A 144,179-nucleotide genomic window follows, 5' to 3' on the forward strand; every position below is an offset into this window, starting at 1 on the left:
GAGAGAGGGTCACGAGAGACCAGCGTTCCCCAACGGATTACTGGGCACCAAGGGTGTGTGTAGGAGTGTGCAGCAAAGCTGGAGACCAGGCTGGAGTGTGAAAAAGAGAGAGATAGGAGAGAGAGGTGTTTGTCAGTGTGTGCCCACATGGGTTTGTATAAGTTTGTGTTTTTCTTAGTGTTAAGAGTTGAAAGAGCAAGTCATGTTTGTTATTCAAGTACATGTCACTAGCTGAGCACAGGGAAAATAACTATCACTAATAATGTTACTGTGTGTGTCTCAGTTTCATCCTCGCCTGTCCTTTCTCATATCCTCCCAACCAGCTCTCCCATTACAATGTAAAGTGCCTTCTTGTCAAGTCATGAAAAGTAAACTTTAGCTGTGGGAAGCTACCTTTATTGACAATAGGGACTCTGGAAAGCAAAGGCTGCAGTGTTCTATTTGAACAAGTTATACCCTCAGAGATACATTTGTGTGCAGAGGGATCCTCTGAAGTTTGTTTAAGGGAATTCATTGTCGTGTGTTCTCAAAGTTCATAGGGCAGGAGAATGCACAATCAGTAGTGTGCATGAGGATTCTATTCTGGTGTCACTCCAGTGACTAACACTGGCACAGATCTCAATACTCGATAAAATCCACCACAAAGCCATAGATACAACGCCATTTAATGACCAGTCAGACATGGAAGTCATGGGATCTACCCACCTGAACATGCGTGTAGTGTCTTACATTTGATGATAACATGAAACTTAAGCACAAGACTGCTGTTTATGGTAACTCCAGGCTTTTGAAATGGAAGTCGGAATGTGGAACAATTCTGGAATAATAAAATGTAAGAGGATCTGTAGACTGTTGAATGCTTAATGAATGTCACGTTCTCAGGATGCATCCAGAACCAATCAAACCTGATACTGTGCCTGGAAAAGCCTCCCCTGCAGTAGATACAATAGCAATTTGCTACTTGCAGAAAGGTTGATTAACACCTTAAGGTTTGTACTGTATGTAATTGCTCATGTTGTACAATAGTACATACAGAGTAGACCAATGGAATTAGGCTTTAACATGTAATTTCCTTATTTTGCAAGTCAAATGGAATTCCAAGTTTGTTGTGCTAAGAATTTGTAGTCATATTATTTGTTACACTCTTTGACAGGGCTGTTCCCAAATAACCTTAGGTATTTGAGGGATTAGGACATCTGAAAATGTCCATAAATGTTTTAAATATACAAATTAATATCAAAATATTTGCTAATTAATGAGGCAAAGAGCTAGGGGTGATGTATAATGATTCTGGATACAGCCATTTTGTGACCATAAGACATTGGCGTGTCACTGAACACTAAAACAGTCTGAATGTACAAAACTACTGACACTGAACCAGTGCAGGCGAGCCATGATACTACACTGAACCCAGTACTAACATTCAAACAGTGTGCCCCAAAACACTGACATACTACACAGACCATGGGCTCTTCATGTGTAAACATCGTACAAACACAGTGTCTAAAATGCATCATTAAACGGTCCACTCCAAATCAAAACACCTGCTGACACAATGACCTCAAATAAGATGAATAATATCACCCGCTCCCCTGTCCCAACCCTCTATAGCAGAGCTTTCATTTCAATTATATACACATTTACATGTTACAGTGCGATTTTTAATTCATATTGACACATTGTTCCACTGAAGTACCGACTGAGTTTCTGCTGCTCAGCTAAATAAGGTGAGCATAAATGCAGCACTGTCAAACCATAAATATGGCGACCATTTTGGATAGTCTTTACCAGCATGGATGCATATTGGACGTCCTCTATTCAGTCTTCTTACACAATGCAAAAATTGGCAAGTAATCACATTCTGTCCACAACAAGTCTTTTCAGGGGTCATCTGTTACATTACAGTACCATGCTCAGCCCCAATGGACGCTGGGAAGAGAGGGTGTCGTCTCTCTGTTCTTAGTTCTAATTGGCTCTCTCTATATAGAGACAACTTAAAAACTAACAGAACAGAAAATACTAGAAAATAAGAGGTACAAGAGAAAACCTCTTCAGCAATTTTCCAGTGTTTCACACTTGTGTGTTTCAGTAGTCTTCTCCACTTCAACGGGAGACAGTGAGTCTCAGTGTCTTGTTAGCTCAGCACTCTGTCCCTCCCAGCCCCATCCTTTCTCTCTCTCCATCTCCTACTGGGCTCTGGTCAGTCCTGCTGGTGCCCGGTCCTGAGTTCCTCAGAGGTGAGAGGACGTGGAGAAGCACAGCTTCAGGGTGTAGGGGTTAGAGCCATCTGGAAAAGGTCAGACACACTGGGTTAAACACCTACTATACACACACTCACACATATTCCTACACATAAACAAACACACATGCTCACATGGCATGCCCACACACATGTTCATCCTGTTGGGGGCATCGGCAGGGAGAATTCTGAACACAGCAGCGTTAAGTCTGGTCTGAGAAGAGAGAAAGGTGTGCAGCAGATGGTGCACAGACTCCGGTCCTAGTGTGCCCCCCCCAACAAAAAACCAACCACCTGCTTCTAGAACAGATAGCATTGACAGCATTCTCCCCTTGGATTTTATAACATGTCCCCCATGCTATTTCACTCAGGAATAATAGTGGGGCAATAAGACAGGCTAGGCCAGTGTGGTAAAGGGCCAGTGCAGTAAAGGGGCGGCAGGGTAGCTGGCCCTCTGAAATGTAGGGGGAGGGGCTTGTAATAGTGCAGCTCACAGGATGAGAGTCAACGCTAAACCCTACCCCATACAGACCTCAGAAACCCTTCTCTAGAGCGTTGGACTAGTAACCGGAAGGTTGCAAGTTCAAATCCCCGAGCTGACAAGGTACAAAATCTGTCGTTCTGCCCCTGAACAGGCAGTTAACCCACTGTTCCTGAAAATAAGAATTTGTTCTTAACTGACTTGCCTAGTTAAATAAAGGTAAAATAAAGGGCCAGTGAAGTAAAGGGCCAGTGCAGTAAAGGGCCAGTGAAGTAAAGGGCCAGTGCAGTAAAGGGCCAGTGCAGTAAAGGGCCAGTGCAGTAAAGGGCCAGTGAAGTAAAGGGCCAGTGCAGTAAAGGGCCAGTGCAGTAAAGGGCCAGTGAAGTAAAGGGCCAGTGCAGTAAAGGGCCAGTGCAGTAAAGGGCCAGTGCAGTAAAGGGCCAGTGAAGTAAAGGGCCAGTGAAGTAAAGGGCCAGTGCAGTAAAGGGCCAGTGCAGTAAAGGGCCAGTGCAGTAAAGGTCCAGTCCAGTAAAGGGCCAGTGCAGTAAAGGGCCAGTGTAGTAAAGGGCCAGTGAAGTAAAGGGCCAGTGCAGTAAAGGGCCAGTGCAGTAAAGGGCCAGTGCAGTAAAGGGCCAGTGCAGTAAAGGGCCAGTGCAGTAAAGGGCCAGTGCAGTAAAGGGCCAGTGAAGTAAAGGGCCAGTGCAGTAAAGGGCCAGTGCAGTAAAGGGCCAGTGCAGTAAAGGGCCAGTGCAGTAAAGGGCCAGTGCAGTAAAGGGCCAGTGAAGTAAAGGGCCAGTGCAGTAAAGGGCCAGTGCAGTAAAGGGCCAGTGAAGTAAAGGGCCAGTGCAGTAAAAGGCCAGTGAAGTAAAGGGCCAGTGCAGTAAAGGGCCAGTGCAGTAAAGGGCCAGTGCAGTAAAGGGCCAGTGCAGTAAAGGGCCAGTGAAGTAAAGGGCCAGTGCAGTACAGGGCCAGTGCAGTAAAGGGCCAGTGCAGTAAAGGGCCAGTGCAGTAAAGGGCCAGTGCAGTAAAGGGCCAGTGCAGTAAAGGGCCAGTGAAGTACAGGGCCAGTGCAGTAAAGGGCCAGTGCAGTAAAGGGCCAGTGCAGTAAAGGGCCAGTGCAGTAAAGGGCCAGTGAAGTAAAGGGCCAGTGCAGTAAAGGGCCAGTGCAGTAAAGGGCCAGTGAAGTAAAGGGCCAGTGCAGTAAAGGGCCAGTGCAGTAAAGGGCCAGTGCAGTAAAGGGCCAGTGAAGTAAAGGGCCAGTGCAGTAAAGGGCCAGTGCAGTAAAGGGCCAGTGAAGTAAAGGGCCAGTGCAGTAAAGGGCCAGTGAAGTAAAGGGCCAGTGCAGTAAAGGGCCAGTGCAGTAAAGGGCCAGTGCAGTAAAGGGCCAGTGAAGTAAAGGGCCAGTGCAGTACAGGGCCAGTGCAGTAAAGGGCCAGTGCAGTAAAGGGCCAGTGCAGTAAAGGGCCAGTGCAGTAAAGGGCCAGTGCAGTAAAGGGCCAGTGCAGTAAAGGGCCAGTGCAGTAAAGGGCCAGTGAAGTACAGGGCCAGTGCAGTAAAGGGCCAGTGCAGTAAAGGGCCAGTGAAGTAAAGGGCCAGTGCAGTAAAGGGCCAGTGCAGTAAAGGGAAAGGGGTAGATTGAATGTAAGATAGGATTTAGTCTTCATGTAAATTTGTTCTGAATCCAATTTCTCTGGGCATTTCTCTGACTATGTGACAAAATCAGTTATCCCGCTGAGAGTGACTACTAAAGGTGGAGTGTTTGGTGCTAGAGTGTTACTGTTGAGGAAAGCAAGGCCATCTGGTCACTTACTTGGTATTCTGATCTGGTAGTGGTTTAGGACGGTCAAGACCTCAACCGCGTGTGTCTTGGAGTCAAACTCTAACAACCCAGAGATAGTTTTGGAGGAGGCTGATGACAAGAAAGGACAGTAGGACAACTTAAGTATGGCAGTACAGCTAACTCCTTCAACAGCCTAACAAAATAAAAAAAAGTGAACAAAATGATAAACTTACGCTTTGCATCAAACATCTTGAACTTGGTGAAACCCGGCACATCATGCTCTGAGCATAGCTGTAAGAAATCAAACAACAGTCAACAAGGGCAGCTGAGACAATGCTCATGTTTTTCTAACCACATCCACAAGATGGCGCTCTTTAGTAACGGTCAAACTACAGAGATCATTGACAGTGAATGACTGGTAGATACATCAGTGGTCCGCTTCTTCTATGGAAGTAATTGTTCAGCAAAAGAGTTTAATCTCTTAGGCCTCCTATCAACCAAACATCAGATATCCACCCTCCTTCCAAGATCCAGCTGGCCCTCTGAAATGTAGGGGGAGGGGCTTGTAATAGTGCAGCTCACAGGATGAGAGTCAACGCTAAACCCTACCCCATACAGACTTCAGAAACCCTTCTCTATTCCCCAGAAACCCTGTCATTCCAGCCATAACCTCAGCAGCTGGTACTTTCAGATGGGACGTTGCAGTAGTGCAGCTTACAGGATGGGAGTTAACCATAAACCTTACCTATATCCCGTCCCCTAGACTTGACCCACAAACCCTCAGGCTTCTGCTCACATCCTATCGCTACCATTGACATCATTACAGCCCTACCCTCAGTAGCTGGTCCTCTGAGATGCAGGGAGGAACGTTGTAGTAGTGCAACACACAGGAGGGTGGCTGGATGATGTTCTTGGAGGCCTGGCCTTGGCTGGTGAAGCGGTTGTTCCTGGTCATGGCAAAGTCCTTATAGCTGCTGCTGCCGTCCTCCAGTTCAAACACCTGACTGGGTATGACCGCATGCTGCTTGGACACACTGGAGAGAGAGAGAGAGAGAGAGAGAGAGAGAGAGAGAGAGAGAGAGAGAGAGAGAGAGAGAGAGAGAGAGAGAGAGAGAGAGAGAGAGAGAGAGAGAGAGAGAGAGAGAGAGAGAGAGAGAGAGAGAGAGAGAGAGAGAGAGAGAGACAGACAGACAGACAGAGAGACAGAGAGAGAGAAAGGGAATGGAATACAAAGAATGAGTAAAAAGATACTAGATAATAACATTAATTCCGTGGTTGAATACTGCAGGTGTTAAGATATCCTCTAACATGCTAACAAGGACACTCACCAGACATTAAGCCTCTTGCCAAACACCTTGATGCTGTTGAGGTGAGTGATGGCCCTGTCCACTGCATACTCATCCCCCATCTCTACTAGGGCAGTGCCCGGGACACTCTTCATGAACTTCACCTGTCACACACACAGATTTAGACACATGATGTGCATAGCAAGCCTCAAATACTATATAGCGACATACACCATTAGCACAGTGGTTCTCAAACCTCTCCTCGGGGCCAGCCAGACATTTCACAATTTTGTTTCACCCTGAACTAGCTAACCTGATTGACTTAGTCAAGGGCTTGATAATTAGTTGACAATTTGAATCAAATCAAATTTTATTAGTCACATGCGCTGAATACAACAGTGAAATGCTTACTTACAAGCCCCTAACCAACAATGCAGTTTAAAAAATACTAATAAGATAAGAAATAAAATAAATAAAAGGAACAAGTAAGTAAGTAACAGCAGCAGTAAAATAACAATAGCGAGACTACACCGGTTAGTCGAGGTAATATGTACATGTAGGTTTATTTATTTATTTAATTTAACCTTTATTTAACTAGGCATGTCATTTAAGAACAAATTCTTATTTACAACGACGGCCTTGGAAAAGTGTGTTCACTGCTTTGTTCAGGGGCAGAACAACAGATTTGTACCTTGTCAGCTCAGGGATTCAATCTAGCAACCTTTCAGTTACTGGCCCAACCTTCTAACCACTGGGCTACATGCGTTATTAAAGAGTTATTAAAGTGACTATGCATAGATAATAACAGAGAGTAGCAGCAGCGTAAAAGAGGGGTTGGGGAGGCAATGGAAATAGTCTGGGTAGCCATTTGATTCGATGTTCAGCAGTCTTATGGCTTGGGGGTAGAAGCTGTTTAGAAGCCCCTTGGACATAGACTTGGCGGTCCGGTACCGCTCGCCGTGAGGCAGAGAGAGCAGTCTATGACGAGGATGGCTGGAGTATTTGACTATTTTAGGGCCTTCCTCTGACACCGCCTGGTGTAGAGGTCCTGGATGGCAGGCAGCTTGGCACCAGTGATGTACTGGGCCGTACGCACTACCCTCTGTAGTGCCTTACGGTCGGAGGCCGAGCAGTTGCCATACCAGGCAGTGATGCTCTCGATGGTGCAGCTGTAGAACCTTTTGAGGATCTGGGGACCCATGCCAAATCTTTTCAGTCTCCTGAGGGGGGGATCAGGCTTTGCCGTGCCCTCTTCACGACTGTCTTGGTGTTTTTGGACCATTATAGTTTGTTGGTGATGTGGACACCAAGGAACTTGAAGTTCTCAACCTGCTCCACTACAGCCCCGTTGATGAGAATGGGAGCGTGCTCGGTCCTCCTTTTCCTGTAGTCCAAAATCATCTCCTTTGTCTTGATCACGTTGAGGGAGAGGTTGTTGTCTCTGACCTCCTCCCTATAGGCTGTCTCGTCGTTGTCGGTGACCAGGCCTACTCTTGTTGTGTCATCAGCAAACTTAATGATGGTGTTGGAGTCATGCCTGGCCGTGCAGTCATGAGTGAACAGGGAGTACAGGAGGGGACTGAGTACGCACCCCTGAGGGTACCCTGTGTTGTGGATCAGTGTGGCGGATGTGTTGTTACCTACCCTTACCACCTGGGGGCGGCCCGTCAGGAAGTCCAGGATCCAGTTGCAGAAGGAGGTGTTTAGTCCCAGGGTCCTTAGCTTAGTGATGAGCTCTGTGGGCACTATGGTGTTGAATGCTGAGCTGTGGTCAATGAATAGCATTCTCACGTAGGTTTTCCTTTTGTCCAGGTGGGAAAGGGCAGTGTGGAGTGCAATAGAGATTGTATCATCTGTGGATTTGTTAAGGCGGTACGCAAATTGGAGTGGTTTCTGGGATAATGGTGTTAATGTGAACCATGATCAGCCTTTCAAAGCACTTCATGACTCCATACGTGAGTGCTACGGGTCGGTAGTCATTTAGGCAGGTTACCTTAGTGTTCTTGGGCACAGAGACTATGGTGGTCTGCTTAAAACATTACAGACTCGGACAGGGAGAGGTTGAAAATGTCAGTGAAGACACTTTCCAGTTGGTCAGTACATGCTCGTAGTACACATCCTGATAATCCGTATAGCCCTGCAGCCTTGTGAATGTTGTCCTGTTTAAAGGTCTTATTCACATCGGGCTGCGGATAGCGTGATCACACAGTCCTCCAGAACAGCTGGTGCTCTCATGCATGTTTCAGTGTTGTTTGCCTCAAAGTGAGCATCAAAGTAGTTTAGCTCGTCTAGTAGGCTCATGTCGCTGGGCAGCTCTCGGCTGTGCTTCCCTTTGTAGTCTGTAATGGTTTGTAAGCCCTGCCACACCTGACAAGCGTCGGAGTTGGTGTAGTACAATTCAATCTTAGTCCTGTATTGACACTTTGCCTGTTTGATGGTTCATCAGAGGGCATAGTGGGATTTCTTATAAGCTTCCGGGTTAGAGTCCTGCTCCTTGAAAGAGGCAGCTCTAGCCTTTAGCTCAGTGCGGATGATGCCTGTAATCCATGGCTTCTGGTTGGGGTATGTACGTTTGGTCACTGTGGGGACGACATCATCGATGCACTTATTGATGAAGCCAGTGACTGATTTTGTGTACTCCTCAATGTCATCAGAAGAATCCCGGAACATGTTCCAGTCTGTGATAGCAAAACAGTCCTGTAGCTTAGCATCTGCTACATCTTACCATTTTTTTATTGACCGAGTCACTGGTGCTTCCTGCTTTAATTTTTGCCTGTAAGCAGGAATAAGGAGGATAGAATTATGGTCAGATTTGCCAAATGGAGGGCAAGGGAGAGGTTTGTACACGTCTGTGTGTGGAGTAAAGGTGGTCTCAAGTTTTTTTCCCCTCTGGTTACACATTTAACATGCCGATAGAAATTTTGTAAAGCGGATTTAAGTTTCCCTGCATTAATGTCCCGGCCACTAGGAGCGCCGCCTCTGGATGAGCGTTTTCCTGTTTGCTAATGGAGGAATACAGCTCAATGAGCGCGGTCTTAGTGTCAGCATTGGTCTGCGGTGGTACGTAGACAGCTACAAAAAATACAGATGAAAACTCTCTAGGTAGATTGTGTGGTCTACAGCTTATCATGAGATACTCTACCTCAGGCAAGCAAAACCTTGAGACTTTCTTAGAATTTGTTTACAAATATACATAGTCCGCCCCCCTTGTCTTACCAGACGCAGCTGTTCTATCCTGCCGATACAGCGTATAGCCAGCTGTATGTTGATAATGTCGTTGTTCAGCCACGACTCAGTGAAGCATAAGATATTCGTTTTTAAATGTCCCGTTGGTAGTTTAATCTTCCTCATAGGTCGTTGTTTTTTTTCTTCCAGTGATTGCATGTCAGCTAGTAGAACGGAAGGCAGTGGGGGTTCATTCCATCGCCTACGAATTCTCACGCAAATTATGGGGATTTGGGCCTGTTCCCGGGAAAGCAGTATGTCTTTCACACCGACGAGGACTTGTTAAAGGAAAAAAAAGCTTTTGCCAGTTCATGGTGAGTTATCGCTGTTCTGATGTCCAGAAGTTATTTTCGGTCATAGCAACATTATGTAAGTTTAAAAAAATAAGTTACAAACAAAGAAAAAAAATGAGAAAAAGAAAACACAGTTGGTTAGGAGCACATAAAACATCAGCCATCTTCTCCGGCGCCATGAATCAGATGTGCTCTGGAATAGATTACATCCATGGAACAGTTGTGGGTCCCCAGGAGAGATTTGAGAACTACTGCTTTAGCACACCTACTTCAAACAGAAATACTTCAAACAGAATAACACACACTGACAACAACAAAAAATGAATTCATCAAAGAAATGTTCATTCACACTCAAACTATCACAAACACACACATGGATGCCCTCAAGTCCCTCCTAAGGTGGATCTCTGCTGCTGACCTTTTCGATGTTGCCATAGAGACAGAAAAGGTTGAAGATGCGGGTGCAGTTCATCTTGGTGGGGTGCAGGCCGCTCACCATGGCGACAGAGCTAGAGCCGTGGTTGTTGTAGGAGGAGCTTTGGGGCAGGGGGTAAGCCACTACCTCTGGGATGTCGTGGGAGCTCAGCTTGTACCTGCTGTTCCCTGGGAGAGGCAGCAGGGGGCAGTGTGACCCTGGAATACAAAACCCAAGGGGAAAGGAGGAGGGGTTACAACTTTCACTTCCAGCTGAGTTGTGTTCAGAAGGTGCTTCTACACCTGCATTGCTTGCTGTTGGGGTTTTAGGCTGGGTTTCTGTACAGCACTTTGAGATATCAGCTGATGTAAGAAGGGCTATATAAATACATTTGATTTGATTTAGGCATGAAACGGGATAAAACATTTTGAAATGGAGGAGGCCAGCTACTACTTTCGTATCCTGTTTGATCCTACTAAACACAACCCTGATGGTAAAAGTAGTCTGGAGGTGGGTTACATATGGGTAGCCTCTGGAGACAAAGCAGGGTGGGAGGTCTCTACTCTCTACTCCTCTCACCTTCAGATAAGGTTGGGAATCTATACCATCCGAGGCATAGAGGTGGTTGGGTAGGGTTTCACCTGAGGAATGGGGAGTGTGGATGGGGTGGATAATGTAGCAGTCTGTGTGGATAGAGTGGATAATGTAGCAGTTGTGTGGATAGAGTGGATAATGTAGCAGTCTGTGTGGATAGAGTGGATCATTTAGCAGTATGTGTGGATAGAGTGGATAATGTAGCAGTCTGTATGGATTGAGTGGATAATGTAGCAATCTGTGTGGATAGAGTGGATAATGTAGCAGTCTGTGTGGATAGAGTGGATAATGTAGAAGTCTGTGTGGATAGAGTGGATAATGTAGCAGTCTGTGTGGATAGAGTGGATAATGTATCAGTCTGTGTGGATAGAGTGGATAATGTAGCAGTCTGTGTGGATAGAGTGGATAATGTAGAAGTCTGTGTGGATAGAGTGGATAATGTAGCAGTCTGTGTGGATAGAGTGGATAATGTAGAAGTCTGTGTGGATAGAGTGGATAATGTATCAGTCTGTGTGGATAGAGTGGATAATGTATCAGTCTGTGTGGATAGAGTGGATAATGTAGCGGTCTGTGTGGATAGAGTGGATAATGTAGCAGTCTGTGTGGATAGAGTGGATAATGTAGCAGTCTGTGTGGATAGAGTGGATAATGTAGCAGTCTGTGTGGATAGAGTGGATAATGTAGCAGTCTGTGTGGATAGAGTGGATAATGTAGCAGTCTGTGTGGATAGAGTGGATAATGTAGCAGTCTGTGTCTAGAGATGGAGGAAGCCGATACACTAAGTAATATAGTAGTGTTTTGGAGCTGAGAGGCGGGATCTTACCGTATCCATTGTCTCCGTAAGAGGACGGGTGCTCCCCCAGTATGGCCTGCCTGCCCTTCCCACGCTCTGAAACATCAACACATTCACAACATAGGGAGAGAGTATGAGGTAAATGGCTCTGGGCTACAAATTGAAATAGGTGCTATTCACATAGACACACTGATAGAAAGGTCATTGGAAGTAAAGAAGCAGAATAATTAGAGGCGACAGAAACCCTGTGACATTACAGGTGAGTATGAGTACACCAACTGGGGAAACCCACTCTCTGTTGACATCTTACTTTACATTACATGTTCACATAGTAACATTGCAGGCATAGGGCACAACAGGGCACAATAATGAAGTCAAAGCTACATACGGAAAAAATGCTATTGATTAACACACATAATACTTTTTGGAGGTGTTTATATTTGTCCTGTTAACACAAGTGTGTAATGGAAATGTGCTTCTTGCATATCCCAACTCCCCCTGAGACACCCACAAAGAGTGGGGTCATCATTGTACAGCATCCCTAGAGCAATTAGGGTTAAGTGCCTTGCTCAAGGGCACAGCAACAGATTTTTCACCTTGTCGACTCCAGTATTCAAACAAGCAACCTTTCAGTTACTGGCTCAACACCTGCCGCTCTATTAGAGCATGCTCCTGGTAATAATTTGCATTAGGACTATAATGCATCCACAGTTGTACCTTTACCATAGTAGTAGCACTTTAAATAGTAGTACTATGTTGTACTAATACACACAGAGAGAAGAAGACGCCAATACATGTTTTAAAAAGTCCTACTGTTAACCCCAACTGCAATTCACTTTAAAAACAACAACAATTTAAATCCTTCACAACCTATAGACAAGGAACAGTAGAGAGAAAACACAAGAATAGAAAGAAACAACATAAAATATCACATTTTAAATAGGGGGAAAACATTGTTACATTTGTAATACAAAGATTGGTGGAGGAACAGTACCTGAATTACATCACTAGCGTGAACAGTCAGCAACCCTCTCACTGAGGTCTTGGCTTTATTGGCACAGGTTGTCTCTTTCAGCACAAGTGCACAACATCAACCTGTGTTACATCATCATACAGTCAGTTCACATCTGCCACAGAATCACAGTGAGACATGGAGGCACAGGATGGACAAAGAGCAGCTGCAGTCCCATCTCCCACAAGAACAGCCCCAAAGGAGCCCTCAACATGCCAAATAATAGTTCAAATCAAATATTCAAATCAAATGTTATTTGTTACGTGCCACATGCAACAGGTGTAGGTAGACCTTACCGTGAAATGCTTACTTACAAGCCCTTATCCAACAATGCAGTTCAAGAAATAGAGTTAAGAAAATATTTACTAAATAAACTAAAGTATCATTATCTTTTTAACCTTTATTTAACTTGGCACGTCAGTTAAGAACAAATTCTTATTTTAAAATGACGGCCTACCCTGGCCAAACCCTCCCCTAACCGGACGATGCTGGGACAATTGTGCACCACCCAATGGGAAGTAATAAATAAAGCAAAAAAACGAATCAAAAAGTAACACAAGAAAATGACACAAAAATAACGAGCCTATATACAGGGGTACCAGTACCGGATTATTGAGAGAGAGAAAGCTCAACAAACAGACAGTGACCTTCAGTCACAAATTAGGGATGTGCAGCAAGGTTCATTGTTTTATCTGCTGTGCAAGCATAAGTCACCTAACCCCCCCCCCCCCCCCATCTCACCCTACGGCCCCTCCCATCTCAAGCTACGACCGCTCCCTCAACAATCAAGTCACGAATACCCTCAAATACCCTCAAATCCCCCTATTTCCTCTACTCTCCTCGTCCTCTTGGTAGAAGGGAAAACTATCCATCATTAAGAACTCCCACGGAGAGACTGCAGACCCCTGCTGTACGCTCAGCTTTACACTGAGCAGCTGCCCATCCTCTAGCCTCCAGTTGTCTTGAACGCACCGCACAACACGGACCGCGGAACGAGGGGGAGCTCGGTTTGCTGTTGTTTTGGAAAGTTTTGAAAGTTTGGTTACTAGCTAGCTACCTTTTGAGTTTGGGTCCCGCGACACGGTTGGCATCAGTTGATGGGTCTGCTACTATCTGTCCAGGGATCCTGCCAACCAAGGCCGGGTCTGAGGAGCTGCTTGGTGTAGCAGCTAGCCTAAATGATAGCTGGCTGCCTATCAAGCTAGAGGTGTTTTCTTGAGAGTATAAACACAGCCAGCGATGCAGATAGCCATTCTGGCAGAGACCACGGATTGTCCCAGGTTTGTGGCTGTCTAGATCCCTCTTTTCAATCTTCCCTGTGACCTGCCCTGTCTGGAAATGCGAGGAGTAACAGCGTAACCTACATTTTATTTATTTAACTAGGCAAGTCAGTTAAGAACAAATTATTATTTTCAATGATGGTCTAGGAACAGTGGGTTAACTGCCTTGTTCCAGGGAAGAACGATTAGGCTACCTGCTCGAACCACTAGGCTACCTGCTCGAACCACTAGGCTACCTGCTCGAACCACTAGGCTACCTGCTCGAACAACTAGGCCACCTGCTCGAACCACTAGGCCACCTGCTCGAACCACTAGGCCACCTGCTCGAACCACTAGGCTACCTGCTCGAACCACTAGGCCACCTGCTCGAACCACTAGGCCACCTGCTCGAACCACTAGGCTACCTGCTCAAACCACTAGGCTACCTGCTCGAACCACTAGGCCACCTGCTCGAACCACTAGGCTACCTGCTCGAACCACTAGGCTACCTGCTCGAACCACTAGGCTAGGCTCGAACCACTAGGCTACCTGCTCGAACCACTAGGCTACCTGCTCGAACCACTAGGCTACCTGCTCGAACCACTAGGCTACCTGCTCGAACCACTAGGCTACCTGCTCGAACCACTAGGCTACCTGCTCAAACCACTAGGCTACCTGCTCGAACCACTAGGCCACCTGCTCGAACCACTAGGCCACCTGCTCGAACCACTAGGCTACCTGCTCGAACCACTAGGCTACCTGCTCGAACCACTAGGCTACCTGCTCAAACCACTAGGCTACCTGCTCGAACCACTAGGCTACCTGCTCGAACCACTAGGCTACCTGCTCGAACCACTAGGCTACCTGCTCGAACCACTAGGCTACCTGCTCGAACCATTAGGCTACCTGCTCGAACCACTAGGCTACCTGCTCGAACCACTAGGCTACCTGCTCGAACCACTAGGCTACCTGCTCGAACCACTAGGCTACCTGCTCGAACCACTAGGCTACCTGCTCGAACCACTAGGCCACCTGCTCGAACCACTAGGCTACCTGCTCGAACCACTAGGCTACCTGCTCGAACCACTAGGCTACCTGCTCGAACCACTAGGCTACCTGCCGCCACATTGGTATCATAACAAAGACCAAAGCCGGCGGGAGCACCGTTGATGACAGTAGAGTCTCTATCACAGGTGAAGGATCTTTTAAACAAACAAAAATAGTTCCACAAGCAGTTGTTACAACAACAAGAAAATAGCTTCAAGTGTTTTGTCCGAATACTGGTTGATTAATACAAGAATGGACGACCTGACCAGAGAGGTCCAGATCCTGAAGGACAGTTTGCAGTTCTCCCAGGGTCAGCCCGATGAGTTGAAACAGGAGAATGGCAAGATGACAGTAATCTGTAAGTCATTGAGAGAGGACATCAGATCTGTGTGTGAATCCATGATAACAATGACTGAGAAATCAGACGAGGGACAATCAAGGCGGAACAACATGGTTGTGGATGGAATTGCAGAATCTCCACATGAGACCTGGATGGAATCTGAAGACAAAGTGAGGGAAATGATCTCGGAGAAACTGAAGATGGACCACAGGAAGATTGAGGTGGAGCATGCCCACAGGACTTGGAAAACTCATCACCCGGCCCAGGTAACAGGCTTAGGCCGATAGTGGTAAAGTTCCTGAGGTTGAAGGTAAATCTTCCTCAACGAAGACTATCCTGAAGCTGTGCGCCAGAAAAGGAAATAACGCATCCCAGCCATGAAAGCTACCAGAGCGCGTGGGGACATTGCTTACATCTGCTATGACAGGCTCATTGTCCACCTTCTCACCCAGAAGCCTGGAAGGGATGAAAGCCTGTGGGTTCATAGCTTCAACCCTGCAGCACACACACACACACACACACACACACACACACACACACACACACACACACACACACACACACACACACACACACACACACACACACACACACACACACACACACACACACACACACACACACACACACACACACACACACAAATTGATTCATGGATTGCTGAATGTATATTTTTTTCTCTTGCTTTGTTTGCTCTTTTACATATCATGTCTCTCTCTCTGATACACTACCCAGGAAGGGGCTGAAAATGGCCCATGTTAATATATATAGCCTTAGAAATAAGGTTAATGAAATCAATAACTTGCTAACATCAGATAACCTTCATATATTTGCCATTTCTGAGACTCAGATAATTCATTTGATGATACAGCAGTATCAGTACAATGATATAACATCTATAGAAGAGACATAAATGCTTTTGGGGCAGATGTTGTTGTATATATTCAGAGCCATATCCCTGTAATGCTTAGAGAAGATCTTATGTCAAGTGTTATTGAAGTGTTGTGGTTGCAGGTTCACTTGGCACATCAAAAGCCTTTTCTTTTGGGGTGTTGCTATAGGCCACCAAGTGCAAGCAGTCAGTATCTAAATAATATGTGTGAAATGCTTGATAGTGTATGTGAAGTAAACAGAGAGGTCTACTTTCTTGGGAACCTGAATATTGACTGGTTTTCATCAAGATGTCCACTCAAGAGAAAGCTTCTCACTGAAACCAGTGCCTGTAATCTGGTTCAGGTTATTAATCAACCTACCAGGGTGTGTACAACACTACAGGAACAAGATCATCCACAGGTATTCATCACATTTTTACTAATACTGTAGAACTCTGTTCTAAAGCTGTATCCGTACCCATTGGATGAAGTGATCACAATATAGTGGCTATATCCAGGAAAACCACAGTTCCAAAAGCTGGGCCTGAAGTAGTGTATTAAGATTTTGCTGTGACTCTTACGTGGATGATGTTAAAAATATTTGTTTGTCTGATGTGATTAAAAAGAAGCATCCAGATGCTGCACTTGATTAATTTATTATTGATTAACATGCACCTGTTAAGAAACTGACTGTTAGAACTGTTAAGGCTCCATGGATTGATGAGGAATTGTAAAACAGTATGGTTGAAAGAGATGGGGGCAAAAGGAGTGGCAAATAAGTCTGGCTGTACATCTGACTGGCTGACTTACTGCAAATTGATAAATTATGTGACTAAAATCAACAAAAAGAAGAAGAAACTGTATTATAAAGCTAAGATCAATGATAAAAGAATGATGGAAAAAAACTTTGGAGTACTTTAAATTAAATTATGGCCCCTTCCCATCTATCTCTGAAGACCATCCAGTCCCAGCCTTCAACTGCCCTCAACCCCTCCCATCTATCTCTGAAGACCATCCAGTCCTACCCTTCAACTCCCCTCAACCCCTCCCATCTATCTCTGAAGACCATCCAGTCCCAGCCTTCAGCTCACCTCAACCCCTCCCATCTATCTCTGAAGACCATCCAGTCCCAGCCTTCAACTCCCCTCAACTCCTCCCATCTATCTCTGAAGACCATCCAGTCCCAGCCTTCAGCTCACCTCAACCCCTCCCATCCATCTCTGAAGACCATCTAGTTTAATTTCTAGCTGCCATATATTTTTCCACTGTGCTGTAATGTTTCACAAATGTTCTGAACCTTTCAATTTTCATAGTTTCTACAGATTGTAAAATTAAAGATAAACACCTTTGCTAAGAGTATTAATATATTATTGATCGATTGACTATGACTTATCAAATCACCCAGCAATGCTATTTGCAGTTAGCTCCAAGTAAAACATTCCTGAACCTGCAACCAAAAACAAGCTACAGTTGAAGTCGGAAGTTTACATTTAAACTCAAGTTTCTCACAATTCCTGACATTTAACCCTAGTAAAAATGTTCTGTCTTAGGTCAGTTAGGATCACCACTTTATTTTAAGAATGTGAAATGTCAGAAAAAATAGTAGAGAGAATGATTTATTTCAGCTTTTATTTCTTTCATCACATTCCCAGTGGGTCAGATGTCACCATACACTCAATTATTATTTGGTAGCATTGCCTTTAAATTGTTTATCTTGGGTCAAACATTTCGGGTAGCCTTCCACAAGCTTTCTACAATTAGTTGGGTGACTTTTGGCCCATTCCTCCTGACAGAGCACACGCTTTTTTAGTTTTGCCCACAAATGTTCTATAGGATTGAGGTCAGGGCTTTGTGATGACCACTCCAATACCTTGACTTTGTTGTCTTTAAAAAGCCATTTTGCCACAACTTTGGAAGCATGCTTGGGGTCATTGTCCATTTGGAAGACCCATTAGCGACCAAGCTTTAACTTCCTGACTGATGTATTGAGATGTTGCTTCAATATATCCACGTAATTTTCCCTCCTCATGATACTATCTATTTTGTGAAGTGCACCAGTCCCTCCTGCAGCAAAGCACCCCCACAACATGATGCTGCCACCATCGTGCTTCACGGTTGGTATGGGGTTCTTCAGCTTGCAAGCCTCCCCCTTTTTCTTCCAAACATAACAATGGTCATTATGGCCAAACAGTTCTATTTTTGTTTCATCAGACCAGAGGACATTTCTCCAAAAAGTACGATCTTTGTCCCCATGTGCTGTTGCAAACCATAGTCTGGCTTTTTTATTGCAGTTCTGGAGCAGTGGTTTCTTCCTTGCTGAGTGGCCTTTCAGGTTAGGTCGAAAAAGGACTTGTTTTACTGCGGATGCAGATAGTTTTGTACCTGTTTCCTCCAGCATCTTCACACGATCCTTTGCTGTTGTTCTGGGATTGATTTGCACTTTTCGCACCTAAGTACATTCCTCTCTAGGAGACAGAATGCGTCTCCTTCCTGAGTGTTATGACAGCTGCGTGGTCCCATGGTGTTTATACTTGTGTACTATTGTTTGTATAGATGAACGTGGTACCTTCAGGCATTTGGAAATTGCTGCCAAGGATGAACCAGACTTGTAGAAGTCTACAAATGTTTTTCTCAGGTCTTGGCTGATTTCTTTTGATATTCCCATGATGTCAAGCAGAGGCACTGAGTTTGAAGGTAGGCCTTGAAATACATCCATAGGTACACCTCCAATTGACTCAAATGATGTCAATTAGCCTATCAGAAGCTTCTAAAGCCATGACATAATTTTCTGGAATTTTCCAAGCTGTTTAAAGGCACAGTCAACTTAGTGCATGTAAACTTCTGACCCACTGGAATTGTGATACAGTGAATTATAAGTGAAGTAATCTGTCTGTAAACAATTACTTGTGTCATGCACAAAGTAGATGTCCTAACCGACTTGCCAAAACTATAGTTTGTTAACAAGAAATTTGTGGAGTGGTTGAAAAACGAGTTTAATGACTCCAACCTAAGTGTATGTAAACTTCCGACTTCAACTGTATATATGGGCAGTACCAAAACCAATTATCTAATTATTCTGTCTCTTCACAGCTAAATCTGCAGAGCTGGGATCGTTTTATCCCCCATATATATAACATTCTATTGGTTGTAAGAATTTTGTATAACAATTGAAATGGAATGTTTTGAATCCGGCTGGTTTTGTGTTTCAGTTCATAAACCATGTGCCATGGAATCGGTACATCTAAAATCTACCAACTATTTTGCAACCTATATAGTGCAGCTGACAATTGTTTAGTAATTTTGGTCTTTAATGCAGGGCCAACAGACAAGTTCTTTACCTTCTCCCATTTCCACTTGCCTTCCCTTTTTTGCTGCAGCTGGTTGTAATTTTGGATAGAACAGACATTTCCATATATTTTGGTTATTTGCGTGTGTGACATAACTCCACCATTCCTATTTATGATACAATTTACAAAGATTATACAGTTTCTAAAAATGTTCTTCCAAAAATAATGTTTTTTTGTCAATTAGTATATTTGAGTTTAACCATAATATTATTTGAATGATTATTCATTGGCAAAGCAGGCAAAATGTAGCAGAAAATGTCAATAGCAAACACTGAGCCATCGTACTCATGCATGATAAAACTAAGAATGAAAGAAAAGCTAGTGTGGAGTTAGTGTGGAAGAGTTGGACAAATGATTGTTATTGATCAATAATGACAAACCTCCTGGCGTTGACAACTGAGATGGAAAGCTATTGAGGAAGGTAGCTGACTCTAAAGCCACTCTTCTCTGTCAAATCTTTAATCTGAGTCTAGAGGAAAGTCTTTGTCCTCAGGCCTGGAGGGAAGCCAAAATCATTCCGTTACCGAAGAGTGGTAAAGTGGCCATTACTGGTTCTAACAGCAGACCTATCAGCTTGCTGCCAGCTCTTAGCAAACTGTTGGGGAAAAATGTGTTTGACCAAACACAATGCTATTTCTCTGTAAACAAATTAACAACAGACTTTCAGCATGCTTATAGAGAAGGGCACTCAACATGTATTGCACTAAGACAAATGACTGATGATTGGTTGAAAGAAATAGATAATAAGATTGTGGGAGCTGTACTGTTAGATTTCAGAGAAAACGTACGTGTTATGGTTTTTTAACCTCTGCCATATCATGGATTCAGAACCATATATCTAATAGAACTCAGAGGGTTTTCTTAAATGGAAGCTTCTCTAATGTCAAACATGTAAAGTGTGGTGTACCGCAGGGCAGCTTTCTAGGCGCTCTACTCATTTCCATTTTTACCAATGACCTGCCTCAGGCATTAAACAAAGCATGTGTGTCCGTGTATACTGATGATTAAACTATATCCGCATCAGCAACCACAGCTGGTGAAGTCACTGAAACCCTTAACAAAGAGTTGCAGTCTGTTTTGGAATGGGTGGCCAGTAATAAACTGAACATCTCTAAGACTAACAGCATTGTATTTGGTACAAATCATTCCCTAAGTTCTCAACCTTAGCTGAATCTGGTAATGAAAGGTATGGCTGTTGAACAAGTTGAGGAGACTAAATTATTTGGTGTTACCTTGTATTGTAAACTGTCATGGTCAAAACATATAGATTCAATGGTTGTAAAGATGGGGAGAGGTCTGAGGACTCCACAAAGCAAGTCCTGCAGGCTCTAGTTTTATCTTATCAAGATTATTGTCCAGTCAGATGGTCCAGTGCTGCAAAGAAAGACCTAGTTAATCTGCAGCTGGCCCAGAACAGAACGGCACTTTTTGCTCTCCTGTTGCAGGAGAAGTTTCCTGCAATGCAGGAAATGTAAAACTTGTACTGTATTTCAGGCTTCTGAAGTTTGTAATTTATCAACCCCTACAAAAAAGCCATTAATTATAATCCACATACTATTTCACATTTGCTATTGCTGCAGGATTATTTTCTTGCTGTAGCAAACTGGCTCAAATTAAGATCTTTGCTGTAGGCTACAGCAATATGAACCCTGCTGCGGTTAAAGCATCTCAGAGGGGACGTGATGTCACAGAGAGCCTCCCTGGCTGGTCCCCTTGGGATGTAAAACAGACACTCTGTTGTTGCAGTTGGTAGAGCATCAAGCACTAACATGTAACACCATGTTTACACCTGTTCCTCAATGCCAGGGAAATGGGTTCTGTATGAGAAGGTGCTGCAGACCAGATGATAGATAGAGTAGAGGTCTGGGTTACTTCATTCTAGCTGATAGAGCTATGACTTATCAGCAGAGCTTGACTTGGGCAGGAGCTCACAGGAACTGAGTACTGCTTGAGTTCCTGCAACTCTTATAGAATATTGGATTAAAAGTATTGGGGAGTTCTGGCACCTAAATAATAAACAGTACCGGTACCCAAAATGAGTACCGACACTATTTCAGTCCAAGTTAAGCACTGTTTTATTAGCTCACTTAAATGGGCTGATATACAATCCAACACCCAGTATAATAAAGGTGTGAAGGTGCTTCAAAGTGAATCAAATATCAGTTCCTCTCAGGTAAGCATGTTACTTAAGCAGTCTGTCCCGAGGTAATAGCTGTCCACAGAGGACACTGGAGGAATAAATTAGAATGCTGTGAGAACGCCACAGCAGGAGGCTAACGCACTCTCACTGGGGTTTCAAATGAGTTAGCGTCTTGCCTGAGTTTTCTAATTTAGCCACGCAGTAAAGGGAGATGTTCATCGTAAAGTAAACCTCCTAAGCAGGTTACTAATGTCCCCTGGTTAGTCTGAATATATAGATGCACTTTAAGAGACAAGGGGCTATGACATTCACAGAGCTGGGACTTTCAGATGGAGATAGAGAAGTTGGACCTCTGATAGAGGGACTCCAGGTCTCACTGAGATGGGTCTTTCAGATGGAGATAGAGAAGTTGGACCTCTGATAGAGGGACTCCAGGTCTCACAGAGCTGGGACTTTCAGATGGAGATAGAGAAGTTGGACCTCTGATAGAGGGACTCCAGGTCTCACAGAGCTGGGACTTTCAGATGGAGATAGAGAAGTTGGACCTCTGATAGAGGGACTCCAGGTCTCACAGAGCTGGGACTTTCAGATGGAGATAGAGAAGTTGGACCTCTGATATAGGGACTCCAGGTCTCACTAAGATGGGTCTTTCAGATGGAGATAGAGAAGTTGGACCTCTGATAGAGGGACTCCAGGTCTCACAGAGATGGGACTTTCAGATGGAGATAGAGAAGTTGGACCTCTGATAGAGGGACTCCAGGTCTCACAGAGCTGGGACTTTTAGATGGAGATAGAGAAGTTGGACCTCTGATAGAGGGACTCCAGGTCTCACAGAGATGGGTCTTTCAGATGGAGATAGAGAAGTTGGACCTCTGATAGAGGGACTCCAGGTCTCACAGAGATGGGACTTTACTAGGGAGTTGAGACAATCATAAAAGGAACTGTGACTCTCTTCATCCACACAATGTGCTTCCATTAACAATGCATGCAATAATTATCTAAACATTTGTTTTCTAAACTTTTCTCTCTGCTAAAATAGGCATTGCAACATATTGACATTGTCAGAAATACTAGAATATAAAGTAGAGCTTATAGAAGAAGATAGTGTCAATTTGGTATTTAAATAGATTACAGAGCATAGGTGTGTATCTTATTTGACAGATTACAGGCTTTCTCTACAGGCTTGAAGACAGAGAGAAATGCACTCTCTGTCTCTAATATTCCCATGTCCAGACTAGGGATTGTATCCACTAATACATACATATTTCTACTGCTGGTCATTTGGTGAGGGGATAGAAAGGGATTTAGCCAGTCAGAGCACTGACTGAATAAGATCAGGATGCAAGCAAGAGAAGAAAATAGGTCCAGTCTAAAAGCAGTCAGTCCTCCAGCCAAGAGGTGGCACTGGCGGGTTCTCCTGGGCGTGTTGATGTTGAGGTTGCATGAGGTCAGGGTGAATGAGTAGTCTCTCTCCCTCTCTCTTGAGGTTTGGGTGAAGATGGATGCATGTTGTTGTGCAGGGTCAGCCTGTCGTCCATCCCTCTTTCTCTCTCTCTCTTTATTTCCATGGGTGGCAGGTGCAGGCTTGTGAAAGACGGATGTGAGTGTGTGTTGCTTGGAGAAGGACGTGCAGTGGGTCGATCTTGTGTTGGCTTGGTTGACTGCAGGTCTGTGGTCCATACTGGTCCTTAAACACCTTCCAATAGGTGCGCTACAGTGACAATGTTGACTTCACATAGACAGGGCCATATCTCTGCTCTTTTTTCAAACAGCATCTGTGCTACTGTAACATTCCTCATACAATGATAAAACCACTGTGCCCACATCAGCCTGACTCAGTATCTCTCTGTCTCACATTTAGCAACGTTAGCGAGGATATAGAGAAGTATCGCCAAGTATCTGTTTCATTTTAGCTGATGCAGACTAAACTCAAGACAAACAGTCTTTCTCTCTCTCTCTCCGTCGCTCTCTCTCCTCTCTCTGTCGCTCCCTCTCCTCTCTGTCGCTCTCTCTCTCCAACAGCTAAGATCTGACTTATCTACAGCCTGCAGGAATGAAAAGAGAGAAAGAGCCACACTTATTTGATATCCTTACTGCTTCTTTCCTGCTGTTCTGTTTGCAGCCTGGACAAATTTGAGTTACTGTGCCAGGGGGAGGAAAACCTGACTCTGCCCTGCAGGCTGAAAACCTGACTCTGCCCTGCAGGCTGAAAACCTGACTCTGCCCTGCAGGCTGAACACCTGACTCTGCCCTGCAGGCTGAACACCTGACTCTGCCCTGCAGGCTGAACACCTGACTCTGCCCTGCAGGCTGAAAACCTGACTCTGCCCTGCAGGCTGAACACCTGACTCTGCCCTGCAGGCTGAACACCTGACTCTGCCCTGCAGGCTGAAAACCTGACTCTGCCCTGCAGGCTGAAAACCTGACTCTGCCCTGCAGGCTGAAAACCTGACTCTGCCCTGCAGGCTGAACACCTGACTCTGCCCTGCAGGCTGAACACCTGACTCTGCCCTGCAGGCTGAACACCTGACTCTGCCCTGCAGGCTGAACACCTGACTCTGCCCTGCAGGCTGAAAACCTGACTCTGCCCTGCAGGCTGAACACCTGACTCTGCCCTGCAGGCTGAACACCTGACTCTGCCCTGCAGGCTGAAAACCTGACTCTGCCCTGCAGGCTGAAAACCTGACTCTGCCCTGCAGGCTGAAAACCTGACTCTGCCCTGCAGGCTGAAAACCTGACTCTGCCCTGCAGGCTGAGAACCTGACTCTGCCCTGCAGGCTGCCCATGGACTCTCTGACAGCCCGATATGGCAGGTTTTAGTCCTAACACAGCAGCTTCTACACAATGAGAGTGCTCCATAGCCTACAGAACAAGAAGCAGATTGTTACCTCTTCGGACCAGGTAAGGCTTTGTGTAGTCCCAGCTCTCGTTGTCATTTCTGATCACGTTCAAGCGAGTTGGCTAAAGGGGGGAAACAACAGATATGTTGTTGCATGCTGAGGCTGATCATCAGGAAGTGCTCTGCTGTTTTAAACAAAAATCTATTTGCTAAGCATTATATATGTGATTGCGTGTGGTGAATATAGACTTACCCTTGCATATTCGATTTTTAAGGTGCAGCAGCCGGCATAGATGTCGGCTCCATTGAGAGCAGCCTTAGCTTTCTGAGCACACTCGACGGACTCAAATGTGAGGAGGGCAAGTTAAGGACAAAAGCAAAACAACCAACGAACCTCAAGCCTCAATTCACAATTACAAGTCCTCAGATAGAAGTTATAAAACCTCTAAACCCATCAACAAAAACAAGCCTATGCTTGTTGAATAATTTGACTTGGGGATACCTTTCTTATTGGCTCACCCTCCACCCCTAACACTGATACCCTAACAGACAGACAGACAGACAGACAGACAGACAGACAGACAGACAGACAGACCCGACAATCAGCCTGCCTGCCAGACAGACAGACAGAAAGGATATTCCACCATGGCCTGGATGCCGTTGCGTTTGAAGATGACGATGCGCATCACACTGCCGATGGGGTTGCAGACGGTGTAGAGAACGTCCTTGGAGACAACAGAGGGAGACAGAGAATGTTTTAGTCAGCTCTCACCAAGGCTGCAGACGGAAGATAAAAGTTCCAATCAAATCAAATTCTATTTGTCACATGTGCCGAATACAACAGGTGTAGTAGACCTTACCGAGAAATGCTTACTTTACAGGCCCTTAACCAGCAAAATGCAGTTCAAGAAATAGAGTTAAGAAAATATTTCCTAAATAAACTAAAGTAAAAAAATATCTAAAAGTAACACAAGAAAATGACATAACAACAATGAGACTATATTTATTATGTTCCTTGCCTCAAAGCAAGTCTAAAAGGCATTTAGCTCGTCTGGTATGCTCGCCTCACTGGGCAGCCCTTTGTAGTCCGTAATAGTTTTCAAGCCCTGCCACATTCCACGAGCGTCAGAGCCGGTGTAGTATAATTCAATCTTAGTCCTGTATTCACACTTTGCCTGTTTGATGGTTCGTCTGAGGGCATAGCGGGATTTCTTATAAGCGTCCGGGTTAGAGTCCCGCTCTTTGAAAGCGGCAGATCTAGCCTTTAGCTCGGTGCAGATGTTGCCTGTAGTCCATGGCTTCTGTTTGGGATATGTACGTACGGTCATTGTGGGGACGACGTCGTCGATGCACTTATTGATGAAGCGGGTGACTGAGGTTGTATACTCCTCAATGCCATTGGATGAATCCCGGAACATATTCCAGTCTGTGCTAGCAAAATAGTACTGTAGCGTAGCATCCGCGTCCTCTGACCACTTCAGTGTCTCTCTAATCAGACTCTGTTTGACTCAATAATAAGACAATTCAACCCTATCCATGACCAGCGTACATACTTCCTGCTTAAGTTTTTGCTTGTAAGCAGGAATAAGGAGGATAGAATTATGGTCAGATTTGCCAAATGGAAGGCGAGAGAGATCTTTGTATGCGTCTCTTCCTCTTCAAGGAATACCTAGGATAGGGTAAGTAATCCTTCTCACCCCCTAAAAAGATTTAGATGCACTATTGTAAAGTGGCTGTTCCACTGGATGTCATAAGGTGAATGCACCAATTTGTAAGTCGCTCTGGATAAGAGCGTCTGCTAAATGACTTAAATGTAAATGTCTCTTTGTGTGGAGTAAAAGTGGTCTGGAGTTTTGTTTCCTCTGGTGGAATTAGGTAAAACGTATTTTAGTTTCCCTGCATTAAAGTCCCCGGCCACTAGGCGCGCTTGCTTCTGGATGAGCATTTTCTTGTTTGCTTATGGCCTTATACACCTCATCGAGTGCGGTCTTAGTGCCAGCATCGGTTTGTGGTGGTAAATAGATGAACATAGATGAGAACATAGATGAGAACTCTCTTGGTAGATAGTGTGGTCTACAGCTTATCATGAGGTATTCTACCTCAGGTGAGCAATACCTCGAGACGTCTTTAATATTAGACATTGCGCATCAGCAGTTATTGACAAATAGACACACACCCCGCCCATGATCTTACCATAAATAGCTGCTCTGTTCTGCCAATGCACGGAGAAGCCAGCCAGCTCTATATGATCCGTGTCGTCGTTTATCCACATCTTGTGAAACATAAGATATTACAGTTTCAAATGTCCCGTTTGTAGGATAGTCTTAATCGTAGATCGTCTAGTTTGTTTTCCAATGATTGCACGTTGGCCAATAATACGGAGAATAGTGGTGGTTTACCTACTCGTCTGCAAATTCTTACAAGACACCCCCCCTTTTTCTCCGTCTTTTCTTCACACGGATGACGGGGATTTGGGCCTTGTCTCAACAAAGTAGTATATCCTTCGCGTCGGACTCATTAAAGAAAAATCTCTGTCCAGTTCGAGGTGAGTAATCGATGTTCTGATGTCCAGAAGCTCTTTTCGGTCACAAGAGACGGTAGCAGCAACTTTATGTACAAAATGGGTTACAAACAATGCGAAAAAACAAACAAAATAGCACTGTTGGTTAGGAGCCTGTAAAACGGCAGCCATCCCCTCCGGTGCCATTACACAATTATACAATAGCGAGAGCAATCTGGATGCAGGAACCTATATGTTATACATTTTAAAGTTCCATTGGTCTTGATATAAGACACTCTAGTATGGCATTGCATGTCTATCTATAAGAGTGAGTGTATATCTATGTGCATACATCTATCAGTCCTTTAGTGTGTGTTCATTCTTCCATAATGCTTGTATGTTCTAGCACAGTGACTGTGTCTCTCTAATCAGACTATGTTTGACTCAATAATAAGACAATTCAACCCTATCCATGACCAGCGTGCATATCTATTGTATTTCCTCTCTGCTCAGCTGGAATTAGACACAGGGAAGCAGTGCTGGATGCTTTCTCAGCCTAGTTGTTCATCCATATCTGAGGAAGACTGATATACGTGAGCTTCCAGGTATTCTAATCATCAGACACATGCTATCTGAACACATCTACAGACGCCCCGCTGAGATCCCTCTCTATCTATCAGCACCTGAGAGGGAGAAAGAGAGAAAGAGAGCAGGGGGAGATGAGAGAGAGAGCAACGGGGAGGGGGATATGCAAACTCCGGGAGAAATAAACCTTGAAACAGCCCCAGGATGCTATAAAACACGACTTTCTAAATGCAGCCTGTCGGCTCACATTAGGAGCGAGAGGGAGACAGAGAGAGATGACATTGAGATATAGAGGAGTGAGAGAGCAAGAAAGAGTACAAAAAATGATAATACACAATGCTTTAGATTCATATATTTTTTTAATTTGACTACTGTTAATATGGGCAATAATCAGGGACTCTCGTTAGCTGCTGTTACCATGGTGAGAGAATAGCATACATACAGTACCAGGGGGGTGGCACAGAGCGACTTAATAACTGCCGCTGTGGTAATGGTTCTTTGTCGCTCAGTTGATAGAGTATGGTGCTTTTAATGCCTGGATAGTGGGTTTGATTCCTGGGACCACCCGTACGCAAAATGAACGAACACATGACTGTAAGTTGCTTTGGATAAAAGTGTTTGCTAAATGGCATATTATACATATATTTGATCATTGTAATGTATAATACAGTATGTATTTTCAGCACTGATTACCGTGGTGATGGGGTAGAGGGGATTCTGGATAGACAGGAGCAGGACTTTGTTGCCACTGTTGGGGTTGTCTGAGTTGGTGGGGCGAGTGATTCTCTTGCTGGTGGAATAGTTGAAGAAGGCCTGCTGGCCTGCGATGTAGACGGCCTCGCTACTCCCACACGCCACACACTTATCAGCACTCTCCACCATCTCAAACTCCACCAGCGCCTGCCGCTTAAAGGGCATCATCATCACATAGCTGCCATCAACACAGAACAACAAGGAAGTCCATTAGAATTCAATTGACTGAGTGGAAAATGTGTCCATTACTCTGAATGGACTGAGGCTCAAATTACACCCTATTCCCTGCTGACTACTGTAATGCCATATAGAGAGAGCACTATTGGGAAGAGGGTCTCTTTGAGATTTCCCCAATGAGAACTCATGTCCTGAACTGACAGAATTTAAACTGCAAGTTTGGATTGTAAAACATTTCCTAGTCAAATTGTGAGGTTTTGGTCAACTGTCAAAAAATTCTAGCAGAAAGGAAACTGCTCTATCTACTTCTTGTTTAAATTACCTTCAAAAAATGTTCATAGATGCACTGGGCCTAAAGTGGCTCAACACAAAAGCACACAAAACAGAGGAGGGGAGAAACTGCTGCTGTGACAATACTGTGGGCAGTGCTGGTCTAATTGGACAGTTACCATAGTTTCTACAGTTACCATGGTACGGTAGATTGTCCCTATGTTGTGGGTTACCCATGCTGTCGTATGCTGTTTCCACAGCTCTCTTAGGGTTGATGGGATGTTAATGAATATTGCACCACATAAGGAGCCTAAGTAACACTGAGATCTCTCTGTTACTCAAGGTCTCTGTGAGGTGGGGGAGAGTGGGGTAATCTGAGCAATTCTTTCCATTCAGCATCACTCCGTCAAGGGAAACATATTATTCTTTCTAACAAAGAAATCTACATATTTCAGGGTGTTGTTTATACCTGGAAATAATCAGAATTCATGTAACCGTTACAGTTTTGAGAACATATCTTGTCCAAAAAAAGTGGTCTCTTGGCACAATTTACACCGGGTATAGGGTAAGTTAAGCGGCCTACACATCTTGGTACTGTATGACATATTACCACTTCTTTTTTAAAACCATTTCTATCTCTTAAATATTTGGTAAAACGACTTTCTGTGCATATTTTCCTATGTTAACAAAAGGATGGGATAAATTACTTTTCATTATTAGGCCTAACAATGAGGAAAACAAGGGGTTAAAGGGGTGGGGTGCATATACCACCCAACACATTTGGGTGGATTCTTACCATATGGGTCCAAACTTCTCCAGGGCCTCCACCAGGTCAGCCTCCACCACAGCCTCACACAGCCCCCTGACATGGACGACTGGGGACTGGGCAATCCTGTGGGAGTCCTCCCCACTGTCCTGCAACACACACAAACAACATTGGTTAGAGACTAGAACACACAATACCTGGAATAGCGGTAGAGGTTATGTTGATCATAAATCAACTGTATTAAGTCATATAACAACTGAAGTGCAATGTCCTGTATAATACCTATCTAAAATAGGAGTCATTTTGAAAAGAGCGTATGTAGGGAGGAGGTTTCAGGTTGAATCATTTAACTGTAGCTAAAAATGGATGACCTCCAGTACAGGTTACCTTTCCCTAACTGGGACTGTACCCCTCTATGTGAGAGCGTTTAAATACATCTATGAATGAGAGGATGGGTCGCTTCAAGGATTCCCGACTGAAATGTTATTTTTTATTACTTGTCATTTTTACCCATTTTTCTCCCCAATTTCGTGGTATCCAATTGGTAGTTACAGTCTTGTCTCATCACTGCAACTCCCATACGGACTCGGGAGAGGCGAAGGTCGAGTGCCGTGCATCCTCCAAAACACGACCCTGCCAAGCCGCACTGCTTCTTGACACTATGCTCGCTTAACCCGGAAGCCTGCCGTACCAATGTGTCAGAGGAAACACCATACACCTGTGTCAGCGTGCACTGTGCCCGGCCCGCCACAGGAGGCGCTAGTGCATAATGGGACAAGGATATCCCTGCCGACCAAACCCTCCCCTAACCCAGACGACGCTGTGCCAATTGGGCGCCGCCCCATGGGTCTCCTGGTCGTGGCCAGCTGCAACGTAGCCTGGACTCAAACCCAAAATCTCTAGTGGCACAGCTAGCACTGTGATGCAGTGCCTTAGACCACTGCCCCACTCGGGAGGCCCTGGCGTGAAGGGTTTGCAAGTCAAGTCCCATTAGTGCCAAGGGTGCAAGAGGGACAGATTTTGGGGGGAGGTGGGCAGGAGATTTGGTTTAAAACTGATAAATGTTCTCTCAGCCTCATGGTAAAATGTGTAGAATAGCAGGAGATTTGGTTTAAAACTGATAAATGTTCTCTCAGTCTCATGGTAAAATGTGTAGAATAGCAGGAGATTTGGTTTAAAACTGATAAATGTTCTCTCAGCCTCATGGTAAAATGTGTAGAATAGCAGGAGATTTGGTTTAAAACTGATAAATGTTCTCTCAGCCTCATGGTAAAATGTGTAGAATAGCAGGAGATTTGGTTTAAAACTGATAAATGTTCTCTCAGCCTCATGGTAAAATGTGTAGAATAGCAGGAGATTTGGTTTAAAACTGATAAATGTTCTCTCAGACTCATGGTAAAATGTGTAGAATAGCAGGAGATTTGGTTTAAAACTGATAAATGTTCTCTCAGCCTCATGGTAAAATGTGTAGAATAGCAGGAGATTTGGTTTGAAACTGATAAATGTTCTCTCAGACTCATGGTAAAATGTGTAGAATTGCAGGAAATTAGCTAGCTTGAAACTGCAACATTTTATATCAGTGTCATGACAAAATGTGTAGAAATGCAGAAAGTTAGCTGGGTGTGGTGGGGGCACCAAATGCATGGGCAAGATAAAATATTTAGACGAAAAACCATGGCGTGCTCGGAGAATGTCCGATGGGTCTCTATTTCAGGCTTTAGCAACAGAGCGATGTTTACACGAGCTCTGTGATCTAATAGGCGCAGGATGTAACTGGGTGGGGCTTCGCTGGCTTTCTCCAGCAGTAGTGGGTGGGAATCCTTCTCTCTGTGATAATAATATGAATATGGTTACATTCCCATTCAATATATGACATGCAGGAATAATGGCCAAGACCTATGCCCAAAGGACAAGGTGCTTGTGGAGCATAGAGTCAGTGGTGGAAAAAGTACTCAATTGTCATACTTGAGTAAAAATAAAAAGTAAATGTTAAACATCAAACTCATTATATTAAGCAAAACAAAACAATGTTTATTTATAATTTAATTTACGGACGGCCAGGAGCACACTCCAACACTCAGACATAACTTACAAATGCAGTATTTGTGTTTAGCTAGTCCGCCAGATCAGAGGCAGTAGGGATTTCATTGATGGTTGCGTGTTTTGAACTGTTCTGTCCTGCCTGAGCATTCCAAAAGTAACTTTTTGGTGCCAGGGAATATTTTCTTTAGGAATGTAGTGAAGTAAAAGTAAAAGCTGTCAAAAATATAAATAGTAAAGTACAGTACTTTTAAGTATTTTTACTGGAGTACTTTACAGAACTAAGCATAGTGTTAAAGCTCATCCTTCTCTTTCAAACACCTCCATCTGTCTGCTGTGGCAATACAACATCTCCATCCCTATAGTGCAACATCTCCATCCCACTCTGCCCTTTCAGATGTCCTATTCCACTCAGTCTGTAAGGGAGAGCCAGGCAGAGAAAGAGGAAAAGAGGCAGAGCGGGTGAGGTTGAAAGTCAACAGACAGCACTAAGAGAGAATGCAAGAAAAGGGGTGAAAAGGGGCCATGCAGATGGAGTTAAAGGTCCAATGCAGATGTTTTTATCTTATTATGAAATCATTTTGGGGTAAAAATGAAGTACCTCATTGTGATTGATTTCAATTCAAATGGTCAAAAAGAAACAAAAAATGCCTCTTAGCAAAGAGCAATTTCTCAAGCAAGAATTTAGCTATGGCTGTCTGGGATTGGTCTGAGTTGAAGTTGGATGGGGAAAATGGAAAAATAGCTGTTACTGGCAGAGAGGTTTGGAACTCTTTTTTATTGGTCCATTAACTCATTTAATTGTAACTAATTGCACAGTATTTCTCCAACCTCACAGTGTGGAAATATACACTGAATAAATATCTAAACACAAAATGTAAAGTGTTGGTCCCATGTTTCATGAGCTGAAATAACGCACAAATAGCTTAATTCTCTCAAATTTTGTGCACACATTTGTTTACATCCCTGTTAGTGAACATTTCTCATTTGCCGAGATAATCCATCCACCTGACAGGTGTGGCTTATCAAGAAGCTGATTAAACAGCATGATCATTACACAGGTGCACCTTTTGCTGGGGACAATAAAAGGCCACTCAGTGGGGAAATGATCACCTTCGATGGCCACTGACACGCTGGAGAAGTGTGCTCTTCACACACTTCTTGTGAACAGAGTACCCCACAGTGGCAGTGGGGTTATGGTATGGGCAGGCATAAGCTACAGACAACAAACACAATTGCATTTTATCAATGGCAATTTTAATGCCCAGGGATACCGTGACAAGAACGTTGTGCCATTCCTTCGCCGCCATCACGTCATGGTTTAGCATGATAATGGACAGCCCCATGTCGCAAGGATCTGTACACAATTGCTGGAAGCTGAAAATGTCCCAGATCTTCCATGGCCTGCATACTCACCAGACATGTCACCTATTGAGCATGTTTGAGATGCTCTGGGTCGACGTGTACGACAGCATGTTCCTGTTCCTTCCAATATCCAGCAACTTCGCACAGACATTAAAGAGGGGTGGGACAACTTTCCACAGGCCACAATCAACAGCCGGATCAACTATATGCAAAGGAGATGTGTCACGCTGCATGAGGAAATGGTGGTCACACCAGATACTGACTGGTTTTCTGATCCATGTCCCTACTTTTTTTAAGGTGTCTGTGACCATCAAATGCATAGCTTTATTTCCAGTCTTGTGAAATCCATAGATTAGGTCCTAATGATTTTATTTCAATTGACTGATTTCCTTATGTGAACTGTAACTCAGTAAGATCTTTGAAATTGTTGCATGTTGTGTTTATGTTTTTGTTCAGTGTATATCAAACACAGGAAAATCATGTTTTTGACTTTAAAGAAAGAGGGTCAAAGAGAGACTCTGGACAAGGTAGGAAGATTAAAATACTTGCCAGAAGTGTCTGTCTCCAAAATGAGGTTAATTTCAAATGGCCCACAGTTCAGTCCCTGCAGACTCTGATAACGCATCATTTCCATCACATGTTCAACTCTACTCATGGTTTTCTCACAAAAGAATGTTGCGGTTTATAGAGCGAGTGTGCCCACTCTGGTATGGACATGGGCACTCTAGCAAACAGCTCGCAGACACAGTGTGGGTATAGCCTGCCTACCTGCAGTACATGATGAGATTATTATCGACAAGAGAACGCAATTATTTTCATTTGTCAAACGGAAGCCAAGCATCGATGATCATGTCATCAGAATAAGACCCTCAATGTTTATTGGAAAGGAGCATCAAGATCGTCACCTTGCACTTTCACCACCCTGTGAAGTTCATCAGCATGTATTTAATCTGTAGCCTAATAAACATGCTTTCCCAACGAGTCATAGAGGGAGGACCACAGAAGATGTCACCGCGTGACTCCAAGTTGATTTATTATATAAATATTTGCTCATATAAGCAGTTCCACTGACATTTCTCACATCATTTATTTTAACGACACATCAAAATCCCACTTTGTCGTATTTTTTGGGGTCGACGATTGGAAAGTTTACTGACACTTTCTCTTTCCATCAGGCCTGTCGTGACATTTTCTCTTTCCATCAGGCCTGTCGTGACATTTTCTCTTTCCATCAGGCCTGTCGTGACATTTTCTCTTTCCATCAGGCCTGTCGTGACATTTTCTCTTTCCATCAGGCCTGTCGTGACACTTTCTCTTTCCATCAGGCCTGTCGTGACATTTTCTCTTTCCATCAGGCCTGTCGTGACATTTTCTCTTTCCATCAGGCCTGTCGTGACATTTTCTCTTTCCATCAGGCCTGCCGTGACATTTTCTCTTTCCATCAGGCCTGCCGTGACATTTTCTCTTTCCATCAGGCCTGCCGTGACACTTTCTCTTTCCATCAGGCCTGTCGTGACATTTTCTCTTTCCATCAGGCCTGTCGTGACATTTTCTCTTTCCATCAGGCCTGTCGTGACATTTTCTCTTTCCATCAGGCCTGTCGTGACATTTTCTCTTTCCATCAGGCCTGTCGTGACATTTTCTCTTTCCATCAGGCCTGTCGTGACATTTTCTCTTTCCATCAGGCCTGTCGTGACATTTTCTCTTTCCATCAGGCCTGTCGTGACATTTTCTCTTTCCATCAGGCCTGTCGTGACATTTTCTCTTTCCATCAGGCCTGTCGTGACATTTTCTCTTTCCATCAGGCCTGTCGTGACATTTTCTCTTTCCATCAGGCCTGTCGTGACATTTTCTCTTTCCATCAGGCCTGTCGTGACATTTTCTCTTTCCATCAGGCCTGTCGTGACATTTTCTCTTTCCATCAGGCCTGTCGTGACATTTTCTCTTTCCATCAGGCCTGTCGTGACATTTTCTTTCCATCAGGCCTGTCGTGACATTTTCTCTTTCCATCAGGCCTGTCGTGACATTTTCTCTTTCCATCAGGCCTGTCGTGACATTTCTCTTTCCATCAGGCCTGTCGTGACATTTTCTCTTTCCATCAGGCCTGTCGTGACATTTTCTCTTTCCATCAGGCCTGTCGTGACATTTTCTCTTTCCATCAGGCCTGTCGTGACATTTTCTCTTTCCATCAGGCCTGTCGTGACATTTTCTCTTTCCATCAGGCCTGTCGTGACATTTTCTCTTTCCATCAGGCCTGTCGTGACATTTTCTCTTTCCATCAGGCCTGTCGTGACATTTTCTCTTTCCATCAGGCCTGTCGTGACATTTTCTCTTTCCATCAGGCCTGTCGTGACATTTTCTCTTTCCATCAGGCCTGTCGTGACATTTTCTCTTTCCATCAGGCCTGTCGTGACATTTTCTCTTTCCATCAGGCCTGTCGTGACATTTTTTTTTATCTGACGTGTACTTTATTTGCATAAAAAAATTGGATGGAAACCTGGTTAGAGACAGATATTAGGTGACAATCAGGTAAATAGAATGAGGTGGCTTTAAGATGGAAATAGTGGAAAAACTTGTTCCTTTCTCTTTCCTGGGCTTTCTAACTTAGTCGCTCCTCTCCCGTTGTGGGATTTCAACATTCCTCATCACTTAGGGAAATACTAATAACCTAGTGTGCAAGGATCAGTTGGCCACACAAGTGTGTGTGTCTGTATGTGTTTGTGTGTGTAGGCATGGGCAGATGGTTGCGCAAGGTTAAGTGGCAGTCCAATCCATCAGCAGACTCATTTTCCCAGAGTGCTGTTTTTTCAGTGTTTGTTAAAGTGGTGTGTGAGAGTGGCCTAGTGGCCTTGTATTCCAGCTCATTCCTCACTCTAATCCTGAATAATCCTCACTACAGCACAGGTGACCAGGGCTAAAATGAGGTTAAATGACTTCTCAGTCTCTCTACACTACATTACATTTCTCTCTCTTCCCTCTCTCAGTTATGATGTGGTGGTGAACTACACTTCCTTGTTGAGCTGATGTCCTCAGCCTATTGTGTGTGTCAGTGTTTTACTGTCTGTGCTGTTCACGAAGACCCCGACAGTCTCGGAGGGAGGTGACCCCCCTGGCACAGACAGCAGCACCTGCCGTTTAGGGAGAGCAAGGCACCAGTTTGAGCATTGAGAGACAGAATAAATGGTACTTCCCATGCATACCTTCACTGTGTGTACTCCTCTCACAACATCCCTGTGTTCTGCTATGCTGCTCTGACTGAGTGTGTTCCTCTCCCCTCTCTGATATTTATAGAACACTGCTGACATTTCAGAGTGGCTGCAGTAAAAATGTAGGCCATGCAGGAAAAGGGCTGGTGCAGTGTATTGTGATAGGTGACCAATTAGCTTGCAGTATGGTAGTTGGTACTGGGAGGTGGGCGTGGTGAGTGTATATCGGTCTGATGAAAACCTCATACAAAATGTATTTACTGTATGTATTTATTGAAGGTAGTAACTCCCTCAATGTACTCTGAAATGTCATGTATTCATAACAGATTCTGAAGTTTCAAAATGGTATGTTTCTTTATGGTAAAATATGTCAGTTAGGGACAATATTTTTGTATGTGTGTACATATTTTGTGTGTGTGTGTGTGTGTGTGTGTGTGTGTGTGTGTGTGTGTGTGTGTGTGTGTGTGTGTGTGTGTGTGTAGCTGCTAATAAAAAAACTGCCATCAATTAAATGACTATGTGAAGAGTACTACAGTATGCTAATAAACCATACAGCAAACATTTATTGAAATTTCATTGACTTAGAAACACCTTAGTATTATATTAACAATACTGAAAGGTCTGCACAATTGCTGATGTATTCCTAGTTATCTTAGCTATAGAATAGCTTTGGTTATTGCCTGATCTACAAGCTTCAATTGTTTTATTAAAGAGAATTACCAGAGTATGAGCAGTAATTAGGAAAGTGGCAATCACTAATGGTATATTTGAATATATTTCACTTAATATAAAGAATAGGAATACATGCATGTGATTTGATGACATTTCTTTCAACCACATCTTGTGTAGTAAGCAACAATCAACTCTAAAACCAAATAATCTAACACAATTTACAATAGCAGTAGCCAGTAGCCAACAGCAAAACAATTCAGCACGCTTATTCAAGTCCAGCATAAACTCAAACATTAAAGGTCAATGTCTGGAAAACATCACACACAGGTCAATGTGATAGCAGAGGAAAAAGGTGTTAGGCCTGTCTTTGGTTTGTTGCCATAGGTCTTCAGTTCAGGTTCTATGGTGATTCTCTGTTAGGAATAGTATCGTACACCGAGCGGCGAGGGTCTTTCTGAAGGGCTGTGTAGGTGTCATCCTGTAGGTCATCATGCTCATCAGGTTCATCCTGTATGTCCTTGAACTCAGCAGCGTCAGCGTAGATATGATCTATGCTCTCCTTCTCACACACGTCCACGTTCAAGGTATCCTTACTGACATACTGGACTCTCAGTGTATCTGAGATCACTTTCTCCACAGTTTCTCCTGTTCAGTGTGTAGTAGCTGAGGACTAGAAGAGTTCCAGCAGTCAGGACAGTTGCCACCCCCAGTACAGGAGCCAAGACACTGGTCTATCATCTGTGGTCAGGTCCCAGGTACAGTTCTGAGCTCCAATCTCATTCTTAGTCTCCCAGAAGTACTGGTCAATGTACCCAAGACTGACACTGGTGTAAATGTGTTTCTCCCTGTAAAACCGTCACTTCAGTTCCATTCCTTTGGTGCCAGGTGTATTTCTCCACTGGTGGGTTGGCATCACTGCTGCAGGTCAGAGTCACTGCACCGCCTTCCAATATTTTATTGACTGTCACAGTGGTGGACCTTGGAGGATATCTCACAATGAGCATAGCTACAAGGGACCAGTCCTTCTCGAGGCCAACCAATGCACAGGAGTAGCTGCCTGCATCCTCACTGCTGACTGGGCCAAGATATGATACCCCAGTGTTGGTTTGGGCTGTTCTTATAGAAGATGTAGTTAATAGAGTTAAGGTTCAGAAAGCAGGAAGTCTCGAACAAGATCCGGACTTCCTCTCCCTCCATGACAATGTCAGGACTAACGTTTACACGTACATCTGTGACAGACAGAGTGACCTGAAATTGGTCATTGTAGTTCCCCTGTTGTGTTTGAAATCGAAAACTGTACTTGGCTGAGTCCCTCTGTCTCAGCTCTGTGACTTTCAGGGTGCAGTCAGTCTCCTTATCTCCGCAGTACTGCACACAAGCTTTATTAAAAAAATATCTTTAAAAATTCACCTTGATTTAACCAGGTAGGCCAGCTGAGAACAAGTTCTCATTTACAACTACGACCCGGCCAAGATAAAGCAAAGCAGTGAGACAAAAACAACAGAGTTACACATGGAATAAACAAACGTACAGTTAATAACACAATAGAACAGTGTGTGCAAATGAGGTAAGATTAGGGAGGTGAGGGAATAAATAGGCCATAGTGGCAAAATAACTACAATATAGCAATTAAACACTGGAGTGATATATGTGCAGAAGATGAATGTGCAAGTAGAGATACTGGGGTGCAAAGGAGCAAAATAACAATATGGAGATGAGGTATTACAGATGGGCTGTGTACAGGTGCAGTAATCTGTAAGCTGCTCTGACAGATGATGCTTAAAGTTAGTGAGGGAGATGAGTCTCCAGCTTCAGTGATTTTTTCAGTTAGTTCCAGTCATTGGCAGCAGAGAACTGCCAAGGGAGGAATTGGCTTTCGGGGTGACCAGTGAAATATACCTGTTGGAGCGCGTGCTACGGGTGGGTGCTGCTATGGTGACCAGTGAGCTGAGATAAGGCGGGGCTTAACCTAGCAAAGATTTAGAGATGACCTGGAGCCAGTGGGTTTGGCGACAAATATGTAGTGAGGGCCAGCCAACGAGAGCATACATGTCGCAGTGGTGGGCAGTATATAGGGCTTTGGTGACAAAATGGATGGCACTGCGACAGACTACATCCAGTTTGCTGAGTAGAGTGTTGGAGGTTATTTTGTAGCCTGTTGTTAAATAGGAAGCAGATAATAGATTTAATTTTGGATTGGGGATGTGAGTCTGGAAGGAGAGAGTACAGTCTAACCAGACACCTAGGTATTTATAGTTGTCCACATATTCTAAGTCAGAACTGTCCAGAGCAGTGATGCTAGACGGGTGGGCAGGTGCGGGCAGCGATCGGTTGAAGAGCATGCATTTAGTTTTACTTGCATTTAAGAGCAGTTGGAGGCCACGGAAGAAGTGTTGTATGGCATTGAAGCTCGTCTGGAGGTTAGTTAACACAGTGTCCAAAGGGCCAGAAGTATAAAGAATGGTGTCGTCTGCGTAGAGGTGGATCAGAGAATCACCAGCAGCAAAAACGACATCATTGACGTACAGTTTAAGTCGGAAGTTTACATACACCTTAGCCAAATACATTTAAACTCAGTTTCTCACAATTCCTGACAATTAATCCTAGTAAAAATGTCCTGTCTTAGTTCAGTAAGGATCACCACTTTATTTTAAGATAAAGTGAAATGTCAGAATAATAGTAGAGAGAATGATTTATTTCAGTTTTAATTTCTTTCATCACATTCCCAGTGGGTCAAAAGTTTACATACACTCCATTAGTATTCGGTAGCATTGCCTTTAAATTGTTTAACTTGGGTCAAATGTTTCAGGTAGCCTTCCACAAGCTTCCCACAATAAGTTGGGTGAATTTTGGCCCATTCCTCCTGACAGAGCTGGTGTAACGGAGTCAGGTTTGTAGGCCTCCTTGCTCACACACACATTTTCAGTTCTGCCCACAAATATTCTATGGGACTGAGGTCAGGGATGGCCACTCCAATACCTTGACTTTGTTGTCCTTAAGGCATTTTGCCACAGCTTTGGAAATATGCTTGGGGTCATTGTCAATTTGGAAGACCCATTTACGACCAAGCTTTAACTTCCTGACTAATGTCTTGAGATGTTGCTTCAATATATTCACATTATTTTCCTTCTCATGATGCCATCTATTTTGTGAAGTACACCTGTCCCTCCTGCAGCAAAGCACCACCACATGATGCTGCCACAGTGCTTCACAGTTGGGATGGGGTTCTTCGACTTGCAAGTGTTAGGGAAGATTCAGAATTTGTTGGTAACATATTTAAGATGTTTAATATTCATCAAATATGTGTAAGTTCATTCTCATCAGAATGGTATTTTTGTATAATACTGTGGCGAGGTTGCAGTTATCTGTTCTATGTCAAGACTAAGTTGCATGGGCCGCTGAGAGGGGAGAGGTCAAAGTGTCATCATGTGTAAACATATCTTTTACTCCCTACCTTTCCCAGTGGGGAAAGGAGGGTTGCAGTGTCTGGAATCATTCTATGCTCCCTCTAATGTTGTTTCTATCTTAACCTATAGCCTCAATTCTCCTCTCTGTGAGTTTGTCCAGGAGGTTGTATTTTGAGTTGGTTGTATCTAAATGACAATTTGATATATGCCTGTTGATTTGGAGGATTGGTTTATGGTTCTGGGGTTTGGGAAAGGAGACAAAGCTGAACGATGAATTATGTCTATGCTGTCTGACTATGTGTGATCTTTGCTATAAAGGATCCCATTTTTCCATTGTGGGGGGACTCTCAACTTTTCATTAGAGATACTGAACTGTTGAAAGTCAAAATGCTATAGAGCTTATATAATTAAATATGGACTTTTATAACTAACTCTGACTTGTGTGTGTGGTTTGCTCCCATGATTTGGTAAATAGAGGAAATTTCCACGACACAAGCCTCACCCTTTTTCCTCCAAACATAACGATGGCCATTATGGCCAAACAGTTCTATTTTTGTTTCATCAGACTAGAGGACATTTCTCCAAAAAGTACGATCTTTGTCCCCACGTGCAGTTTCAAACCGTAGTCTGGCTTTTTTATGGCAGTTTTGGAGCAGTGGCTTCTTCCTTGCTGAGAGGGCTTTCAGGTTATGTCGATATAGTACTCGTTTTACTGTGGCTATAGACACTTTTGTACAGGTTTCCTCCAGCATCTTCACAAGGTCCTTTGTTGTTCTGGGATTGAATTGCACTTTTCGCACCAAAGTACGTTCATCTCTAGGAGACAAAACGCGCCTCCTTCCTGAGTGGTATGATGGCTGCGTGGTCCCATGGTGTTTATACTTACTACTGCGTACTATTGTTTGTACAGATGAACGTGGTACCTTCAGGCATTTGTAAATTTCTCCCAAGGATGAACCATACTTGTGGAGGTCTGCCATTTGTTTTCTTGGCTGATTTCTTTTGATTTTCCCATGATGTCAAGCAGAGGCACTGCGTTTGAGGGTAGGCCTTAAAATACATCCACAGGTACACCTCAAATTGACTCAAATGGTGTCAATTAGCCTATCAGAAGCTTCTAAAGCCATTACATAATTTGAAAAAAAAAATCCAAGCTCTTTAAAGGCACAGTGAACTTAGTGTATGTAAACTTCTGACCTAATGGAATTGTGATACAGTGAGTTATAAGTGAAATAATCTGTATGTAAACAATTGTTGTAAAAATGACTTGTGTCATGCACAAAGTAGTCCTTACCGACTTGCCAAAACTATAGTTTGTTAACTTATTTGGGACTGGGGGGGCAGTACTGAGAAGCTTGGATGAATAAGGTGCCCAGAGTAAACGGCCTGCTACTCAGGCCCAGTTGCTAATATTTGCATATCATTAGTAGATTTGGATAGAAAACTCTGAAGTTTCTAATACTGTTTTAATGATGTCTGTGAGTATAACAGAACTCATATGGCAGGCAAAAACCTGAGAAAAAATCCAACCAGGAAGTGGGAAATCCGAGGTTTGTAGTTTTTCAAGTCATTGCCTGTCGAATATACAGCGTCTATGGGGTCATATTGCACTTCCTAAGGCTTCCACTAGATGTCAACAGTCTTTAGAACTATGTTTGATGCTTCTACTGTGAAAGAGGTGGGAATGGGAGCTGAGTGAGTCATGGATCTGCAAGAGTGGCATGAGCTGATCACGCGCACTCACGTGAGATTTAGCTTGCGTTCCATTACATTTCTACAGACAAAGGAATTCTCCGGTTGGAACATTATTGAAGATTTATGATAAAAAATATCCTAAAAATTGATTCTATACTTCGTTTGACATGTTTCTACAGACTGTAATGTGACTTTTCGTCTGAACTTTCGCCTGGACCTGCCCGCGCGTCGTGAGTTTGGATTGTGTACTAAACGTGCGAACAAAAAGGAGGTATTTGGACATAAATGATGGACTTTATCAAACAAATCAAACATTTATTGTGGAACTGGGATTCCTGGGAGTGCATTCTGATGAAGATCAAAGGTATGTGAATATTTACAATGCTATTTCTGACTTTGTCGACTCCACAACATGGCAGATATCTGTATGGCTTGTTTTGTTGTCTGAGCGCTGTACTCAGATTATTGAATGGTGTGCTTTTTCGGTTAAGCTTTTTTGAAATCTGGCGCAGCGGTTGCATTAACGAGTGCTATTAGCATTTAGCGTAGCGCATTTGCATTTCCAGATGGCTAGATGGGACGCATGCGTTTAAGAGGTGAAGGAGAAGTGGATCTAAAATTCCATGCATAACATTTGTATCTTTTAGCAATGTTTATTATGAGTATTTCTGTAAATTGATGTGGCTCTCTGCAAAATCACCGGATGTTTTGGAACTACTGAACATAACGCGCCAATGTAAACTGAGATTTTTGGATATAAATATGAACTTTATCGAACAAAACATACATGTATTGTGTAACATGAAGTCCTATGAGTGTCATCTGATGAAGATCATCAAAGATTAGTGATTCATTTTCTCTCTATTTCTCCTCTCTTTGGCTGGAAAAATGGCTGTGTTTTTCTGTAACTAGGTACTGACCTAACATAATCGTTTGGTGTGCTTTCATCGTAAAGCCTTTTTGAAATCGGACACTGTGACTGGATATACAACAAGTTTATCTTTAAAATGGTGTGAAATACTTGTATGTTTGAGTCATTTTAATTATGGGATTTCTGTTGTTTTGAATTTGGCGCCCTACACTTTCACTGGCTGTTGTTGAGGTGGAACGCTACCGTCCCGAATATCCCAGAGAGCTTAATAACAAGACATTTTTGGAGTGGTTGAAAAATGGGTTTTAATGACTCCAACCTAAGTGTATGTTAACTTCCGACTTCAAATGTATACAGAGAAAAGAGCCAGCCCGAGAATTGAACACTGTGCACCCCCATAGAGACTGTCAAAGGTTTGGGCAACAGGACCTCCAATTTGACACACTGAACTCTGTCTGAGAAGTAGTTGGTGAACTAGGCGAGGCAGTCATTTGAGAAACCAAGGCTGTATAGTCTGCCAATAAGAATGCAGTGATTGACAGAGTCGAACGCCTTGGCCAGGTCGATGAATACAGCTGCACAGTATTGTCTTTTATCGATGGTGGTTTTGATGTTGTTTAGGACCTTGAGTGTGGCTGAAGTGCACCCATGACCAGCTTGGAAACCAAATTGCATAGCGGAGAAGGTAAGGTGGGATTCAAAATCTGTTTGTTAATTTGGCTTTCGAAGACCTTAGAAAGGCAGGGTAAGATAAATATAGATCTGTAACAGTTTGGGTCTAGGGTGTCACCCATTTGAAGAGGGGGATGACCAAGGCAACTTTCCAATCTTTGGGGATCTCAGACAATACGATAGAGAGGTTGAGCAGGCTAGTAATAGGGGTTGCAACAATTGCGGCGGATAATTTTAGAAAGCGAGGGTCCAGATTGTCTAGCCCAGCTGATTTGTAGGGGTCCAGATTTTGCAGCTCTTTCAGAACAACAGCTGTCTGGATTTGGGTGAAAGAGAAATGGGGGAGGCTTGAGCAAGTTGCTGTGGGGGGTGCAGAGCTGTTGACCGGGGTAGTGGTAGCCAGGTGGAAATCATTTCCAGCCTTAGAAAAATGCTTATTGAAATGTTCAATTATAGTGGATTTATCGGTGGGGACAGTGTTCCCTAGCCTCAGTGCAGTGGGCAGATGGTTGGAGGTGCTCTTATTCTCCATGGACTTTACAGTGTCCCAGAACTTTTTGGAGTTGGTGCTACAGGATACAAATTTCTGTTTGAAAAAGCTAGCCTTTGCTTTCCTAACTGCCTGTGTATATTGGTTCTTAACTTCCCTGAAAAGTTACATATCGCGGGGGCTATTCGATGCTAATGCAGAACGCCACAGAATGTTTTTTGTGCTGGTCAAGGGCTGTCAGGTCTGGAGTGAACCAAGGGCTATATCTGTTCAATTTTTTTTTGAATGAGGCATGCTTATTTAAGATTGTGAGGAAAGCACTTTTAAAGAATAACCAGGCATCCTCTACTGACTGAATGAGGTCAATATCCTTTCAGGATACCCGAACCAGGTCAATGAGAAAGGCCTGCTCATACTCCAAGTCTTCAGGCTTCCCCTTGGGATCCACAGTTTTTGACCAGAGAGTCTGTGTGATGGTCTGTCCACTCGGGTATGTGCAAGTGCAAGGCATGTCCACAGATGACCCTGTTATGGCGCAGATTGTCTTGTTTGTGTATCTCACATCCCAACTGTTATCCAGTACACAAAGTGCAGGAGAACGGATATTATTTACAGCACAGGAGTAGCTGCCAGCATCCGTAATGTTGAATGAGTCTAGGTGCAGGCTAGTATTTTGGGTTTTTGGGTTGATTAGCTGTTGTCCGTTCTTGTACCAGATGTAGGCAGGGTTGAGGTTGTCACTCAGAGTACATTTGGTGCTGCAGGTCAGTGTTACTTTCTGTCCCTCTTTCACAGTGTCTGGATTCTTCCTTACCTTCAGACCTGTGACAAACAGTTGTCCCATATTCGCTGTTCTGCCAGAGTTCTCTGAGTTAACTTATACTCAGCGCAGTCCCTCTGTCAAATCACTGATCTTAAGAGTATGGGAATATTGACGGGAACCCCCAACACCACCAGATCTCAAATGTCCTCCATACTCTGGGTCTTTAATCAGATCCTCCGGAATGGTTGTGTCCTTCCATTTCTTCATGTTGTCGTTGTTAAACCAGTAGAATTCTTTCAATTTACTTCTGGTTTCTTGGATTTCCAAACCGCAGGACAATTCTACAGACGATCCTAAGGCACAAACACTCTCCTTTCTACAAAATAAAACTACCACAACTGCAGCCAGCAGACCTGGTATAAAGCGGAGAAGTCCTGCAAACACACTTCCTGCCAACATCCACGGATACTTAAACCTGTACTGGTGGTGCAGTTCAACTAAATTCAAGTGTGAATCAAGTGATGTTATTTCTTAATACTTATAGGAGGGAGTGTACTCTTCTTGTGCAAGTCTAACTTCCTTCCTTTAAGAGATAAAGGTAATGTCATGCTTGCTTACATGGTGAAGAGAAATCGAGAAAATGAAAAATGCAAGATATACTGTATATTTTTCTCAGACTATTGATGAAACAATAGTGCGTGCGAGATGAAGAGGAATGACTTGAACATTTCAACATGTTAAGTGACAGGCCTACTATGTTCCAGGAGGATTAAAATGTCTACTATGTTCCAGGAGGATTAAAAGGCCTACTATGTTCCAGGAGGGTTAAAAGGTCTACTATGTTCCAGGAGGATTAAAAGGTCTACTATGTTCCAGGAGGATTAAAAGGTCTACTATGTTCCAGGAGGATTAAAAGGTCTACTATGTTCCAGTAAGATTAAAAGGTCTACTATGTTCCAGGAGGATTAAAGGGTCTACTATGTTCCAGGAGGATTAAAATGTCTACTATGTTCCAGTAAGATTAAAAGGTCTACTATGTTCCAGGAGGATTAAAAGGTCTACTATGTTCCAGGAGGATTAAAAGGTCTACTATGTTCCAGGAGGATTAAAGGGTCTACTATGTTCCAGGAGGATTAAAATGTCTACTATGTTCCAGTAAGATTAAAAGGTCTACTATGTTCCAGGAGGATTAAAAGGTCTACTATGTTCCAGGAGGATTAAAAGGTCTACTATGTTCCAGGAGGATTAAAAGGTCTACTATGTTCCAGGAGGATTAAAAGGCCTACTATGTTCCAGGAGGATTAAAAGGTCTACTATGTTCCAGGAGGATTAAAAGGTCTACTATGTTCCAGGAGGATTAAAATGTCTACTATGTTCCAGGAGGATTAAAATGTCTACTATGTTCCAGGAGGATTAAAAGGTCTACTATGTTCCAGGAGGATTAAAAGGTCTACTATGTTCCCGGAGGATTAAAAGGTCTACTATGTTCCCGGAGGATTAAAAGGCCTATGTAAGTAATACGTGTTTATACATCCACTTCATCATAATAAACACAATATAACAGATATAGTGTCTGAGATAAGTACAGAATTTACATTCAATTCATGAGTTTAAAAATAACTTTTCACTTCCTGAATTGCATGAGTTGAAAACAGAATTTACCCAACCCTGGTTTGAACCTGTTATACAGTCACATAGACGCACCCTGAACTGCTTCTACCCCCAAGCCATACGTGTAATGAATACTGAGGGAGAAAAAGGTCCAGATAAACATGCAGAGCGCAGCATGTGTTTATTATACCTTCACAGAAGGCAGGAATCGTGGTCACAGGCAAGCAATTGTCATACACAGGTAGACAAACAGGCAAGTGAATCAAAACTAGGAATGAAGGCTATAACTGGTTCTCACAAACAAGCTAGGAAAAGGCTTAGTAGAGTCAAAACGAACAACACCTCACAAACAGAATGAACTGAACTAAATAAGGAGCTGATGAGACCAGCTGAGTAACTAACACAGGTGAAATCAATGAACAAAAATAAAAGACAGGGCTATATTCAAGAACACAAAGAAGCAGGGCTATGTTCAAGAACACAACGAAACAGAACAAGGTTGACTAAGAAAATAAATACAGAACCTTAAAATACGAAGGCTAAGTAGTTAACCAATAGCTACCCAGCCATTGACCCCACTTTATGCACTAACTCTGACTCATGACATACGCTACTGCTTATTATCTATCCTGTTGCCGAGTCGCTTTATCCCTGCCCATATGTACATATCTATCTAAATTACATCGTACCCCTGCACATGGACTTGGTACTGATACCCTGTGTATTAGACCTTCCCCCATTTAGTCGACGGATCCATTATTTGGTCGGTAGGCTGTTTTTCGACCTAGATTTTTTTTTTTGTTAGTGTCTATCAATTCCCTATTACATATCACCAGTAATACATTCTGTTAATCCCCATAATTTCTAATCTACAATGTTTGTTTGGTTAGTCATTTCCCTTAATGCATTCAATATTATTCCAGTCTTTTACTGTTCTCATTGTTGGAGTTGTTTGCAGAGCGCACAACCTATGCTACACTTGTGAGAAACAAGTTTTGGTTTATTGCATTCCATTTACAATTTTTGTCAATTTATTCAGTGTCTTTTGTTTGGAGAGCTCCTGTCAATGTTGTGTAAGGACGCACACCTGATTATGCATGGCAGTAGGCCTAGGCTACCTGGCCTACTTGCAAATGTAAGAATATAAATGTGCCCATTCGGGGATCTGATAGTATTTCACCACCACTAATGAGCTGTGGAGCTTCTCAAAGTATTTTTTAAATATATTTTTTAACATCCATAGTTAAATAGTTCCTCAATGTAGTCTGTTAGAAAAATCTTTCCAGATCTCTCCCTTTTGATAACAACTTGGTGTGAAAAAAAAAATGTAATGCTCTGATCCAGTGTAAAAATCATAAAATAGGCCTACTGTCACGTCTCCTCCCCTCCGGCGTTTGAGGTCGCCGATCTACTAACCACCGGTTCTGGGATCCATCATTACACACACCTGGCATCAATCATTACTCGCAGCTGCACGTCATCATGAGGCACACCTGGACTCCATTACCTCACTTATTACCTCCCCTATATCTGGCACTCTCTTAGGTTCCTTCCCCAGTCAGTATTGTTCCTGTGTTTATGTGTAGACGCTACTGTTATGTTGTCTCGGTCAATGTTTGTTGTTTTATTAAACGTTTCATCTGCACCTCCTTGACTCTCAGTGTCTCCGTTATACCTACCTGATTACTACTTATCCCTTGCACAAAGCTTAGCAGTGTCTGTCCGGAGCTCACTGGTGTGGGAAACTCTGAGGGCCCAGAATACTGTCCAACCCAGTTGATAGTTGACACAATGTTTGAAGTTCCTTGCAGACAGGTCACGAAAAGAATGTGATTTATAGGATATTTATTTTCTACCTGCAGGCAGCAATGTTTTTATTTGTTGGCCTTAGGTAGGCTATTTTTACATATTTTAGTGTGTTACTTTCTATTAAATGTGTTAATTGTATTTTCTATCAAATAAAATAGCAAATAAAACTCTGCATTGTTGGTTAAGGGCTTGTAGGTAAGTATTTCACGGTAAGTATTTCATGGTACCTGTTGTATTCGGTGCATGTGACATAACATTTGATTTGATTTTACATCAAACTTTCAATGGGTGAATTTGCATGGTCTGCATGGTCTCCTCAGGCTAGACTCTCTACAACCTGTAGATAGACCAACTAAACATTATGCTGTTCTGGGAATACAAACAGCAGATCAGATCAGATACATCTATGTCAGAAAATATATAAAGGCTGATGGGGGAAAGCAACACAGCAGATATGTGGTGAAAGGAGTCTTTAAAAGCACCTTAACGGGCTCGTGGTACTTCGTGGTACTTCAAACACATGGTTTCATGCCATTCCATTCACGGCGTATTTATATAAGCCGTCTTCCTCTCAGCAGCCTCCACTGGTATATACCGTATACCGGGGGATTTGGAAATAGCCACGGGAGGCTTTTTCAATACCATGAATAACTTGAAACCATTTCTTTGAAGTTGTTCAATACATTTGTATATCTGTAGCTAATTTCTAAGTAAGTACCTGCAGTCAAATTATGCAATATGTTAGGAGATAAAGCAGATTGCGTTCTTCGTTTCACCTGTCACATTATTTTTCAAGCTTAGTTCCCCAGGACAGTTGAGCCAGTCATGTGTTTGTTCGTAAATAACGGGAGAAAGCGGGAGCAGGTCCAGCTGTGTATTAGAGGTCGCGTTTTATAATGAAAGTTACGTTTTTTTTTTGCTCCTATAGTTTTCCTTTACATAAAATACATTAATGAAACACATTAGGCAGAAAATACTTTAATTTTCATCAGATGACAACAGAAGTGCAACACTAATTGGCTGGCAGACACAAGTAAATTAGCTTCCAATGAAAAAGCAAGGTATTTAAAAAAAATCAAAAACGATATATGTTCATCATATTTCTACTGTTTATCGTAGAAAGAATGTAGCCAGCAACATTTCCTAATGTTTTGCTTAATGTTAATATATCATTTTACCTGAGAAAAGTAGTCTGGCTACACCAAGAAAAGTACTGGAGAAAAGTAGTCTGGCTACACCAAGAAAAGTACTGGAGAAAAGTAGTCTGTTTCCACCAAGAAAAGTACTGGAGAAAAGTAGTCTGGCTACACCAAGAAAAGTACTGGAGAAAAGTAGTCTGGCTACACCAAGAAAAGTACTGGAGAAAAGTAGTCTGGCTACACCAAGAAAAGTACTGGAGAAAAGTAGTCTGGCTACACCAAGAAAAGTACTGGAGAAAAGTAGTCTGGCTACACCAAGAAAAGTACTGGAGAAAAGTAGTCTGGCTACACCAATACAAGTACTGGAGAAAAGTAGTCTGGCTACACCAAGAAAAGTACTGGAGAAAAGTAGTCTGGCTACACCAAGAAAAGTACTGGAGAAAAGTAGTCTGGTTCCACCAAGAAAAGTACTGGAGAAAAGTAGTCTGGCTACACCAAGAAAAGTACTGGAGAAAAGTAGTCTGGCTACACCAAGAAAAGTACTGGAGAAAAGTAGTCTGGCTACACCAAGAAAAGTACTGGAGAAAAGTAGTCTGGCTACACCAAGAAAAGTACTGGAGAAAAGTAGTCTGGCTACACCAAGAAAAGTACTGGAGAAAAGTAGTCTGGCTACACCAAGAAAAGTACTGGAGAAAAGTAGCTCCACATCAGTCAGAGTGCTGTCTGCTGATAGAATGATGGAGAAAAGTAGCTCCACATCAGTCAGAGTGCTGTCTGCTGATAGAATGATGGAGAAAAGTAGCTCCACATCAGTCAGAGTGCTGTCTGCTGATAGAATGATGGAGAAAAGTAGCTCCACATCAGTCAAAGCGCTGTCTGCTGATAGAATGATGGAGAAAAGTAGCTCCACATCAGTCAAAGCGCTGTCTGCTGATAGAATGATGGAGAAAAGTAGCTCCACATCAGTCAAAGCGCTGTCTGCTGATAGGATTATGGAGAAAAGTAGCTCCACATCAGTCAGAGTGCTGTCTGCTGATAGAATGATGGAGAAAAGTAGCTCCACATCAGTCAGAGTGCTGTCTGCTGATAGAATGATGGAGAAAAGTAGCTCCACATCAGTCAAAGCGCTGTCTGCTGATAGAATGATGGAGAAAAGTAGCTACACATCAGTCAGAGTGCTGTCTGCTGATAGAATGATGGAGAAAAGTAGCTCCACATCAGTCAGAGTGCTGTCTGCTGATAGAATGATGGAGAAAAGTAGCTCCACATCAGTCAGAGTGCTGTCTGCTGATAGAATGATGGAGAAAAGTAGCTCCACATCAGTCAGAGTGCTGTCTGCTGATAGAATGATGGAGAAAAGTAGCTCCACATCAAGCAAAGCGCTGTCTGCTGATAGAATGATGGAGAAAAGTAGCTCCACATCAGTCAGAGTGCTGTCTGCTGATAGAATGATGGAGAAAAGTAGCTCCACATCAGTCAGAGTGCTGTCTGCTGATAGAATGATGGAGAAAAGTAGCTCCACATCAGTCAAAGCGCTGTCTGCTGATAGAATGATGGAGAAAAGTAGCTCCACATCAGTCAAAGCGCTGTCTGCTGATAGAATGATGGAGAAAAGTAGCTCCACATCAGTCAAAGCGCTGTCTGCTGATAGGATTATGGAGAAAAGTAGCTCCACATCAGTCAGAGTGCTGTCTGCTGTTAGAATGATGGAGAAAAGTAGCTCCACATCAGTCAGAGTGCTGTCTGCTGATAAAATGATGGAGAAAAGTAGCTCCACATCAAACAAAGCTCTGTCTGCTGATAGAATGATGGAGAAAAGTAGCTCCACATCAGTCAGAGTGCTGTCTGCTGATAGAATGATGGAGAAAAGTAGCTACACATCAGTCGAAGCGCTGTCTGCTGATAGAATGATGGAGAAAAGTAGCTCCACATCAGTCAGAGTGCTGTCTGCTGATAGAATGATGGAGAAAAGTAGCTCCACATCAGTCAGAGTGCTGTCTGCTGATAGAATGATGGAGAAAAGTAGCTCCACATCACTCAAAGCGCTGTCTGCTGATAGAATGATGGAGAAAAGTAGCTCCACATCAGTCAGAGTGCTGTCTGCTGATAGAATGATGGAGAAAAGTAGCTCCACATCAGTCAAAGCGCTGTCTGCTGATAGAATGATGGAGAAAAGTAGCTCCACATCAGTCAAAGCGCTGTCTGCTGATAGAATGATGGAGAAAAGTAGCTCCACATCAGTCAGAGTGCTGTCTGCTGATAGAATGATGGAGAAAAGTAGCTCCACATCAGTCAAAGCACTGTCTGCTGATAGAATGATGGAGAAAAGTAGCTCCACATCAGTCAGAGTGCTGTCTGCTGATAGAATGATGGAGAAAAGTAGCTCCACATCAGTCAAAGCGCTGTCTGCTGATAGAATGATGGAGAAAAGTAGCTCCACATCAGTCAAAGCGCTGTCTGCTGATAGAATGATGGAGAAAAGTAGCTCCACATCAGTCAGAGTGCTGTCTGCTGATAGAATGATGGAGAAAAGTAGCTCCACATCAGTCAGAGTGCTGTCTGCTGATAGAATGATGGAGAAAAGTAGCTACACATCAGTCAAAGCGCTGTCTACTGATAGAATGATGGAGAAAAGTAGCTCCACATCAGTCAAAGCGCTGTCTGCTGATAGAATGATGGAGAAAAGTAGCTCCACATCAGTCAAAGCGCTGTCTGCTGATAGAATGATGGAGAAAAGTAGCTCCACATCAGTCAAAGCGCTGTCTGCTGATAGAATGATGGAGAAAAGTAGCTCCACATCAGTCAGAGCGCTGTCTGCTGATAGAATGATGGAGAAAAGTAGCTCCACATCAGTCAAAGCGCTGTCTGCTGATAGAATGATGGAGAAAAGTAGCTCCACATCAGTCAGAGTGCTGTCTGCTGATAGAATGATGGAGAAAAGTAGCTCCACATCAGTCAAAGCGCTGTCTGCTGATAGAATGATGGAGAAAAGTAGCTCCACATCAGTCAGAGTGCTGTCTGCTGATAGAATGATGGAGAAAAGTAGCTACACATCAGTCAAAGCGCTGTCTACTGATAGAATGATGGAGAAAAGTAGCTCCACATCAGTCAAAGCGCTGTCTGCTGATAGAATGATGGAGAAAAGTAGCTCCACATCAGTCAAAGCGCTGTCTGCTGATAGAATGATGGAGAAAAGTAGCTCCACATCAGTCAAAGCGCTGTCTGCTGATAGGATTATGGAGAAAAGTAGCTCCACATCAGTCAAAGCGCTGTCTGCTGATAGAATGATGGAGAAAAGTAGCTCCACATCAGTCAAAGCGCTGTCTGCTGATAGAATGATGGAGAAAAGTAGCTCCACATCAGTCAAAGCGCTGTCTGCTGATAGAATGATGGAGAAAAGTAGCTCCACATCAGTCAAAGCGCTGTCTGCTGATAGAATGATGGAGAAAAGTAGCTCCACATCAGTCAAAGCGCTGTCTGCTGATAGAATGATGGAGAAAAGTAGCTCCACATCAGTCAAAGCGCTGTCTGCTGATAGAATGATGGAGAAAAGTAGCTCCACATCAGTCAAAGCGCTGTCTGCTGATAGGATGATGGAGAAAAGTAGCTCCACATCAGTCAAAGCTCTGTCTGCTGATAGAATGATGGAGAAAAGTAGCTCCACATCAGTCAGAGTGCTGTCTGCTGATAGAATGATGGAGAAAAGTAGCTCCACATCAGTCAGAGTGCTGTCTGCTGATAGAATGATGGAGAAAAGTAGCTCCACATCAGTCAAAGCGCTGTCTGCTGATAGAATGATGGAGAAAAGTAGCTCCACATCAGTCAAAGCGCTGTCTGCTGATAGAATGATGGAGAAAAGTAGCTCCACATCAGTCAGAGCGCTGTCTGCTGATAGAATGATGGAGAAAAGTAGCTCCACATCAGTCAGAGCGCTGTCTGCTGATAGAATGATGGAGAAAAGTAGCTCCACATCAGTCAAAGCGCTGTCTGCTGATAGAATGATGGAGAAAAGTAGCTCCACATCAGTCAAAGCGCTGTCTGCTGATAGAATGATGGAGAAAAGTAGCTCCACATCAGTCAAAGCGCTGTCTGCTGATAGAATGATGGAGAAAAGTAGCTCCACATCAGTCAAAGCGCTGTCTGCTGATAGAATGATGGAGAAAAGTAGCTCCACATCAGTCAGAGCGCTGTCTGCTGATAGAATGATGGAGAAAAGTAGCTCCACATCAGTCAAAGCGCTGTCTGCTGATAGAATGATGGAGAAAAGTAGCTCCACATCAGTCAAAGCGCTGTCTGCTGATAGAATGATGGAGAAAAGTAGCTCCACATCAGTCAAAGCGCTGTCTGCTGATAGAATGATGGAGAAAAGTAGCTCCACATCAGTCAGAGCGCTGTCTGCTGATAGAATGATGGAGAAAAGTAGCTCCACATCAGTCAGAGTGCTGTCTGCTGATAGAATGATGGAGAAAAGTAGCTCCACATCAGTCAGAGTGCTGTCTGCTGATAGAATGATGGAGAAAAGTAGCTCCACATCAGTCAGAGTGCTGTCTGCTGATAGAATGATGGAGAAAAGTAGCTCCACATCAGTCAGAGTGCTGTCTGCTGATAGAATGATGGAGAAAAGTAGCTCCACATCAGTCAGAGTGCTGTCTGCTGATAGAATGATGGAGAAAAGTAGCTCCACATCAGTCAGAGTGCTGTCTGCTGATAGAATGATGGAGAAAAGTAGCTCCACATCAGTCAGAGTGCTGTCTGCTGATAGAATGATGGAGAAAAGTAGCTCCACATCAGTCAGAGTGCTGTCTGCTGATAGAATGATGGAGAAAAGTAGCTCCACATCAGTCAGAGTGCTGTCTGCTGATAGAATGATGGAGAAAAGTAGCTCCACATCAGTCAAAGCGCTGTCTGCTGATAGAATGATGGAGAAAAGTAGCTCCACATCAGTCAGAGCGCTGTCTGCTGATAGAATGATGGAGAAAAGTAGCTCCACATCAGTCAAAGTGCTGTCTGCTGATAGAATGATGGAGAAAAGTAGCTCCACATCAGTCAGAGTGCTGTCTGCTGATAGAATGATGGAGAAAAGTAGCTCCACATCAGTCAAAGTGCTGTCTGCTGATAGAATGATGGAGAAAAGTAGCTCCACATCAGTCAGAGTGCTGTCTGCTGATAGAATGATGGAGAAAAGTAGCTCCACATCAGTCAGAGTGCTGTCTGCTGATAGAATGATGGAGAAAAGTAGCTCCACATCAGTCAGAGTGCTGTCTGCTGATAGAATGATGGAGAAAAGTAGCTCCACATCAGTCAAAGCGCTGTCTACTGATAGAATGATGGAGAAAAGTAGCTCCACATCAGTCAGAGCGCTGTCTGCTGATAGAATGATGGTGAAAAGTAGCTCCACATCAGTCAAAGCGCTGTCTGCTGATAGAATGATGGAGAAAAGTAGCTCCACATCAGTCAGAGCGCTGTCTGCTGATAGAATGATGGAGAAAAGTAGCTCCACATCAGTCAGAGTGCTGTCTGCTGATAGAATGATGGAGAAAAGTAGCTCCACATCAGTCAGAGTGCTGTCTGCTGATAGAATGATGGAGAAAAGTAGCTCCACATCAGTCAGAGTGCTGTCTGCTGATAGAATGATGGAGAAAAGTAGCTCCACATCAGTCAGAGTGCTGTCTGCTGATAGAATGATGGAGAAAAGTAGCTCCACATCAGTCAGAGTGCTGTCTGCTGATAGAATGCCCGTTTGTGAATTCTCATCCAGTGGAGAAGGGCAACTGAAGCACAAAATGAGTCTGATGCCGAGTAGAAATTACAATAACAAGCATTTAAATCTGCGTTTACAAAACATAGCAAGATGTTTCTAATCTGCTATATATTTTCTTCCTGCGTGAAAATCGTAGAATTCTGCTTTAACCCCATCCCTAAATTTAACATGTTAGTTATCTAATAAGTGGCTGAATAAATAAGGTGATGGGGCATCATATTGTGATAGCTTTCTGTCGTGTTTGAGTCAAAGCCCTTTGGATGAGTATTATTCATTTACTCCTCCCCCCTCTTCTCTGAGCAGACAGGCAGGCCTGTTGCCCTAGCGACTCCAGACAGTCACAGCGTGTAGCCTACACATGCTGCTCCAGAGCCAGTACTGTTCTTCCTTCAGACAAGCATGCATAGACATTGTGCAAATTAACACATTTTTATCATTCACATTCACCTGTAAATGTCACCAAAAATTACATTTCGATAGCTCCTACCTATATATGTATAACTTTATGAGCTGGATTGCCTGTCTTTGCAATTTGTTTATTTTCATTCACGCTAATTAGCATATTTAGCTAACAGCCGTCACAGAAATACACTATTACTTGTTATAATACTGTTAGCATTCTGGTAATAGACGCTCAATAGGCTTTTTTTGCATTTTTGGCGCTCCCTTGTGTACTAAGCCAGTAATACCAGTATGAAAGAAGGCCGGTATGACGATATGAAAATCTGGATACCACCCAAACATATAAAGTAGTACAGTATTTTTATAATATTATATTACAGCATTTTTAGGAGGAGAGAGTGTGTGACTGTGTTGGGAGCCAGTAGAGGCATTCTGAACATGTACTGGGGGAGTCTGTCAGCATGTTGAGAGTAAGGAGTGATGTTCCTTGGACTGTGAACTTCAGCTTTCCAGGCCACGTCCCCTGGGAGAGTGTGTGGCCATGCAAGTGTGTGAGTAAGACGGAATTTGTTCTCAATTTGTGCTCAACATCAGCTTTCCAGGGTTTGCTTCCTAGGGGCTTGAACCTGTTTGTATATGTGTGTGTTTGTGTGAGCGGAGTGGAGCGAGGAGTAGAGCGAAGCGAGGAGTGGAGAGGAGCTGGAGGAGCAGAGCGGAGCGGAAGCGAAGCGAGGAGTGGAGAGGAGCTGGAGCAGCAGAGCGGAGAGGGAGCAGAGCGAGGAGTGGAGAGGAGCTGGAGGAGCAGAGCGGAGTGGAAGCGAAGCGAGGAGTGGAGAGGAGCTGGAGCAGCAGAGCGGAGCGGAGAGGGAGCAGAGCGAGGAGTGGAGAGGAGCTGGAGGAGCAGAGTGGAGCGGAAGCGAAGCAAGGAGTGGAGAGAAGCTGGAGGAGCAGAGTGGAGCAGAAGCGAAGCGAGGAGTGGAGAGGAGCTGGAGCAGCAGAGCGGAGTGGAGAGGAGCTGGAGGAGCAGAGTGGAGCGGAAGCGAAGCGAGGAGTGGAGAGGAGCTGGAGCAGCAGAGCGGAGTGGAGAGGAGCTGGAGCAGCAGAGCGGAGTGGAGAGGAGCTGGAGCAGCAGAGCGGAGTGGAGAGGAGCTGGAGGAGCAGAGCGGAAGCGAAGCGAGGAGTGGAGAGGAGCTGGAGCAGCAGAGCGGAGCGGAGAGGGAGCAGAGCGAGGAGTGGAGAGGAGCTGGAGGAGCAGAGCGGAGCGGAAGCGAAGCGAGGAGTGGAGAGGAGCTGGAGCAGCAGAGCGGAGCGGAGAGGGAGCGAGGAGTGGAGCTGGAGGAGCAGAGCGGAGATGGAGCGGAGCAAGGAGTAGAGCGGAGCGGGGAGTGGAGAGGAGCTGGAGGAGCAGAGCGGAGATGGATCGGAGCAAGGAGTAGAGCGGAGCGAGGAGTAGAGCGAGGAGTGGAGCGAAGTTGGAGTGGAGCTGGAGCGAGGAGTGGAGCTGGAGTGGAGCTGGAGTGGAACGAGGAGTAGAGCGGAGCGCGAGTTTCCCAAAGGCTGGAGCGTCGGCCTTCTCAGCTCCAATTTCTCTCCAGTAGCAGTCACTTCACGACCTCAGGACATGACCAGCCCAGCATACATTTGTAGTCTACTTGTGTGCTGCTATAAACTCTTGCTTTAGCTACTGTCATCTAGTAGGCTAAATATTTTCATAAAGAAACTTATAAAACACACAGGTGAAAAATCAAGGTGATTTACAAAGATGAGGACCAAGAGCAAGAGATGGAGTAAAGAATGATTGTGGAATCTGAAAAGACAGGTATCCCGAAAGCATGATGGGGTACTTAGTATATGTTCATGCTGACAGAAAGGAAGGAGGAAGGAGGTAACTAGCTAAGTGTGTCATTGTAGCAAAGTATTTATAAACAAAAAAATAATTTTCATTATATTATCTATTCAATAGGCCAACATTGATTTTGGCCCAATAGGCCTGGCATTTTACATCTTTCAAGTAGCTTTCTGTTTTGATAAGGTCATTTTACCTCAAATCCTTTAGGCCTAGCTATAGAAATATAATAAAACGACTACACATTCCTGCCCAGCCTGGCAAGAGCGTCCCAAAGGGTGTTCGGCATCCGCAGTGGCCCTGAAGCGCTGAGAGGGTGTTCTCCGCTGTTGGCCTGCTCTCCAGGCACCATCACATGGGCCTGAAACCACAGACTCCGGCCAAACTCATGTTTCTAAGAATGAATTCAAAGGCCCTGTAGATGGAGCATAATAAGGCTTTTTAAAATTTAATTTCTATTTAATTCTAAGTAAATCACAACCTATATGTGTAGTTTATACGCTATGATACAACAAAATGTTGTTTAAATGCTGAGCGCTTAATGTCTCTGCCAGCCTAGTGTGTCGCACTTGCAAATGCTTCACAATGTGTTTGTTTGTCGGCTATAGCCTTGAAATAATAATTAATAATAATAATAAATAATTAATTTTCGTTCCTTCTTAGGCTCCCTGTCTGGCTCCTGACCTATTTACAGTTAGTTTAATACGACATGTAGCCTAGTTGAAATTATAAGTGCTTCTTAGTCACATTTTCCTGTTGTTTATTAAAATACTTTTCATTCAAATCGTACGGTTTTGTTTTAAAACTTCAAAACCAAACGTTAGGTCCAGGTAGTCGCAATAATAGATGGGTTTTGGTTAAATTGCGATTTTAATGAATGGAATTAATTCGGAGCGGCTGTTTTTTATTTCTTTGACCGAGGAGCAGGTTTTTAGCGGAGTGGTTCGAACAGAACGATGAGCAGGATTTACGACCACTCAACACTCAACTCATCTCACATACTCTGGTGTATGTGTGTTTGAGAGTGTGCGAATGGTTGAAACATGATTGCGGGTGTGTGTGTCCCTCTGTATGTGTTTGAGTGGCGAACATCGACTGTTGAGGCTTTGCTTCCCAGGAGCCCAACCCCCTTCCCCCACCCCCTCTCCCCTAGACGTCTGGGAGGAATATTATATCATCCACAGGACAGATATGTGTAAAAAAAAAAAACCTTGCTAGTGACAGCCCCTTCATTCCTCACTGAGACATATTCTCAAAGAGTCTACTACAGCACATCATCCCTCTACAATTCCACCTCAGAGTTCCACCAGGCTTCAGTTGAAATGAGACCATTTCATTCTATAACAGACTGCATCCCTGAAAGATATAAGGACTTCACATTGACGATAAACATCAGTTTCCCACAGAGCTCCATCCATAGAAACAACATTTGAGAATTCTACAGGGATTGTTGCTATGTGACAATGTTAGTCTACCATTCCATTTCACATGACCCTCATTAATCATACAGATTCCTCTCTTTCATATGATCAGCTTTACAGCACTTGGATTAATACACTTAATCCAGGTCGCAATTGTAAATGAGAACTTGTTCTCAACTTGCCTACCAGGTTAAATAAAGGTGAAATAAAATTTTTAAATGAAAAAATCCACATGACAGAAATACTGCCTGAATAATGATCATAATTTAGACCAGCCTCGACTATTTTATATGAATAACACCTTCAAATGAAAGATAGAACCTGTGATAATTATTTGAACAAAATGGACTTTGAAGTAATTTGTCATTCTGACTTAAATTATGCCAAAAACACTAACCATTCAATCAACTGAACACTTTAAAGGGTAATGTTTCAGCCCAACCCTGCTCTGACACCTGTGTCGCTGTCTGAGTAGATTAGCAATCAAGTCTCATCAGGTCTGGGACAAAAACAGGCCCTTTCACAAGCATTTATTCTGAGTATGCATCAGGCAATGTGTGGCATTTATACATTTCAGCTGAATTCAGGCCTATTGTTTACTATAGAAGCCAATTACCAGTGTTGTGCTGTTTTGTCTGAGAAGAGTTCTGCCGTTATCTGAACACGGTCATTCATTTGATGCTTTTTTCCTGGTGCTTTCAGGATGCCTCACTAAGGTGTATTATCACACTCATTCTGCTGGGAAACGCTGAGAGGGCAGCTGTGATGAACAGACACACACACACTTGCACACGCAAGGACACAAGCACAGTTGCACACACACACGTTTAGCTCCACAGCACTGGGGGCAAACACAGGCCTTCCATTTGACACCTGCATTTTACCATGTTCAGTCAGACTAGGGCTGTCGCGGTCACAACATTTCGTCAGCCGATGATTGTCAAGCAAATGGTCTCACGGTAATTGACCATTGATTAACATAAACAGATTTAACATCTCCTGGCTTCCATACAGTCTAATAAATCCATGTAATAAAGCCAATCCATTATTTATTTCAGACAGGTCTAAAGAAGCATATGAACAAAATGTAGTCTATTTCAGAAGAACAGAATAGCATGCTCTGAGTTGTCCTTATCTTAGGCCCTGATGTGGCTATGCCAAATGGCTGTGGGCTACACCAGTTCATTTAGCAGACAGGATTTGCTTATAATTATGTGGCATTATTTTATATTATTTTATAGTATGTAGAATACAATTGAACAAAGCTGAATAAGATATAAATATTTTCTCAATTATTTCAGGGAGTGCACACATGCAGCTATTCTGTGTTGAGCGGTTAACAAAGAAATAGGTATTCCTATATGCTTAATTTAGAGTTATTAATGTAACTTTCGTTGTTCTACAAACGGTGGACTATATGTTTCGATTTTTAATACATTGTAAGGCTGCATGATGAGACTCTAATGATGATTTGAAAAAAGTAGCTTGAAAGGTATGAGCTCTGCTTTGTTTTTTTTGAGCAGGCTGTTCACACTCCAATAGTCTCTCATTCACAATTTGACAATCACTTGATAATGCCTCAAATTTCACCGCGCCGTCACTTTGTGGCCGTAATGCACCCTTTTGCGGGCCGGAGTGCTGCATTGTGCCCTTCTCCCCGAGAGTGCTGGCCAATCCGAGGCTCTCCATTAAGTAATTGGGTCTTTCTCAGAGGCTACAAGTGAAGACCGACACATCGGGGATGCAACTGTGCATGTCCTTATCCAATTCCGAGGTGCATATTGAAGATATTGAAAGAACTGTCCACATTTAATTTTCATCAGCCAACAAGATGAGTAGGCCTAATGAACAGCAAAAGCACTAGCCTATGTCAATCTACTATCCCTCATAGTACAAAAGCCGACATATTCTAATATTTTTTTAATCTCCCCAATTTCGTGGTATCCAATTGGTAGTTACAGTCTTGTCTCATCACAGCAACTCCCGTACGGACTCGGGAGAGGTGAAGGTCGAACCCCGTGCGTCCTCTGAAACCCGACCCAACCAAACCGCACTGCTTCTTGACACAATACCCGCATAACCCGGAAGCCAGCCGCACCATGTGACAGAGGAAACACCGTACACCTGCTGGCGACTGTGTCAGCGTGCATGCGCACGGCCCGCCACAGGAGTCGCTAGAGCGCGATGGGACAAGGAAATCCCTGCCGGCCAAACCCTCCCCTAACCTGGACGATGTTGGGCCAATTGTGCGCCGCCCCATGGGTATCCCGGTTGCGGCCGGCTGCGACAGAGCCTGGACTCGTACCAGGATCTCCAGTGGCACAGATAGACCACTGCACCACTCGGGAGGCCCCGACCTATTCTATTCTGTGCAATAAATAAATATTCCAACATAGTCGGGACAGTTGTGGAATGCGATAGATCCCAAATTAATACAACCACTAAGATAAAAAAAAAATGCAATGTGAATGATGGAATAGATCAGAACAGTTAGCTTAAAATGTTGATAAACTATTAGGCTATCTCTTCACATTATAAGCGCAGCAATGCACACATGGTAGTAGGCTATAAGCGCAAATGTTCCATTAGCAGAAACACCAATATCGAAAGTGACCTCAAATGAAATGATGCATGTAATGCTTTTATTATAAAGCTGAATTTTTATGGTGAAAATGACCTTCCCCAAACTTGAATCTCATGTACTGTTTATGTCTGCCAGTTAGGCTCTACACCCCTTGGAGTGTGGATTCATGTGCTTAATTTTAAGATGTTTGTGATAAAGACCTTATTAAAACATATGGGCTAGGCTACATGAGGGCTAGGCTACATGAGGGCTAGAATACATGAGGGCTACATGAGGGCTAGACTACATGGGGGCTACATGAGGGCTAGACTACATGAGGGCTACATGAGGGCTAGGCTACCTGAGGGCTACATGAGGGCTAGGCTACATGAGGGCTAGACTACATGGGGGCTACATGAGGGCTAGACTACATGAGGGCTACGCTACATGAGGGCTACATGAGGGCTAGACTACATGAGGGCTACATGAGGGCTAGGCTACATGAGGGCTAGACTACATGGGGGCTACATGAGGGCTAGACTACATGAGGGCTAGGCTACATGAGGGCTACATGAGGGCTAGGCTACATGGGGTGTGTGACTATGATTCAAACAAGTCGCAAAAAAAGGCTTTATTTCTTATAGTCGGCATCATTTACAAGTGATAAAATATATTTCACAAGTGATATGCTAATATTGTCGCCCATCAGACTATTCTTGATTTAATATTGTCTTTACATATACTAAATAATATATGTGTGACATTTGTTTTGATTTAGAATGGACCAATTATCATGCACCTGTAGCAAAACAGGGGCAGCAGAAAAAATACATGTCATCTATGCACGTAAACAGCGAATGGAGGAGGCTTTTCCCTTGGTTATTTTCATACCAGCCAGGTAGGCTATACTCCTATCGTAAAGAGAAGCAATGTGCTTAACATTAGGAACGTTAAGAAATAAATATAGTAGCCCTAGCCTATAGAAAGCTGATGGGATCCTCCTCTTTTTATGAGCGGCCATCACTCTGAGGAACAACACTCCCTATATGTTGCTCTGTATTCCGATCTTACGAGGGGTATGGAGCCTTGTCACTTGAGTGTACATCAATCAAGCTTACTTTCTCCAGCAGTGAGGAGGGAGTAGAGAGAAAAGCCTAGACACACAGATACATAGACACAGACAGAGGACTCCACATCATAAACACAATGAACAGACCAGGCAGCATGATAGGTCAACTTCAAATCGAATCAAATGTATTTGTCACATACACATGGTTAGCAGATGTTAATGCGAGTGTAGCGAAACGCTTGTGCTTCTAGTTCCGACAATGCAGTAATAACCAACGAGTAATCTCACCTAACAATTCCAAAACGACTACCTTATACACACAAGTGTAAAGGGATAAAGAATGTGTACATAAAGATATATGAATGAGTGATGGTACAGAACGGCATAGGCAAAATGCAGTAGATGGTATCGAGTACAGTATATACATATGAGATGAGTAATGTAGGGTATGTAAACAAAGTGGCATAGTTCAAAGTGGCTAGTGATACATGTATTACATAAAGATGCAGTAGATTATATAGGCTACAGTATATACATATACATATGAGATGAGTAATGTAGGGTATGTAAACATTTTATTAAGTAGCATTGTTTAAAGTGGCTAGTGATATATTTTACATACATTTCCATCAATTCCCATTATTAATGTGGCTGGAGTTGAGTCAGTGTGTTGGCAGCAGCCACTCAATGTTAGTGGTGGCTGTTTAACAGTCTGATGGCCTTGAGATAGAAGCTGTTTTTCAGTCTCTCGGTCCCTGCTTTGATGCACCTGTACTGACCTCGCCTTCTGGATGATAGCGGGGTGAACAGGCAGTGTCTCGGGTGGTTGTTGTCCTTGATGATCTTTATGGCCTTCCTGTGACATCGGGTGGTGTAGGTGTCCTAAGGACAGGTAGTTTGCCCCCGGTGATACGTTGTGCAGACCTCACTACCCTCTGGAGAGCCTTACGGTTGTGGGCGGAGCAGTTGCCGTACCAGGCGGTGATACAGCCCGACAGGATGCTCTCGATTGTGCATCTGTAGAAGTTTGTGAGTGCTTTTGGTGACAAGCCTAATTTCTTCTGCCTCCTGAGGTTGAAGAGGCGCTGCTGCACCTTCTTCACAACGCTGTCTGTGTGGATGGTCCAATTCAGTTTGTCCGTGATGTGTACGCCGAGGAACTTAAAACTTACTACCCTCTCCACTACTGTCCCATCGATGTGAATAGGGGGGTGCTCCCTCTGCTGTTTCCTGAAGTCCACAATCACCTCCTTTGTTTTGTTGACGTTGAGTGTGAGGTTATTTTCCTGACATCACACTGAGGGCCCTCACCTCCTCCCTGTAGCCCGTCTCGTCGTTGTTGGTAATCAAGCCTACCACTGTAGTGTCGTCCGCAAACTTGATGATTGAGTTGGGGGCGTGCATGGCCACGCAGTCATGGGTGAACAGGGAGTACAGGAGAGGGCTCAGAACGCACCCTTGTGGGGCCCCAGTGTTGAGGATCAGCGGGGTGGAGATGTTGTTACCTACCCTCACCACCTGGGGACGGCCCGTCAGTAAGTCCAGTACCCAGTTGCACAGGGTGGGGTCGAGACCCAGGGTCTCGAGCTTGATGACGAGTTTGGAGGGTACTATGGTGTTAAATGCTGAGCTGTAGTCGATGAACAGCATTCTCACTTAAGTATTCCTCTTGTCCAGATGGGTTAGGGCAGTGTGCAGTGTGGTTGAGATTGCATCGTCTGTGGACCTATTTGGGCGGTAAGCAAATTGGAGTGGGTCTAGGGTGTCAGGTAGGGTGAAGGTGATATGGTCCTTGACTAGTCTCTCAAAGCACTTCATGATGACGGAAGTGAGTGCTACGGGGCGGTAGTCGTTTAGCTCAGTTACCTTAGCTTTCTTGGGAACAGGGACAATGGTGGCCCTCTTGAAGCATGTGGGAACAGCAAACTGGGATAAGGATTGATTGAATATGTCCGTAAACACACCATTCAACTGGCCTGTGCCATTAAGAAATGACCAGGAAGGATACCTCCAGAAATACATGTTATCTGTGAATTGAATTGAATTGTTATCTGTGAATTGAGAGTAATCTGCATAATCTGCATAAGGGGTCATTGTGGAGTCGAAGGTTGATGCGAAACTTATAATGATATTCTTTCATACACAAACTAATTAAACACAGACAAATACACAAACAAATTAAACACACACAAATACGCAAGCAAATTAAACACACATAAATACACAAGCAAATTAAACACACACAAATACACAAACTAATTAAACACACACAAATACACAAACAAATTAAACACACATAAATACACAAGCAAATTAAACACACACAAATACACAAACTAATTAAACACACAAAGACACAAACTATGAACACATGCTGGACATACACATATAATCACACAAAATCACAATGTCAGTCAGTGCCTTTATCAATCCTTCTTTTCTACTCGCTGCAATTGCCGTGACCGATGTGAGCAGCTGCAAACCCTGAAGCATGTGATCACATGGTGACGGTCTAAAACACAATAATTGACCAAAACAAGGAGCATTGTTCCTAGTACTCTAAAGACAGCTTCTACGTAAGACCCAGACTTCTAAAGCGCAGAAATACCTTTAGACTGTTAACTCAATCACATGGAATGAACAAAATGTGAGTAACAGGCATAGAACACTAAAATCATAGCACTCGCACACACACATGCACCTTCTCAGCATGCACACACACACGCACCTCCCTACGACACACAACATATACTGAACAATACAAATGCAACATGCAACAATTTCAAAAATTTTACTGACTCACAGTTCATTTAAGGACATCCGTCAGTTGAAATAACTCTTTACATGCTGCTTTTATATTTCTGTTCAGTATAGTTCTACATTAAGGGCATAGGGCAGACCGCACACACACAGTTCACTTCAACACCACCTAACAAACAGGGTCTCAACAACATTAACATTTAAATCAAACTCATGGAAGACCCCAGGAAGATTAGCTAACTATACAACGTTAGCTGATGGGTATCCTAATAAAATTATGATTTTTTTTTTTTTTTTTAAATCAACAGGTTCCTTTGTGGGAGAGCACAGCTAATCAAAGATGGTGAGCACACTTAGTGAAATACAATTACACACACAACACACGCAGTCACCAACACACACACTATACACACACACTCAATTCTTTCTCAGTTTGAAAAATAATTCAATTCGCACATCTCCAAAAGAGCCAGTGGGAAATCAAACACATATTTGCACTGTTCTTCTGGCAACAGTGGAAGACTTGAGATGCTGTAGGAGAAGTCAGGAGGTCACTTCACAGCCTAATAGAGGAAAACTGGAGACATATGAGAACAAAGTTCCCTCTCACATTCTCTCTAACCTAACAGTTGGGGGAGAAGAGGAGAGAGAGGGAGGAAGAAGGGAGGAATGGAAGCTAGAAAGCTGGAGTCTGTCACTGAGTAAATTCCCTGGGAGGAGGTTGTAATGGGAGGCTTTCTACAGAGTGGTCTGTAAGCAGCAGGAGGCTTCACACACACAAACACATTCTGTCAGCACTGCTACAATTACCTAAGGCAGATCATGCTTTTGCACCACAGAAAGTTTGGAGCGCCTTTATCAAAATAACGTCAGCTTAAAAAGAACAACTTGAAATTGATATCTTTACCTTTATGTTTTTTTTTTCTACATTTAACATTTAACATTTACATTTACATCTACCTTTGACCCTTTGTTGTGCCTTGGATATGACTTCAAATGTTTAATATATTCTGGCACACGAGGTAGGCTACAATGTTTACACTGGTACATAGGCTATTGAAACAAGGTCATTAGGTCACTTACCTTTTACACACAAACTAAACAAATACACAAAACTACACCACTGAACAAACCATACACACATAACCACATTCACACTACAAAACCATGCACTCGTGCTCAGCCATCATCAAAACAGTGCTTACAGTGGAAATCAAACAAGACATCCAACTGCATAAGTTCAAATGTGCTTTAATGTTGTCTTGAAATAATATTGTTTTTCACTCATCTCAGAAATCGGGTTTTGATTTGGAACAGTCTAGTTGTCTCTTCCACAGACTTTCAGACAACTTGAAGAGGTGCTGTGCTTGACTTCTCTCTTCTCTACTGGGTGCAGAGTGTCTCAACTAGGGATGTGCACGGTTATTCCAATATTCCAATATCTGACGGTTATTAGAATTCGAATTGTCTGGCAAATAAAATATTGGCCTATTTTAACACTGAATAAGATTTTTTCTAAATTAAATAAAAATATAAATTTGACAATATTACATACAATGATATACCATGACATTTCAAATTATTAATTTAATAAAACTGCAAACTTTTCAATGCAGATTTTATGGCGTGTGCCCCATTAAAAGACCGGTAGCCTTCACGTGTGAAGCTTGTTGTTTATGTTGGCCAATCGATGCGGCAAAGAGGCTCAATGTGTCGCAAGTGGAGTGGCGTCAGTAATGCAATGCAAGATTAAATACAATTTGTGAATTAAAGGTTAGCGAAATTAGAAGGAGTAGGATAAAATGATCAACCAACAGTAGGCTGTTGTTTTATCTGAACGGGGTTGGAGAGAAAACGCAGCATATGGGCCTCAATTAGCCTAGCTAGCTATAGCTGGCTAGCTAGCTTCTCTAGGCTTCTCCAGTCAAGACAGGCACTGTTATATGGGATGATAGATAACATTGTGGTTGCTACAAGTTAGATCGTCTTGGCTGTAGTCGAGTTGCCTTGGCTGCATCTCTCCCCCTCCTTCTGTTCGCTCCCATACGATCACACGCTGGCCCTCCGCAGCTGCAGCAATAGAGCCCCAGCCTCTGTCCCTCGTGCAGCAGTGCTCATGTTAAAACTTAAGTTAAAAAAACAACATATGTATTTCGAATAACCGGATTTTCGACAAAAATTCATGATGGTATTTGAATAGTGAAATTATTTTAAACCCCCCATCCCTTGTCTCAATTTCTGTTTGTTTGTTTGTAGCTTCATCTCTCCCTTCGTCAGGAGTCTCTCTTTTCCATCGTCTTCAAAGACGGTTTAATATATAAATACATTCTATGCCACAGGCTCAAACACCATTTTTAAACATATTTTTCTAATCGTTTAGGTGTGACATTTCGTCATGGACTTGTCTGTCTCTGTCACTATGCTGATGGGGAAACTATTGACTTACTGTATACAAAAATGTTTTATAGCCCCCTCTCTCTAAAACCTCTCTCTCTCTCTTTCTTTATCTCTCGCTGTCTCTCTCTACCTCTTTATCACTCTCTGTCTCTCTCCCTCTATGTCTTTATCTCTCTCTCTCCAGCCCATTGCTGGTTTTCAGTAGCAGTCCCAGCTGTCATATTACCAGTAGTGATGATTCAGAAGACACTCTGCCCTCTCAGGAGGTCACCCGCAGCCTCAGTCCATTTTATCCTGTCACCCTGCATCACAAAGCAGCACCCAGTCCACACACACACACAAACCTGGTCTGTCTGCAGTCCATGCTGCCTGCAAGGTCGCTCTCACAAACACATGCGCACGCATGCAGGCACACACACATACAAACCCACTCACACACACAACCAAACACATCAGCAATGAGGAAAGGTCCCAGCACTATCTGCTGCCTGCATATCAGATTAGAAAATTAAAATCAATATGCAATTTCTTAGATATCCACATAACTGTTTATGGTGGGATCAATCCCATTAAAGCGCATGGCAGGACGGAGAAAAATAAATTGTCATCATGTCGAATTCCAGGTGTTAACCATGCACAAACTCAGCATCAGCATCCAGCACTCAGATATCAGGTAGGCCTATATGCTACCTAATTGGGCAGCCTGGTCTCATAGACTAGACGTAAAATAGTAAATGTAAATCCTCCGAGACCCAAATTAGTATGATATGTTACGTTTAATGCAAACATCTAGCAACCCAAAGGTTACTCGTTCGAATCTCATCCCGGACAACCAATAACGCAAATGTCTAGCAACCCAGAGGTTGCATGTTCGAATTTCATCAAGGACAACTTTAGAATTTGAGCTAATTAGCAACTTTGCAACTACTTACTACTTTTTTTTATAGCTACTTTGCAACTATTTAGCATGTAAGCTAACCCTAAACCTAACTTTTTAGCTAACCCTTCTCCTAACCATAACCCTTTAACCTAACTCCTACCCTTAACTCTAACCCCTAGCCGAGCTAACGCCACAAATTGTGGCTAAGCGCCAGTATACAGTCAAAGTAGAGTCGCAATTCAACGGCTCAGACACAAGAGGTATGTGGCAGGGTCTACAGTCAATCACGGATTACAAAAAGAAAACCAGCCCCGTCGCGGACCAGGATCTCTTGCTCCCCGACAGACTAAATAACTTTTTTGCCCGCTTTGAGGACAATACAGTGCCACTGACAAGGCCCTGACAAGGCCCGCAACCAAAACCTGCGGACTCTCCTTCATGCGCAGACCAGCTGGCTGGTGTGTTTACGGACATATTCAATCAATCCTTATCCCAGTTTGCTGTTCCCACATGCTTCAAGAGGGCCACCATTGTCCCTGTTCCCAAGAAAGCTAAGGTAACTGAGCTAAATGACTACCGCCCTGTAGCACTCACTTCCATCATCATGAAGTGCTTTGAGAGACTAGTCAAGGACCATATCACCTCCACCCTACCTGACACCCTAGACCCACTCCAATTTTCTTACCACCCAAATAGGTCCACAGACGACGCAATCGCAACCACACTGCCCTAACTCATCTGGACAAGAGGAATACCTATGTGAGAATGCTGTTCATCGACTACAGCTCAGCATTTAACACTATAGTACCCTCCAAACTCGTCATCAAGCTCAAGACCCTGGGTCTCGACTCCGCCCTGTGCAACTGGGTACTGGACTTCCTGACGGGCCGCCCCCAGGTGGTGAGGGTAGGTAACCACATCTCCACCCCGCTGATCCTCAACACTGGGGCCCCACAAGGGTGCGTTCTGAGCCCTCTACTGTACTCCCTGTTCACCCACGACTGTGTGGCCATGCACGCCTCCAATTCAATCATCAAGTTTGCAGACGACACTACAGTGGTAGGCTTATTTACCAACAACGACGAGACGGCCTACAGGGAGGAGGTGAGGGCCCTCGGAGTGTGGTGTCAGGAAAATAACCTCACACTCAACGTCAACAAAACAAAGGAGATGATTGTGGACTTCAGGAAACAGCAGAGGGAGCACCCCCATTTCCACATCGATGGGACAGTAGTGGAGAGGGTAGTAAGTTTTAAGTTCCTCGGCGTACACATCACGGACAAACTGAATTGGTCCACCCACACAGACAGTGTCGTGAAGAAGGCGCAGCAGCGCCTCTTCAACCTCAGGAGGCTAAAGAAATTTGGCTTGTCACCAAAAGCATTTCTACAGATACACAATTGAGAGCATCCTGTCGGGCTGTATCACCGCCTGGTACAGCAACTGCTCCGCCCACAACCATAAGGCTCTCCAGAGGGTAGTGAGGTCTGCACAACGCATCACCGGGGGCAAACTACCTGCCCTCCAGGACACCTACACCACCCGATGTCACAGGAAGGCCATAAAGATCATCAAGGACAACAACCACCCGAGCCACTGCCTGTTCACCCTGCTATCATCCAGAAGGCGAGGTCAGTACAGGTGCATCAAAGCAGGGACCGAGAGACTGAAAAACAGCTTCTATCTCAAGGCCACCAGACTGTTAAACAGCCACCACTAACATTGAGTTGCTGCTGCCAACACACTGACTCAACTACAGCCACTTTAATAATGGAAATTGATGTAAAATATATCAATAGCCACTTTAAACAATGCTACTTAATATAATGTTTACATACCCTACATTACTCATCTCATATGTATATACTGTACTCGATACCACCAACTGCATCTTGCCTATGCCGTTCTGTACCATCACCCATTCATATCTTTATGTACATATTCTTTATCCCTTCACACTTGTGTGTATAAGGTAGTAGTTTTGGAATTGTTAGGTTAGATTACTCGTTGGTTATTACTGCATTGTCGGAACTAGAAGCACAAGCATTTCGCTACACTCGCATTAACATCTGCTAACCATGTGTATGTGACAAATACATTTGATTTGATCATACACTTTGCAAATTCGTAACATATCATACAAAATGGATGATGGACATCCACAAATGAATACATACCATACAAAACATAACATATTATACTAAATGGAGTGTCTCAGATTTCCGTATAGAATAATACAAAATGTTCTGAGTCCAGGTTGAATTGGGACGAATCTGATATGCCTAAAAATAAAAACATTACCTACGAAGCATATTTGTCAAACAGCATCTAATTGAAATGTGGAATCACATTAGCCTATTGTCAGGTGTTCACTGTTCGCGTTCTAAGCTACATGTGTGGATGTGTGGACCACTGTGGATGTTGTTGTTGCTCGTCCATTTGATGTAGAAACATTATTTGGGAGAGAGCGCAGATAAGGTGCGTGCTCCACCGCAGGTTGTGACATCAGGCAGCTGAATCTGTCTTGCCGGTGGCAGACTCGTAGCTTTTCCATGGTGATAAGGGGAAAAGCCGATCAACGGACTAAAGATCTGCACTGCCTGAGGTAGCAAAGACCAAAACACTGCATAGCTAATCTAGATAATGTGTTCAATGCCTCCCCAGGCCAGGACCGGTTTATGATAATCTGCAGAGAAAATGTAGCAGAGATACGGACACAGAGCAGGGAGCTGGTTTCGCTTCCCACATTGCTGTTTGTTGTTGATCTCAAAGCAAGGCATGCTGGGCTGTATTCTGCACCCCGCGGAGGTTGAAGTGAGATAAATCAGATCTAAAACATCAGGATTCTCAGTTTCACTGGACAACTCAGTAGACTGGTTCCCTCTTTTACACGCCGGGGTCCACTTCTCTTCTGCAGGGTTAAACGTGTTTCTGTAGACTTATTATACAATACGTTTGTAGACTATTTACTTTTAATTATACTAAACTAGTCATGTCATGGTAAAGGCTGTTGCAGGGCATGAGCAGGTCTTCACATAACTTAATTCCAGACATTAGACAACAGAAGTGAAGATGTTCCCATTCGCATCTCTAGCCTCCCCAAAGACTAGACTATACTCCGACAGTGTAGCACAGTCTACTGACTATGTAAGCAGTGCAAATCACGTCATCATGTCAATATGTACTTTTACAAAAAGCAGTGGGTAGAGGACATTTCCTAAATTAATTGCTAATAACAGTGATATTAGGCCAAGAGACATCACTAACTTCACAAATGTCATTCAATATTTGTGACATGTCACTATCATAGTAGGTCTAAAACTACAGTAGTCAATGAGGGTTCAGTATGTTTCAACTCCTCTGTAAAGCACTTGCTTTTTCTGCAGTTTGATGTTATGCATCAATTGTCCAATAAATCAGTTATAATCCATGTCATTTGGATCATATTACAATCCCGTTTAACTTCAACACGTGGGCATCTAGTCTGAACAAGATTTACACCTTGTCAGAGTAGAAAATAACTATAGGCTGCCGATACATTGTACGATGTTTACCTGGTGAGGGTACCCTACATGTGAAACAGCCTGTCCATAGACATCTTGACTGCAAAGGGCAGACAGGTTATCAAACGCTGACGAACACAATGAATGAATAGCCTATATATAGGCTAGGCTAATATTTCAGTAACAACACTGTCACCACTGTGTCACCATTGCCAAACAATCCTAGTAATGTTACGAAACATTGTAACCGATCAGATTCAGATGTATATTCGATGGCCGCGCTTCCCTACCCGTCTTGCAGGTCCGTATTTCGTTGTGGTCCACAGGGCTTTTTTCTCGGCTCCTACATTCTCTACATCTCCGAGCAGCCCTGCAGACTCCGCGTCTGAGTCCTCTCCCTCCTCCAGCTCCTCGCCCTCCTCCACCTCTGCCGTCTTCAGTCGCTTCGGCGCTCTCCCATACTCCCCTTCCTCGTATTCTTCAACAAGTGACATGGCTCTTCAAATGGACAGCGATTGAACCCTTCTTAATCTGGAGATAGAGCGTGAAGACGGACTAGTGGTGCTTCGAAAGTTCCCTCTCGTTCTTTTTTGTAAATGTCTCTGGCGTAGCGTGCATCAATGAAACCTGAATGTCCTTCTGTAACGCGCCCTCCTCCGCGGTTCTGTACCAGAGAGCTGCCCAGAGAAGGTGAGTGGAGAGAACCCACCCATCACGTCCGTCATTGGACAGTCTGTGCTTGCTACTTCGGAATACATCTACCGATTGGTCAGTCTTTGTGTGTCAACAGATGAAGCCTTCGCTCTCCAGTTTCCACATTATGCAGTAAAGAAGTACGCAGAAATGATTGCCGCTGCTCGAGCTGTCATATCTCCTGCGACAGAAATAATGTTTGAATTCGAAAATTGCAACATAATTGTGATACCATTGCAATTTTATTCCTAGCTAAATGTTGCTGACATCACTGATGATTCTTTGGGCATTTTAAAGATGGGAGAAAATATCTGAAGTCCTGAAACAACTCTCCTGCCCCAAGTTATAGCTGCAGATATGAGAATCTCCTAAAAGTGCAGAAGAAGCCATTTTCCCCCAGTTGGGGAGATAACAATCACAACACCATCCACCTCCTTTGGTAGAGCCAAACCAATCTCCCACAGAGCCACGGGCACCATCCTGGGACCCCTTTTCAACACTTCCAGAAGTGTTGCCACAGCACCTGATAGTTGGTGCACATATTTGTGTTGCACCTGGTCAGGGGTGGAATTCAAGAATTTGGGGAACTGGACAGACCTGACGAAGATCCGGCTCGGATTGAAACGTTGTCTGAAAAGTACTAGCTTTGGGCTAGTTTAATTTCCATATTTGCACCTGATATATGCATACTTTAGTCTATTGTCTGTTTCCCACTAAGATGCTAGACTTGAGTGCATCCAAGAGCTGAGAAGATCCTCCAGCTCAGTGGAACAGCCGTCTGCTCCATATTCTTACAGCCAGTGATATAGCCAGGGTAGCCTAGTGGTTAGAGCGTTGGACTAGTAACCGCAAGGTTGCAAGTTCAAATCCCTTAGCTAACAAGGTACAAATCTGTTGTTCTGCCCCTTAACAGGCAGTTAACCCACTGTTCCTCGGCTGTCATTGAAAATAAGAATTTGTTCTTAACTGACTTGCCTCGTAAAATATTGTTGAGAATCATAACTACAGTCAAGAGAAAGCCTTCCCACGGTACTAGACTAGTAGATGTGACTGAAATATGTTTATCTATCTAACCAAGGTTGTAAATTGGCCGTTGGGCTTCCTGATTCTGCATTATGCTCAGATGAAACACACAATACCCAGTGTCCTCTGCTTAATCAATAGCTCTAAACAAAAGGTTCTGGATTCAGACTCTCTATACTTCAGGCTTGGGTGTGTCAGTTTCACATGTACAGAAACCCAATATTTCCTTACCTTCTCAGTTTTATATGCTGTCCTTGTGCGCTCTAGATTCTTTGCCCACCTAAGTAATACCGGTAGGCTAAACACACTAGCTTAAAATGACAATCTATGCCTAATGTTCATTCAACGTCCACCTCTCTTCTTCACAGAGAAAGCCTGGCTTTCCCTGGATGACATGGTAGCTGTGTTTGTTAAAGCTTCAAACGGAGGCCTCCGTCTGATAATTGGGGCTGTGTTGAAGCCACGGGAGGCTGCTGAGGGAGGACTGCTAATAATAATGTCTGGAACCAGAAACCATGTATTTGATACCATTCCACTTTTTGCGCTCCAGCCATTACCACAAGCTCATCCTCTCCAATTAAGTTGCCACCAATCTCCTGTTGTTGAAACCCCTGAGACACTCCCCTATAGATCCTGTTAAAGCGGGAGATATCACCTCATCATCATCTTCCTCTGACCCTACACACAGAGGAACCAAACAACTGGGTGTTTCCTTCATCTCCTCATCATGACCTGAGAGTCAGTTTACACCCCAGCACAAAGGGAAGCATGCGTTGCACTTAAATGTTTTGTATGTCATTGTTTTGTATGACGCTGTTTTGTATGGCGCTGTTTTGCATGACACTGTGTTGTATGGCACTGTTTTATATGGCACGGTTTGGATGGCACTGTTTTGTATGGCACGGTTTGGATGGCACGGTTTGGATGGTACTGTTTTGTATGGCACGGTTTGGATGGCACGGTTTGGATGGCACTGTTTTGTATGGCACGGTTTGGATGGCACTGTTTTGTATGGCACGGTTTTGTATGGCACGGTTTTGTATGACACTGTTTTGTATGACACAATTTTGTATGACACTGTTTTATATGGCACTGTTTTGTATGACACAGTTTTGTATGACACTGTTTTGTATGGCACGGTTTTGTATGACACAGTTTTGTATGACACTGTTTTGTATGGCACTGTTTTGTATGACACAGTTTTGTATGACACTGTTTTGTATGGCACGGTTTTGTATGGCACGGTTTTGTATGACACAGTTTTGTATGACACTGTTTTGTATGGCACGGTTTTGTATGACACAGTTTTGTATGACACTGTTTTGTATGGCACTGTTTTGTATGACACAGTTTTGTATGACACTGTTTTGTATGGCACGGTTTGGATGGCACTGTTTTGTATGGCACGGTTTGGATGGCACTGTTTTGTATGGCACGGTTTGGATGGCACTGTTTTGTATGGCACGGTTTTGTATGGCACGGTTTTGTATGACACTGTTTTGTATGACACTGTTTTGTATGACACTGTTTTGTATGGCAGTGTTTTGTATGGCACTGTTTTGTATGACACTGTTTTGTATGACACTGTTTTGTATGGCACTGTTTTGTATGGCACGGTTTGGATGGCACGGTTTGGATGGCACTGTTTTGTATGGCACGGTTTGGATGGCACTGTTTTGTATGGCACAGTTTTGTATGACACTGTTTTGTATGGCACGGTTTGGATGGCACGGTTTGGATGGCACTGTTTTGTATGGCACGGTTTGGATGGCACTGTTTTGTATGGCACGGTTTGGATGGCACTGTTTTGTATGGCACGGTTTGGATGGCACTGTTTTGTATCCCACGGTTTTGTATGGCACGGTTTTGTATGACACTGTTTTGTATGGCACGGTTTGGATGGCACTGTTTTGTATGGCACGGTTTGGATTGCACTGTTTTGTATGGCACGGTTTGGATGGCACTGTTTTGTATGGCACGGTTTTGTATGGCACTGTTTTGTATGACACTGTTTTGTATGACACTGTTTTGTATGACACTGTTTTGTATGACACAGTTTGTATGGCACTGTTTTGTATGACACTGTTTTGTATGACACAGTTTTGTATGACACTGTTTTGTATGGCACGGTTTGGATGGCACGGTTTGGATGGCACTGTTTTGTATGGCACGGTTTGGATGGCACTGTTTTGTATCCCACGGTTTTGTATGGCACGGTTTTGTATGACACTGTTTTGTATGGCACGGTTTGGATGGCACTGTTTTGTATGGCACGGTTTGGATGGCACTGTTTTGTATGGCACGGTTTGGATGGCACTGTTTTGTATGGCACGGTTTGGATGGCACTGTTTTGTATGGCACGGTTTTGTATGGCACGGTTTTGTATGACACTGTTTTGTATGACACAATTTTGTATGACACTGTTTTATATGGCACTGTTTTGTATGACACAGTTTTGTATGACACTGTTTTGTATGGCACGGTTTTGTATGACACAGTTTTGTATGACACTGTTTTGTATGGCACTGTTTTGTATGACACAGTTTTGTATGACACTGTTTTGTATGGCACGGTTTTGTATGGCACGGTTTTGTATGACACAGTTTTGTATGACACTGTTTTGTATGGCACGGTTTTGTATGACACAGTTTTGTATGACACTGTTTTGTATGGCACTGTTTTGTATGACACAGTTTTGTATGACACTGTTTTGTATGGCATGGTTTTGTATGGCACGGTTTTGTATGACACTGTTTTGTATGACACTGTTTTGTATGACACAGTTTTGTATGACACAGTTTTGTATGACACTGTTTTGTATGGCACGGTTTGGATGGCACGGTTTGGATGGCACTGTTTTGTATGGCACGGTTTGGATGGCACTGTTTTGTATGGCACGGTTTGGATGGCACTGTTTTGTATGGCACGGTTTGGAAGGCACTGTTTTGTATGGCACGGTTTGGATGGCACTGTTTTGTATGGCACGGTTTTGTATGGCACGGTTTTGTATGACACTGTTTTGTATGACACTGTTTTGTATGACACTGTTTTGTATGGCACTGTTTTGTATGGCACTGTTTTGTATGACACTGTTTTGTATGACACTGTTTTGTATGGCACTGTTTTGTATGGCACTGTTTTGTATGGCACGGTTTGGATGGCACGGTTTGGATGGCACTGTTTTGTATGGCACGGTTTGGATGGCACTGTTTTGTATGGCACAGTTTTGTATGACACTGTTTTGTATGGCACGGTTTGGATGGCACGGTTTGGATGGCACTGTTTTGTATGGCACGGTTTGGATGGCACTGTTTTGTATGGCACGGTTTGGATGGCACTGTTTTGTATGGCACGGTTTGGATGGCACTGTTTTGTATCCCACGGTTTTGTATGGCACGGTTTTGTATGACACTGTTTTGTATGGCACGGTTTGGATGGCACTGTTTTGTATGGCACGGTTTGGATGGCACTGTTTTGTATGGCACGGTTTGGATGGCACTGTTTTGTATGGCACGGTTTTGTATGGCACTGTTTTGTATGACACTGTTTTGTATGACACTGTTTTGTATGACACTGTTTTGTATGACACTGTTTTGTATGACACTGTTTTGTATGACACAGTTTGTATGGCACTGTTTTGTATGACACTGTTTTGTATGACACAGTTTTGTATGACACTGTTTTGTATGGCACGGTTTGGATGGCACGGTTTGGATGGCACTGTTTTGTATGGCACGGTTTGGATGGCACTGTTTTGTATGGCACGGTTTGGATGGCACTGTTTTGTATGGCACGGTTTGGATGGCACTGTTTTGTATCCCACGGTTTTGTATGGCACGGTTTTGTATGACACTGTTTTGTATGGCACGGTTTGGATGGCACTGTTTTGTATGGCACGGTTTGGATGGCACTGTTTTGTATGGCACGGTTTGGATGGCACTGTTTTGTATGGCACGGTTTGGATGGCACTGTTTTGTATGGCACGGTTTTGTATGGCACTGTTTTGTATGACACTGTTTTGTATGACACTGTTTTGTATGACACTGTTTTGTATGACACAGTTTGTATGGCACTGTTTTGTATGACACTGTTTTGTATGACACAGTTTGTATGACACTGTTTTGTATGGCACTGTTTTGTATGACACAGTTTGTATGACACTGCCTAAATTGTAGGGGCAGCAGAGTGGAGGCCAGGGGAGCTACCATATAAATGTTGTTTGAGGTCTGTACAATTCATTTCTTCTCATTGATGTAGGAGGCGTTGAAAGGATATTCAAGGACTTGCTTCGCCGTTCCTTACTACTACATATAAGATTATTAAATTATATATTTATATTAAAAACCAAAGTCTGTCAGAATTCCATTCATTCCAATAAATGTTATACCCCTTGATCTTCAAAAATAGGACTTGGAAATATGGAAGTATAGATTAGCCAAATTGTTTTACCTGAGCATAACCCCAAAACAGAGGACTTATTAGCCAGCCCTACTCTGTTGTTTATGATTTTGTTGTCATGGAGGACTGATTGGGCTCATTGATTTGAGTTGAAAAATAAATGTTGCGCTCATGGTATGGCATGCTTTGAGCACTACTGAAAAGTGCTATTTACATTGAAAAATTAATGCCATGTGCTGCATTTGCTATAGGCCTATTGTTTACCTTTTTGTTGGTGACACTTTGATATATTGATAATATGCAGCTGTTTAAAGGGCAAACCCACAGTAACAAAATGGAAACCCTGCCTCAGTTTTGATAAAAAGCTGAGGGATGGGCCAGGAGAAATGTAACTACTCTCAGATTAATAGACAGAGCTATGGATGCAAGGATTGACCATCCATGATATCAAACATATTATTTTAAATATGTTATGAGGCTATACATGTTTGTTTCCATTTGCAATGTTTACAAACATTGGAGAAAAACAAGTTTATATTTGGGGTTCTCATGGAGTGTGACAGATGAACTAAGCCCATGAGGTATTTATCAGTTATATTCTTCAAGAGTCAATGGGTGTGTATATATATATATATATATATATATATATATATATATATATATATATATATATATATATATACTCATTATATATAATTTATAAGTCCAAAAATAGATGTAGGAGCTACAGATCGCCCCTTTTTTAAAAAACTCTTATTCTTAATGACAGCCTAGGAACAGTGGGTTCAGGGGCAGAACAACAGAACAACCTTGTCAGCTCGGAGATTCGATCTTGCAACCTTTCAGTTACTAGTCCAATGCTCTAACCACTAGGCTACCTGCCGCCCATTAAGTCTATCGAAAGTGGCTCAGGTGGTGCAGTGGTCTAAGGCGTAGGTGTCTAGCTGTGCCACCAGAGACTCTGGGTTCGAGCCCAGGCTCTGTCGCAGCTGACCGGGAGGCTCTCTGTTTGGGAGTTGCAGCAATGAAACAAGACTGTAATTGGGGTAAAAAATAAAAATTGTCCAGTTGTCTATTAGGACTATGGATTTTTTTTTTATCAGCATGAATTAGATTGAGCAATAAAATCCCAATTTCTATTCCATAGGCTGAGATCTGCACTAGGCAGCTTTCGCAAGAGCACATTTTTCAATGGCTGTCCACTGGTTTCAAAAACAATGATTGAAAGGCAGTTTAAACATCTTAAATTCAACCATTATTGGGTTCAAATACATATTTAGATTTGTGACAGCCATCCTCAACAACCACAATCCATGAGGCACAAATAGCTAAATGAGAGAGCAGCACTGAGTCACATCAATGCGCTATGTAGATGTCAATAATAGGTGATATCTGTATCGCCGTAGACTAACCCATTGCACCATTGCAAGACATATATTGGACTGTAGCCTACAAAAGTCTATTGGTGTGTCATCATAGGGGTGTCTGACTTGTGGTGACTTGCTCAGTTGGAACAAACTTAAATGTGCTCCTTTTTTCAATGCTGATTTGAATGTTATTGAGAAAACAATAAGTGTCAAAGATTTTTTTTTTCTCGCAAACATTGTTTCTGAATTTGAAAGTAATCCTTGAAGTAATCATCTAGTATCTGCAATCTGATCACAATATTTTTGCTGGTAATGTAACACAGTTACTGTTTTTTGTAAACCTTTACAAACCCTGTCCAGAGTACTCCAGGACCTTAGGGCCTTGAGTTCCTTTGTGTAATCACAATGTGCTACAATACACACACACACGTTAGTAATTTAGCAGACACTCTTATCCAGAGTGACTTACAGGAGGAATTAGGGTTAAGTGCCTTGCTCAAGGACACACACACACACACACTATCCTCGTGGGGACCTAAAAGGTATTCAAAATCCCTAATTGTAACCCTAACCCTTAACCTTAAAATAGCCTTTCTCTTCATGGGTACGTGAGGAAGTTCCCCACGAGGGAGAATTTTTCTTATTTTACTATCCTTGTGGGGACATTTGGGGGTTTCAGGTCCTCATGAGGATAGAAGAACAAGATCACAAACACACACACACACACTCACAGATACACAGGGTGAGGACATCTATTGCCTCACTTCCTCTTCAGTGCTCAGTGTTTTTTTTCTCCCAGTTGCAGTTCCTCATTTGAACGGCTTAAACATTACGAGTGAATCTTAATATGTGCGTGCTTAACTTGCATAATTTATATGAGTTTATGCCAATGGGAGATTTGCATATCTCAAGAGCCTTCAATAGCATTTTACATTTACGTAATTTAGAAGACGCTAAATCCAAAGCAATTTACAGTAGGTAATGAGCACATACATTTTCGTACTGGTACCCCATGGGAATCAAACCCACAACCCTGGCATTGCAATCTCAGGAAGTGTAACTAGCATGTTTCACACACTTGTTGTAACATCTGCTTCCAACTCCCTCAACACCCTCAAACACCTAGATCTCCTCAACGCAGCTCACTCTCCAGATCCCAATCACCTGAATTCTAATCACCTGTTCACACTCCTCCTGTATGTCATTATCACATACTATTTAGTTCAGTTCTTTGCACCCCATCATTGTGAGGTATTGTTTGTTTTGTGACACATGTTTTTCAGAGCGCTGGGTTTCCTGTGATATACACCTCAATACTATACGTATGATAGTTTTTGCCTGCCTCAATGACAACGCCTTTTTGCTTATTCCCTGTCTGTACTTTAGCCTATCGGATTTCCTGTTATCTACCTATTGCCTGATCTCCCGGACTACATTTACTAGCCTTTTCCCTGCCTGTACTGTTGCTCTTTTGGACCCCCTGTGTATGACCTTCTGCCTGCCCCTGGACCCAGCTACCTGCCTCCTCCTGTGGTCCTTTGCAATAAACATCTGCTGTGCCCTGTGCTTGAAACCAGCTCTCTTTCTCCCCTCGTGTTCATGAGACTTGTTTTGGTATCTCGGTCCTAAACGAAGGCAATCAAGCATGAAGTCCTACTTGTTGGGGGTGATTGTGACTGAGTAGTAGCTTTAATCCATGCTCATGTATCACTTACTCCAACCACCAGTTATTATGCTGTGTACTCTGTGGGCCTTTTCTTTACACAATCTCAGTCTCCACTCACCAACAAGACATTCCTTCCCAATCCGCCTGTTGAATGTCTTATCAGGTTGGAAATTAGATTTGTCTGTGTGGATGTGGATGAAGAAGGGTGTGGAGGTGTGTGTGTGTGTGTGTGTACACGTGTACGTGCAAGCAACAAGATTGATATTATTCCTACAACAGACCAACAGGTGGCACACCACCCTCTGACACCCTGTCCAGTACATTACCACCTTCTGACCCCTGTCCAGTAGATCACCACCCTCTGACCCCCCTGTCCAGTAGATCACCACCCTCTGACCCCCCTGTCCAGTAGATCACCACCTCTGACCCCCCCTGTCCAGTAGATCACACCCCTCTGACCACCCTGTCCAGTAGATCACCACCCTCTGACCCCCTGTCCAGTAGATCATACCCCTCTGACCACCCTGTCCAGTAGATCACCACCCTTTGATCCCCCTGTCCAGTAGATCACTACCCTCTGATCCCCTGTCCAGTAGATCCCCACTCTCTGACCCCCCTGTCCAGTAGATCACTACCCTGTGACCCCCCTGTCCAGTAGATCACTACTTTCTGACCCCCCTGTCCAGTAGATCACTACTTTCTGACCCCGCTGTCCAGTAGATCACTACCTTCTGACCCCCCTGTCCAGTAGATCACTACTTTCTGACCCCCCTGTCCAGTAGATCACTACCCTGTGACCCCCCTGTCCAGTAGATCACTACTTTCTGACCCCCCTGTCCAGTAGATCACTACTTTCTGACCCCGCTGTCCAGTAGATCACTACCTTCTGACCCCCAGTCCAGTAGATCACTACCTTCTGCCCCCCCTGTCCAGTAGATCTCTACCTTCTGACCCCTGTCCAGTAGATCACTACCTTCTGACCCCCTGTCCAGTAGATCACTACCTTCTGACCCCCAGTCCAGTAGATCACTACCTTCTGACCCCCCTGTCCAGTAGATCACTACCCTGTGACCCCCCTGTCCAGTAGATCACTACTTTCTGACCCCCTGTCCAGTAGATCACTACTTTCTGACCCCGCTGTCCAGTAGATCACTACCTTCTGACCCCCAGTCCAGTAGATCACTACCTTCTGCCCCCCCTGTCCAGTAGATCACTACTTTCTGACCCCGCTGTCCAGTAGATCACTACCTTCTGCCCCCCCTGTCCAGTAGATCTCTACCTTCTGACCCCCTGTCCAGTAGATCACTACCTTCTGACCCCCAGTCCAGTAGATCACTACCTTCTGACCCCCCAGTCCAGTAGATCACTACAATCTGACCCCCCCGTCCAGTAGATCACTACAATCTGATCTCCCTGTCCAGTAGATCACTACAATCTGATCCCCCTGTCCAGTATATCAGTACCCCATTATGAGTCAAAACGGTTTTGGACAACAGTGCAACTTGATGTAACATCTGTTTCCAGCTCACACTCTCAAACACATAGATCCACTGAATGCAGTTCACTCTCCCGATCCCAATCACCTGAATTCTGATCACCTGTTCACACACGTGTATGTCATTTACACACTCTATTTAGTTCAGTTCTTTGCACCCCATCATTGATACACATTTCTACTCGGAGCTCTGTTTTTTCCAGTATTAGTCCTCCTGTGTATCATAGTTTTGGCCACCCTCACTAACAATGCCTTTTTGCCTATTCCCTGCCTGTACTTTTCGGATTTCCTGTCATCAACATCTTGCCTAATCTCCCGAACTACATTACTAGCCTTTTTTCTGCCTGACTTCTGTAACTGGAAAAGCCTTGCGTTCATGCATGTTAACATCAGAAGCCTCCTCCCTAAGTTTGCTTTATTCACTGCTTTAGCACACTCCGCCAACCCTGATGTCCTTGCCGTGCCTGAATCCTGGCTCAGGAAGGTCACCAAAAATTCTGAAATTTCCATCCCCCAATTACAACATTTTCTGTCAAGATACAACTGCTAAAGGGGGAGGAGTTGCAATTTATTGTAGAGATAGCCTGCAGAGTTCTGTCCTACTATTCAGGTCTATGCCCAAACAATTCGAGGTACTACTTTTAGAAATCCATCTCTCCAGAAATAATTATCTCACTGTTGTAGCTTGTTATTGACCCCCCTCAGCTCCCAGCTGTGCCCTGGACACCATATGTGAATTGATTGCCCCCCGTCTACCTTCAGAGTTCGTACTGTTAGGTGATCTAAACTGGGATATGCTTAACACCCTGACTTATTATCCTGACCAACTTGCCATCTAAATACACCTCTGCTGTTTTCAACCAGGATCTCAGCGATCACTGCCTCATTGTCTGCATCCGTTAAGGGTCCGCGGTCAAATGACCACCCCTCATCCCTGTCAAACACTCCCTAAAACACTGGCCCGGGTATCCTGGAAGGATATTGACCCCATCCCATCAGTAGAAGATGCCTGGTTGTTCTTCAAAAGTGCCTTCCTCACCATCTTAAATAAGCACGCCCCATTCAAAAAATGTAGAACGAAGAACAGATATAGCCCTTGGTTCACTCCAGACTTGACTGCCCTTGACCAGCACAAAAATATCCTGTGGTGCACTGCACTAGCTTCGAATAGTCCCTGCGATATGCAACTTTTCAGGGAAGTCAGGAACCAATATACACAGTCAGTTAGGAAAGCAAAGGCTAGCTTTTTTGAACAGAAATGTGCATCCTGCAGCACTAATTCCAAAAACTTTTGGGACACTGTAAAGTCCATGGAGAATAAGAGCACCTCCTCTCAGCTGCCCACTGCACTGAGGCTAGGAAACACTGTAACCACCAATAAATCCATGATAATGGAGTATTTCAATAAGCATTTTTCTACGACTGGCCATGCTTTCCACCTGGCTACCACTACCCCGGTCAACAGCTCTTCACCCCCACAGCAACTGGTCGAAGCCCCCCGCTTCCGCTTCTCCTTACCCAATTCCAGACAGCTGATGTCCTGAAAGAGCTGCAGAGTCTGGATCCTTACAAATCAGCTGGGCTAGACAATCTGGACCCTCTCTTCCTAAAATTATCTGCCCCCATTGTCGCAACCCCTACTACTAGTCTGTTCAACCTCTCTTTCGTATCGTCTGATATTCCTAAAGATTGGAAAGCGGCCGCAGTCATCCCCTTCTTCAAAGGGGGAGACACTCTAGACCCAAACTGTTATAGACCTATTTCCGTCCTGCACTGCCTTTCTAAAGTCTTCGAAAGCCAAGTGAACAAACAGATCACCTGTCACGATCGCTGTCTTGTAAATGACCGGACCAAGGTGCAGTGTGGTTAGCGTACATTTTTTCTTTATTTCTGTAAATGTTGCCAACAAAACAATAAACAACAAAAAATGAACGTGAAGCTCTGTGAGGCTATACCTGCATCAAACAAAGACAACTACCCACAAATACAAAAGGAAAAAAGCTTGCCTAAGTATGACAAGGGACTGTCGCTGGAGGCTCCGGACAGGGGACTGTCGCTGGAGGCTCCAGACCGGAGACCGTCGCTGGAGGCTCTGGGCCAGAGACCGTCGCTGAAGGCTCCGGACCGGGGATCGTCGCTGGAGGCTTCATTCCATGGATCGTCACTGGAGGCTTCGTGCCATGGATCTTCACTGGAGGCTTCGTGCCATGCATCTTCACTGGAGGCTTTATGCCATGGATCATCACTGGAGGCTTCGAACGTGGAGTCGAAACAGGTCTCACCGGACTGAGGAGACGTACTGGAAGCCTGGTGCGTGGAGCTGCCACAGGGCTTACCAGGCTGGAGAGACATACTGGAGGTCTGGTACGTGCAACAGGAACAGGTCTCACCGGACTGGAGAGATGCACTGGAAGCCTGGTGTGTGGAGCAGACACCCCAAATACATTTTTGGAGTGGCCTCCCGGTCTTCCTTGCCAGCCATGACCCTGTGTAACGCTGGGCCCCTTTACTAGCTGCCTCCGCCTTCCTCGCTGCTTCCAACTACCTACAAATACAAAAGGAAAATTGTATGACAGGGGACCGTCGCTGGAGGCTCCGGACAGGGGACCGTCGCTGGAGGCTCCAGACCGGAGACAGCAGGCGATCCCTTCCAGCCAGGATCTCCTCCCAAGTCCAGGATCCCTTTCCTTCCAGAATGCATTGCCATGTCCATTCTGTCTGCTCCTCCCAGCCATGCCGCTTGGTTCGTTTGTGGTGGGTAGTTCTGTCACGATCACTGTCTTGAAAATGACCGGACCAGGGTGCAGCGTGGTGAGCGTACATTTTTCTTTATTTCTTTAAATGTCACCAACAAAACAATAAACAACAAAAACGAAGGCTATACCTGCATCAAACGAAGACAACCACCCACAAATACAAAATGAAAAAAAGCTGACTATGTATGATTCCCAATCAGAGACAACGATAGACAGTTGTCCCTGATTGAGAACCATACCCAGCCAAAACATAGAAACAAAGAACATAGAGTTTCCCACCCGAGTCACACCCTGACCAACCAAAGAATAAAAAGATCTCTACGGTCAGGGCGTGACATCACCGACCATCTTGAATCTCACCGTATCTTCTCCGCTGTGCAATCCGGTTTCCGAGCTGGTTATAGGTGTACCTCATCCACGCTCAAGGTCCTAAACCATATCAGGGCCAGTTGTCCGGACCTCTGGCAGTCTCAAAGGTGGTGCCACAGGGTTCAATTCCCGGGATTCTTTTCTCTGTAAATATCAATGATGTAGCTCTTGCTGCTGGTGATTCTCTGATCCACCTCTACGCAGACAACACCATTCTGTATACATCAATCGATCGCTGCCTGTCTAGCGTCATTACTCTGGATGGTTCTGACTTATGTGAACAACTAAAAAAAAAGAATATGGGGACAACTATAAATACCTAGGTGTCTGGCTAGACTGTAAACTCTCTATCCAGACACATATTAATCATCTCCAATCCAAAATTAAATCTAGAATCGGCTTCCTATTTTGCAACAGCCTCCTTCACTCACGCTGCCAAACATACCCTTGTAAAATAGACTGTCCTACCGATCCTTGACTTCAGCGATGCCATTTACAAAATAGCCTCCAACACTCTACTCAGCAAACTGGATGCAGTCTATCACAGTGCCATCCGTTCTGTCATCAAAACCCCATATACTACCCACCAATGCGACCTGTATGCTCTCGTTGGTTGATTCTCGTTACATATTCGTCGCCAAACCCACTGGCTCCAGGCCATCTATAAGTCTTTGCTAGGTAAAGCCCTGCCTTCTCAGCTCACTGGTCACCATAGCAACAGCCACTTGTAGCACGCGCTCCAGCAGGTATATTTCACTGGTCATCCCCAAAGCCAACACCTCCTTTGGCTGCCTTTCCTTCCAGTTCTCTGCTGCTAATGACTGGAACGAATTGCAAAAATCACTGAAGTTGTAGACTCATATCTCCCTCACTAACTTTAAGCATCAGCTGTCAGAGCAGCTTATCGATCGCTACACAGCCTGTCGATCGCTACACAGCCACACATCTGTAAATAGCCCATCCAACCAACTACCTACCTCATCCCCATATATTTATGTATTTGTATTTCTGCCGCTTTTGCACACCAGTATTTCTACTTGCACATCCTCATCTGCACATCTATCCCTCCAGTGTTAATTGCTAAATTGGATTTACATCACCACTATGGCCTATTTATTGCCTTACCTCCTTACTTAATTTGCACACACTGTATACATATTTTCAATTGTGTTATTGACTGTGCATTTGTTTATCCTGTGTGTAACTCTGTGTTGTTGTTTTTGTCACACTGTTTGTTTATGTGTAACTCTGTGCTGTTGTTTTTGTTGCACTGCTTTGCTTTATCTTGGCCAGGTCGCAGTTGTAAATAAGAACTTGTTCTCAACTAGCCTACCTGGTTAAATAAAGGTGTTCTCAACTAGCCTACCTGGTTAAATAAAGGTGTTCTCAACTAGCCTACCTGGTTAAATAAAGGTGTTCTCAACTAGCCTACCTGGTTAAATAAAGGTGTTCTCAACTAGCCTACCTGGTTAAATAAAGGTGAAATAAAATCAAATAAAAAGGATCAACAGCAGAGAGGGAGAGGAGACTTCATTCCCATTTTCTACCCCCTCGCCTAAACAGTGTGAAAGAGGCATGCCACAACAGTGTGAAAGAGGCATGCCACAACAGTGTGAAAGAGGCATGCCACAACAGTGTGAAAGAGGCATGCCACAACAGTGTGAAAGAGGCATGCCACAACAGTGTGAAAGAGGCATGCCACAACAGTGTGAAAGAGGCATGCCACAACAGTGTGAAAGAGGCATGCCACAACAGTGTGAAAGAGGCATGCCACAACAGTGTGAAAGAGGCATGCCACAACAGTGTGAAAGAGGCATGCCACAACAGTGTGAAAGAGGCATGCCACAACAGTGTGAAAGAGGCATGCCACAACAGTGTGAAAGAGGCATGCCACAACAGTGTGAAAGAGGCATGCCACAACAGGGCTCTGAGCTTGAGGGTTGGTTCAAATGCATGACTGCCAGAAGAGTCCAACTCAGATGATAAAGGTTGTAGCCTATTAATTCAAATCAGATCAAATCTTTATTATTCTTATTGCTGTTATGGGTATATTGAGTTTTAGAGAGATTTCGCAACAACTTTCTGTTTGTAGTAGTTATTGTTTATTATTTCAGGAAAATGTTTATTTTGAAACTTAGCTAAATAGCCTATTTATTGACAACAAAAAAACATTTTAACATTATGGCTTAATAGTGCATGAGCAGCAATGATCATTCTATTAGCATTGTTGTCTGGGACACTGTACCTAGTGACCATAGTCACTGCATGGAAATGTTGGAGTGCAAATGCCCCTTGGAGTATGAATATTCGCGTCACTCGTTGGCCACTCAATCCTTTATTTAATTCCAGTAAAGGCATAACTGAATGAACAACAAAGACAGAATGCAACATGACATTTTATTAAATAGTTTGTGGAATGGCTTCATCTCCGAGGGAAGATCCTCAGAGCCAGAGGATGTGATCACGGGTAGCCCTATTCGGGACTGCTGGCATCGAAACGCTCCCCTACTGGGAGAAAGGTGTTCCAATGACGTGCCTCAAAGTTATTATAGCTGGTGGGGAGGTGGGTGGTCGTCAAAAACGGTTGCTAAAAACAGCAAAAGAGAACAAAGTTAAGTTAAGTTGACGTATAAATAAACTCATCAAAGAAATAACTGTTCTCTCACTGTCAACTGTTTATTTTCAGCAAAAGTAACATGTCTAAATGTTTGTATGAACATAGCAAGATTCAACAACTGAACAAGTTCCACAGACATGTGACTAACAGAAATAGAATAATGTGTCCCTGAACAAAGCGGGGGTCAAAATCAAAAGCAACTTTCAGGATCTGGTGTGGCCACCAGCTGCATCAACTACTGCAGTGCATCTCCTCCTCATGGACTGCACCAGATTTGCCAGTTCTTGCTGTGAGATGTTACCCCACTCTTCCACCAAGGCAACTGCAAGTTCCCGGACATTTCTGGGGGGGGGGATAGCCCTAGCCCTCACCCTCCGATCCAACAGGTCCCAGACGTGCTCAATGGGATTGAGATCCGGGCTCTTCACTGGCCAAGGCAGAACACTGACATTCTTGTCTTGCAGGAAATCACGCACAGAACGAGCAGTATGGCTGGTGGCATTGTCATGCTGGAGGGTCATGTAAGGATTAGCCTGCAGGAAGGATACCACATGAGGGAGGAGGATGTCTTCCCTGTAACACACTGCGTTGAGATTGCCTGCAATGACAACAATCTCAGTCCGATGATGCTGTGACACACTGCCCCAGACCATGATGCACCCTCCACCTCCAAAATCGATCCCGCTCCAGAGTACAGGCCTCGGTGTAACACTCATTCCTTCGATGATAAACGCAAGTCCGACCATCACCCCTGGTGAGACAAAACCACGACTCGTCAGTACTTTTTGCCAGTCCTGTCTGGTCCAGCGACCAGGCACAATAGATGTGCCCATAGACGACGTTGTTGCCGGTGATGTCTGGTGAGGAACTGCCTTACAACAGGCCTACAAGCCCTCAGTCCAGCCTCTCTCAGCCTATTGAGGACAGTCTGACCACTGATGGAGGGATTGTGCGTTCCTGGTGTAACTCGGAGAGTTGTTGTTGACATCCTGTACCTGTCCCGCAGGTGTGATGTTCGGATGTACCGCTCCTGTGCAGGTGTTGTTACACGTGGTCTGCCACTGCGAGGAGGAACAGCTGCCTGTCCTGTCTCCCTGTAGCGCCGTCTTAGGCTCACAGTACGGACATTGCAATTTATTGCCCTGGCCACATCTGCAGTCCTCATGCCTCCTTGCAGCATGCCTAAGACACGTTCACACAGATGAGCAGGGACCCTGGGCATCTTTCTTTTGGTGTTTTTCAGAGTCAGTAGAAAGGCCTCTTTAGTGTCCTAAGTTTTCACAACTGTGACCTTAATTGCCTACCGTCTGTAAGCTGTTAGTGTCTTAACGACCGTTCCGCAGGTGCATGTTTATTAATTGTTTATGGTTCATTGAACAAGCATGGGAAATAGTCTTTCAACCCTTTACAACGAAGATCTGTGAAGTTATTTGGGTTTTTACAAATTATCTTTGAAAGACAGGGTCCTGAAAAAAGGCTTTTTCTTTTTTTTGTTTACATCCCAACATTTCTCTCTCCCATTGGTAGGGAGAGAGAAAGGTGATAATTGCAAGTGAGCCCTTAGGTTAAACAGCAAGTGTGAGTCATGTGCATTATTATACCGTGCTTATACTGTAAATGGAGTGAATTACCTTCTATACATACTGTATTCTATATACTGTATTATACATGTGACATGCACATTATGGCCCGCTGGACACAATCGTCCCTTGTTTATATTGCCAACAGCAGCGGTTGGCCAGAGTGTGTTACATATCCCTGACAAATGGGAAACAAGTCAAAAGAGAGCAGTTAGTATTTTAATAAGTGTGACATCATTTCTGGCCACCAAACATTTCCTCATATATTTTGACTGCGAGGTCGATCTATGAGTAGCGTGGGAGAATTTGGAATCTTCTTTTAGAAATTAGTGCCTATAAGGTTAACTGTCAGCTCCAAAACAGAAACTAGTTGAGGTGTATTTTATCTTCATAGTCCTGTGGTTTAAGGTTAGAGTGCAGAGCGCTGACATGATGACCAAGACTTAATATTAGTATACTTAGGATACTTACACAGTGGAGAAAAATATGATTGTCTATTTATGATTTGACAATAAACAATAATTCCCTCACAATTATTTCAATTTGAGTTGTTAGGGTATCTGGGTAATGTTTGTGATAATATGCCATATTTCATATACTGTATTCACGATACTATACCTGGGTCATCAACCAGATTTATTTGTGCAACCATTTTAAAGTTACGTTTTTTGAATGATGTGATTTAACACACAACATATTTAGTGACAAGCTCTTTTTCTAATACCGTACACAACACCACCAGTGTGTTGATTTGGTTTCTATAGTAACAGCAGTCATTTTCACACTTCCACCCACCCACTCATCTGCATTCTGAAGAGTTGGCATGGTGCCATTTCTCTAACTGGGAAAATGTTTTCTCTCCTCAACGAATCCTGTCTTAACTTTCATTTATATAAACAATTCCTGATTGGCATGATTTTCTCATTGTTCATGACTAGATAATGTCGCCTCAGCTGTGACAGACAAAATTGGTATAACACTCACACGGTGATTCTTTATGTGAAATGAGTATAGACTGTAATGACACTCTTAACTGTGACGTTGAACACTGTTCTGTGTTGAAGTAAAGCAATCACATTTACTTTCATAAAGTTATTAAAGACAAACACAAAATCTACAGGTCACATTCTTTAGATTCAACCATTCAGCGCAACCGGCCACCCGAATGAATAATATACTTTACAAATCCCCAAATCCTGCAATTGGACTGATGCAATAAAAAAAGAACAAGAAGGTTCATCTAATCCAAATAAATCCAGCCCAACCATACACACCTCTTCTTCCTCCATGCTAGAAAGATGAACAGTAAAGCAAAAGGACATTTAGCAACCTGTTAAACTCAACACCTCATCTCTCCAAGAGAGAAAAAGGCTTTGGGCCAACATCTGAATTTGAAGTTTTTGAAGGTTGAACGAAGGAGTTACTATAGCAACGCTGCTGCTGAGTATCTGAGCAGATTTGACGAAAAGAGTAGTACTCACTTTGTTCAGATGAGAATGAATCGCTCACAGCTAAAGAAGCAACGAATTGAAATAGTTCACATGTGAGATGAATCCAAAAGTGTGACAGGTGCAGACAGAAACAACACTATTGGGATTTCATTAGCATTCAATGGTGTGCTGAAGAAAGTTAGTTTGGCAGGCAACTTATTTGGGATACCACTCTTACCATTGTGCCTATGATGCCACAATGAAACACTCCACCCTATCCAACTCGTTTTCGAACGTTGCTATGGGCACAGCCAAACAACGGAAGTGATGGATTCGACTTCCGCTTTACTTCCCTACTGCAGCACGCCAGTAGCAAACTTGCCAGAGTCAATTATTTGAAGGAGTCAATTTATAGAGTATAATGAAGTGATAATGCCCTCGAAGCCGGTGTTTGGAGGATACATTGGCACGGGTGTTGTTAGGCCCGAGACAAAGTCGAAACCGTACCAATATGTCCTCCAAACACCGGCTTCGAGGGCATTATCACTTTTATACACCAGGTTACCAACATACTCATATAATGATTGACATATTTTCATTAAAAACATTAATTTGATTAATTTATTCATACTATTTAATCCTTCCAAAAGACATAGTCCTGACACAAATATAGGGTTGCTACCCAAGGCGGCTGGTCGTTTGTTCTATCGGTTCGATTGTCAGAGACGCGACCCAGTCGTTCAGTCTTTTTGTTCTGTATATATGGACGCGACCCAGTCGTCCGTTCAAAATGTTCCATTGCCATACTAGCTGGCAATGTTCTTATGCCTTGCTTGCTAGCTAGCTAACTACGGCTAACTTACAGTCATGTCAAACAGTGTAGCCAGAATAACAACAGTCTCTGCATTTGCATTTGTTTAAGCTTTTTTCATTTGACATTTCTTTGTATAAGTCCATAAAAATGATGCCAGCTAATTCATGAATTTGACACATGTGCCAGACAGTGTGGTGAAGAAGGCACAACAACATCTCTTCAACCTCAACCTGAACATTTTTGTCTTGGCCCCTCACAATCTTTTACAGATGCACAATTGAGAGCATCCTGTATCACTGCCTGGTACGCCAACTGCACTGCCCACAACCACAGGGTCCTCCAGAGGGTGGTGTGGTCTGCCAAGCGCATCACCGGGGGCACACTGTCTGCCCTCCAGGACACCTACAGAACCCGATGTCACGAAGGCAAAACAAAATACCCGAGCCAAGGCCTGCTATCATCCAGAAGGCAAGGACAGTACAGGTGTATCAAAGGTGGGACAGAGAGACTGATAAACAGCTTCTGATCAAAGGCAATCAGACTGTTAAATAGCCATCACTAGCCGGCTACCACCCGGTTACTCAACCCTGCACCTTAGAGGCTGCTGCCTTATATACATAGACATGGAATCACTGGTCACTTTAACAATATTTCCATACTGCTTTACTCATTTTATATGTACAGTTGAAGTCAGAAGTTTACATACACTTTAGCCAAATATATTTAATATTGAGCACGTCTGGGACCTGTTGGATCGGAGGGTGAGGACTAGGGCCTTACCCCCCAGAAAAGTCCAGGAACTTGCAGGTGCCTTGGTGGAAGAGTGGGGTAGCATCTCACAGCAAGGACTGGCAAATCTGGTGCAGTCCATGAGGAGGAGATGCACTGCAGTAGTTAATGCAGCTGGTGGCCACACCAGATCCTGACTGTTGCTTTTGATTTTGACTCCCCCTTTGTTCAGGGACAAATTATTCAATTTCTGTTAGTCACATGTCTGTGGAACGTTTTTAGTTCATGTCTCAGTTGTTGAATCTTATGTTCATACAAATATTTACACGTGTTACATTTGTTGAAAATCAACGCAGTTGACAGTGAGAGGACGTTTCTTTTATGGCTGAGTTTATTAAAGTTAAAAGCTTCATTTCAACATGGCTCAGAGCCAACTTCATATGATATCACAATGTTTCATGCTGTATAAATTTCAGCTGTAAAAATAGGGGAACAAAGCAATGTGGAGGAAGTTGAAAGCGTCAAATTGGTCCCCGTGTGTCTTTATGAACCCATCACCTCTAATCATATACGTCGCCTTCCATGAATATGCTGCCAATCATCTTCATCATTTTCATTCCAAAATCATTACCTGTCCATCTCAGAATGGTCCTTGTATATTGCAATATCATCCCTCTGATTTGAGTGTTAACATCTCCTGGTTCGTGTCACTCCATCCCTCCTTTCAGCAAAGAATCAGCTCTGATCAGTGGCTGGGATTCTGATTGGTTACTCGGTGCTTGATGCTGATCCCTGAACCCCCTGTCTCTCCATCAGGCGGTGGAAAAGGTGAAGCGAGTGTCATGACAGTACTCCTCTCAGCAGGGCGTCGGGGAACGAGGCCTGTTCAGAAACATAGGATCACATGGTCAGGGTCACACCTGAAGGACAGGACACAAGAGGCTCACCTTGAAGACAGAAGAAAGGTGTGAAGGCTTTTGGGAGAACTGTGGACAGGCTAAAACTGGTTGCTATGGGCATGCAGCTGTAGATGTGGTTGCTAAGTGGTTAGGAGTGAATACGGAGGAGGTCTCTGTTGGCCCAAAGTGTCACACGACAGACAGCTGCATTGAGTATGTCAATGTGAGGTTCAGTGATTGTGCTGAATGAACAAACACACACGAACAAACGTTCACAGACACACAGTGTTTGTGTTTCCATCACATGTCGAGGTCAGGTTTAAGGAACTGGAGAAGAACCATCCAAACAAAAGAAAAGAGAAGTTAAAACATGGACTGGCTGTGTGTGTGTGTGTGTGTGTGTGTGTGTGTGTGTGTGTGTGTGTGTGTGTGTGTGTGTGTGTGTGTGTGTGTGTGTGTGTGTGTGTGTGTGTGTGTGTGTGTGTGTGTGTGTGTGTGTACCATTCTCTCCAAATCTCCTGTTTTGACAAATTCTACCCAGTCTTCCCACCCTCCCTCTCCATTCCTCCCCTCCCCCTGCTTGATCTGACTGCTGTGTTCTCTTGCTCCCATATGGGCGGCAGTTTGATATGTATGCAAATAGAAGTGCTTCTCAATCTGTCATTTGCCTGCACACTTTGTTCTTGAGCTCAATCCAATGCAAATGGCTGTCTCTCTGTGTGGGTCTCTGCCTCTCCTACAGTACAGAAGAGGAGGAGCAGGGGCCAGAGCTGGCGCTAGCCTACACTCTGGATGTGACCCACGTAGTGGCAACACAAAGGGCTGTAATTACCAGGCAGCCCACCCACCAGCAGCCATTAAACTCTCAAGCTGAGAGCACTTTTGCACTGTTTTTGCTATAGCTGTATTAATCAATCTACCAAGGTGGCAATTTATTGAATAATGTAGTAGTGTCCCCCGCCAGAAATGTATGGATATTGGCTTTCATCTGGAATTGTGTAAATAAATAAATTCAGAATTCTTCCTCTGAAATTATGTCTGAGAAGAAACACTTTTCCCTCCATAAGATCTAGTACACAATAACAGTATAATACATATATACAAATACGATAACATTAGATGTGAATCCATAAAATGTGAATGAACATTTTCATATTTTAATGTCCAATCGGTTTTAGAAACATCTACACGAAATATTTCACCTTCTTTATTACTGTACAAAAAATATTATGAAATTAGTGACAGTAAATGTGCCACATTGTTATAGCTCTAAATAAACATTTTGGCCACAGCATGCAGTAAATAATGGAAGGCTGATAAAACAATGTCTGAAAGCACCCTGAGTCATATTTCTCATTGTCTCTCATAAGCTGCTTTCTCATAGCTAGTCTTTAAATGCAGGCATGTCTGAGACTCTTGGTGTTGTTTACTGGTGCGGTGGTGCGGTGGTTAGAGATTCTGTGATGAGGTAATTCTAGTGTATTTATGGATGTGTGTGCAGGCCTACATGAGTGCTTGTAATTTCCTCTGTTCAAGACAGCCTTATTAGCCATGTTTCAAAAACTCTTCTTGCCAATTCAAATACACACATACAGTTGAAGTCAGAAGATTACATACACTTAGGTTGGAGTCATTAAAACTCGTTTTTCAACCACTCCAAGAATGTCTTTGTTGCAGGATGGACTGGTGCACTTCACAAAATAGATGGCATCATGAGGAACGAAAATTATGTGGATATATTGAAGCAACATCTCAAGACATCGGTCAGGAAGTTAAAGCTTGGTCGCAAATGGGTCTTTCAAATGGACAATGACCCCAAGCATACTTCCAAAGTTGTGGCAAAATGGCTTAAGGACAACAAAGTCAAGGTATTGGAGTGGCCATCATAAAGCCCTGACCTCAATCCTATAGAACATTTGTGGGAAGAACTGAAAAAGTGTGTGCAAACAAGGAGGCCTACAAACCTGACTCAGTTACACCAGCTCTGTCAGGAGGAATGGGCCAACATTCACCCAACTTATTGTGGGAAGCTTGTGGAAGGCTACCCGAAACGTTTGACCAAAGGTAAACAATTGAAAGGCTTAAATGCAATGCTACCAAATACTAATTGAGTGTATGTAATCTTCTGACCCACTGGGAATGTGATGAAAGAAATAAAAGCTGAAATAAATCATTCTCTCTACTATTATTCTGACATTTATCATTCCAAAAAATATAGTGGTGATCCTTACTGACATTAGACAGGGAATTTTTACTGTGATTAAATGTCAGGAATTGTGAAAAACAGAGTTTAAATGTATTTGGCTAAGGTGTATATAAACTTCTGACTTCAACTGAACATAAACATTTGGAATCACAGAAATGGGCCTCATAGACATGTACAGTGTACTGGAACCTTCCCCTGCTCATATTCACTCTAATGACACTGTGGGCAAGAGAGGCTGTGAAACTAATCTGCACAACTCTAGCACAGCAAGAGGAAAGGAGCAACCGGATTTATGGAAATCAACAACCCCACACAGCCTTCTCCTGCTTAAAAAGTCTCCCAGCCCATAATTACATTTCTCAGGGTTATGATATAGATAGATGGAAAGACAAAGGGAGCCTAGAGAGAAAGATGGAGAGAGGTGAGGAAATACAAACAAATATATGTATTGTCAAATACACTGTGAATGTGCAGTGAAATGTGTTGTTTTACAGGGTCAGCCGTAGTAGGGCACATCAGATTATACAACTTGTCGGTTATTCGAACCAGCGACCTTTCGTTTACTGGCCCAACGCTAGGCTACCTGCCACCCTGATACTGTGCAGCCCCCAATAACGTGCAGGACAGTCGAGAAAGAAGAACAGAGAGGAAGGGAGAAACAGTGATGAAAGAGAAAGAGGAAGAGAAAGAGAGAGATGGGAGGAGAGATAAGAGAGTCTAGACAGGAGAATGCGTTACAGTGAGGATAGGAGGAGATGAGGGAGAGGAGGAGATGAGAGAGAGGAGGATAGGAGAGAGAGGAGAGAGGAGAGGATGAGAGAAGGGGGAGGAGAGAGAGAGGAGGAGAGAAGAGAGGAGAGGAGAGAGAGGAGGAGAGGAGGGAGAGAGGAGAAGAGGAGAGAGAGAGAGGAGGAGAGGAGAGAGAGAGGAGGAGAGGAGGAGGGAGAGGAGGAGAGGAGAGAGGAGAGAGAGGAGGAGAGGAGAGACAGAGGAGGAGGAGAGGAGAGACAGAGGAGGAGGAGAGGAGAGAGAGAGGAAGGAGAGGAGAGGAGGAGAGGAGAGAGAGAGGAGGAGAGGAGAGAGAGAGGAGGGAGAGGAGGAGGGGAGGAGAGAGGAGGGAGAGGAGGAGAGGAGGAGGGAGAGGAGAGGAGAGGAGAGGAGAGAGGAGGAGAGTAGACGAAAGGAGAGGAGTGAAGAGAGGAGTGGAGAGGAGAGAGCAGAGAGGAGGAGAGGAAAGAGCAGGAGAGGTGGAGAGAGGAGAGGAGTATACAGTGAGGAGAGGAGAGAGGGGAGGAAGAGGAGAGGAAAGGAGGGAAGAGGAGAGGAGAGGGAAGGAGAGGAAAGGAGTGAAGAGGAGAGGAGAGAGTAGGAGAGAAGAGGAGAGGAGAGGAGAGTAGAGGAGGAGAGGAGAATAGAGGAGAGGATGGGAGAGAGGTGAGAAAGGGAGAGGAGAGGAGGAGTGGAGAGAGGAGGAGAGGAAAAGAGAGGAGGAGAGGAGAAGAAAGGAGAGGAGTGAAGAGAGGAGGGGGGAGGAGAGAGCAGAGAGGAGGAGAGGAAAGAGCAGGAGAGGTGGAGAGGGGAGAGGAGAGGAAGAGGAGAGGAAAGGAGGGAAGAGGAGAGGAGAGAGAAGGAGAGGAAAGGAGTGAAGAGGAGAAGAGAGAGTAGGAGAGAAGAGGAGAGGAGAGAGGAATAGAGGAGAATAGAGGAGAGGAGGGGAGAGAGGTGAGAAAGGGAGAGGAGAGGAGGAGCGGAGAGAGGAGGAGAGGAGAAGAGAGGAGGAGTATAGAGAGGAGGAGAGGAGTATACAGTTCTCAGTAAATCTCATAGCGGGTACTCCCTGAAGTCCCATTATACGTTGATGCTGTGATTACTCAAGCAACAATTACTGCCATAAATCTAATGGAAGCACAGGGTCCTTCTGTGGCTCAGTTGGTAGAGCATGGCGCTTGTTACGCCAGGGTAGTGGGTTCGATTCCCGGGACCACCCATACGTAGAATGTATGCACACATGACTGTAAGTCGCTTTGGATAAAAGCGTCAGCTAAATGGCATATATTATTATATTATTATATATTACAGGGGGCCAGCAGAGAGAGGGCCGAAGTGCATTATAACTACAGAGGAGAACTGGACAGTGTATGTGTGTGTTATACAATATTTCTCAGTGCACCATGTGTCAACCTTACACGTGTCCATGCTCCTTGTATGTGTCCTGTGTCCATGTCTGGAATATATCCTGATGCCGTCTATATTTGCAGTATATGTGATTTGCTGCTGTCTGCAGCACACTCACAACAAAACCCCATCAGATTTAAAGCTTTTTAAATTAAATCTGGTTCTTTAAAATGAATGATTACTGGGGCGAAGGTGTGCGTGTACAGAGGAAGGGGAAATGTTTCAATAAAACCTATTTTCATGCAGTCCATGAGACAGTCTCTGTACTGTGTGTTGTGTGATAATGTATAGTGGGCTGCTGCACAGCTCAGCCATGCAGTACTGTAACTCTAGCCAAGGGAAGCCAGCTCACTGATAAGCTGATGGAGCCCGATGAATCAAGAGCACAAGATGTCAAAGCACTTTATTACATTGCATGCTACAGGGGTTAGGGGCTCTGGCGACAGTCAATGAGAAAACTCAATACTCAGGGAAAGTACTTATTGTTGTTGTTACATTGCTTTCTGACTAAAGACTAAATACACATGTGGACACTGAGTTAAATGTCTGTCGATGTACAATAAAGGCTATGTAATACCATAGTTATCTCATGATTAGTTGATGATGAGGTCTTCATTCTGAGGGTCAATTTGAAGAGGAAAGTGGGGGAGGAAAAGTTAAGGTATGCACCCTTAATAAAAGACACGCAGGAGCATAGCACACACACACACACACACACACACACACACACACACACACACACACACACACACACACACACACACACACACACACACACACACACACACACACACACACACACACACACACACACACACACACACACACACACACCTTCCACCGTCTTTCTATTCCCTCTCTTCCTCTCCTTCCATCTGTAAAGTGTTCTCTTCTCCTCCCACACCTCTGACAACAATAGATTTCCCATGATTCCACTGTTGGCCTCATGAAACTGTGCTTTTACAAAATCTCTCTAAACCCCCAGAACCTGTCCTCTGCTCTTAGACAATCTCTCTAAACCCCCAGAACCTGTCCTCTGCTCTTAGACAATCTCTCTAATCCCCCAGAACCTGTCCTCTGCTCTTAGACAATCTCTCTAATCCCCCAGAACCTGTCCTCTGCTCTTAGACAATCTCTCTAATCCCCCAGAACCTGTCCTCTGCTCTTAGACAATCTCTCTAAACCCCCAGAACCTGTCCTCTGCTCTTAGACAATCTCTCTAACCCCCATAACCTGTCCTCTGCTCTTAGACAATATCTCTAAACCCCCAGAACCTGTCCTCTGCTCTTAGACAATCTCTCTAATCCCCCAGAACCTGTCCTCTGCTCTTAGACAATCTCTCTAATCCCCCAGAACCTGTCCTCTGCTCTTAGACAATCTCTCTAATCCCCCAGAACCTGTCCTCTGCTCTTAGACAATCTCTCTAAACCCCCAGAACCTGTCCTCTGCTCTTAGACAATCTCTCTAATCCCCCAGAACCTGTCCTCTGCTCTTAGACAATCTCTCTAAACCCCCAGAACCTGTCCTCTGCTCTTAGACAATCTCTCTAAACCCCCAGAACCTGTCCTCTGCTCTTAGACAATCTCTATAAACCCCCAGAACCTGTCCTCTGCTCTTAGACAATCTCTCTAAACCCCCAGAACCTGTCCTCTGCTCTTAGACGATCTCTCTAATCCCCCAGAACCTGTCCTCTGCTCTTAGACAATCTCTCTAATCCCCCAGAACCTGTCCTCTGCTCTTAGACAATCTCTCTAAACCCCCAGAACCTGTCCTCTGCTCTTAGACAATCTCTCTAATCCCCCAGAACCTGTCCTCTGCTCTTAGACAATCTCTCTAAACCCCCAGAACCTGTCCTCTGCTCTTAGACAATCTCTCTAAACCCCCAGAACCTGTCCTCTGCTCTTAGACAATCTCTCTAATCCCCCAGAACCTGTCCTCTGCTCTTAGACAATCTCTCTAACCCCCATAACCTGTCCTCTGCTCTTAGACAATATCTCTAAACCCCCAGAACTCTAGACAATCTCTCTAATCCCCCAGAACCTGTCCTCTGCTCTTAGATCTCTAAACCCCAGAACCTGTCCTCTCTCTCTAAACCCCCAGAACCTGTCCTCTGCTCTTAGACAATCTCTCTAATAAACCCCCAGAACCTGTCCTCTGCTCTTAGACAATATCTCTAAACCCCCAGAACCTGTCCTCTGCTCTTAGACAATCTCTCTAATCCCCCAGAACCTGTCCTCTGCTCTTAGACAATCTCTCTAAACCCCCAGAACCTGTCCTCTGCTCTTAGACAATCTCTCTAAATCCCCAGAACCTGTCCTCTGCTCTTAGACAATCTCTATAAACCCCCAGAACCTGTCCTCTGCTCTTAGACAATATCTCTAAACCCCCAGAACCTGTCCTCTGCTCTTAGACAATCTCTCTAAACCCCCAGAACCTGTCCTCTGCTCTTAGACAATCTCTCTAATCCCCCAGAACCTGTCCTCTGCTCTTAGACAATCTCTCTAAACCCCCAGAACCTGTCCTCTGCTCTTAGACAATCTCTCTAATCCCCCAGAACCTGTCCTCTGCTCTTAGACAATCTCTCTAAACCCCCAGAACCTGTCCTCTGCTCTTAGACAATCTCTCTAATCCCCCAGAACCTGTCCTCTGCTCTTAGACAATCTCTATAAACCCCCAGAACCTGTCCTCTGCTCTTAGACAATATCTCTAAACCCCCAGAACCTGTCCTCTGCTCTTAGACAATCTCTATAAACCCCCAGAACCTGTCCTATGCTCTTAGACAATCTCTCTTACCCCCACTCTTTACATCAACACTACCTGCACCATGTACTTTAATCACCTCTCTGCACCGACACACAATCTCACCGTTATGCTTTTACTCTATATTCACCAACTACAATCTAGTTGCGTAAATTCTAGTCATTAAACATCTATGCTCTCATGTAATACAAGTACTGACACACATCACAGTTTGGTTTAGTTTTACTGTAACTCCAAAGTAAAGTATTACCCATAATTGCAAAACAAGTGAGTATGATTCAACATATGAAGGTCTTTAATATTGGTCAGTATAAAACCCTTTGATTTTACTTATTTGAAAAAGATTTGTATGCAACTAAATGGCTGAGCATTTGCAATGTTTAGATCAAAGAGAATTGAATGGTCTTCAAGGCTTCATTTCCCAGTAGCAGTCTCATTAATCATTTAGTTAATGGGCACATCATTAACGTCGTACCTTAACAGTAGTGACAAAACAATAGTAGCGAGGTTAATTAGTAAGTCAGTCTTATTAGAGATAATGGGCTGTGAGGAAAAAGCTCAGGGACAATTAAAATGTGAGTGTGTGTGTGTGTGTGTGTGTGTGTGTGTGTGTGTGTGTGTGTGTGTGTGTGTGTGTGTGTGTGTGTGTGTGTGTGTGTGTGTGTGTGTGTGTGTGTGTGTGTGTGTTAGCAGCCTGCCTTGCAGTTTATAAAATGCATGTGGACCCACCAGACCGCCCATCACAAATAGAAGAGAGGTACTGACAGTGTGTAATGTTCCTCATCAATAGAAAGTCAACATCAGCAGTAGTTTAGCCCATGGGCCATTTGCAAACCAATTCACTGCGACTGTGACTAAACATTTCCGTAGTTGATTTCCGTGGTTACAGTCTACACATGTTTTTTTTCCACTGAGGATATACACCAGTGTTTTACACAAAAGACTCAGACCTTTCTGTTTCCATCTATGTGGGCCGGCACCGGTGTCTCACTGGGCCATGGCTCCGGCAGACCTGCTCTGACTCGGAGCCAGGGTAGGGCCCTGCATACTTTTCAGCTATCATTTACATAACAATGTCTGTGAACATTTAACACCTTATCACAAGGCAACTGTCTTGATGGTGCAGAGGTTGTTGATTCTGCTTGCTCCATGTCTTTAATGTCACACTCCTGATGGAGACACAATTGCACCAAGAGTTCACATTCACATAAAACACTGGGGACACACTGGTCTGGGGGTAAAGTCTACATGGAAAAGCACCAACAGACTTCTATTTGGGCTCTGGAGTGGCGCAGCGGTCTAAGGCACTGCATCTCAGTGCAAGAGGTGCCACTACAGTCCCTGGTTCAAATCCAGGCTGGATCACATCTGGCTTTGATTGGGAGTCCCATAGGGTGGTGCACAATTGGTCTGGGGTAGGCCGTCATTGTGAATAAGAATTTCTTCTTAACTGACTTGCCTAGTTAAATAAAAAAAGACTATTATGGACCCATGGCCAAATGATCTGGCTCTCTCCTCTACCACTGATCTACTCTGCCTACCTTACAGGACACCAGGCAGAAGATGTTGTGTTTGGGGTAGGAAGTCCCGTCCTTTCCTTTGAAAGAGCCATCCAGGAAGTTGGCTGTGTAGAACTGGATGCCAGGCTGATTGGTGTTGACCTCCAGAACACGCCCGCTCCCTTAGGAGACACAGACGGAGGGCAGAGATGAGGATAGGGTAGGAGAGAGACACAGTCACTCACTTATCTAAAGTTGTAGCTGGGGCACTGTGCAGTGATCATGCATGTTCAATGTTGATCTGTAGGACCACTACTGATGATTCATAGAGAAACAGCAAGTTAAACAGCAACTATATAGCCCAACATAGCCAGTGAGCATTGAGAGTACGCTGTGGCCTCACACATCTCCAGGTGATGACAGGCCTTAGGCCAATCAGAACAGGCTTCCATGGTCAAGGGGTGTGAGCTCCACAGGTCGGATCTCTCCTATAGGCCGAGCAGGGTTAGAGCTATGTTCATTTTCACATGACAAGGGCTGTGGACCTGGACCAGAGTATGTGAGCAGAGCTGGAGCGGAGTGAGGAGCAGATGCATTTGTAGTCTACTTGTGTACTGCTATTGCCCCTTGCTTTAGCTACTGTCATGGAGTTCACATAACATTTTCATAAAGAAACTGATAAAACACACAAGTGCTAAATCAAGGTGACGTACAAAGATGAGGACCAAGAGCAAGAGAGGGAGTGCGGTGATCTAGTGTCCACAACTAAAGAATCATGGTGGAATCTGAAAAGACAGGTATCCTGAAAGCATGATGGTGTACTTACTCAGTGGTGATTTTAGCATGTAAATCTTGGTGGGGCAAACAAACCCAATTTTATTTTAGATACATGCCAGCAAAGCCACTACACAACACTTAACAATACATTAATTGCACTATAATGGTGACAAACGGTGCCCACAAACTGTTAGGGCCTACATAAAGCTGTCCCAACAGCAGATTACCACTGCTACACCTGGCTATCAGCGGAGCCTTGTCTGGCAGAGAAACAGTTCATTCAGCCTCATTTACTATATTTTAAGAAACATAGCCATATGGCTGACTTGCTTAAACAAATGTGGTTTCTACTGAAAATTGAGATGTACAAACTATGGCATAAGGTGACGACGAGCAGATAAGAGGCAATCCGTAATTTCGATTAAGACATTAATGAGCGAGCGACGACGGACGTAGTCATTATAACTATTTGTTCCGCAATTTTGAAATGTACAGCGACAGAATTCAGAACATGGGCCATTCTTACTCTATTCTCCCTGTACACCAAGTCAAAAACGTAGGATAAATAAAGGGGGCATATAAGCAGACAATGAGAGCTCTTACAATATTTGGTGATTACATTTGTCTAAAACAGGCTATAGGCTACATGTGCACCACCAAGTCAGAACAGTAGGCAAAATAGGGACCAAATTATTAGGCTGAGGCATGTGGGCTACTAACACAACATACATTTAGTATTACTTTCTTAGCTACAGTATACATATTTCCCTTGCATATGACATCATTTATGCAGCATACAGTACAATACATTTTTAGACTTGTTGTGCTGTACTCACTTGAACAGGAAGGTGGCGTGGCGGTCATTCGTGGGCAAATTCTGTCATCAAAGTCTGGCATTCTCTGGATTTATGGTGCCTTCAAGACAACTGGGAACTCGGGAAAAAACAAGGTTGAATCATCATGACATCAGTGATCTTCAGGTCGGAGCTGTAGAAAGAGGTCTGACTGTTCAAAACACATTTCTCCAGTCAGAGCTCATTTTTTCAGAGTTCCCAGTTATCTGGAACTCACTGCAGAGCGCGGCAGAAGTCAAACTGGCTTGACAGCATGGCAAATGTTGAATGTTTATCCTTTTAAGCTGGGAAAAGAGACCTTTAAACCCAGACTTGGAACCACAATCCCCACTCCACTGAATAGCAGGCTAGTGATTGCTTTGCAATGCTTGCAGTTAGCCATTGATTCCTTCCCATCCACTCATTGTCACGCCCTGGCCATAGAGAGGTTTTTATTCTGTATTTTTGTTAGGCCAGTGTGTAACTAGGGTGGGCATTCTGTTCATTTTCTATGTTTTTGATTTATGTGTTTGGCCGGGTGTGGTTCTCAATCAGAGGCAGCGGTCTATTGTTGTCTCTGATTGAGAACCATACCAAGGTAGCCTTTTCCCACCTGTGTGGTGTGGGTAGTTATTTTCTGTTTAGTGTGTTTTGCACCTGACGGAGCTGTTTCGGTTGCTCTTTTGTTGCTTGTTTGATAGTGTTCAGTTTTACCATTAAAATTATGAACACTTACCACGCTGCACCTTGGTCCTCACCTTCTTCCACCAACGGCCGTTACACTCATTGTTGAATTTGCGATGTCCAACTTGTTGGTTAATGTTTATGTCCAATGGCCGATGAGCACCGATATGTTTTTATCTATAATTTATCTTCATTATTTCTCTTCCAATGACAAGGATTAAAAAGCATTTTCCAGTAGATTTTCAACTTGATTCATGATGATGACTGCTAGGTAAGATTTTGAAAGTTTGATGTTGACATGATCAGTCCAATCAAAGCTACTGTAATTATAACGTGATTTGTCACCATTTTATCTTTGGCCAATGGCCTTGAGCCTTCTTAGATGGGCACTTCTATGTAACTCTATGGCAGCACCCAAGGGGCTTGAATTGTCGAGCTCTGCCCTTTGATTTGGCAGTGACTTAGTCCCTATGAGTGACAGAACACTGAGCCAATCACGGCACAAATAGAGAACATTACTCAATCACGGCCCAACTAGAGAACATTACCAACCCCTATACTCTGTATTTTCTGCTGGCTGCCCCACCACCACAGAAAGAAATGAGCTAGGTTGAAACACCTGCATTTTGGAGCTTCCTTACTCAAGAAAGCAAAAAAGAGACCAAGTTTGTTTGCGGCTTTATTAATTTATTTATTGTTTGCAAATTCATATGTGACACGTATTAATGTCAAAATAACAGGCAAAACAGGCAACCCCCCCTCAATATTTAAAAAAAGATATATTTGTATTTGTTTTTTTAGCTAAAAAGGTGGGGCTCAAAATAGGTGTACTCGCCACTGTACTTGCTATATGTACATGCTAACCGAAAGGAACAAGATGGGTAGACAAGTGTGTTATTGTAGCAAAGTATTTATAAACCACAAATCAGATCTCTTAAATGGTTCATTTCTGTTATGTTTCTTCTATTATCTATACAATAGGCCATAATTGAGTTTGGCCCAATAGGTCTGGCATATTCCCACGTTCAAGGAGATTTCCATTTAGATTGGGTTATTTTGCCTGAAAACATTTAGTCCTAACAATAGAAGAAGAAAAAACCTCTGCCCAGCCTGGCAAGAGTGGCCAAAAGGGTGTTCGGCATCCCCAGTGGCTCGGGAAGCACTGAGAGGGTATTCTCTGCTGCTGGCCTGCTCTCCAGGCACCATCACATGGGCCTGAAACCACAGACTGGCCATTTCTAAAAATGAATTTAAAAGGCACTAATAAGTCATTATTAGTTTAATTTATATTTAATTCTAAGTAAGTCACATCCTATATGCACAATTTATAGACTATAATGATTTAATTTAAATGTAATGACTTAATACAACAAAATGTTGTTTAAATGCTGAGCCTAATGTGTCGCTCTTGCAAATGCTTCACAATGTATTTCTTTGTAGGCTATAGCCTTGAAATAATTGAAATAATATAGCCTAAATAATTCATTTTTGTTCCTTCTTAGGCTCCCTGTCTGGCTCCTGACCTATTTAGGGTGTTTAAATGCTGTTTAATGTGACATGTAGACTATTTGAAATAATCAATCAATGGAACGGAGTCAAACACAGCAAACATATTGAAACCACTTTTTTTTTTACTCCGTTCCATTGATTCCATTCCAGCCATTCCAATGAGCCCATCCTCCTATAGCTCCTCCTAGCAGCCTCCTCTGCTACGTGGTGTGGTAGAGACATCCTCACTCTATTTAAACAGTGATTATATTGGATTCTCAAATCATCTAAAAAAAAAACATAATTTGGCTCCAAATTTCCCTTCAGGAAATACCTTATTAGTAACATACCACTGTTTAACAGAGAGTGATATTGGGAGATGGTATGAAGGACAAACAGTCTCTTTCTCCCTGACAGCGTAACTAATGTCAAATCACCTTCTCTGTCTTTTTAAACTCTTAGCTTCTCAGACAGCCTCCCAAACCACCTCCTTGACAATCCCCTTACAATTTCACAGGCCAAAAATATCACCATGATGAAGATGGCTTCCTTATTAATCCAGAGTCAGGAAATGAAACCAGTAACATGATACAGAGGGCTTTTCACACAAAAACACAATCCATTCAGACAGTGCAGAGAAGAAACAAATCAAAATTGATTACTTAATTTATCAGGTTTCAGATAAGATCCAACTGCAGAACGTGTTGAAGTAACAATGTTTATTGCAACATCAGGGGCAGGCAAACGACAGGTCAAGGCAGGTAGGGGTCGATAATCCAGAGTAGTGGGGCCAAGGTACAGGACGGCAGGCAGGCCCAGGGTCCGGTCAGGCAGAGGTTGGTAATCCAGAGTAGGGGCAAAGGCATCAGACAGCAGGCAGGCACAGAGTCAGGACAGGCAAGGGTCAAAACCAGGAGGACGAGAAAAAGAGAGACAGAGGAAAAGCAGGAGCCAAGACAAACCGGTGGTTGACTTGAACAAACAAGATGAATTGGCCCAGACAGACAGAAAACACAGGCATAAATACCCAGGGGATAAGGGGGGAAGATGGCCGACACCTGGAGGGGGGTGGAGACAAGCATAAGGACAGGTAAAACAGATCAGGGCGTGACAAATGAAGAGAATGATGTAGGAAGAAAAAAACTTTAAAGGCTTCTAGGCAGCAGGTAGCCTAGCGGTTAAGTATAAAACGGTGCTAGGGAACAAGGCTGACGTTGTACGTATTACTAACCAATTGTGTTTTTTTGTTCGTTTCTTTGCATTGTTGGTAACTTATTTTTTAACTTATTTTGTACATAATGTTGCTTCTACCGTCTCTTATGACCGAAAATGACTTCTGGACATCAAAGCTGTGATTACTCACCACGGACTGGCAGAATCCTTTTTTTCCCTTTAACGAGTCCGACGTGCCCGTCGTGAATGATATACTGCTTTCCCAGGAACAGGCCCAGATCCCCGTCATTTGCGTGAAGAGAAGGCAGAGAAAAAGGGTCCAGAGGGTGGGCTGCCTTCTGAGAATTCATAGGAGATCGAGTAAACCCCCACTTCCTTCCATTCTGCTAGCAAACGTGCAATCTTTGGAAAATAAAATCGATAACTTACGCGGAAGATTAAACTACCAACGGGACATTCAAAACTGTAATATATTATGCTTCACTGAGTCGTGGCTGAACGACAACATTATCAACATACAGCTGGCTGGTTATACGCTGTATCGGCAGGATAGAACAGCTGCGTCTGATAAGACAAGGGGCGGCGGCCTACGTATTTTTCTAAATAACAGCTGGTGCACGACATCTAAGGAAGTCTCGAGGTTTTGCTCTCCTGAGGTAGAGTATCTCATGATAAGCTGTAGTCCACACTATCTACCTATTTTTCTTAGCTGTCTACATACCACCACAGACTGATGCTGGCACTAAGACCGCACTTAGTGGGGCGGCAGCGTAGCCTAGTGGTTAGAGCGTTGGACTAGTAACCGGAAGGTTGCAAGTTCAAACCCCGAGCTGACAAGGTACAAATCTGTCGTTCTGCCCCTGAACAGGCAGTTAACCCACTGTTCCTAGGCCGTCATTGAAAATAAGAATTTGTTCTTAACTGACTTGCCTAGTTAAATAAAAAAACTAAAAAAAACTGAATGAGCTGTATTCCGCCATAAGCATACCCAGAGGCAGGGCTCCTAGTAGCCGGGTACTTTAATGCAGGAAAACTTAAATCCGTCTTACCAAATTTCTATCAGCATGTTAAATGCGCAACCAGAGGGGGAAAAAAACTCTGGACCACCTTTACTCCACACGCAGAAACATGTACAAAGCTCTACCTCACCCTCAATTCGGTAAATCCGACCACAACTCTATCCCCCTGATTCCTGCTTACAAGCAAAAATTAAAGCAGGAAGCACCCATGACTCGATCAATAAAGAAGTGGTCAGATGAAGCAGATGCTAAGCTACATGACAGTTTTGCCAGCACAGACTGGAATATGTTCTGGGATTCCTCCGATGGCATTGAGGAGTACACCACATTAGCCACTAGCTTCATCAATCGATGACATTGTCCCCACGGTAACCGTACATACATACCCCAACCAGAAGCAATGGATTACAGGCAACATCCGCACTGAGCTAAAGGCTAGAGCTGCCACTTTCACGGAGCGGGACTCTAACCAGGAAGCTAAAAAGAAATCCCGCTATGCTCTCCGATGAACCATCAAACAGGCAAAGCATCAATAAAGGACGAAGATCGAATCATACTACACCAGCTCTGACGCTCGTCGGATGTGGCAGACTACAAAGGGACCATTACAGACTACAAAGGGAAGCAAAGCCGAGGGCTTCCCAGTGACGCAAGCCTACTAGACGAGCTAAAGTAATTCTATGCTCGCTTCGAGGCAAACAACACTGAAACATGCATGAGGGCACCAGCTGTTCCGGAAGCCTGTGTGATCATACTCTCCGCAGTCAAAGTACCCAGACGGATTATCAGGACGTGTACTGCGAGCATGCGCTGACCAACTGGAAAGTGTCTTCACTGACATTTTCAACCTCTCCTTGTTCGAGTCTGTAATACCAACATGTTTCAAGCAGAACACCATAGTCCCTGTGCCCAAAAACACTAAGGTAACCTGCCTAAATGACTACTGACCCGTTACACATACGTCTGTAGCCATGAAGAACTTTGAAAGGCTGGTCATGGCTAACATCAAAACCATTATCCCAGAAACCCTAGACCCACTCCAATTTGTATACCACCCTAACAGATCCACAGATGATGCAATCTCTATTGCACTCCACACTGCCCTTTCCCACCTGGAAAAAGGAACACCTATGTGAGAATGCTATTCATTGACTACAGCTCAGCGTTCAACACCATAGTGTCCACAACGCTCATTACTAAGGACACTGGGACTAAACACCTCCCTCTGCAACTGGATTCTGGACATCCTGATGGACCCCCAGGTGGTAAGGGCAGGTAAAAATGCATCCGCCATGCTGATCCTCAACACAGGGGCCCCTCAGGGGTGCATGCTGAGTCCCCTCCTGTACTCCCTGTTCACTCATGACTGCATGATCATGCATGACTCCAACACCATCATTAAGTTTGCCGATGACACAACTGTGGTAGGCGTGATCACCGACAAAGGCGAGACAGCCTATAGGGATGAGGTCAGAGACCTGGCCATGTGGTGGCAGGACAACAACCTCTCCCTCAACATGATCAAGACAAAGGAGATGATTGTGGACTACAGGAAAAGAGGACCGAGCATGCCACCATTCTCATCAACGGGGCTGTAGTGGAGCAGGTTGAGCACTTCAAGTTCCTTGGTGTCCACATCACCAACAAACTAACATGGCCCAAACACACCATGACAGTCGCGAAGAGGGCACGACAAAACCTATTCCCCCTCAGGAGACTGAAAAGATTTGGCATGGGTCCCCAGATCCTCAAAAGGTTCTACTGCTGCACCATCGAGAGCATCCTGACTGGTTACATCACTGCCTGGTATGGCAACTGCTCGGCCTCCGTCTGCAAGGCACTGCAGAGGGTAGTGCGTACGGCCCAGTACATCACTGCCTGCCATCCAGGACCTCTATACTAGGCGCTGTCAGAGGAAGGCCCTAAAAATGGTAAAAAACTCCAGCCACCTAGTCATAGACTGTTCTCTCTGCTACCGCACGGCAAGCGGTTCCGGAGCGCCAAGTCTAAGGTTCTAAACAACTTCTACCCCCAAGCCATAAGACTCCTGAACATCTCATCAAATGGCTACCCAGACTATTTGCATTGCCCCCCCCCCTTTTACACCGCTGCTACTCTCTGTTATTATCATCTATGCATAGTCACTTTAATAACTTTACCTACATGTACATATTACCTCAACTGACCAGTTCCCCCGCACATTCACTCTGTAGCGGTACCTCTCTGTGTATAGTCTCGCTATTGCTATTTTACTGCTGCTCTTTAATTACTTGTTACTTTTATTTCTTATTCTTACTCGTATTTAAAAAAAACTGAATTGTTGGTTAGGGGCTCATAAGTAAGCATTTCACTGTAAGGTCTACCTACACCTGTTGTATTCGGCGCATGTGACTAATACAATTTGATTTGATTTAATTTACATGCTTTGGGCCAGTAACTGAAACGTTGCTGGTTCAAATCTATTCTGCAAGGCTGTTAACCCCCAACAAAAACTGCTCCCCGGGTGCAGTTAACCCCCAACAATAGCTGATCTCTCTCCAATTCAAACAAACAAACACAGAGGCGTCAGCTGGACGGGCTGTATCACCGCCTGGTACGGCAACTGCTCCACCCACAACCATAAGGCTCTCCAGAGGGTAGTGAGGTCTGCACAACGCATCACCGGGGGCAAACTACCTGCTCTCCAGAACAGCTACACCACCCGATGTCACAGGAAGGCTAAAAAGACAACCACCCGAGCCACTGCCGAGCCACTGCCTGTTCACCCCACTATCATCCAGAAGGCGAGGTCAGTACAGGTGCATCAAAGCAGGGACCGAGAGACTGAAAAACAACTTTTATCTCAAGGCCATCAGACTGTTAAACAGCCATCACTAACATTGAGTGGCTGCTGCCAACGTACTGACTCAAATCTCTAGCCACTTTAATAATTAAAAATTGGATCTAATAAATGTATCACTAGTCACTTTAAACTATGCCACTTTATATAATGTCTACATAAACTACACTACTTATCTCAAATGTATATACTGTACTCTATACCATCTACTGCATCTTGCCTATGCTGTTCGGCCATTGCTCATCCATATTTTTATTTACACATTCTTATTCATTCCTTTACACTTGTGTGTATGAGGAAGTTGTTGTGAAATTGTTAGATTACTTGTTAGATATTACTGCATTGGCGGAACTAGAAGCACAAGCATTTCGCTACACTCAAGTTAACATCTGCTAACCATTTGTATGTGACGAATAAAATTTGATTTGGACCAAGATGAAAATACATCTAGACTCTGGACTAATATTTACTCTAAAGCCCAATTTACTGTCTCCAAACCAACTGTAAAAATAAACAGTCATTAACTATGTTGTCTGGACCATTAGGCCGTCCCATGGGGCGGACTGGTAATTGAACTACAATGAATGTGTTTATCTAAAGGTCTACGAGAGCTCGGATAGGTTCATCTGAAGTACGTTAATGATTATTCTGAAACTCAACACAGTGACAGTTTCTCACCTTTAGCAGAGAATAAATATATATATAGAGAGAGAAAGAGAGAGAGAGAAACAGAGAGATATGTAGAGAAAAAAGACAGCAATAGAGAAATACATACAGAGGCAGAAACAGAGATAGAGACAGAGAGAGAGAAATATAGACAATGATAGAGAGAAATAGAAACAGAAATAGAGAGAAAAAAGATACTGAGAGAGAGAGAGAGAGAGAGAGAGAGAGAGAGAGAGAGAGAGAGAGAGAGAGAGAGAGAGAAATAGAGGGAGAGAGAAACTGAGGGAGAGAGAGAGAAATAGAGACAGAGAGAGAAATGGAGACAGAGAGAGAAAAAGAGACAGAGATGAAGAGAGAAACAGGGAGAGACAGAGAGAGAAATAGAGACAGTGATAGAGAGAAAGAAACAGAGAGAGAGAGAAATAGAGACAGAGGGAGAGAAACAGAGAGAAAGAAAGAGAGAAATAGAGACTGACAGAGAGAGAAACAGAGAGAGATAGAGAGGAATAGACAGAGAGAAACAGAGAGAAATAGAGAGTGATAGAGTGAGACAGAGAGAGGGATAGACCGAGAGAAACAGAGCGATATAGAGAGATAAATAGAGAGACAGAGAAATAAAGACAGATATTGAGAGAGAAGTAGAGATAGAGAAAGAGAGGAAAATAGACAGTGATAGAGAAAGAAACAGAGACAGTGAAAGAGATACATAGAGAGAGGGAGGGAAATAGAAACAAAGACTCACTATTTGACACAGAGGTAAAATATATGCTATATGCTGATGACTTCGTAATTCTATTACCAACCAAAGAAGGTCTTCAACAGTACCTTAAACTCAGTTTTTCACAATTCCTGACATTCAATCCGAGTAAAAAGTTAGGATAACCACTGTATTTTAAGACTGTGAAATGTCAGAATAATAGTAGAGAGAATCCTTCATTTCAGCTTTAATTTATTTCATCACATTCCCAGTGGGTCAGAAGTTTACTCAATTAGTATTTGGTAGCATTGCCTTTAAATCGTTTAACTTGGGATAAACGTTTCGGGTTGCCTTCCACAAGCTTCCCACAATTAGTTGGGTGAATTTTGGCCCATTCCTCCTGACAGAGCGGATGTAACTGAGTCAGCTTTGTAGGCCTCCTTGCTCGCATACACTTTTTCAGTTCTGCCCAAAAATGTACTATAGGATTGAGGTCAGGGCTTTGTGATGGCCACTCCAATAGCTTGACTTTCTTGTCCTTAAGCCATTTTGCCACAACTTTGGAAGTATGTTTGGGGTCATTGTCCATTTTTTTCAGGGGTTGTTTCTGGCATGCAAGGCCTTCTGTAACAGGTTTTTATCAGGGGTCGTGTCTGTCATGCAAGGCCTTCTGTAACAGGTTTTTATCAGGGGTCGTGTCTGTCATGCAAGGCCTTGTGTAACAGGTTTTTATCAGGGGTTGTGTCTGTCATGCAAGGCCTTCTGTAACAGGTTTTTATCAGGGGTCGTGTCTGTCATGCAAGGCCTTCTGTAACAGGTTTTTATCAGGGGTCGTGTCTGTCATGCAAGGCCTTGTGTAACAGGTTTTTATCAGGGGTTGTGTCTGTCATGCAAGGCCTTGTGTAACAGGTTTTTATCAGGGGTCGTGTCTGTCATGCAAGGCCTTCTGTAACAGGTTTTTATCAGGGGTTGTGTCTGTCATGCAAGGCCTTGTGTAACAGGTTTTTATCAGGGGTCGTGTCTGTCATGCAAGGCCTTCTGTAACAGGTTTTTATCAGGGGTCGTGTCTGTCATGCAAGGCCTTGTGTAACAGGTTTTTATCAGGGGTCGTGTCTGTCATGCAAGGCCTTGTGTAACAGGTTTTTATCAGGGGTCGTGTCTGTCATGCAAGGCCTTCTGTAACAGGTTTTTATCAGGGGTCGTGTCTGTCATGCAAGGCCTTGTGTAACAGGTTTTTATCATGGGTCGTGTCTGTCATGCAAGGCCTTCTGTAACAGGTTTTTATCAGGGGTTGTGTCTGTCATGCAAGGCCTTGTGTAACAGGTTTTTATCAGGGGTCGTGTCTGTTATGCAAGGCCTTGTGTAACAGGTTTTTATCAGGGGTTGTGTCTGTCATGCAAGGCCTTCTGTAACAGGTTTTTATCAGGGGTCGTGTCTGTCATGCAAGGCCTTCTGTAACAGGTTTTTATCAGGGGTCGTGTCTGTCATGCAAGGCCTTCTGTAACAGGTTTTTATCAGGGGTTGTGTCTGTCATGCAAGGCCTTGTGTAACAGGTTTTTATCAGGGGTCGTGTCTGTCATGCAAGGCCTTGTGTAACAGGTTTTTATCAGGGGTCGTGTCTGTCATGCAAGGCCTTGTGTAACAGGTTTTTATCAGGGGTCGTGTCTGTTATGCAAGGCCTTGTGTAACAGGTTTTTATCAGGGGTCGTGTCTGTCATGCAAGGCCTTGTGTAACAGGTTTTTATCAGGGGTCGTGTCTGTCATGCAAGACCTTGTGTAACAGGTTTTTATCATGGGTCGTGTCTGTCATGCAAAGCCTTCTGTAACAGGTTTTTATCAGGGGTCGTGTCTGTCATGCAAGGCCTTGTGTAACAGGTTTTTATCAGGGGTCGTGTCTGTCATGCAAGGCCTTCTGTAACAGGTTTTTATCAGGGGTCGTGTCTGTCATGCAAGGCCTTGTGTAACAGGTTTTTATCAGGGGTCGTGTCTGTCATGCAAGGCCTTAACAGGTGTTTTGCCATCTTGACAGCTGACTCTGCCTTGCCATTTGCCTTTGGGTGCCTTGGAGAGGAGGTCAGGTAATTAAACTCCCATTCTGAGGCAAACCGCTTGAACTGTGTGGCGAATTGTGGGTCATTGTCCGTGATGACCTTGTCAGGCTGGCCTTACCTTTCGAACTGCGCCTTGCAGCACTTTATGACCGTCTCTCCAGAGAGCAGTTCAATTTCCCAAAAGTCAGAGTAGTGATCAACGATGAGAAGATAGTCCTTTTGTCTGTGGCTGAATAAGTCCATGCTAACGATCTGCCAGGCCTTTGTGAGATATCATGGTTTCCTTTTGTTGTTCATAAATGTACTTGTTGCATGTTATACAGCTGCTGAAAAGTCTTTCATTTCTGCCTGCATGTTTGGCCAGTATAATGTTTTGCGTGCTTGGCGGTAGCATGCATCACCTCCAATGTGACTGGAGTGTATGCGGGTAAGCATCTCTGGATGTAATGGTTTGGGGGTAATCACCTTATGACCTCTGAACAAGATGCCATTTTGCATGCTGATCTCGTCTCAAAAGGTCCAGTATTCTCTCACTGTTTCCTCTTTCAGGTCAACCTGTGAGAAGAATGGGCTTCAGTGACTGTAGGTGTTCATCCTTGTCTGAATATTGCCTGATCTGGGCTAGGCGGCAATCTGTGATGTAGTCTGCCTGATTGATGTGTTTAAAATGTCTTGGTTCCTGCTGTAGGGAACAGATGGCATGTCGCTGATAGGCCATGCCTCCGCCTATACATTGTGCTGTTGCCCTGCTCAGTGTGTCACCAGGCTGTTTTTGAGTCAGGAGTGTGCTTTGAAGCCTCTTGGGAGCATTGAAGAGAGGTTTACTGGAAATGGAAATGAGTGGTTTGTGATCGGTTTCAATGGTGATCAGCTCATGACTATACAAGTAGTGATGGAAGAGCTGGCAGGAGAAGAGGATGCTGATGCACTCTTTTTCAATTTGCAGATAGTTTTGTTCAGTGGGGGTGAGAGCTCTTGAGGCAAATGCAACGCGCTGGCCTTCCTGCATGAGGCAGCATCCAAGTCCACTTTGGCTGGAGTCGCTCTGGATTGTGACTGGTTTCATAATGTTGTAGTAGTGTAACACTGGCATGAATGAGGCTCCTGAACTGTGTCCTCGTGAGCCAGATAGACAGAGTGACAACAGAAGAGAACAAGGAGAATCACAGACATACAGACAGACTGGCAGTACATCTGTGTCTCTCTGTTTTCTTCCTACCTCCACTGCACTCACCTCTGAGCTGTCTCTGATAAGCCTAACATTCTTTCCCACAGCAATGGTACCAGAACCAGGGGACCACACTGCCTGTGCTGGGCCCAGCAACATCCTAGCTGTGAACAAATAAACACATTTAAAAAGATCACTGAATAAATGGCTAATAGATGACCATTGGCACATAATACCTTATGAAAGCCTAACTACTTAAATTGCAAATACATGTGCCTAGGTGTCATGCTAAGGGTATATCCTAAGGGTAAATTACTATTACGTATATAATATAGAGCCAAAATATTATAAAACTGTCAGTACATGTGTCAGTGTCTCCCCCCCTCTCTGTTTTCTCCCTACATCCTTACAGCTGAGATGTCTGTGCTATGCCTAGCATCACTGGGACCACACTGCTTGTGCTGGACCCAGCAACATCCTAGGGTAACACTTTATTTCAAGGGTACTTAGTAAACTATTTATAAGGCATTTACAAGCCAAACCTTCATATCATAACCTCTACACACAGCCAACAGCGTTGTCACCATATTAGTTAAAGTAACGTGTTAGTAAACCTGCTACAATCATGCAGTAGTGTACAGTCAGTAAGCAGTTTAGCCGTTACATCGGCAGGCCCCAGGGGCAATAAATTCATAAAAACCAAAAGCTTACCTTGACTTGGAAGAGTTAGTGTTGGATAGTCATAGCCAGCAAGCTAACATAGCATCCCTCTGTTTGAGCTGGGTGTTTGAGTAGGCTAAACTAGCTAGCTGCATTTGCTAGCTAAGTACGTTTTTTTGACGAAATACAGCTAGCTCGCTTACTCCTCCATTTTTTAAATAAATGAATTTGTTAAACTGTTAAACCATCTTTTTTCTCTCTTTTTAAGTCTACTACTCACCACATTTTATGCAGTGCTAGCTAGCTGTAGCTTATGCTTTGAATACTAGATTAATTCTGATCCTTTGTCAGCTCATGCTGCAAGAACTCTGATAGGTTGGATGTCCTCCGGAAGTTGTCATAATTATTGTGTAAGTCTATGGAAGGGGGTGAGAACCATGATTCTCCTAGGTATTGAAGTCAATGTACCCAGAGGAGGACAGAAGCTAGCTGTTTTTTTATTAAATTCACTGAAGAGGATAGTCCTCCACTTTTTCCTCTGAGGAGCCTCCACTGGTGTATATATATATATTTCCTTAAACATCCTATGTTGTGTGCTTGTTATTTTACCAGGTACAGCAGGAATATCTACCAATGGCACGCCTGTCTTTTTCTGACAAATTGCACTGTTCTCCCAAATAAATAGCACTCACTTTAGATTAGGGACTGCAAAGATACTCTATTAATGGTTAGTAAATTATTAATAAATGGTTTATTACGGACCCTTAAAATAAGGTGTTACCCATCCCGGTAGTGTTAGAATAAGAAGAAAGAAAATCAGTGAATAAATATCTTGGCACATATAATACCTTATATACAGCCTAACTACATTTCAAATTAGTGCATTCCAAGTGTTCCCCTTTGCCCACTTTAGATAAGTGTTTAAATATTAGGCTACATATATTTCAAAAGAAGAAAACAATGAGAGAGAGAGAGAGAGAAGGAGAGAGAGAGACTGCTAGTTCCTTAGTGTTTTGGCTGTAGCCAATGGCTACATTAAGGAACTGGCAGTCTCTCTCTCTCTCCCGCTCTCTGGGCCTGTCTCCCCAATGGGTGGGCTTGGCTGCCAAGTGGGTGGGCCTGTGCCCTCTAAGGCCCACCCATGGCTGCACCCTTGCCCAGATTACAGCCATATTTATTTATTTCCTTATACTCAGTAAAAACGTAAACATTGTTACATGTTGCGTTTAAATTTCTGTTCAGTATAGTAGTGTAGATGTCAACATGACTACAGTATGACCAACTATCTCACTCAGATGAGTTGAGATGAAACTTTATTAATCCCCAAAGGGACGTAAGGTTATACATAGACAGGTAAAAAGTACAGTACTGGACTAGTGTTCAAAAGAGCAACTCCGGTGGTAGTGCGTGATCACTGTATTTGTGCCATGATGACCTCGACCTGTTGATAAAAGCCGGAATGTCTGTAGGCATGGCCGTGGGCGGGAGACATTTTCTTAACCTTTCTGTAGAGCACCAGGGTGTAATCAGTCTTCCGCTGAGAGCCCTGTTGGGCCATAAGTGCACTGTGTAGAGGGGTACAGTCTATTCTACATGATTACCTTGATTGAGCTGCACTGTAACTTCAGGAAAATACACAGAAAAGAAAAATGTGACCTCATTTTCATTTCATTTTAAATTTATATTGAACCTTTATTTCACTAGGAAAGTCAGTTAAGAAAGAAATTCTCATTTACACCGAGGGCCTACACTGGCCAAACCCGGACGACGCTGGGCCAATTGTGAGCTGCCCTTATTGGACTCCCGGCCGGTTGTGATACAGCCTGGGTTGCAGCAACAAGGTCAACCTTTTTTAAATGAAAAGAGTAAGAGTTTTTGAATGTGAATTTCAGTAACCAGTAAATGATTACGTTCTTCTCAACAGATACTGTTAGAAAGAGTACCGACCCAAAAGCCTTTCTATAGTTCTGTCCAGATTTGTCAGATGTCTGTGGTTAGTCTTTTAGCATATTCAGCTCTGTCTTGCACAGATTTAATAAGACCTAGTGCCCTTGAATTCTGCAGCGAATATTTATTTTTTACCCCCTTTTTCTCCCCAATTGTTAGAAGTTACTGTCTCATCTCATCGCTACAACTCCCGCACGGACTCAGGAGAGGAGAAGGTTGAGAGCCATGCGTCATCTGAAACACAACCCAACCAAGCGGTAATGCTTCTTAACACAGCGCGTATCCAACCCGGACGCATCAATGTGTCAGAGGAAACACCGTACACCTAGCGACCTGGTTAGCGTGCACTGCGCCCGGCCCGCCACAGGAGTCACTAGTGCACAATGAGACAAGGATATCCCTGCCGGCCAAACCCTCCCTAACCTCGATAACGCTTGGCCAATTGTGCGCCGCCCCATGGGCCTCCCGGGTTGCGACCAGAGTCTCTGGTGGCACAGCTAGCACTGTGACGCAGTGCCTTAGACCACTGCGCCACCCGGTAGGCCCTGCAGCAAATATTTAACAACTGAAAGATTGATAAAGTAAAAAGACTTCCTAGTTTTCTATCTATAAGTTTTAAAACAATATGTTTTGTTTTATGTTTCTTTTTCTTGGAGAAGATCTGTCATGTTTGATATTATAGAGCTCAGAGTAGTAATCAGTCATATTCATCATTCATTTTCCACCTCGGGGGTCTGACTCTATAAACCCATTTGGTGCCAGACTGTTTTCCTGCAAGAACACTGCAATTGCATGATATAAATTATAATTGACATCATCACAACAAATTGCATCACATCATGCATGTTTCATAGGAAGACACACACATGCACACTCACTCACTCACGCATGTGCGCACACACACACACACACACACACACACACACACACACACACACACACACACACACACACACACACACACACACACACACACACACACACACACACACACACACACACACACACACACAGTTGAAGTCGGAAGTTTACACACACTTAGGTTGGAGTCATTAAAACTTGTTTTTCAAACACTCCACAAAATCCTTGTTAGCAAACCATAGTTTTGGCAAGTCAGTTAGGACATCTACTTTGTGCATGACACAAGTCATTTTTCCAACAATTGTTTACAGACAGATTATTTCACTTATAGGTCACTGTATCACAATTCCAGTGGGTCAAAAGTGTATATACACTAAGTTGACTGTGCCTTTAAACAGCTTGGAAAATTCCAGAAAATGTTATTTTAGAAGCTTTAGAAGCTTCTGATAGGCTAACTGACATCATTTGAGTCAATTGGAGTTGTACCTGTGGATGTATTTCAAGGCCTACCTTCAAACTCAGTGCCTCTTCGCTTGACGTCATGGAGAAAATCAAAAGAAGTCAGACAAGACCTCAGAAAATAAATGGTAAACCTCCACAAGTGTGGTTCATCCTTGGGAGCAATTTCCAACTGCCTGAAGGTACCACGCTCATACGTACAAACAATAGTAAGCAAGCATAAACACCATGGGACCACGCAGTCGTCATACCACTCAGGAAGGAGATGTGTTCTGTCTCCTAGAAATGTGCAAAAGTGCAAATCAATCCCAGAACAACAGCAAAGGATCTTGTGAAGATGCTGGAGGAAACAGGTACAGAAGTATCTATATCCACAGTAAAACAAGTCCTATATCGACATAACCAGAAAGGCTGCTCAGCAAGGAAGAAGCCACTGCTCCATAACAGCCATAAAAAAGACAGGCTACAGTTTGCAATTGCACATGGGGACAAAGAACGTACTTTTTGGAGAAATGTCCTCTAGTCTGATGAAACAAAAATAGAACTGTTTGGCCATAATGGCCATCGTTATGTTTGGAGGAAAAAGGGTGAGGCTTGCAAGCCCTTCCCCTTCCCAACCGTGAAGCACAGTGGCAGCATCATGTTGTGGTGCTTTGCTGCAGGAGGGACTGGTGCACTTCACAAAATATATGGCATCATGAGGGAGGAAAATTATGTGATATATTGAAGCAACGTCTCAAGACATCAATCAGGAAGTTAAAGCTTGGTCGCAAATGGACAATGACCTAAGCATACTTGTGACAATGTTGTGGCAAAATGGCTTAAGGACAAAGTCAAGCTATTGGAGTGGCCATCACAAAGCCCTGACCTCAATCCAATAGACGATTTGTGGGCAGAACTGAAAAAGAGTGTGCGAGCAAGGAGGCCTTACAAACCTGACTCAGTTACACCCGCTCTGTCAGGAGGAATGGGCCAAAATTCACCCAACTTATTGTGTAAAGCTTGTGGAAGGCTACCTGAAACATTTGACCCAAGTTAAACAATTTAAAGGCAATGCTACCAAATACTATTTGAATGTATGTAAACTTCTAACCCAATGGGAATGTGATGAAAGAAATCAAAGCTGAAATAAAGTATTCTCTCTACTATTATTCTGACATTTCACATTCTTAAAATAAAGTGGTAATCCTAATTGACCCAAGACGGGGAATTTTTGCTAGGATTAAGAGTCAGGAATTGTGAAACTGAGTGGATCAAATCCCGTTAGCGGGGTCAATTTGACAACACCCGGTGTATTGGCAGAGCGCCAAATTCAAATTAAATTACTATAAATATTTAACTTTCGTGAAATCACAAGTGTAATACATAAAAAATAAACCTTAACTTTTTGTTAATACAGCCACCATGTCAGATTTCAAAAAGGCTTTACGGCGAAAGCAAACCCTGTGATTATCTGAGGACAGCACCCCGCATACAAATGCATGACAAACATTTTTCAACCAGGGAGGTGCGACACGAAAATCTGAAATAACGATATAAGGGATAAGGGATAAGGGATAAGCAAATAGGTAATCTGGGATATGACTAAAGAGTTAATCAGGGGGATTTTTCCACAAATAGACAGGTATTTTCCTTTCCATGGTATTAAGATCTTATCTATTTTTGATAACTTTTTATTAAAATGTATGTAGTGAGATTGTAACGGTCGTCGTAGGTGGAAGAAGAGGAGTGTTCATATTTTTTAATAACGGAATGAACACTGAACAAAACAAATAAAACGACAAACGAACAGTCCTGTGTGGTGCTGAAAAAACACTGAACAGAAAATAATCACCCACACCACACAGGTGGGAAAAGGCTACCTAAGTATGATTCTCAGAGACAACTAACGACACCTGCCTCTGATTGAGAACCATACCAGGCCAAACACAAAAACACCACATAGAAAAAGGAACAGACAACCCACCCAACTGACACCCTGACCATACTAAAACAAAGACATAACAAAAGATCTAAGGTCAGAACGTGACAGATCATTGCTTTCTTTTGGGATATGAATACAGAGTATGTCCACTTAACCATCAGACCATTTTATTGGTAAACTACACAGTCATGTAAAAGTTGTATTTTTTTGTAATACAATACATAATATAGCACACTTATCATAATTTGGTTGTAATCCAGAAAGGTTAGAAACATTATCTAGATACTCTATGAGGCTGTGGGGGAATCCACATTGTGGATTTAAAAGAACTTGAATCAGCGTACAATGACACCTTTGTTTTTAAGCTCTGGACTTCTAGCCCCTTGATATTATTGTTGGATCTGATTTTAATAACTAACATTTCGATGGCCATAATAAATACATATGCTGATGGTGGACAACCTTGTTTTACTCCTCTTGACAGTTAAATACTTTCTGAGAAGCAGCCATTATTTACTATTTTACACCTAGGGTTACTATACATAACTTTAATCCATTCTATAAGAGATTCTCCAAAATTGAAATATTCCAGGCATTTTTAGTGTTAATATGAGTATTAAGGGCAAACATTTTACAGATGCTTTGACAATCACATGCGGTGGCGTGCAGTCAGTCTGAAGACAAATAATGGTTGTGGAACATGTCCCACGGAACAACGCCCTTTGCCATCATTCTTGTTCCGATCATCAAGGATACAAGCAGTGACATCATGAATTATTCATATCATGTCTCATCCAGGCTTTTTTAAAATTCATACACCCATAGATGTGCCCCGATGTTTCTTCAGGTCAAGTGGATTCCTCAAGAGCACAAAAAATCCTGTATTCACTCCAGCTTCTTTGTCTTGGATCACAAATTGATCTCATTCTGTAGTAGACATAACCCAAGGCTGCACGACGATGAAACTGTGATCGTATGTTATGGATTGTTTCTTTACTATAATTAAAGAGCTTTCAAGTATATGTTTCTTGTGTAAAGATTCTTGGCTCTTGATCTAGTTTAGATTACAGTCTACTACAACTATAACAGTCTAGTAGTTGTAGTGGACTGTTGCCCACTTAATACAATTGTCACATGCCCCTTAATACAACAGGTATACAACCTTACTGTGAAATGCTTGCTTACAAGTACCCCCTTCCCCTTTCCCCAACAATGCAGTTCAAGAAATAATACAATATTTACTAAATAAACTAAAGTAAAAAAAATCTAATCAATAAAATACTAACACAATACATGTACATAACAATGAGGCTATATACAAGAGGTACCGTTACAGAGTCAATGTGCAGGGGTACAGGTTAGTCTAAGTAATCAGCGTGGAGAGATTTGTTTACAGACGGCTGCAGAGGCCACTGTTGTTCTTTAGAGTCCTTAGCATCTTGCCAAGCCACATGTGTCGCGCCATGACTCAACAGATATCAGACTGATGAGCTGCTAGTTGTAAATAGCAGATAGCACCGGTAGCACCACGATGGAGATGACAAACTGATGGATGAGAAAGAGGCTGGAACAAAAGATGCCACTAACAGTAGACAGTGTTAGACATTGGCTGCTGTCATTGGAGCAAACACGTATTTTTAGATGTGCTGATGGAGGAACGTGACAGTGTTTGGTTTTCGCCTGGCACATGTCGCCCAAAAAGTTCTGCTTTTGAATCATCTGTCCATAGAACATTCTTATAAGGGTATTGATGATCAACCAGGTGCTTCTAGGTTCTTTTGGAAACTTGAGTCAACTTTATCATTGACATGGGTCGCATTAGGCCTTGCGATAACCAAACACTGCACTCCACAGTAAGAATCCCATACCTACGGTCATGCATAGTGGTAGTAGGCTGATGCTTTTGAGATGCTTTGCTGCTTCAGGACCTCGGGACCTTGTCTTTATAGAAGGAACCATCAATTCTGCTCCGTATCAGAGAATTCTACAGGACAACGTCAAGCCGTCCATCTGTGAGCTGAAGCTGAAGTGCAGCTGAGTCATGCAGCAAGACCATGATCCAAAACACACAATCAACTCTACATGAAAATGGCTAAAAAGCAACTAATGTAAAGTTTTGGAATGGCCTAGTCAAAGTCCAGACCTAATCCCAATTGAGATGTTGTGGCAGGACTTGAAACGAACAAATGTCACTGAGTAAAAGCAGTTCTGCATGCAAGAGTGGACCAGAATTCCTCCACAGTGATGTTAGAGACTGATCAACAACTACAGGAAGCATTTGGTTGCAGTCATTTCAGATAAAGGTGGTACAACCAGTTATTGAGTGCAATTACTTTTTCAAATAGGAGAATTGGGTGTTGCATAACTTTATTAATTAAATAAATAAAATAAGTATCCATTTTTTGGGTTATTTGTAAACTCTGGTTCCCTTTATCTAATATTAGGTTTTGGTTGAAGATCATTCAGTATCAAAAATATGCACAATTAGAGAATCAGAAAGGGGGCAAATACTTTCTCACGCCGCTGTAGATTAGAAAATATGTCTCAATGTGTTATGATACATGTAGTACTATGTCCAATGTACTATAATGTGCAGTGACATGTAGAGAAATCATGTTCAAGATGTATGGACAGAACCAGCCAATCAATGTAAGGCTCCCAGGCAGTGTAAAGGTGGCAGTGTGAAGTAGACTATTTCTATATGGTTAACTATTATTCTATGTCAGTATTTCATATCAGACATCGTAGTGGGATTGCAGAGTGATTGGTTATTGCCTTAATCCTTCACAGGCATTATGTTGTGTAATACAGATTCACATTTCCTACTCTATCTCCTGATCAGTATCTCCTACTCAAATCAAATGTATTTATATAGCCCTTCGTACATCAGCTGATATCTCAAAGTGCTGTACAGAAACCATGCCTAAAACCCCAAACAGCAAGCAATGCAGGTGTAGGAAAAACTCCCTAGAAAGGCCAAAACCTACAAAGAAACCTAGAGAGGAACCAGGCTATGTGGGGTGGCCAGTCCTCTTCTGGCTGTGCCGGGTGGAGATTATAACAGAACATGGCCTAGCTGTTCAAATGTTCATAAATGACCATTGTGGTCAAATAATAATAATCACAGGCAGAACAGTTGAAACTGGAGCAGCAGCACGGCCAGGTGGACTGGGGACAGCAAGGAGTCATCATGCCTGGTAGTCCTGAGGCTCAGGTCCTCCAAGAGAGAGAATTAGAGAGAGCATACTTAGATCCACACAGGACACCAGATAGGACAGGAGAAGTACTCCTGTAGCTCAGTTGGTAGAGCATGGCGCTTGTAACGCCAGGGAGTGGGTTCGATTCCCGGACCACCCATACGTAGAATGTATGCACACATGACTGTAAGTCGCTTTGGATAAAAGCCCTAAATGGCATATATTATTATTATTATATTATAACAAACTGACCCTAGCCCCGACACATAAACTACTGCAGCATAAATGCTGGAGGCTGAGACAGGAGGGGTCAGGAGACACTGTGGCCCCATCCGATGACACCCCCGGACAGGGCCAAACAGGAAGGAAATAACCCCACCCACTTTGCCAAATCACAGCCCCCACACCACCAGAGGTTCATCCACATCTGGCCTGCTCGCCTCCTTACCACTGAGGAAGTACAGTTCCCGCTCAGCCCAGTCAAAACTGTTCGCTGCTCTGGCTCCCCAATGGTGGAACACACTCCCTCACGACGCCAGGACAGCGGAGTCAATCACCACCTTCCGGAGACACCTGAAACCCCACCTCTTTAAGGAATACCTAGGATAGGATAAGTAATCCTTCTCACCCCCCTAAAAGATTTAGATGCACTATTGTAAAGTGGCTGTTCCACTGGATGTCATAAGGTGAATGCACCAATTTGTAAGTCGCTCTGGATAAGAGCGTCTGCTAAATGACTTAAATGTAAAAAATGTAAATATCTTCAACCACCAACTTACCATCCTGAGACAAGGCCGAGTATAGCCCACAAAGATCTCCATCAAAAATTAGAATATTATCTGCTATGACTACAAGGTCCGATAGGAATTCAGGGAACTCAATGAGGAACGCTGTATATGGCCCAGGAGGCTGATCTCCTGATCAGTATCTCCTGATCCGTATCTCCGGATCAGTATCTCCTACTCAGTATCTCCTGATCAGTATCTCCTGATCCGTATCTCCTGATCAGTATCTCCTGATCAGTATCTCCTACTCAGAATCTCCTGATCAGTATCTCCTGATCAGTATCTCCTGATCCGTATCTCCGGATCAGTATCTCCTACTCAGTATCTCCTGATCAGTATCTCCTGATCAGTATCTCCTGATCAGTATCTCCTACTCAGAATCTCCTGATCAGTATCTCCTGATCAGTATCTCCTACTCAGAATCTCCTGATCAGTATCTCCAACTCAGTATCTCCTGATCAGTATCTCCTGATCAGTATCTCCTGATCAGTATCTCCTGATCAGTATCTCCTACTCAGAATCTCCTGATCAGTATCTCCTACTCAGAATCTCCTGATCAGTATCTCCTACTCAGAATCTCCTGATCAGTATCTCCTGATCAGTATCTCCTACTCAGAATCTCCTGATCAGTATCTCCTGATCAGTATATCCTACTCAGTATCTCCTGATCTCTTCTGCTGTCAACAGAGAGGTAACAGGGTTATTGAAAGATAGTGTTTTTAGACTGAACGTTCTCAGTTATAGGGTCTCAGGAGCGTGCATGGAGGCTGAGATTGAGTTACTTTTTAGTGTGACCCTACCTGTGCTTTGTTTGATGTTATGGTAACAAGGAACATACACTGTATATACAAAAGTATGTGGACACACAAGCTTAAGATCACCATGCTCAATGCCAAGCGTTGGCTGTAGTGGTGCCCTACCTCGCTAATGCTCTTGTGGCTGAAGAGTGGAGGCTGTTATAGCAGCAAAGTGGGTGGACCAACTCCATACTAATACCCATAATTTTGGAATGAGATGTTCAATGAGCAGGTGTCCACATACTTTTGGTCATGTAGTGTATCTCCAGGCTGTGTGTTAATTGTGTGTGTGTGTGCCTGCAGGCCTCAGCTGACATATACAACCATGAAGTTTTCATCAGCACTCCAACACACTACGTCTGCCTGTGGATGTCTCCATCTTTATAGAAATTATCATTTTTATCACAAAAAAGTAGTAAAGGGGCAACACTCATTAAAGGAACATATTGATGTTGTAGGTAGGATAATGACATGGTTAGACTAGTTCTTGCACTATCCTAACCCTACCTCTCAGAAGCAACCATTTGTGTGGTAATGTTTACATTGTTTACTTTACTCTGTGTAATAGTGTTTACACTCTCCAAGTTAGCCTCCAAGTTAGCCTTTACTCTGTGTGATAATGTTTACACTGTGTTTCCAACTTTACTCTGTGTGATAATGTTTACACTGTCCAAGTTAGCCTCCAAGTTAGCCTTTACTCTGTGTGATAATGTTTACACTGTCCAAGTTAGCCTCCAAGTTAGCCTTTACTCTGTGTGATAATGTTTACACTGTCCAAGTTAGCCTAGCTTTTACTCTGTGTGATAATGTTTACAAGTTAGCCTTTACTCTGTGTGATAATGTTTACACTCTCCAAGTTAGCCTCCAAGTTAGCCTTTACTCTGTGTGATAATGTTTACACTGTCCAAGTTAGCCTTTACTCTGTGTGATAATGTTTACACTGTCCTAGTTAGCCTCCAAGTTAGCCTTTACTCTGTGTGATAATGTTTACACTGTCCAAGTTAGCCTTTACTCTGTGTGATAAGTTTAGCCTTTACTCTGTGTGATAATATTTACACTGTCCAAGTTAGCCTTTACTCTGTGTGATAATGTTTACACTCTCCAAGTTAGCCTCCAAGTTAGCCTTTACTCTGTGTGATAATGTTTACACTGTCCAAGTTAGCCTTTACTCTGTGTGATAATGTTTACACTGTCCTAGTTAGCCTCCAAGTTAGCCTTTACTCTGTGTGATAATGTTTACACTGTCCAAGTTAGCCTTTACTCTGTGTGATAATGTTTACACTGTCCAGTTAGTTAACCTTTACTCTGTGTGATAATATTTACACTGTCTTTAGTTAGCCTCCACCTTTACTCTGTGTGATAATATTTACAGCCTTTACTCCGTGTGATAATGTTTACACTGTCCAAGTTAGCCTTTACTCTGTGTGATAATGTTTACACTGTCCAAGTTAGCCTTTACTCTGTGTGATAATGTTTACACTGTCCCAGTTAGCCTCCAAGTTAGCCTTTACTCTGTGTGATAATGTTTACACTGCCCAAGTTAGCCGTTACTCTGTGTGATAATGTTTACACTGTCCAAGTTAACCTTTACTCTGTGAGATAATGTTTACACTGGTCACGTTAACCTTTGTGTTTTGTCTCTACCCTGCTTCGTCTCTACCCATGTCAACACCCTGAGGTGTTGGCATGTATGTGTGTGCGTGTGCATGCGTATGCACGTGCGTGTGTGTGTGTGACCATGTGCCTCAGTTGGTAGAGCATGGTGCTTGCAACACCAGCGTTGTGGTTTCGATTCCCACGCGAGTACAAGTACAAACATGCATTCACTCACTAAGTCGCTTTTGAGTGTCTGCTAAAATGAATCAATTGTGACCTTCACACAGCGCTGTCAAGAAGCTGTGGTTGTCTTCTCTCACAGACAGACCAAACCCATGGGCTCTGGTCTACTTCTGAAATACTGCTCTAATAATGTATGTTAGGCTGCATTTACACAGGCAGTGCAAATCTGCTCTTTATTCCACAAATTGGTATTTTGACCAATTACATCAGATCTTTTCACATCAGATATTTTTCAAAGCTGATTGGTCAAAAGACTAAAAAGTGAAAAAATATCCGAATTGGGCTGCCTGGCCAAACGCAGCCATAGAGTCCGATGCATCAGATGGCAGAAAAAAATGTATCTTCAGACATCACCTTAGTATCAGTGACAGAGTGCTGGCTCTCGCACTGTTTCTTTCTTACACATTTTCATATGTAAAAAAACAACTAGTTGGCAAAGCTTTTTTTTAGGTTATGGCCTTAAGTCAGCATCAACACACTGATAAGAACCATCTACATTATTAGTTGGGTTGTATTTACAATGGTGTTTGTTCTTCACTGGTTGCCCTTTTCTTGTGACAACAGGTCACAAATCTTGCTGCTGTGATGGCCCACTGTGGAATTTCACCCAGTAGATATGGAAGTTGATCAAAATTGGGTTTGTTTTCGAATTCTTTGTGGATCTGTGTAATCTGAGGGAAATACAGTGCCTTGCGAAAGTATTCGGCCCCCTTGAACTTTGCGACCTTTTGCCACATTTCAGGCTTCAAACATAAATATATAAAACTGTATTTTTTTTGTGAAGAATCAACAACAAGTGGGACACAATCATGAAGTGGAACGACATTTATTGGATATTTCAAACTTTTTAACAAATCAAAAACTGGAAAATTGGGGGATTGGTGTTTGAATTTGTTGCTTAATTGTTTTTGGTAGGTTTCCAAACTATCATTTCTTCCATCTATAGCATTTATTAATATAATTCAGTTCATCTTTGGCTTTTTTGATGCCTCATGATTGAGTATTGCTCTGTTCAAGTAGACTGTGATTTTGCTGTGGTCTGATAGGGGTGTCAGTGGGCTGACTGTGAACGCTCTGAGAGACTCGGGATTGAGGTCAGTGATAAAGTAGACTGCAGTACTACTGCCAAGAGATGAGCTACAGGTGTACCTACCATAGCTGTCCCCTCAAAGCCTACCATTGACTATGTACATACCCAGCAGGTGATAGAGCTGCTGGAGTTGTGGCCCATTTTTGTTGGTTACGTTGTCATAGTTGTGCCTAGGGGGGCATATGAGGGAGGTAATGCTGTCACCTCCAGGCAGGTGTTTGTCCCCCTGTGTGCTGAGGGTGTCAGGTTCTTGTCCGGTTCTGGCATTTAGGTCGCTACATACTAGAACTTGTCCCTGGGCCTGGAAATGATTGATTTCTCCCTCCAGGATGGAGGTTCTAGTGGGGGGGATATAGGTAGCACACAGACTAGAACATGTCCCCGGGCCTGGAAATGATTGATTTCTCCCTCCAGGATGGAGGTTCTAGTGGGGGGATATAGGTAGCACACAGACTAGAACATGTCCCTGGGCCTGGAAATTATTGATTTCCCCCTTCAGGATGGAGAAGCTGTCTTCATTAAAGTATGGGTATTCTACTGGGGGGATATAGATAGCACACAGACTAGAACCCTCCAGGATGGGTATTCTACATTTACATTTACATTTAAGGATTTAGGGAGCTCTTATCCAGATCATACAAACAGTATACACTCCAGGATGGAGTGCATCTAAATCTTTTCTAGTGGGAGGAAGGATTCTAGTGGGGGATTTAGGGAGCACACAGACTAGAACCCTCCAGGATGGAGGTTCTAGTGGGAGGATATAGGTAGCACACAGGAGGACATGTTTCTCTGTTAAGATTCATTTGTACATTTCTAGCCAAATGTAAAATGCTCCTGTTCTGATGAATTTAATGGATCATATATGTTTTTGCTGTTTGGTTTTATAGGTAGCAAAAAGATTGGAGAGGTGGTTTACCCAGTTTGGAAATTCTTGTGTTTGTTTTGATTTCCCCCTTCAGGAAGGAGCTGTTTCTTAAAGTATTGTATTCTACTGGGGGGATATAGATAGCACACAGACTAGATTGTTGACATTTGATAGGGAAGATTTGGAGAGGTCATACTGAACCCTCAGGATGGAGGTTCTAGTGCCAAGTTTACACCTACACATATACAGTAAGTTTGGTCTGCTCTATATCAAATTCGCAGACCCCCTGAGTCCCTTCCCTGTTTCACACCTGATAGTTTGGTGGATGGGACTACCAGCTCTCTGTAACCTAGAGGGCAACCAGTGGGTCTGTCCCCTCTATACCCCGTTTCTTGTAGGATGACAATAAATGTCTGTATTTACCATTTCTTTGAAGTCCAGGTTCCTGCTGTTTCTGCCAATGTTTCTCTCTCTATATCGCTGTCTCTGTTTCTCTTTATGTATCTCTATCTGTTCCTCTCTCTATCTCTGTTTCTCTCTCTCTCTCTCTCTCTCTCTCGGTATCTATTTCTATCTATGTCTATTTCCCTCTCTATTTCCATCTCTATGTCTCTCTATCTCTGCCTCTATTACTCTCTACATATGTCTCTCTGTTTCCCTCTCTCTATCACTGTCTCTTATTCTCTCTCTTGTTCTATCTGTATCTATTTCTCCCTACATGTCTGTTTCTCTCTGTTTCTCTCTCTCTTTTTCTGTCTCTCTGTTTCTCTCTCTCTGTTTCTGTCTCTATTTCTCTTTGTTTCTCTTTCTCTCTCTCTGCCTCTATCACTGTCTCTATTTCTCTCTCTGTGTATCTATTTCTATTTCCCTCTATTTCAGTCTCTCTCTCTCTCTGCCTCTATTTCTCTCTACATATGTCTCTGTTTCCCTCTCTATCGCAGTCTCCTTGTTTCTCTCTCTATTTCTCCCTACATCTCTCGCTGTTTCTATTTCTCTGTTTCTCTCTTTTTCTGTCTCTGTTTCTCTGTTTCTCTCTCTGCCTCTCTCTCTCTCTCTGTCTCTCTCTCTCTCTCTCTCTCTGCCTCTATCACTGTCTCTGTTTCTCTCTTTTTTTCTCTATTCCTCTCTGTTTCTCTCTCCCTGCCTCTCTCTATCACTGTCTCTATTTCTCTCTGTCTCTATTTCTCTCTGCTTCTCAAATTCAAGCTGCTTTATTGGCATGAAAAACATTGTGTCAATATTGCCAAAGCAACAATGTATACAATATATATTGTAACAAAATCATAAACAATAACAAATAATATAAAATGGTAGTAAATAATAATACAAATGTAAATACAAAAATAACAATATAGTAGGAATGTAATATGAAAAGCTAAACATGGAAAATTAAACTATAACTTATAACTAAATAACTGTCATCTTCACCATTACATCAGTACTATAACTACCATCATAATAATAATAATATAATATATGCCATTTAGCAGACGCTTTTATCCAAAGCGACTTACAGTCATGTGTGCATACATTCTACGTATGGGTGGTCCCGGGAATCGAACCCACTACCCTGGCGTTACAAGCGCCATGCTCTACCAACTGAGCTACAGAAGGACCACTATCATCATCACTACTACTACTACCATCAATCATCATTAAACTGCTATCATTACCATCACCCTACTACCCATTCCACTACTATTTGGAATGATAAACAATAATAGAAATAACAATAGTAGCAATAACAATAATAGTAATAATACAAATAATAAGTAGGTTACTATTTACTATGCAGTTGTTATTATTCAGTGTCCCCCAGGCTATACCAGGCAAATACATATTTGGCTGCAAGAGGAGCCATTGCTCCTTCACCCATGTGTATTTCAGTTTTTACTCTAGGTTTAATAAGTCAAAAATGTAAAAAAAAATGTAGTAATTTCTGTGAATAATGAATCACTTGGTGAGGAATAATTCACACAGTAAAGGAGAAAGTGCATCTGTTTTTACATCCCCTGTCGAGCAGTGACCACAAATACACTCCTCTTTGGGTAGCCATGTGTTTTTATGTCTGCCGGTGTCTATTGCCAATTGGTGGTTACTCCGCCTGCACCTGGCAAGGATCTGGCTGCTTCGTATCTCTGACAGATTAGAGATAATCAGCCAATTCATATTCTCTGTTTAGGGTCAGATAGCAATTTAGTCAGCTTTGGGATTTTGTTTTGTTTTTCGAATGTAAATGAGTCCTATGATTGGTTCATGATTTTGTTTATTGGAATAAAAAAAAATGGTTGAAGCAGTGCTGATGTCAGCTTGGTTGGTGAGGTCCAACACCAGCTGACTGAGAGGGCTCGTTTCTGGGCTCAGCTCTTGGGTTTGAAGTGCTTTAAATTGTAGACTTGAATTTAGATGTAGCCAAACGTTTAATGATATTTACATTACTGGAGAGTGGCCCATTCTGCCCTACATGCATTAGTTGGTGTATTTCTCTGGATTTGTAGAATTTTCCGACCGAATTCTGCATGTAGGGCTTCAATTGGATGTTTGTCCCACATATTAAAGTCCAGGTTATTGAATGGCCCCCAAACCTCAGTTCCGTAAAGAGCTATTGGTAGGGTTACACTGTCAAATATTTGTCCAAATTCTAATTGGGATGTTGATTTTGAATAATTTCATTTATTGCATACAATGCTGCAGGCTTTTTCTTTGAGTGCATTCACTGCCATAAAGTTTCCCGATGCAGATATGGTCAGACCAGGGTATGTGTAATTTTTTGTGTGTTCAATTATTGTGTTGTTCAGGGTGAATTTATATTTGTTTGACATATTTTTTTGGGGGGGGAAATCATGATTTTTTAAAAGAAATTTATTGCCAGGGCCCAATTATGGCAATATTGGGTGAGAATATTAATTGCAGCCCCCCCCACTTTGTGCAATTTCCACCTGAAGATACCCCCAAATCTAACAGCCTGTAGCTCAGGAACAGAACCAAGGATATGCATATTCTTGGTACCATTTGAAAGAAAACATTGAGGTTTGTGTAAATGTGAAGTGAATGTAGGAGCACACACAATAGAGCTGGTTTAGATAAAACAATGGGGAAAAAAAACATTTAAAAATGTATCATCTTTAAAATGAACAAGATAAAACAAACATTCAGATAGGATGATGGGGACAATTTCAGTGAAAAATATAAGAGGGCAACAGTACTTGTGCAAAGTTTCAGAATGATGACTTCCAAAATGAGTGTGCTTACATGACATTTATCATGAAGTCACCCAGGTGTCCCACACAAGTAGCCCAAATGTACCCAAGTGGCCAAATTGGTGAAGGTATACATTTTGAAACAAATAACTACATACAAAATACCAAAATGGTATCAATAATAATTGATAAAAAAAGATATACACACTTACAAAATAACATGGGTAACTATTTACACTTTCAATATTTGGAAGACCCTCAGTCCTCTATCAAATCAATTTATATAGCCCCAGTCTAAAACCCCAAACAATGCAGGTGTAAAAGCACGGTGCTAGGAAAAACTCCCTAGAAAGGCAAAAACCTAGGAAGAAACCAGGCTATGAGGGGTGGCAAGTCCTCTTCTGGCTGTGCTGGGTGGAGATCACAGTGGTTGTAGAGAGTGCAACAGGACAGTACCTCAAGAGTAAAAATGAACAGTTTAGGGTTTCATAGCCGAAGGCAGAACAGTTGAACAGCGGCAAGGCCAGGTGGACTGGGGACTGCAAGGAGTCATCATGCCAGGTAGTCCTGACACATGATTCTAGGGCATCAGGTCCTCCGAGAGAGAGAATTAGAGAGAGCATACTTAAATTCACACAGGACACTGGATAAGACTCCCATTCGGAGTCAGTGTCACTGTGAAAGAAAATGTTCCGTTAGAATAATTTCACATATGAGCCCTGTATCAACAGGTATAACATACATACATACATACATACATACATAGCAAATCCTTTTTTTTAATCTGACAACGCAGTTGGATTAGCAAGATTCTAGGCTTTCAATACATGTGAGACACTTGTATTTTCATGAATGTTTAATATGACTATTTATGTAGCGATCACCTTATGTTGTGGCATTTCAGCCCGCTAGCGGGTTCCGTGTGCAGAGGGGTTAAATGTATTTGGCTAAGGTGTATGTGTCACGCCTTGGTCTTAGTATTTTGTGTTTTCTTTAATTATTTGTTCAGGCCAGGGTGTGACATGGGTTTATTGTATTGTCGTATTGGGGTTTTTGTAGGCATTGGGATTGTGGTTGATTAGGGGTGTGTCTAGTATAGGCTTGGCTGCCTGAGGCGGTTCTCAATCAGAGTCAGGTGATTCTTGTTGTCTCTGATGGGGAACCGTATTTAGGTAGCCGAGGTTTCACTGTGTATTTCGTGGGTGATTGTTCCTGTCTCTGTGTAGTGTTCACCAGATAGGCTGTAATTAGATTTCACGTTCCGTTTGTTGTTTTGTATAAGTTATTTCATGTATCGCGATCCTTCATTGAAGATCATGAGTAACCACCACGCTGCATTTCGGTCCGACTATCTTTCTACAAACGAAGAACGCCGTTACAGTATATTGTATTATTTCTTACATTGTTAGCCAATAAAATCTTATTAAACAGCCAGGAAGAACTATTGGATATCAGAGCGACATCAACTTACCAACATTACGACCAGGAATACGACTTTCCCGAAGCGGATCCTCTGTTCGCACCACAACCCAGGGCATTGGATCCGATTCCAGAGGCTGACCCAAAGCATTGTCGCTGCAGAAGAGGTAGACGGAGCGGCCTCCTGGTCAGAATTCAGAGTATTTTACTCGCCAATGTCCAGTCTCTAAGTTACAAGGTAGACGAAATTGGGGCAAGGGTTGCTTTCCAGAGAGACATCAGGGATTGTAACATACTCTGTTTCATGGAAACATGGCTCTCTCGGAGTCGGTACAGCCTCCGGATTCTTTATGACAGAAATAACAGAAATAAACATCTCTGGGAAGAAGGGCAAGGGTGTATGCTTCATGATTAACAACTCATGGTGTAATCGTAAGATACAGGAACTCAAGTCCTTTTGTTCAACCGACCTAGAATTCCTCACAATCAAATGCCGACCATATTGTCTCCCAAGATAATTCTTGTCGGTTATTGTCACAGCAGTGTATATCCCCCTTCAAGCCGATACCACGACAGCCCACAAGGAACTGCACTGGACACTATGCAAACCATATATCCTGAGGCTGCATTTATTGTAGCTGGGCATTTTAACAAAGCAAATTTGAGAACAATTTGATGCATACAAGGCCCTCCCCTGCCCTCACTTTGGCAAATCTGAACACGACTCCATTTTGCTCCTTCTGTCCTTTTTGCGCCAACCAGGAGGAACTAAAACAGGATGTACCCATGACGAGAACCAGTCAACGCTGGTCTGACCAATCGGAATCCACACTTCAAGATTGTTTTAATCATGCGGACTGGGAAACGTGCTGGGTGGCCTCAGAGAATAATATAGATTTATACACTGATTTGTTGAGTGAGGTTATAAGGAAGTGCATCGGAGAAGTTGTACCCACTGTGACTATTAATATCTACCCTAACCAGAAACTGTGGATAGATGGCGGGATTCGCGCAAAACTGAAAGTGCGAACCACTGCATTTAACATGGAAATATGACTTGTAATATGACCAAATACAAAGTGTAGTTATTCCCTCCGCAAGGCAATCAAACAAAATATCGGTATAGGGACAAAGTGGCATCGCAATTCAACAGCTCAGACACGAGACATATGTGACAGGGTCTACAGGCAATCACGGACTGCAAAAAGAAAACCAGCCATGTCACGGACACCAACAACTTGCTTCCAGACAAACTAAACAGCTTCTTTGCCCACTTTGAGGTTACTGCACTACCCACTACCAAGGACTATGGGCCCGCCTCTCCTTCTCCGTGGCCGCCGTGAGTAACACATTTAAACGTGTTAACCGTCGCAAGGCTGCCGGCCCCGACGGCATCCCTAGCCGCATCCCGGGGCATGCGTAGACACCTGGCTGGTGCGTTTACAGACATATTCAATCTCTATCTATCCCAGTCTGCTGTTCCCACATGCTTCAAGATGGCCACCATTGCTCCTGTACCCAAGAAGCCAAAGGTAACTGAACCAAGTGACCATCACCCCATAGCACTCACTTCCGTCATCATGTAGTGCTTTGAGAGACTAGTCAAGGATCATGTCACCTCCACCTTACCTGCCACCCTTCAATTTACATACCGCCCTAATAGGTCCACAGATGATGCAGTCGCTATCACACTGCCCTATCCCATCTGGACAAGAGGAATACCTATGTAAGAATGCTGTTCATTGACTACAGCTCAGCATTCAACACCATAGTACCCTCCAAGCTCATCATTAAGCTTCAGGCCTTGGGTCTCAACCACGCCCTGTGCAATTGGGTCCTGGACTTCCTGATGAGCCGCCCCCAGGTGGTGAAGGTAGGAAAAAACATCTCCACTTCATCGATCCTGAACTCTGGAACCCCACAATGGTGCGTGCTCAGCCCCCTCCTGTACTCCTTGTTCACTCAGGACTGCATGGCCATACATGCCTCCAACTCAATCATCAAGTTTGCAGATGACACAACAGTAGTGGGCTTGATCACCAACAATGACAACACAGCCTACAGGGAGGATATGAGGGCACTCGGAGTGTGGTGTCAGGAAAACAACCTCTCACTCAAGGTCAACAAAGAACATGATCGTAGACTTCAGGACAGAGCATAGGGAGCACCCCCCTATCCACATCGACGGGACAGCAGTGGAGAAGGTGGAAAGTTATAAGTTCCTTGGCGTACACATCAAGAACAAACTGAAATGGTTCACTCACACAGACAGCATGGTGAAGAAGGCGCAACAGCACAAACACAGAGAGGCTGCTGCCTACATACAGACTTGAACTCATTGGCCACTTTAATAAATGGATCACTAGTCACTTTTATAATGTCTACATATCTTGCGTTACTCATCTCATATGTTTAAACTGTATTTAATACCATATTGCCTATGCCGCTCAGTTATATATATATATATATATATATATATATATATAAAATCCTATTCCATCCCTTTACATTTGTGTGTATAAGGTAGTTGTTGTGGAACTGTTAGATTACTTGTTAGATATTGCTGCACTGTCAGAACTAGAAACAGGCATTTCTCCACACTCACATCTGCGAACCATGTGTATGTATGTGACCAATACAACTTGATTTTACAGGGTCGAGTTGACATACCGTCTTTATTCATTCATATATACACATATGATACGGAGATAGTCTGTGTTTCAATATTTTTTTTGCGGTTGTTTTTACCTTTCTGAAGCCCCTCAGTCCTCTATGGAGAGCGTTAGGTCCATTACTGATGGCCAGCTGATACTCCTTGTGTCACATTCGTCATAAAGAGGAGACCAAAGTGCAGCGTGATATGAATACATGTTATATATTTAATGAAGACGGACACTAAACAAACTACCAAAAAAAACATGCCGCTATACTACAAACGTGCAGACATAGACAATAACCTACAAAATACCCACAGTAGATGGCTGCCTAAATATGGTTCCCAATCAGAGACAACGATACACACCTGCCTCTAATTAAGAACCAATCTAGGCAACCGTAAACATATATAAACACCTAGATAGTAAACATCCCAAAAACCTACAAAACCCCTAGACAGTACAAAAAACACATACATCACCCATGTCACACCCTGACCTAACCAAAACAATAAAGAAAACAAAGAATACTCAGGTCAGGGCGTGACACCTTGACCATTAATCTACCTTTGGCGATCCTATTGGCTACCCTGCCGACAACAGCGCGAAAGTACAGGGGTTGGCCAGATAGCCTGCCATAAAACAGTTGAGTCGTGTCATTGTTTCTCATTTAACAGTCAAACAGATATCACACATAAAACGGCCTCCTTGACTCAGTGTTTACCATGCGCATTCATAAAACACTATGCTATAAAATATTTGTAATGAAACTCAAGTAATGATCAGAAAAAGCTCCAGCCACACACCTTACACATTCACAAGCACACTTTTTCACTCTCACCTCTCCTTTGCGCTCTCTCTCTCTCTCTCTCTCTCTCTCTCTCTCTCTCTCTCTCTCTCTCTCCAAAGGGTTTTATTGGCATGGGAAACATATGTTTATATTGCCAAAGCAAGTGAAATAGATCAAACAAAAGTGAAATGAACAATCTCTCTCTGTCTCTCTCTCTCTCACACACACACACAGACGGTTGGTGCAGGCTTGTTCATTTTTAGTTGCCATATCATTTCATCATCCTGTTATCACTTCTTCCCACCTTTCAGTGTAGATGCAATCATCCATTTGTCATTTTCAGATGACAAAAAGTCATTTGTGTCTCCTTGTCACGCCCTGACCTTAGTTATCTTTGTTTTCTTTATTATTTGGTTAGGTCAGGGTGTGATGAGTGTGGTTTGTTTAGTTTTGTATTGTTTAGGGTTTTTGTATGTCTAGGGATTTTTGTAAGTCTAGGTGTTTATATGTCTGTGGTTGCCTGGATTGGTTCTCAATCAGAGGCAGCTATTTATCATTGTCTCTGATTGGGGACCATTTTTAGGTAGCCATATTCCTTGGGTAGTTTGTGGGTTCTTAGTCTATGTTTAGTTGCCTGTCTGCACTAGCCATAATAGCGTTTTGTTTTGTTCAGTTCAGTGTTTGTTCTTTCATTAAAAAAGTATGTATGCTGCGCCTTGGTCTCCTCCATACAACGACAGTGACACTCCTGCTGCACATTAATACTTTAAAACTCTTATCATAACTAATTTATTTGGATTTTAATGTTCAATCAAATAAAATATACTGAACAAAAATATGAACACACAAAAATAGAAACATAATATGTAAAGTGTTGGTCCCATGTTTCTTAAGCTGAAATTAAAGATCCCAGAAATGTTCCATACGCACAAAATGCTTATTTAAAAAAACACTGGTTGCCAAGATAATCAATCCGCCTGACAAGAAACTGATTAAACAGCATGATCATTACACAGGTGCACCTTGTGTAGGGGACAATAAAAGGCCACTAAAAATGTGCAGTTTGCCACACAACACAATGCCACAGATATCAAGAAACTGATTAAAGAGCATGATCATTACACAGGTGCACCTTGTGTAGGGGACAATAAAATGCCACTAAAAATGTGCAGTTTGCCACACAACACAATGCCACAGATATCAAGAAACTGATTAAACAGCATGATCATTACACAGGTGCACCTTGTGTAGCAGACAATAAAAGGCCACTAAAAATGTGCAGTTTGCCACACAACACAATGCCACAGATGTCTGAAGTTTTGAGAGTGTGCAACTGGCATATTGATTGCAAGAATGGTTGTAAGAATGGTCCAACGTCGTTTTAGAGAATTTGACAGGACATCCAACCGGTCTCACAACTGCAGACCACGCCACCTCAGGACCTCTACATCTTCACCTGTGGGATCATTCGAGGGGGAAGAGGGTGCAGAGGAGTATTTATGTCTGTAATAAAGCCCTTTTGTGGGGAAAAACTCATTATGATTTCCAGGGCCTGGCTCCCAAGTGAGTAGGCCTATGCCCTCCCATGCCCACCTATGGCTGCGCCCCTGCCTAGTCATATGAAATCCATAGATTAGGGACTATTTAATTAATTTCTAATAACTGATTTGCTTATATAAACTGTAACTCAGTCAAATCTTTGAAATTGTTGCATGTTGCGTATATATTTTTACTTGGTGTAAATAAGGTGTGGCTTGTTCTCCATCCTCCCCTGATTCAGAATATACAATGTGTCACGGCATGCTTGGTTCAATTGCTATTGATAAGAGGAAACCGAATATCCAATATGAAACACATTTGACCTTTGTGCTGAACCTAACTATATACCTACCGGCTCTCTAAAAAGTCAGGTAAACAATACTTTCTTGTGGATATTTTTTTTCAAATTTCGAGCAGCTGAAGGACAAACCGCCCAGACAACCAGTAGAGTAAGTTTAAATGTGATTGTATTCAACATTCTGGCTTGTAAGGTACATTTAAACGATTTTGCACACACATTTCTCAGGCTTTATATACCAATTAATTGTGTATTACAGCATGATTAATCAGACGAGCTGTACCTCACCAAATGAGTTGATAGTACCCAGTGCAGTAGTGCCTCAGATTTTAAAATTCCCACACGAAACTGGTTAATTATCGTCCAAGAGGACTACAAAAAAAAGTTCCAAATGAAAACACGTGCGTAGCCTTCTGATATACAATTGTTCTGTTTTTAGTGCTCTTTGAGTCCTAGTTGTATGATGTATTTATTGACGTCATCAGAACATTACAGAATATTAGTTGTTTTGTACATGAATTTAACAGGAGAATGAGGTTAGAGTAGTAGGCCTACATATCAGTATATTTATTTGTAAGTAAACTTAAATGCATTTTCACACGATTAAGTAGACCCGCTGTCAATTGAATAATAGAAATATTATTCAGAGATTAAACTGACAGAACACAGAAATTAATCCATCTAATCTACGACTGGTAAAACGAGGGGAGGGGGTATGTGTCTTTTTGTCCATAACAGCTGGTGCGAGCTATTGCTCGCCTGAGGCAGAGTACTTTATAAAATCAAATCAAATCAAATTGTATTTATGATAATCTGTAGACTCCACTATCTATCAAGAGAGTTCTCATCTATATTATTCGTAGCCGTCTATTTACCACCACAGACCGATGCTGGTACTAAGACCGAACTCAACCAACTCTATAAGGCCATAAGCAAACAAGAAAATGCTCACCCAGAAGCGGCGCTCCTAGTGGCCGGGGACTTTAATGCAGGCAAACTTAAATCAGTTTTACAACTTTTTACAAGAGGAAAAAAAACTCTAGACCACCTTTACTCCACACACAAAGATGCATACAAAGCTCTCCCCCGCATTCAAGCAAAAACTAAAGCAAGAAGTATCAAAAGTACCCATGCCTTTTATATTCGCTTTGAGGTAAGCAACACTGAAGCATGCACGAGAGCACCAGCTGTTCTGGATGACTGTGCGATAACGCTCTCGGTAGCCGATGTGAGCAAGACCTTTAAACGGGTCAACATTCACAAAGCCGTGGGGCCAGATGGATTACCAGGATGTGTACTCAAAGCATGCGTGGACCAAATGGCAAGTGTCTTCACTGACATGTTCAACCTCTCCCTGACTGAGTCTGTAATACCTACATGTTTCAAGCAGACCACCATAGTCTCTGTGCCCAAGGAAGCGAAGGTAACCTGCCTAAATGATTACCGCCCTGTAGCACTCATGTCGGTAGCCATGAAGTGCTTTGAAAGGCTGGTCATGGTTCACATCAACACCATCCTCCCGGATACCCTCAACCCACTCTAATTCACATACCGCCACAACAGATCCACAGATGATGCAATCTCAATTGCACTCCACACTGTCCTTTCCCACCTGGACAAAAGGAACACCTATGTGATAATTCTGTTCATTGACTACAGCTCAGCGTTCAACACCATAGTGCCCACAGAGCTCATCACTAAGCTAATGTCACCAGTGCTGTACTGCACCGCTGTAGCTCTGCGTTGTGTGTGGTTGATTGAGACTGTAGACGTGGACTTCGGAGATCAGGTTGTTTTAATGAATCAGAATTCACTCTCTGCATCCAAAAGAAAACACAAAACATTTGTAGACCACAAAAATGTTCTGCAAATCGTCGCCTCTTCCTCTCATAGTGCATCAAAATGATTTGCTAGAGTACAAACATTAATATAGCCTCTCCTTATTATGTATCAACAAATAACATATATTTGACATAGATAAAACCACATACCTGCATCCAAAAGAAAAGAAAACATTTGTAGAGCCACATATGTTCTGCCAATCGTTGTCTCTTTCTACAACAGACACAATACAAGGGACTGGAATCATTCGAGGCCATCGTTCACACATACAATAGCCTGCTAATACCTTAGCTGGCTCGTAAACACATGTTCAATTCAGAATGTTCATATCATCCTAAAAAGTACAATTACAATTGCATCTTAACAATGCCATCCACTTATGAGTAACCTCTAAATATACATAATTATTCATGAACAAAACACTGTGTATGACTTTGTGCTTAAAGGAATCAAACTTTTCTGAAGAAAAAGCGTGCCTACCTCTCATAGTGCATCAGAATGATTTGAGCATGAGCACGCAGGGCAAAACATAAGTACACACTCCCCTATTCCCAGGATGCAGGCATGCATAATAACAAATAAACATGCTGTATTAATATATGAACCTGGTGAAATTCACAAAGTACTTTAACAACTGTTAAACTAAGGACCCTGGGACTTAACACTTCCCTCTGCAACTGGATCCTGGACTTCCTGACAGCCGTCCCCAGGTGGTAAGGGTAGTCAACAACACATTTGTCACGCTGATCCTCAACACTGGGGCCCCTTAGGGGTGTGTACTTAGTCTTAGTACTTCCTGTTCACCCACGACTGCATGGTCAAACACGACTCCAACAGTATCATTAAGTTTGCTGACGACACAACAGTGTGATCAGCCTGATCACTGACAATGATGAGACAGCCTATAGGGAGGAGGTCAGAGAACTGGCAGTGTGGTGCCAGGACAACAACCTCTACCTCAATGTGAGCAAGACAAAGGAGCTGATCGTGGACTACAGGAAAAGGCGGACCGAACAGGCCCCCATTAACATCAACAGGGCTGTAGTGGAGCAGGTCGAGAGTTTCAAGTTCCTTGGTGTCCACATCACCAACAAACTATCATGGTCCAAACACACTAAGACAGTCGTGAAGAGGGGACAACAAAACCATTCCCCATCAGGAGACTGAAAAGATTTGGCATGGGTCCTGAGATCCTCACAAAGTTCTACAGCTGAACCATTGAGAGCATCCTGACCGGTTGCATCACCGCCTGGTATGGCAACTTCTCGGCAACTGACCGTAAAGCGCTACAGAGTGTAGTGCGTACGGCCCAGTACATCACTGGGGCCAAACTTCCTGCAATCCAGGACCTATATAATAGGCGGTGTCAGAGGAAAGCCCATAAAATTGTAAGAGACTGCAGTCACCCAAGTCATAGACTGTTTTCTCTGCTACCACACGGCAAGTGGTACTGGAGAGCCAAGTCTAGGGCCAAAAGGCTCCTTAACAGCTTCTACCCCCAAGCCATAAGCTGCTGAACAATTAATCAAATGGCCACCGGACTATTACATTGACCCCCCACCCCCTCTATTTGTGTTGTACACTGCTGCTACTCACTGTTTATTATAATATAATAATAATAATATATTCCATTTAGCTGACGCTTTTATCCAAAGCAACTTACAGTCATGTGTGCATACATTCTACGTATGGGTGGTCCCGGGAATCGAACCCACTACCCTGGCATTACAAGCGCCATGCTCTACCAACTGAGCCACAGAAGGACCATATTCTCTATGCATAGTCACTTCATCCCTACCTACATGTACAAATTAGCTCAATTGTGTTACTTTTTATTCTTTTAGATTTTTTACTTTAGTTTATTTGGTAAATATTTTCTTAACTCTTCTTGAACTGCACTGTTGGTTAAGGGCTTGTAAGTAAGTATTTCACTGTAAGGTCTACACTTCTTGTATTCAGCGCATGTGACAAGTAAAGTTGGATTTGATTTAATCTGTTTACCAAGTTATCTGTTCCTGTAAATTACCTCATCAGTCGGTTTTAGTGTGTGCGTGTATGTATGTGTGTGTGTGCGCCTGCATGTGCGTCTGCTGGGGTGAGTCCCAGATGCTCTTTTCTGATGGCCATTATGGCAGCACATGTTTTAGGCAGCTGTGCTCTCGCAGGATCTAATCCCATGGTCCGCTGCATCTGCTTGATCTACTTTCCCTGTCGCTCGGCCATGCCTTCAGTCATCTCTCCACGAGACATTTACATAGACAAACAGACAGGGTGTTGAAGTGCCGTGAACAACAATGGGTTTTGACATCTCGACATCCACTTTAATGGAGAATCAGATGTCATGCCTGAGGGCCTTTTTTCCTGCCCACGTGACAAAACAGACATGTGCATTTCTACCATTCAACAGTACATGAAGCCAGAAGAGGACTGGCCACCCCACATAGCCTGGTTCCTCTCTAGGTTTCTTCCTAGGTTTTGGCCTTTCTAGGGAGTTTTTCCTAGCCACCGTGCTTCTACACCTGCATTGCTTGCTGTTTGGGGTTTTAGGCTGGGTTTCTGTACAGCACTTTGAGATATCAGCTGATGTACGAAGGACTATATAAATAACATTTTATTGATTTGATTGATTCTGAGAGTGGAGCAGGGTAAGTGGTGTTAAACCTCTACTCCCTTCCTCTCAGCAGCAGTGGTGTTGTGATGGAGAGTCCAAATGGGTTCAATTAAGATAATCATTATTTGAATCAGGTAGCAAACCACTCAAACGGAACAAACAGCCTTCTTCCT

At 43.4% G+C, this 144,179-nt stretch overlaps 1 protein-coding gene and 1 long non-coding RNA gene across 2 annotated transcripts; both read right to left on the reverse strand.

Annotated features, from left to right (window-relative positions):
- Positions 1–649: 649 nt before the first annotated feature.
- On the reverse strand, positions 650–72,026 carry LOC118369837 (heterogeneous nuclear ribonucleoprotein L-like). Its single transcript, XM_052498691.1, has 13 exons — positions 71,646–72,026; positions 29,044–29,162; positions 27,741–27,978; positions 24,600–24,687; positions 24,216–24,310; positions 24,013–24,084; positions 11,137–11,212; positions 9,723–9,937; positions 5,829–5,950; positions 5,333–5,534; positions 4,734–4,791; positions 4,531–4,629; positions 650–2,287 (listed from the first exon to the last, which is right to left on the reverse strand). The coding sequence occupies exons 1-13, from the start codon at positions 71,847–71,849 to the stop codon at positions 2,232–2,234; spliced, it is 1,644 nt and encodes a 547-aa protein (XP_052354651.1). The 5' UTR covers positions 71,850–72,026; the 3' UTR covers positions 650–2,231.
- Positions 72,027–87,500: 15,474 nt separating this feature from the next.
- Positions 87,501–90,975, reverse strand: LOC127916479 (uncharacterized). The gene is made up of 2 exons (XR_008095006.1): positions 90,801–90,975; positions 87,501–87,709 (listed from the first exon to the last, which is right to left on the reverse strand). It is a non-coding gene; the product is annotated as an uncharacterized LOC127916479 (long non-coding RNA).
- Between the last annotated feature and the right edge of the window lie 53,204 nt (positions 90,976–144,179).

The sequence above is a fragment of the Oncorhynchus keta genome, chromosome 36 (assembly GCF_023373465.1).
Source record: "Oncorhynchus keta strain PuntledgeMale-10-30-2019 chromosome 36, Oket_V2, whole genome shotgun sequence".
In the NCBI taxonomy this organism is placed as follows: domain Eukaryota; kingdom Metazoa; phylum Chordata; class Actinopteri; order Salmoniformes; family Salmonidae; genus Oncorhynchus; species Oncorhynchus keta.

Bases quoted from the DNA above. Each gene is read 5' to 3' on its own strand.
- LOC118369837 (XM_052498691.1), bottom strand. From the start codon at position 71,849: ATGTCACTTGTTGAAGAATACGAGGAAGGGGAGTATGGGAGAGCGCCG. The intron at 9,938-11,136 runs GTAAGATCCCGC...TTTGTATTCCAG, and splicing joins TTACGGAGACAATGGATACG to GGTCACACTGCCCCCTGCTG. The intron at 2,288-4,530 runs GTAAGTGACCAG...GACCTTTTCCAG, and splicing joins CTACCAGATCAGAATACCAA to ATGGCTCTAACCCCTACACC.